We start from the raw sequence: 131,216 nt of genomic DNA on the forward strand, positions 1-131,216 counted from the left end.
CAGAAATGCACTTGATACCGAAACCGAACGCAATATGAGTGGTGTATACCGTGATCTTGACGAAGCAGCTGACTGTGATATCCGCCTATTTTGGAAGTTGGTAAAAAGACAGAAACGCCGATCTTCCCGTACCTATCCTGAAATTTGCGGAGAAAACGGAGCTACCTATGGCAATCCTTCTGGAGTCGCTGAAGCCTTTGCAATACACTTTCAAAACATTTATTTTCCTTCTGATGACTCATCATTTGACCAAGACTTCCATCGCCAAATTGAAGAGAAATATGCAGACATTGAAAAGCTGTGTGATCATTATAGCGGTGACATCCCCGGTGGACCAATCACTGTAACGGAATTAACGCCCATCGTTCGCAAGCTGAAGTACAGAAAAGCACCTGGTGCTGATCGAGTTACATATGAACACATTATTTTCGGTGGCAAATGTGCCCTTGCTTGTACTGTGAAAATGTTTAAGGCTATTGTGCTGCATGGGATGATACCTTGTGCATGGAAACGGGGATTCGTTGTACCGTTATACAAGGGTGGGGATAAATCTAAAACTTCGTGTAATAGCTACATACCAGTCGCTTTATTGTCATGCTTTTTAAAGATTTTTGAAAGTATAATTTATACCCGTATTTCTGAACATGTATTAGTTGATAAATTATTTCCAAATCCCCAACAGCAAGGTTTTCAACAGAAGCTAGGTTGTTTGACGGCATCGTTCAACTTACATGAAACTATTTTTCATAATTTAGAACAGGGTAGCAATGTTTATGTCAGTTTTTTAGATAGTACAAAGGCATTTGACACTGTATGGAGACATGCTCTTTTATTGAAATTGTATGAACTGGGTGTAACAGGAAAACTTTGGTCTATACTAAAGGACTGTCACATTGATACATCAAGTGCTATTATAGTTAATAAAACTCAGTCAAGGTCGTTTCCTGTTCAGCAGGGCGTTAGGCAAGACGGTGTCCTTTCTACATTCTTGTATCTTGTGTACATTAACGATTTGATTAATATTCTAGAAAAATCATCCAATCACTCGGGCATTCTTAATATATCATATAGTTGTACCTCATTGGCAGATGATCTAGCATGCATAGGACTTTCACCTACATCCCTTCAAACAATGCTGAACATTGCATTCGAATATTCCAGGAGATGGCGATTTACGTTCAATTTACGTTCAATGCTAAAAAATCCTGCATTCTGAGATTCCGCGCGAAAAATGTCTTCGACTATTTATGGTTCTTGGGAAACGAAACCATTCCTTGTCTAGACAGATGTAATCATCTCGGTATTCTTATAAGTGATAAGTGCAATCTTTCAGATAGGATAATTTCTGCATGTCGAAAGGGGAAAAACTCGTATTTCGCCCTGAATGATATTGGATCTCGATACCTGATCATGAACCCTTTAACACTTTCTCATCTCTATAAATCAGTTGTCTTACCATCGGTACTCTATGGATGTGAATTATGGAATGACATGGCCTCAAATGATTTACATCACTTGAATGTCTTCCAACGCCCAGAATCTACCTACAAAAACAAGGTCTGACATTTGTGAAAGCCTTTTTGAAGTTCTTCCAATACAAGCCGAGATTGATGTAAGGAAGCTTCTATTTTTTGGTCGTCTGTGTCGCCTGCAATACAAAATTCTGTCGAAGAAAATCTTCTTAACTAGATTGTTTTCTTACTTGGCAGGGATCGCTCATAAACAGCTAGGTTTTATTCCTGATATTCTGATTCTATAGTGTACTTACGACCTTTGCCAGTATGTGAGTGAGTGGCTTACAGGTGGCTCATTCCCTTCAAAGCCTGCCTGGAAACAAATTGTGAGATCTGCTACTTTTCGATATAATAAGCTCCGGAGAGACACACGTGTTTCAGATGATCCTGGATTCGTCCGTTTCCGGAAAATATTTCAGGATGGAAATCCTGCTCTATTCTGGCGACTACCCCAAAATTGTTATGAGATTTCGTTGTGCAAATTCATTTGCAAATTAGTCTCCGAATCTCCTCGAGAAACTACAGAAATTTGTCCCCTTTGTGGATCTCTGTACGTTGATCTATTTTACCATGCGTCGTGTACGTGTCGTATCACATATAATATACGCAATCAGTGGTGGGAGGATGTAATTAACTACTTTGACATTAACCTGTGTGTTGAACTGTGTGCCCTTACTGATGATGAGTTGTACTTGATTCTTCTAGGCCGTAAACCGAACACCATTCTATCCGCCTTCAACCTCCGAAACTTCCAATTACGAAACTTTCGCTTCGTTGTCGATGCTTGTGCCTTTTATAAGCGCAATCTTTCCACACTGCAAATCTGCAAGTGAGGGATGCTTCCAGCTCTTTTATATCTTATTCCCAAAGTTCATTTATAGATTTTTTTCACGCGAGGACATATATACACTGTATATATACATGTATGTGTGTATGAAGTAATGATTCCAAATGATTTTGTGATCTAAAACATTGTAAATATTTTTTTTTCTCTGTATATATTTATGTGTGTGTGTTTGCATGCAATTCATTTGTTTATCTCATATGTGATATCCTTTTTTGTGTGTTTGTTCAATTTTCATTAATCACTGTAATAGTGGAAATAAAGAATGAATGAATGAATAAAGCATGGCGACCATCAAAACCCAAATCTTCTGTCTCGGGAGTGACGTTTTCATATCTAATATGTTTAAAATCAAAAGTAAACGATATCGTAGACCTGTATTTAATAATATTGTTGTTAAGATATTCAAGTATTATTCAAACTGTAATTTTGAGGTCTTTGATATCAAACTGCTTACTTAAAAAGAGCATCCCTTTAAAACTTGCTTTCACTGGGCAATATTACAAATATCATTTTTAACCATCTGCCTTCCTTCTTTAAAACGACCAATCCAATCATTAGTTGAATTTAAAGGAAGTCTTTTGTCTTAATAAACTGTGTACAAATTATTATACGCTACTGCAAAGGAATGTTCAAGATATTGCATAAATTTCACAGTCGTTCTTTAAACGAGTACGGCTGAGACAAACATTTTTTGTCACAAGTGATTTACATAGTGAGATCATTTTCATACGGTGACGTCACAAACAAGGAGCAAAACTTTATTCAGCATATGCTAGTTTTGAATTTGTGTATGGCTATGTGTGTACCATATTTTTTTGCAATCTGAATTGTGGTTTTGTAGATAAAGAGATAGTTCGCGAACTTTTTCATCACCCCTCGTATATGTATACTATCTTTAAATAACACAAATGAAAATCCAGCACCTGTTTAAATACATGTATGTTGTGCGATATAATGAGGGTTATTGTGAGTTTACTGGTACATGTATAATTGCAGCATTTAAAATAAAATGGAAACAATATCTGGTCTGACTCTCATTCACTATTTAGCAATTGAGAAAGCCTGTATATATTTCAGACTGATCAGGGTAAGGTTTTATCATTTTAAAAATACTTACCAGTAGAGAAAATTATTGCTGTAAACAAGAAAACAGGTTAACATAAAAATAAAAAAATAATACATGTGATAATAAGAAATCAATTTCATGTTCATAGCATATTCATTTTGAAGTTTTCTTTCTAAATTTTAAAATAACATTTTGTAATTAACAGAGTACTGAACCGATTTATTTGTCTTTAATTGTTCCCCTTTTTATTTAAAAAAAATCATCCTTCTCTTCATTTCTTTTAATTAAAAATTATGTTGAAGAAATATACCATATTTTTAAAGGATAAATGAAATGAGGTTGATTTTAAGAAATAGACGTGAAAGAAAAAAATGAATTTGGTAGCATAAGTTAAGTATATATTTATATTTCTTATTTAAAATCAATGTTTTCTTTTGGAATATTAATATTGAATTTTCAGAATATGAAACAGCTGTGTTTTTTACTTTTACTGCCCTTGTTCCATTTATCAAGTAAGAGAAAAAATATCTCTTTTCTTTCTTTCTTTCTTTTCTTGTTTCTTTCTTTTCTTCTTCTTGCCTTATTTGATTTTTTCCATTAAAATAGTGGTGAGAGTTTTTAAAAGAATATATTAAACTCTGTGGTGGTTGTGTTTTATTTTTAATTTATTTTTCCTATTCCCTGACTATATATGAAGATACGAATCATCAATTTTATAAGGGAGGGGGGGGGGGGGTCTGATGAATGAGTTGACAAGCTCATTTCAAAGAAATTTCAAAGTTGTCCAAATTCAGAATTTAAATTAAATGTTTTTACTAATACGTCCGCAATAAAATCAATGCAGACTTCGGAGAAGTCAGATATCCTATTTTGTAAAAGGGGGACAAATGGGGCTATTTATGTATGCCGTCTGTTAATTGTCACGTGATCTTCCTTTTTAGTGGGCGTTACTCAGTTTTACGATTGTGACGTTTACGGTCCTGATGACCCTGACCCCTATAACCTTCGTTTCACCAAACCTGGCTACGACGGTAAGATCTGTGCCTCATCTTATAGAAATAGAGTGCGATATGTATACTGTAAATGGTGGAAATGTCAAACACCACCCTGCCCACGTGATCAGCAGTTGAGATCCTCCTCCGACAATTGTCTTCATTGTAAAGGTAAGTACTGCAGTTCTCACAACGCCAGGAATTCTCAGTCCACATATGGTCATGGTACCCCTGACAAACTTTATTTAATATTTTATGGGACTATTGCAGCGACAACTTTCAAATTGTGATCATAAACAGTTGTTCTTCCAAGAATAGACTTCAAGTATTTGAATACTAATACTTTTATTTTATGTTTCCTCATGCTGCACAATCTCTGACCGCAGCTCTGTTTTTGCTGAGATATAATCAAATAAAATCAACACCATTGTTGAGATGAAATATGTCATTTATTAAAATGAGGATATAAGAAAAAATATATACATCACATGATAGGGTATCAGATCAAATGGTAATCGCACAAATACATATTAATATACTGATCCCCTAAATTTACAGATATTTGCAGAAAGTATAAAAACAGTGGGTATACAGCAAAAAGATGGCACTACAAAAATAAATATGCCAATGTTTCAAATATAATCTATATATCAATTTAAAACATATAAATGCAAGGTAGGAAAAGCTGGGGTGGTGGTGGGTGTGCCAAATTTTTTGCTGTTATTGATAGCGTCGATAAAGCGAGAATGACCCAGCGCTGACTGGTCAGTTACAGACAGCATCAAAACACGTGATTATGATGAACATCTCTGATTGGCTGATTGTCTACGAAGGGGAAAGGTTTGACCATGGAAAATTTTGGAGTTGCGTAACAAGCAACGCATGTGATATGGCATCGTCGCAAATCCTGTACACATGCGTACTCCGAAACGTGCCTTGAGAAGTTATTTAAGAAAAAACAATGATATTCAGTGAACATGGCGTTATGAATAACAATTGCTCTGCTGGCATAAAATATGCCAGTGGAGCTATTACTATTCATAATGCCATGTACACTGAATAAGTGTTGTTTATTACTTATATTTGCATTCTTTAAAGTGAAGGATATCAAAGGAAATCCTGGCTTGCACGGCACCTTGTCTCCAGTAAAGAAAAAAAAACCCAAACATTTATACAATCAGTAGACCTGATTCATGGACCTTTTCTTTCATAAATCACAAACAATTTATAAAGTATTTGCCTCTCAACCAGTTATTTGGATACAAGCTAAGCTGTCATTACATCCTCTTAATTTTTGTTTTGATGCAGTTGTGACGTCATCGTTCAATGTTATTGAAACCCTCTGAGAAAAATCAATAATTTAACACTATGCTTAAATAGAAAATGCTTTTAATAATGATAACTTAAGAATGTTTTTTCTATAATTTTTAAAGTTTCTTAATCAATTTTTAAAAGTTGATTTCATTCTTGAAAAAGATATATGATTAAAAATATTTTGCTTTTCTGCATGTAAAACACCCAAGTGTGAAGAGTTATCAATCTTTGCGAAAATATGCAAAAATGTGAGAAGAAAAATTAAAATAGGGCCCTATGGCAGTTCTCACAAAGGAATTACACTCACAGCAAAAGGAATTGCGTCTATAGTCCTTTGAATGCAATTGAGGACTGGAGGTTAATAGTGGGAGAAAACAGAGAGAAATACAATGCAAATATATTGTTTTAAAAGGCAAAGAAAATCAAATCTGTTGTACAAGGCATACAAGTTCGATTATTTATTTGTCTTTAAATGATAGAATAGTAGGTGCTGAACAATATATATACTGTACAGGGGATTAATTTCACGGGTTGTAATTTTCACGGTTTTCTATCATCGGACACGATCGCGGTTTCTTGAATTCGCGGAATTCTTATGTTATAAAAGTTACCTCCCTTGTCTATATCCGTTTAATCCATACCATATCTACATGTAAACGACATTTATCAGCGTTATGTGTTTATTTCACGAACGACAGGGTAGGTTAATACAAAATAACTAGACTTTTTAAAATAAATAATTGACGATTAATTAAATCACGTGTAGTTATCAAAAGTCCTCGACTATAAACGTTAAATTACTTTTTACTGTATACTATAACAATGAGTGCATTTTCACCCCAAGATCTTCAAAACAACGCGGCGAAAAAACACTGGACGTTAATAAGTGTGTTTATGTAGGTCGAAGAAATAATATTCTTCCAAATCTTCAGTAAGTTCGATAGTTATTTGAATGATTTTATAAAATCAAAATGTCGATAAAAACTATAATATGCATGATACTTCAGGTACATGTAACAAATACACCGTGCGTGGTGACATTAGTTACGCACGGGTAATCAAAACTCATGGCCCACGTGTTTGATTGATGAAACATGTAGCGTTGGCTATTAAAAAGCCTTTTAACAAATACAGGTTATTATCTGTTGATTTGAATTAATGTAAAGCGTGCTAATTAAAATAATTGAATGACAAGTACTACTCGTAATTACTGAAATTACCGTGTACTGTGGTATACTAGTATGTATTTAAACCTATCGTAGTCTATTCTCAAATTTCAAAATAAAACATGGATATTATTGAAAAAATTATTCACTGTTTCTTGAATTCACGGATTTCTTATCACCATGAATATAGCGAAAATCAACACCGCGAGTTATTTTCCCCCTATACAGTATACATGTAATGAAAAGACAACGTAATCTATCAATTATTATTTGTTGTAAAAATTTGTTTTTTACAGTAATGTGTACGTTTTTATGAAATGTCCAATAGTCTCTATTTCCCTGCAGGAACCTGTAGCGATGGCGGAGTGATTCACGAAGTAGGGACCTCATTTTTATGTGCGGATGGATCGAACGAATGTGTCTGCGGTGAAAATGGCAAAATGGGATCATCTTTTGTCGGTGTGCACTGGTTTTCCCTCTGCGGTGCCCCATATCCACGTGAAGGATGAGAAGAGGAATGAAAAATCTTGCATTGCTTTAAACAATTTTGAAATAAAATTTCGAAAAAAGTTTTACTCTTTTCACAATTTACAGAAAACACAGCGGGTACGCTGTTAAACTGGCGATATCATAATTGAAATATGCAAAAATGTTATTCATCTTAAATATAAATGTATAAAGTAAAAGTTACCCCTCTTTGGGATTGTTATTATCATTTTTGAATACAAAACTGTTGGTAGCTTAGTACCTCAGTACCTCAACCACATTGAAATTCTTAAATTCACATAGTACATGTAAAATTCAAAGTATATACGTACCGTTGATGTTTTCACTAATTTATATTTTTTTCATTGTTTTAAGGAGGACACGACATTATGAGACTATTTCAGGAATCAGTTTCTACTTCGAAGATCGAGTATGCAAGGCATCCATGATAGTTTGTACCTTTGATAATTTGCCCACGTTTTTGAACCATAGTTGATGTCCCTGGCATATCTGTTAATTAGACAGTGATTCCTTAATATATTTCTACTTCATTGTAAAATCAAATTGTATATTTAGATAATAATAATGTAGTCTAATAGATTTAAATTATACGAGGCCTTTCGTGTCGATTTCAATAGGCCCGCCTTCTGACGTCATGCAAACACAAAGGCAGCCGCTTGCGATTTACTTTCATATTAGGTCTCTTACCTATCGCTTCGTGATATTTACATTCCGGTAGAATTATCAAATAATTAACTTTCAGAGTTATCAGAGATAAAAAGAAATATAGTTAAATAAATAATTAATAAATAACTAAATAAGACATATAAGGTCTTACATGTACTTATTTGTAATTTTATCAACAAAAAATAATTTTATCAATAATATTATATGCATGAAATTACATACATCTGCATGACGTTTATTATTTTGATTATATAAAAAAAATAACCCCATACCTATAAAGAAACTTTGTGCATTGTAAGATATGAATTTAACTTTTTTATATAAGAAAATTTGGTAACATCGGGTGCTTGCGCATCAATTATAAATTCTGCTTTTTTTTTTCGATGATTTGATATGCATTATAATATGTGATGTAATTATAAATATCGTATCTCATGTGGTAATCTAATGATTAACCAACACTTTTGTTAAACCTTTAAATTTCAATTTACTGTAAATGTATTATATTTAGCGTGTACAATATTTGGCGGAAATTGATTTTTGAACGAGTTAGCGTAGATTTGATTTAGTGCATTTCTCAAGGTTCTTATTTTTGTATAAACATGTATGTGCAAGGCATTTAGCGTTGTACTTGAAATAGCGGAACTTCCTTTCCGTCAAAAGCGCTAAATAGAATACACAGCCAAATGTTATACGTTTACAGTAATTAGCTCCCCGTTCGATAATTTTTCAAGCATCATATACTGCTGACGGGCTTCAAATGTTGACCTTTACTCGACAATCATAAATATGACCGTTGAGCTGTGAGAGAATCTTTATCGATCAGACGTCTGCCGTGACACGAGAACTCAGAATTTTTAAGATCTTGTCCGAAGTAGACCTTTCACTTCAAAATGTCAAGCAAATGGCGAAGAAACAGTCGACGTAGTTACCATTTTTTTTCGAGATTTAAACTCACGACCTTCCGATCACGGAGCGAGCACCAAACCAAATATCTATGTACATGTACATACGTGTTCTTTTTTATTACTTTTCTATATACAACATGCAAGAAAAGTCTACATTCTGTGCTCTACAAAACTTACTTTTCTTCGCCATAATTAGGTGCAATGAGTACAAATTTTTCTTGCAGGTTGAAGGATAATAATTTAAGTTTAATGTGTATAAAGAATGTATTTTGTATCTACTGTGGAATCGTCAATGTTTGTGAGGAACCGATGTTTTGGATTTCGTGGGTCACCCTTATCCCCTCCCGAATTCTACGGAAATGATAGAGGATCAGAGAATTATATATGTACATGTATGTATGGGTAGAGGGAATGGAATCTGCTGACATGGAACTGTAAAGTCATTATTTTAAGAGTTATGGCCCATGCATGGGCCTCTAATATTTCACTCTTGTAGAGACTACCACAGAATTCTTTTCGTTTCTTTGCATTTTATAATGCTGTCACTTCTTCTTGACTTCTTAAGAAAATATAAAAATCACGTGAAATCTTAAGTTATTTACTCATACAACTATTGTTTTTAAAGAAAATTATATGAGTTTATCTGACTTTTACAGATAATACTTACAGTGTTATAAAAGTGAAAGAAGGAAGTTTACTCCTATATTTTACTTAATACAGGAGTACAATACACATCCTGTGTGTTATCACATGAATCAGAAATTCTATCAAGGGCCACCAAAGGGTATCGGTTATATTTTGTCTTATCTAATACAGAGAAACAAAGAGAACCAGTTTAAATTAGAAGTAGTTTAAAAATGTTGATATTATTGATATATATTAAAAGTGTAGGTGTAGTACGGAAATTTATATGTACGTCACATATATTATATACATGCGCCCTTTTGATAGGCCCCAGGATTTCACTTGAAGTAAGATCCACTTCACTTGCTGGCCGGCAAAAGTGGGTAGTTTACTGCTCGAGATAGAGGCTTCTCTATGAAGAGGTTTGTTATAAAATTATTTCATCTTTTAAAACAGTTTATAAAATCATAATTAAAAATTCAATTTTTACCAATAATGCGGAATCATCATTGTTCTTGGGGGACCAATGTTTGTAGATTTCGTGGGCCACCCTTACCCACGAATTTACATCAAAACAAACATTTATTTTTTTGAAAATATTGATTCATTTAATCAATTGTTTGAATGAGAAACCCACGAAATTACGTCCCCAAAAACAAGTAAAATTCTTTTTGCCCACGAATTGAAATGATTCCACAGTTGTTTAGTTAGTTTCAGTTTTTTTTGGTACAATGTTATATTCATATTTTTTTTCCTAATTTCTGCGAAGTAAGACATAGTTTAACATAAAATTCATTTGACATATCTAAACTAAACCTTGGTCAGAAAGGTAAAATCTTGACAGACCTTCAGATAATTGAACAGTTTACAAGCTCTGCTTGCTAACATTAGGTGATACGGGAGAAAGATTTAAAATGTCTAGAGTTTTATTTTCTGTAAGGTAAAGGGTTCTGATATTCGTGACATGTCTTGGACATTGACAAAGCGAGTGAACCCGCGTAGATTGTCTTATATGTTATTTTTAAAAGTGTACGTAAAACAATTTAAAATATTCAAAATCAAAATATGGACAAGGCTTCGTTCCTTTGGTGTAAATGGTCTTGAGACCTTTAATGGTACATGGCTTTGTTTCTATTGAAATATCACAGCAATAAAGTGGACTTAAATTGTTCGTACTTTCTTTTAAAGATAAGATGGCATCCTCAGTATTATGTCAAGGACAACACTATCTGGAATGCGATACTTGCAAAAGTCCTGTCTATTTCACGTGCAAACGATGTGCCGTTAAATTATGCAATGAATGTGTAGAATCTCACGTTCTAATGAAATCCAAATATGGCCATGATGTCACAAAATACAACGAACAAAACAAAATCAACCTGATCAAGGGCGGAGAATGTCCAACCCACCCACAGCAACAGTTCTAGCGCCTTCTGCAAAATATGCGATATTTCTATCTGTGTCGTATGTGTTTTAAACAAACATAAGACACATGATATTGTCGAATTATCCGAGAAAGTCGATAAATTATCCGAATTCATTACAACAGAAAACGAAAAGTTGCAGTCAATGCGATCAGAATTGGAGAAAATTCTGGAACATTTAGTAAAAAGATCAGCATCACTTCGACGTTTTTACAAACAAACAAAAGATAAGATTTCATCACATGCAAAAAGCTGGCATAAGGAAATTGATAAAGCAGAGAAGGCATTGCACAAGGACTTAGATGAACTGCAAGAAAAGCATGCAGGATCGTTATTAAAGCAGAAAAAAGAATTTGAAGAAATTATTATGGAATTAAAAAATATTAAACAAACAGCCTCAAGCTTGGCAAAATCTAAAGACGTCTCTGGTTTAATGGATTTTAAACATGAACTTGAGAATCTACAGGTGCCCATCTCTATAGAAGAACCACGTCCGGCATTATTCCAGCCTAACAAGTTTAATGAAAATTATAAATTCGGTTACCTAGAGACACTACAGACACACAAACTTTCAATTGATCTTGACGATCTGACACAAGAAGATCAAACACCTTCATCACGACAAACTCTAGATGTACCTACAGTTCTGTCCTCCTTTGATACAGACTTTCCAGCTAGCAAAGAAAAAAAGAATCGGCTGTATGACATGGTTCCCCTCGGTGACGACAGAGTGTGGGCAGTAGGATACAGTGAAGAGCTGAAGCTTTTCGATCTCCAGGGACGTCTCCACATTACTGCCTCTGTCACGAATACTGGTACATGTACATACCTAACAGTTCATGATAGACACGTGGTGTACACCGATAGAAATGACAAGACCGTGAAGAAAGTTATAAACGTTAAAGAAGAAACGTTGTTCAGTACCGGGGAGTGGGTACCTCACGGCATTACCTGTACCGCGGCACGTGACTTCCTGGTCTGTCTCCGGACAACAGATCAAACAGAGTCCAAGGTCGTAAGATACAGCAGTTCCGGTGACGTGCTGCAGGAAATCCAGTACGACTCCCAGTACCAACCGCTGTTTAAGTTTGCCATTTACGTGGCGGAGAATGGTAACGGCGACATTTGTGTAGCTGACTGGGATAAATACGCCGTCACAGTCGTTGACAAGTTTGGAATATTCAGGTTCTCCCACACAGGGAACAAAGCATCAAAAGAAGTATTATTACCTACCTCCCTTACAACAGACAGCATGAATCACATCATCATCACCGACGGTAAAAACGATAAAATTCACATGCTGGAGAGGGATGGTCGATTCCTGAGGTACATCATTCCTGATCAGGGGATACGGAGACCCCGAGCCGTGTGTGTCATTAGCGAGGGGGAGTTAATGGTGGGGGAGTGTAAAGCGGGAATGATCAAAAGAATAAAGTACTTACACTGAGGAGGGAGTTTGATGAATTTTTTTTTACCTCCAATGTGATACGAGTTCTATATTTCAATACTAGTACCTCAATTAATTGAAAATAATTTCTTTTACAAACAAATATGAACATAAGGCATACATCACTTATCTAGAAAATCTAATTTCTTCTCTTTTGATATTTCAAACCTATCTACGTCTCTTTTAATTTTTTTGTGTTTGAACCCACTGAAAGTCAGACAGGATAAACAGTCAATTAATTGCATTCCAACGAATGTTTTTTTTTTAATTTATGTAGAACACACTAAAAAAGAAATCAACTTATTTCCAAACAACATTTTAGATTTTAAGTGTGATTGTCGTGTACATCCAGTGACATGCAGAGAATTTATTTACCTTTGTGAATAAAACTTTTGTAATTATTTTTAAATACCAGTATTTTCTTGTGTTTTAATTTACGTGTTTGTGAATAAAACAGTATCTTGATATAATTTCGTTTTGTGTTTGAAACGGAACGGAAAAAAAAATCTTCTCTGTCATTCTTTTGTGCTTAGTTGGATGCATACTGTCAGCCCCTTTCTTCATCTAGAGAAGTTTCTGCTTCGCTCCCATACACACCTCGATCAACGCATGTAATATAATATTCTTGGAATTTTGGTAATAGTGAAAAATATTGTAATTTTCCTTAGTCGCGAAAATTTATCATATTGCGGATTGATTTCAAATTTGCAAATCGCGAATAAAAGATGACGCAAATAATTGTTGGTTTACAGTATATCTTTGAAATATGAAAGACCAAACACTACCTATTTAAAAGTTATGGCAAATATTAGAGTTTTATAACTTTTTAAATACCAAATAGTTTAGAATTATCTTACTTCCAATAATAAATACTAGTGCTAATTGTAACGGGGACCGTTACAGATGTTCCCCAAACTCTCCCCATCTCCCTTTTGGTGCCATATTCCCTGTAAGCTTCATTGAATAAGACAAACTTTATGCATTTAAGACTTTTACGTTTACCCAGAAGGGAACCAAGTTCATTCATATTTTAGCATTGCACGCGTGCGCATGTGAATGCGTGTGCGTAATGACCATATCATCTTTTCTACACAATCTATATACTTTGATATACTAAATATTAAAATATCTAATCCAAAAGTATTAAAAAATACGCTCATTCAGGTGTATTTTTGATTTTACTCATTCCACGTGCACGCACGTGCATACATGAGCATGGTGACAAACCTACTTGTGGAAGTCCATTACATCTATCTATGTTCTAAATCCCACTCAGTTTGGTTGAAAACCAAGGGAGTTATAGCTGATTAAAGTTTCAGCCAATCAGATTGCAGTGTACGTTCACGCACGTGTATGGATGTGCATGGTGATCATACCTTCTTGTAGAAGTCCATTATATCTATCTATGTTCCAAATCTCATCCTGTTTGGTTGAAAACCAAGGGAGTTATAGCTATTTAAAGTTTCAGCCAATCAGATTGCAGCGCACGTACACGCACGCGTATGAATGTGCATGGTGACGATACCTTCTTGTAGAAGTCCATTATATCTATCTATGTTCCAAATCCCATTCTGTTTGGTTGAAAAACAAGGGAGTTATAGCCATTTAAAGTTTTAGCCAATCAGATTGCAGCGCACGTGCATGCGCGTGTTTACATGACAATTGTTATATGTCATATTGTAGTACATCCTGAAGTATGCATATGTTTTAAATTTCATAGCATTTTGTCAAAAAACAGAAAAGATATTTTAGATTTTTGTTTCAGCCAATCAGAGTGAAGCGCACGTGCATGCGCGTGAGTTCATGCTAATTTGACAGTGTCACATTATCTACAGTATTAATATATCTTTATATAATGAGTTTCAAATCATTTCATCAAAAAATGTAAAAGTTATAGCTATATAAAGTATATAAGTCAATTCACTCATTTCACGCGCACGCACGTGCAGGCGTATGCGCGCAAAATGACCTTCGTTCCGCACACCTACACCACACACCTATTAACCCTAAAAAGGTTTTAGCTCAGTTGGGTGAACAGTTTCTGAGAACACTCGCGGACAAAAAAAGTACCGGAGAAGAAATAAGAAAAAAAAAATAATAATAATAATAAGAAACAGAGTAAAAACAATATGTTCCCAAACTCCGTTTGGGGAACATAACTAGTATTTGTTTTTAATATATTATCCCTCCTTTTTTTTTCTTCTAAATTTCGCATCCCCTGGAAATGGAGGGGCAATAATTTTGCCATTATAAACATGTTTCTACTAAAAAGATGTACTTCCTTTATTTAAAAAAAGTGACCCATCATTATTATCAAATTATAGACCTGTATCATTATTAAGCTGCGTTGGTAAAATTATGGAGCGAATTATTTTTAAATATGTTAATAATTATATCAGTCATTCCCATATAATTCATACATTTACCAAGTCCATAGTATTGAAAAACGAATTTAAGAGCAATGATATAATTTTGTGTTTGATTGATAAAGTAAACATCCTTCAATAATAAAGTGAAATTTTACACGTAAATCTTTCTTCGTTTAGTTTTTATGGCTATTCCAACTCACCACATGCAAGAACTCCGTAACGGAGGTTATAACTCAGAAAAAGCAGTTGTAAAGTTTTTAAAGTCTTTGTTCATGTTTTAATTTTTATTGAACTTCGAAGCTTTATCAATATACTACTAAATTATAACAGAAGAAATTCTGAACTGCAAACATAATAAATATTGACTAAATATGTGTAAATCCAGATAACAGAATTTTTGGACAATAAAATAAACACTATTTTCCAGTAGGAATATTGCCAAGCAAACAGATTATTACATTACTTGACCACTTGATTTGAAAAATAAAAGGATATATCTTGAAAATTAAAGACCTTATCTGATTATAAATGGACCACTTTTAAAAGAAAAGTTGATGTACAAATTGCTCTAAATTTGTAACGGAGGCTACACAACTCGTTTTGAAGATTAAGAGATAAAAATACTTTGTAAAACGTGTCGAACACACTTTAAAAAGAATGTATTTATACAATTAAGAGAAGAACTATATAGTTTTCTCCTCTTTTTTAGAGCAATTTACCAAAAAGTGTGTTTCGTTACGGAGGTTATTCTGAATATTTACAAAAAGAGTAAACCGAATTTTAGACTTCCTATTGGCTTTACAAACTTATGTCGCTCAGCATTACTAAGGGTCAATCAACTTAATCAAATATCTATTAATATATTATTGTCTTTTTAACTGCAAATGTGAAAGTGAAGATTTAAACTTCTATAACCTCCGTTACAAAATATACAACCTTCGTTTCGAACAACGGGTGTGCGTTTACCTAATTGTGAATCTAAATAAAAAACAGATAGAAAACAATATTTATTTGTAAAAAAAGGATAAAAAATATTTGTATTAACGTTTTTTAGGCAAATACATTTAAATTAAAAAAAAAACAAAACAAATAATTTTAACCTCCGTTACGAAATACCTTACTGAACCCCGTAAAAATGAAGTGATTTATTGAATCATTGTGAAGTGATTGTCACACATCATCATAATTTTTCATGAAAACTTATTCAATATATCAAAATATATGAAAAATTCACTAAAAAACACAAAAATGCATTTTTTGCAGAAAAACCCAACCTCCGTAACATCGCTGGTTTTACGTATAAACGAGTATAATTTTCCTGTACACCGCTGATAGTTCACATAAGGGTGACCTTTTTGTGCCCATACACATTACGGAATATTAGACATTTACAAAACGAAAAAAAAAAAAAACACTATCATTTTTATTTGTAATATGCAAAAAACATCTAAGTTAAGGCCATTTTTACCATAATATTTTCAAAAATACCTTTATTTTATGCTTTAATCGCATTATGATTTTTATATTCCAATTTGTTGTCAACTTAAAGAGTAAACTTCCAGCATTATCTGGTAGATTTAAACACCTGAAATGATGCACACGTCAGATTTTGTTGAATTTCTGTTACGTAGGTTAGAGGTTACGGAGGTTAGAACCATTAATAATTTCTTTATTTCTGAATTGTTGTTTACCTTTCCTTACATTTGTTTTTTGTTTACTAGACATACCCATTAGTGTCAATCAACTGCATTGAAATAATACTTCACATAGCCTCTGTTTCTTCACAATCACCGTCACGTAGGTTAGGTTCTTATATGCGACATTATAAAAAATCCATATTTTTAAAAAAAAAAATTTTGAACACGGTTTTATTGATTTGCATAAAAAAAGATTCTGTGCTAAAGTTTTAATATATATTAGACACAAAAACACAGTTTTAGCTGTACTAACGATATATTGTATTATCTTAAAAAATATTCAAAAAACGTTACGGTAGGTTAGGTGCAATTTGGCGACAGCGATGATCAAAGGTTTGTTTAAAAATCGTTATTCATTTATCAATGAAAGTTTCATTTATTTGATTTTGACATGTTTCTTCATTAATTAAAACAATTTTTGGTTGTTTAGAACAAAATGCGACCAGGTAATGCACATTCAAACTGCAAGGTATACTATGGCGACATCGCCTTTTACACAATTCCGGGCTTCCTTTTGTGTAAATACTCGGAGAAAAAATATCAAAAAATATACCAGCTAATGTTTTTTTGTGTGACAAAATATGTTAACATAAAGGGTCAAGGAATAATTTGAATATCAGTAACCATAGCTTTGAAATGTATTGGCGACATAGCGTTTTTTCATTTGTATGAATTATACGGGAATGACTGATTTACATTCAAACAATCTTTTTTACAAATATCAGGCTGGCTTTTTACCAGGTCATTCAACAGTTTATCAACTTATTGAGACATTCGATTACATAGCTAAAGCTATAGATGAAGGAAAGCACTATTGTTTGATTTTTTGTGATTTGTCTAAGGCATTTGATCGGGTTTGACATAAGGGTCTTCTCTTTAAGTTACAAACACACATGTATGGTGTTAGTGATAAGTTATTACTATGGTTTCAAAGTTATTTAGATTTCAGGACACAAAGAGTATTGCATAGGAATACTATGTCTAGTTTTAAATCTTTACATGCTGGAACCCCCCCCCCCCCCCGGGGTATGTATTGGTACCACTTTTATTCCTGATATATGTCAATGATGTTGCTGAAAATTTGTAGACCTTAAGCAGGTTGTATGCTGATGATAATTCTTTACAGAAATGTTCAGAAAATGTACATGATATTCAATCAGGATTGAATAATGATTTAAATCAACTTGAGCGGTGGTCTAAACAGTGGCTATTGAAATTTAATCCTACGAAAACCAAAGCTGTAATTTTTAGTACTAAGAAAAACGTGGATTTACCATTGCTAAAATTTCAAGATTGTGATTTAGATTTTGTATCATCACATAATCACTTAGGTATTCTATTTTTAAACGACCTCACTTTGCCAGCGTACATTGATTCTATCGTAGCCAATGCATATAAAAAATTTGGTCTACTTTAAAAAGGTCAGTGCTAAAACTTTATCTCTTTGATATACTACATGTACTTTTATAAGACCTCAGTTAAAATACGCAACTGAAGTTTTGTGTGGGTGCTCTAGATTCTGAAAAACTAGAAAAATTGCAACTTGCAGCAGCAAGAATAGTTACTGGATAAACTTTATTGGCATCGCGAGATTCTCTCTATTTTTAAACTGGTTGGGAACCACTTGCTGTTATACGAATGTCCAAAGTAAAAACAACTGTGTATAAAATATTTCATAACATGGTATCCGGGTATTTAAAAGAAATATTTCCAAATATTCGATCACAAGAAATAAATTAGGTAACAAGACAATCACAAAGTTACTGTATCCCTAAGTGTAGATTAAATATTTATAAATCATCATTTGTTCCAATGGCAATAAGGGAATGGAATTCTTTACCTCTTGAAACAACACAATCCACTACAATTTGTTCCTTCAAAAATTGTGTAAACTCTCAGAGAACACCTACCCCGTCCTTTTTTACTTTTGGTGATCGGTACTGGAGTGTAATTCATACTAGATTAAGACACAATTGAGTTCTAAATAAAGACTTATTTAGGTGTTATATTATTGACAGTCCACTACGCACTTGTGGAAAAAAAGAAGACGCATATCATTTCTTTTTAGCCGGGCTTATTGCTCAAAGAGCAATTGCCGGCTTATGTGATCCTGTTCAAGGCAGGATGTTAACCCCATAGTCGCCATTTTAAAGTTACGTGCAAAAATATAGTTCTTACTCTCAACCGCTTTTGAGATAATACAAACGCTAAATAAAGCAACAAAAATAAAACAAAGTTTTATCTATATAAAATAAACATCAGTAGTAACAGTGAGTAATGACTTTGAAAACTTCCTAAGTCAAAGAACATAGTTCATTGGCGTAAGGATTTTTGATAATCAGTGTTACTGTAGTTCTCTACACATACGAGGTAAAGCTGGAGAGGGAACCAGACTGGCCTGTTTGTTTATATTCAGCTTCGGTACCAGATTAATTCTGATCCTTACAAAATCGGACCGTGGTATTAGGATTGAAAAACTCACTGTCAGTGTCTTATCATTTATATTGATAGTTTTAAAATAATTTTTTCATCAGAATATAAACGTGATTCATGTAAGAAATCCATTCTACTCTGTAAATGAGCCCGGCTCTCTGTACTTCTGAGTACTTTGATTTTCTTGTGCGAACTACACTGCCCCAAGAAACGACTTGTTCAAAGCTATTTTTAGAATGATAAACTTACGTATTGTAGACACTCATGTTCTATTATGGGGAGATAATTCGATCAGTATTTCTGAAAATGAAAGTTTATTTTTAAATGTGCAATTGTTTATCAAGAGATCTGGTGGTTTTTGAGTAATGTATTTAGATTTGTTTGTCCATACTACAGTAATTCAATTCTGTACATGCATTACCTGTGTTAGATAATCTTATTGACTTTTGGTTCCTGTGTAAATTAATTTTGAACAATACTTTGTGTTATTAATTGTTATAAAGGAGAGGACGTTCTAAGTTTTTAAGAACTTGTGTCCAATCCTTTTGTTGTAACATCAAAACAGTAAAATAAGTTCAAACCAACTTAAAAATACTACCTTTAAAAAATATATTGAAAATAAAGCAAAAATAAAGCCACAAAAAATTATAAGGCAATAAATTAAATTTTGACTAAAAAAGAACTTATGTCAAATATTATGTCATAATATAATTATATACTAGTCTTTTTCCTCTAAGTGCCGTTTTCACTAAGTGCCGCTTTAACCAAGTGTCGTTTTGCATATTCCAGGTGCCGTTTTCACCAGGTGTCATTTTCACTAGGTACCGTTCTAACCATAATCCTAAGAACCTAGTACATATGCGGACTCCAAAACGTGGCTTGAGACGTTATATTGTTTCAAAAGGCAAAGAAGATAAAAATCTGTTTGACAAGGCATCCAAGTTCGATCATTTATTTGTTTTTAAATGATACAATAGTAGGTGCTTAACAAAATTTATATAATGAAAAAACGTAAATAAGCTATTTTTTATTTGTTCTAGAAATTATTTTATCGTAATGTGTACATTTTTATGCAATGTCCAATACTTTCTTCTTCCCTGCAGGAACTTGTAGCGATGGCGGGGTGATTCACGAAGCAGGGACCTCATTTTTAAGCGCTAAGCGCAGCACACAGCGCTTTCTGTCAGCGTAAATCTACTTCCGTTCTGGATCCAGCGCCACTATAAGCAAGTTAGATAACTCCACTTGTTATTCTAAAAATATGCAACTAGAAATCCCTGACTCTCTTTCTGCTATTTTAGTGTAATGCTGCGTTACGTGCATTTCTAATAATAGGTAATTAGTAAGGTTTAAGGATGTTCCACAGTTACAAGATAAGAGCAGTTCTTATCATGCTCTTCTGTATACATTGTAGTTCATTTAAATCATGTCGGCACACATTAATTTGGTATCTCGTAGCTTACAATTGCTGCCTCAATGGCGCAATTACTTGATTATAGAACCAGTATATTATATTTATTATGTACATGCAATATAGTAATTGAATATTCATACGTACCCGGTATATGATTTAAAACTCAGATGGGATTTTTGATAAAGTTTTAAATCTCAGACTGGAAGTGAGTTATTCAATAAAAGAAATCACATAAAATTGATTTACAATGTACTACTTACATAATATGGTACGTTCTATATATCCATATAAACTATAATTACTTTTTTCTTCTAGACAATTATTTCAGGCAATGTAACTAAAACAAGCCTTTCTATTAACATCTTGCACTATGCTGAGATTTATCAGTGAAGTCGATTTTCGAATCTAAGTATCAATTAGTAACAGACTGCAATGCATTCAAGGACGGTCTTTTTTAATGTCTTAATTTACTTGTGTTGTACATCATTCGAAAGGAAGGGCAGTTTGTGGCTGTACAGACATGTAGAGCATGTGGTGGATGTGTTGTGCTCTAAAATTGTGCATGTAGTGTGCAGGATATGGCGAAACATGCTAAAACTTTAATTAACGTTCTTAGCAATGGACAGAAATAGGGCTGATGAAATGTTAAGCAAACGGTGTAATACTTGAATTAGGGAACTAGGATTAAATAGTTTATGTAACGATGTGTCTCAGCTGTGTTGCCGATTCTTAATGAAGAATAAATAAAAACAGAATAAAATAATGTTGTACACCTTCATGAAGATTTATTAATACATGAGATTAATACTGTATTTTCTTTCTTGGACTCTTGAATTATTAATCATAAAATAGCAGAAATATTATGAGCAATTATTTTCAGTATTCTTTTTTAACTAGCACAACAATGCCGTAGATATGTTTTTCCTCTCAACATGTTTGCATGGTAGTGAAGATCATACATACACAAGTAAAGAATGGTGAAATGCACCAGGCGTCCGCAAAAAATACTGAAGCATTTTAAATTATTTCAACAATAGTCAAAAATACTTTTGGGGGTTTAACGTATGACGGGTTAATTTGACGTATTTTTAATCCAAAGAAGAAAAGTGTAAAAAAATTTATTGCAAAAATGTATCATTTACTAATGAGTGACACATATTGTATATCAACACAAATGTTACTGCAAATACATGTACACTGTAAATCAAATATTTGAATATCAGAGATTACAGGATAGCATCAAAAGATAAATATAATATCTTTATACTGAAATGTATATTAACATATTATCTCTGACATAAAGAGCGTTAATTCTACGGATGTTAATTTCATTTACATATGACGTTGTTACAAACATGATGCCAATCTTCAATTTGAAAAACTTGTAAACGCAGAATGAATTTGTTATTAAAAATGATCACCAGAAGATTTTATCTTTCAGTGTTGCACGTAAATGAGAGGAATTTTAGCGACATTTTCAAGTGTTAACATTTTTTTCAAATACAATGTATACATTTTCCAGCAAAAGTATTGTCTTGAGACAGTATAGCTACATGTACATTTAGAGTTTAAATTTGATCGGAAAACTAGATTACCATCTCGAAAGAAAAAAATTTTGCACGCAAAAATATTTTCTTGCAATTTCTTGTACAGTACTGTAAGTAAAATAGATTGATCTTTTGACATACGAAGATAATGTATGATGTTTGAAAAAAGGGCACGAGGCAATGCTGAATTTCATATCCCAACGGAGTTCACATATTCAGGACTCACATACTTTTTGACAACTGTGCTCGACCTAGCGCTATCGCACTGTCAAAATATCGCTTAGAATTCAATGCAACAGGACATTTTAAATTAAGGTAATTCTGACGAATTCCAAATCAATATGCTTAGCGCTTCCCAGTACTTTCAGTACTTTGATTATGTGCGGATGGATCGAACAAATGTGTCTGCGGTGAAAATGGCCATATGGCATCAAGCTTAACCGGTACTCACTGGTTTTCCCTCTGCGGTGCCCCATATCCCCGTGAAGTATGAAAAGAGGAATGAAATATCTTGCATTGATTTAAACAACTTTGAAAATAAAATTTTGAAAAAATTTACTCTGTTCACAACAAAATACACTGCAGGTACTCTGTTAAACTGGTGATTTTATATATTTAATTGAAAATATGCATAATATTATTCATCCTAAATTAAATTGTAAGGTAAAAGGTATCTCTCTTTGGGATTGCTATTATCATTTTTAAATACAAAACGTATGGTTGCTCAGTACCTGACCCACATTGAAATTCTTAAATTAACATAGTACATGTAAAATTCATTAAAATATATGCGCATATTCTCATCTTTCGCTCTTATAACACAGTGCCTTTAAAAACAGGAAAGTTGTGTGAGTAAATCACTTAGGATTTCACGTGATTCTTTTCAATTATCCCGTTCGGTAATTTTTCAAGCATATAGAGAAGTAATCATATACTGCTGACGGGTTTCAAATGTTGACCTTTTCTCGACAATCATGAGCATGACCTTTGAGCTGTGGGGGAATCGTTATCGGTCCGACGTCTGCCGTGACACGAGGACTTCAGATTTTTAGGGTAATGTCCGAAATAGACATTTCACTACAAATGTCAAGCAAATGGCAAAGAAAAAGTCGACTTAGTTACCAGTTTTTTCGACTTTGGTCAGTCGCTTCCGAGATTTGAACTCACGACCTTCCGATCACGGAGCGAGCGACAAAACAAATATTCATGTACATGTGTATACATGTTCTTTTAAATTACTTTTCTATATACAACATGTAAGAACAATCCATATTCTGTGCTCTACAAAACTTACCTGTCTTTGCTATGATTTGGTGCATTGAGTACAATTTTTTGTTGCAGGTCGAAGGATAATAAAGAGTTAAATGTGTATTAAGAATGTAATTTTTATTCACGCTAGTATGCATCAACTTTGGAATCATCAATGTTAGTGAGGAACCGATGTTCGTGGATTTCGTGGGTCACGCTATCCCCCTCCCCCCCATTTCTACAGAAATGATAGAGGATCAAAGAATTATAAACTAAGGTACATGTATGTATGGGTACAGGGAATGGAATCTACTAACATGGAACTTTGTTTAGAGTTATGATCCACGCATGGGCCTCTTATATTTGATTCTCGTAGGGACTACCGCAGAATTCTTTTCATTTCTTTGCATTTTATAATACTGTCACTTCTACTTTAGAAAATATAAAAAATATTAAGTGATTTACTCATACAACTTGCCTGATTTTAAAGGAAGTTATATAAATTTATAGGAATTTTACAGATACATGTAAGTGTTATAAAAGCCAATGAAGGAAGTCTGCACATGCATATGGCACGCCAAGTTTACTTAATTGAGCTTATCATAGTTTCACAGGTGATAAACTATGTTTATCGACTGTTAACTATTTCTTACGGTCCGTAAACTACAGTTAACTATGATAATCTATATTTCACATTTGTAAACTTTAGTTTACACGATAATCTGTGTTTTACAAGCGTAAACTATAATCAAAACTGAAAAAAATTATTTGCGACTGCAAAATATAGTTTATCTGATAAATATAGTTTCACGATTTGTAAACAATGATAGCTCTAAAACATACTTAACAAATGTAAATAACAGCGATTGTAAAACATGGTTTATCTGATAAATATATAGTTTCACGATTTGTGAAACTATGATTAAGAACTCTCAAGTATAGTTCACGAATGTAAATTACAGTTTACAGATGTGAATCTGTGTTTTTCAACAAAATCTATCGTTAACGTTTAGTTACATACAGATAAACTTAGATTAACATTCGTAAGATATAGTGTACAACCGTTAAATAGGTCTTCAGTTTAAGAGATAAATACTTTTATAGTTAAAAAATCGTTAACTATTAATAGTTAACAGTTCGTAAACTATTGTTTGCAGTTGATAAGCCCAGTTTATCAACTGTAAAAGTATAGTTAACGCATCTTTGTGAAATTGGCGTGCCATAAATATATATGGTTTGTTCCAGTTGTGCACACATTTGATTTTCATGCATTAAGATGTGTACAAAACGGGAATTTGACCAGGTGAGATAATTAGTTAATTAGAATAGTCTAAATCAAATTTGTTAAATAGGGGAGAAGTGAACCGATAGGAGAGCACTGGAAAATAAAATATAATATTTAAACAACAAAAATTATTATGTGCATTACAGATATTCATTTATTTCGTTACTTTTATAACAAAATAGATATTTAAACTAAATAATTTATCATGAATAGTAATCAGTGTCAATATCTGAATTATCAGCTTTAAAAATTATTTATTTTTCAAGAAATGGCAGTCATTTTTTAGGATAATAATTAATATCAAACATGTTAAATGAAATATTCAATACATTCAGTTTATGCAATAAATATTCATATACATTAAATAAATATTTATTCGTCCTGTTCATGATGCATAGATAAACCCAGACCCAGATAAGTCCTCACCAGAAATCAGACTATACTTGTTATCAAAACACATTTCACACCTATCGTTCTATGCCTAATTATCAAATCTGTGCAAAACGGGAACGGAACCTACTATTTATTTTACTTAGATAACAATACGTATCTTGTGTTATATCACATGAATCTGTTCAGTAATTTTATCAAGGGTCACAAAAGGGTAATGGTTATATTATGTCTTATCTTATACAGAAAAACACATAGAACCAGATTTAATTACAAATAGTTTAAAAATGTTGATATTATTGAACTATTTAATTTGTGGGATTTGTACGTAAACTTATACATGAATGAATGTTACCTAGATTATATACATATGCAACCTTTTGATGGGCCCCAGGATTTCATTTGACGTAAGATTCACTTAACATGTTGGCTGGAAAGTGGGAGGTTTATTGCATGACATAGAGGGTTGTCTGTGATGAGGTTTGTAATATAAATTATTTAATCCTTTAAAAAAATAATTAAATTTTAATTACAAATTCAAATTTTACCAATTCTGTGGAATCATCATTGTTCGTGGGGGACCAATGTTCGTAGATTACGTGGGTCACCCTTATCCACGAATTAACATCCCCACAAACATTAATTTTTTAAATATATTGATTCATTTAATCTATTGTTTTGAACGAGAAACCCACGAAATTACGTCCCCACGAACAGGTAAATTTTTTGGGGCCCAGAGTTGATACCCATGAATTAAAATGATTCCACAGGTCTTTAGTTAGTTTTATTTTTTTTCGGACAATGTTATATTCATATTTTTTTTTAAATTTTTTCGAAGTAAATCACATGAACACAAAATTCTAAACTAAACCTTGGTCAGAAAGATAGAATCTTGACAGACTTTCAGATAATTGAACAGTCTACAGGCTCTGCTTGCTAACATTAGGTGATACGGGAGAAAGAGTTTATAATGTCTTCACTTTTATTTCTTGTAAGGTTAAGGCTTTTGATATTCGTGACATGTCTTGGACATTGACAAAGCGAGTGAACCCGCATAGATTGTTTTTGTTATTTTTAAAAGTTTACGTAAAAAATAAGATATTCAAATCAAAATATGGACTAGACACCGTTTTTTTTGGTGTATATGGTCTTGAGACCTTGTTTTCGATGGTACATGACTTTGCTGTCCCCCGCTTTCGCGAAAGCGAGGGGACATTAAATCTCATTTGTTAGTCTGTCACAAAAATTTTAACCTTGCCAATAACTTTTGATTTAGTGGAGCTATGACTTTCATATTTCACATGTGTATTCCTTGTGATAAGACCTTTCTTTGGGTAGCACCAAATTTGACCTTGGAGTTTGATCCACTTTTAAACAAAAATTCCAAACTTTTACTTTGGCCATAACTTCAGAATGATAGATAGTAGGACTTTCATATTACACAAATATATTCTTTGTAACAAGACCTTTTATTAAATACCAACAACTCTGACCTTTTGACATTGACCTTAAAGATTTCCGTACTTATGAAAAAACCTTAACCTTGACCATAACTTTTGAACAGTAAGGGCTAGGGCTTTCATACTTCACATTTGTAATCCTTGTGAGAAGACTTTTCATTGAATACCAAGAACTCTAACCCTTTAACATTGACCTTGGAGTTCAGTGATAATTTCTAAATAAATGACATATGATAGGGTGTTTCTATTACACACAAAATGTCACAAAAAATGACATTTCACCCACAAAGACACCGAAAGCGGGGGACCACAATTCCTTGAATTTGCTTGTTGCTATTAAATTATCACGGCAATAATTAAAATGGACTTAAATTGTTTGTACACATGTACTTTCTTTTAAAGATAAAATGGCATCCTCAGTATTTAGTCAAGGACAACACTACTTCAAGAAGAAATTAAAAAAAACATGTAAGCTATTGCAAAAGCAATAATCTAAATGCGGTCAGAGGAATGATGAATCGAAACATGGGTAAAATTGTATTTTAATTTTATTTCACCCGAATTTAAATTCTTGTATTGATGAAAATCTCAAGAAATAACCCGAAAACGTGACAAGAAAATTGTAAGAATGATATACATTTATTTTTTAAAAGCCAATGTTCAGAACGAAAAAAAATCCACACTTCTCTGTCATTCTTTTGTGCTTAGTTGGATGCATAATGTCAGCCCCTTTCTCTATCCTATCTATCTATCTATCTATCTATCTATCTATCTATCTATCTATCCTGCTTCGCTTCCAAGCACACCTCTCTCAACGCATGTAATATAAAATTCTTGGAAATATTGTAAATAGTTAAAAAAATATTTAAAATACCCAGTACTTTAAAATATCTTACTTACCATTGAAAGTATTTTTTAAAATATATTATCCCTCCTTTATTTTTATGAAATTTCTTACCCCTTAGCAAAGGAGGGGCAATAATTTTGCCACTATATTCATTTTTTTTAACTAAAAATGATAGATAAGAAAGATTATTTCTTGTAGAGCTCCTCAATAATTTTGCCAATATATAAAATTCAAATGGGGAAAAAATGTGTTTGTGAAACACATGCCCTAGAATTTCAGCATTTGGCGAAGTTAAAGTATTTTAAATGCAAATTAAACTCCAAAGTAAAGAAAGGAAAAGAGAAATGTTATTCAGAGAAAAGAATTGTCTCAATGAATATTTTAAACCAATTTATATTGAGTGCAAGAAATGTTAGCGAGTTTTGTGACCTACTTTTATTAGCGAATATTACTCGCTGGGAACCATTCATTTTACTTTGCATTCGAGTAAATTATTGACAAACAAGCTGAGGAAACAAGAATATCAAGTCTCGTTTAAAGTTATTATTTCATAAGACAACGGTTGATACAATGACCTTGTCAGCAAATAAAAATCATCATTGAGTCAAATGCTGACTGACGTTTTTCATAATAATTGTTAGTCCATTATTTCAGGGCAGGTGTCAATGCAACGGTCGTAGGCTTTGGAGTTGGTGGTTGAGTGTTGCTAAAAAAATCAGAAATATTTATTAGATCTGCTAGTTCAATAATTATTGTAAAAACCTGATTATTATTTTGATACTTGGATAGGTCACAGGACAGCCAATGACTATTTGTGCTATGTTTCCTTGCCATGTCTGTGGGAGGAATTTCAACAGCATTTAGGAATTGTTTTTAATGAAATTTCATATTATTCTTATTATACGATTTCTTGATACTGTACATGTACAACACACTGTAACAAGATTACAGGAATGACCTATTTTAATTTTTGAGAAAAATGTCATTCCATAAGTCATGGACATGTTTATACTGTTGTAGTAAGAGTTTCTTTGCTTTTATATATATTTATAACGTTCGTGTGAGTAAGGACCTGGTTAGCATAAAATCAGGATTTATTTACAAATTCCTATTCCTTCTCTTCCTCTATATGTACTTCTAAACTGAATTTTGAGATGGTGCAGCGTACAGAGGAATGTGCCAATACTGATGGTTTTTAGCTCATCTGAGGCGCTTTTCACATTTTCATCTTCTTAATTCTCACATGGCCAATTATTGCCAAACTTTATTCCATTGGTGAAGGTGATTCAAGTTCGTTCAAATAAAGACCCACGCCGTCTTCAAATAAGAGATAATTTTGATAAACTCAAGTCAATGTATCCTTAAGTAGGTAGAGTAGACAAAAGTTTGTCCAAATCATGACCCCCTGGGATAGGATGGGGCCGCAATAATTAATCTACAGTCAAAGTTTTATATAAGAATGTATGGGGGAAATCTTCAAAAATCATTTTCTCAAGAACAGCAATTGCAACAATGATTGGTCATATTTATATGAAAGCAATCTCGTGTGCTGTAGATTCAAATTTGTTAAAGTCATGTCCCCCGGGGATAGGATGTGCCAGAATGGTCGAAGAAAAATTCATACTTGAATATAAAGGAAAAAAATCAAAAAGAACAGCAAAGCCATACTTATATGGAAGCATCCTAATGTGTATATTCAAATTTTGTACAAATGATGACCCCTGGGTTCAAACACGTAGAAAAAAGTCAGTGAGTCCAAAAAATATGTAAGCATGCTTAGTTAGAACAGATTCAATTTTGTTCATTTCATACCTTTTACGGGTAGGTGGGGACCACTTATGCATCTAAACTACATGTATACTGATTTTTGGTTTTTTTTTTCTTAGTCAGTGGCTTAGGTGAGAGCGACATGGCCCCTTTGCCTCTTATCAAATTTAATTGAATTTGTAATGACTTGTTAAATCGGAGTTTGAATTTTTTATACATATTGTGGGGACACGTACCTGACGTACAAGAAATGGGATATTTAGGACTTTCAAGGAAGAGTCAATAGTACTCAAAAACTTTTATATACGACCTTTACCGTTGTTGCAGATCTTGTATTAAGAGCAGAGTAATGGAAAGTTATAGGCATTCCTATAAACAGGCCCATTGTCAAGGAAGTGCATCAGCATCTCTCCTGATTTGTACGATGTGGTACGTCGTGGTTTCACCTTAGGAGGTCACACTCTTAATCTTGTCAGTGTTTTTAACATATAATTATTGACGGTTGAAATCATCAATTACAAGGACTGCACATTTTTTAGATATTAGTTTTAGAACAAAAATCTGTGAGGACAATAAAATGATTGGCATTATTTACTTTAGTAGAGCAAGAAGTAACCCCCCCCCACCTCACTCTCTGCCTACTTTCCTTCATAGATTGCATAATTGATAATTGTGCATTTTAATGACGTTTTCTATAAAAAAAAATTGTTCTTTTACCATATATAATAAATTAGAGAAACGAGTAAACACCTTACAATTAACAATGCCAAAAACAAGGTCATGTACATTAGTCAATACCTATTAAATATATCTCGAATCAAATTAACCTCGAAGAAATTTTAAAGGTTTAGGGAGTACAATACTTACCTGTATAATACGGATTAAGTGGATTTGATCTCAAAATCACTTCAACTTTTCATTGTGATAATGGTGTTTGATATACTAAAGTCCAACTGTGTATTTCAATACCAAATCTTTAGTCTTTGGGGCAAAAAAGAATCTGGAATTTCACATTTTCATTAAACCGTTTCCATTTTTTTGACATCATATATAATATGTTATGCGTAATATAAGTTTACTATAGTTCATGTAGAAATTGGCTTGGAGTAAAATGCTGAAGATGGAGTCTCCAAATGGAGGGTCAAAAAGTGCAAGGGATGGAGCCTCCTTTGTAAATTTTAATACAATTGCCTGTTTTATCTTTCCATCATCTTAGGAAATGAATTCAACTGGGTTGCTTGTAGTGCTCCCCATCAGTGATAAAAAGTGCCTGTCAGAATTAATTACTGAGTTTAGGATTACTGAGGTATGTCGTAAAAATGTTACTGCAGATAATAATATCAGGCATTATACATCGCAGATCACCTTATCTGCAAATTATCATAAGTTACAAGAAAGTATATTTCACATTGCTGTAAACTTGCAAAAGCTTGGGTATGTGTAAACCACAAATAGAAAAAAAAAATCAAAAAAAAATTTCAACTAAGATTAAAATGGTAAAATATTATTTTTTAGACTAATGTATCTTTTAAAAATAAGTTTTCTCTAGAGGTTTAGGTGATCTAGCCCTAAGCATTTAACTTTGGTCTCTTCAGATATTTGATACATATTTGAAAATTGTCAATTAAGACGTCATAAATTACTGCAAGATAGCAGTGTGAAACATTAATCAGACAGAATTTTCCGTTGCATTTAGCATCTCATACCATTCAACAAAATTTAAATCAAAAACACAAGCTGCATGTCCCTCAGTTGTTTTTCAAATTCAAAAGGTCATCTGGGGTATCGTTTCGTCTAATTTTGTTGCTATTTTGTTTCATTCAGTCTCTGTTGTCTTGAAAAATTTAATAATTAGCAAAACTGTTCTTTTCGTCGAAATGTGATGGCCATTTATTTTTACACTTCTGGTTTCTTTGTTTCTCTTTTTGCATTTTTTGCTTTATTCACAAATTTTATAAGATACTGTCAACTGGTCATCTCAAAATAAGGTTGGGGATATAACTGAATTTCATTAAGTCAAATTCAAAGGATTTAAAAAAAAACTGTTTTGATAATGTAACACTCTCACATGTTCTCACGGAATATCAGAAAATGAGATGTCAGATCTGATAAACAGGTGCTAAATTTACACCAAGCGCAATGCTCCACCTCCTGCATCATCTAACTCAAGATGTTCCATCATTGCATTCTCTGAGTGACCCTCCATTTTGGAGACTCCATCCTCCGCATTTTACACCATAAGAAAAAAATAAGAACATTCAAAGGGAGTTAAATATAAAATCTTTCGTCATATTTTTTATCAATCAAATTGTCGTGTGGAGAAAAGAATTTTAAATCAGTTCCCGTTTTTACATTTTCATATCATCTCTAAAATTTACGGTGTAGCCTTGAAAGTTTTATTTAAAACAATTAAAATTTCCTTGTTTATGAAAGAAAAGTAGACAATTCTATAAATAAGCGTCTCAGGGTTTAGCTGCGTTTTGTATCTTATCGCATTACTATGTATACGTATGTTGCACAATAAGTGTATTTAGGGCCATCAAAGGGTACATGTTATTTATAATCTACATGAATTAATTAAGCATGATGTCCGTGATATCAATAAACAATAAAAGTTACTTTAGATTATTGATTTTAATATTATGCATCTATTGATTTGTGGCTGCAGTTGCGGAAAATTACATGCACTAAAACATATATATGCATGCATATGCATGTCCCCAATTTTAAAGTGACACGTGATCAGCTACACTTGTTGGCCGGGTTAGCCGTGTGATATCTGTCAAAATGGAGGGCTTGTCGTAAACAGGTTTGTGGTAAATATTTGATTTATATTTTTTTTTAATTAAAAAGTTTTGTGTGATTTAATATCTGAGTTTTATAGCTTCGTAATCGCATAACTTTGGTATGAATATCCTTTTTCTCAGAGAGATATGAATATTAATGTCCTTTATTTACATCGATTTATTAAAACATTTATACAAAACTAAGTCACAAGATAATAATATTGGCAGAATTTAAAGGCAGAGATTTTTAGAGTTCATGGTAAATTCCATGTGAGGGAGGGGCGTTTTTGTACAAGTGTGACTGCATTGAGGACCAAATGCAGTCTACTTGTCCCCTAATCCTTACACACAGGAATTCCAAAAAGTCATAACTTTCCTGTGTTAGGATTTTAAAGTCTAAAAAGCTTTTAATTTGATTTATAAAGGCTCATCTCAATGATTAAATTTTAGTTGTTTTTGATCATAATTCGAAGTGTATACACACATTAAAACTGATCAATATTCATATTATTTGTTGAGGTTTGAAAAATTTATTATATAAAATTTTGATTTCTATTCAATTAATTTTCATTGAAAGGAGTGTATTGATACATATTACACATACCGGTATTATAAATTAGCAAGCTACAAATTTTATAGAAATCTTCTTTATACCATGTGCTGTAAATATCAAAGGATCAAAACTGAATTTGAAGGTGGCCTTGAGTGTCGTACAAGGTGCACAGGGTATGCTCAGGTATTATGAGTAAAAGTCGATCAAGTTCTAACATACAGTGATGTACCTTAATACACTAGATTGACAGGAGTACACATACCAGGTATTTTAAGGCGGTGCTAAAAAATAATCTCTGCTTTTAATATATACTAATCAAAATTTCTAAGTCCCCAGTCAATTAAGTTTTTGCTTTACACTGTATTTATATTGAATTATTTTGACAATGCAAATTAATACGCATAGAGGATAAAGAAGTAGTTAAACAATTTTTTTTCACTCTATTTCATTTTTTAAGCGCTTTATCACAAAATGCAGAAACATTAAAGTACCGTAGTGTTAAAAAATTGCAATGTTAAATACTGCAATTATCCTGCATTCAAACGAATTAACAGCAAGTCAGCAGCTCCTCAGAGGGTTTTCACAGGTAAAGAAAACTTCTTTGCTGAATGTTAATCCATTTGTTGACAAAGTGATCCCCTAGTTCCGCCAGATTCTGCGGCTGGAAAAACTGCCTCACTCTCCTGTCTATCTTTTTCCATTCATGCTCTTTAGGGTTAAAATGTGGATGACAATGGAGCTTACAGAAACTGTATGTGCTTAGCCAATAATATTAAGCCTACAAAACATAACGTCTCCTTACATACAATCCAAACTCCTCCCCAGTAGTCATGTTGATGTGTAGTTACATTACTTGTCTGCATTGTCCATGGGTACTTCCTGTTCTGGTTCCAGTGAATTTCCAGAGAAATTCTAGGATGGTTTTGTGGTGTTTGTTAACAAAATCAAGCGATTTCTAATGATTGTAATAAATTTAATTAAGTTTTGTTTGTATTTTGGTATTTAAAAGATTTTAAGTAAAATAAACACACATGATTAAAGGAAAAATAAACTCTCGTTAACTACGATCAGCTTGGGCCATGTCAACTTCACCTTGAACATTGTTGTACAGACATACATGTACACTAAATTTTAATCAAGATTTTTTTCCTGTTTTTTGTTAACAACTAAATATGGAGAACACATGGAAATTTATAAAATTAAAACATGTGTTTGAGAAACACTATGCGCCCGGCGGCAACAAAATTCGGAAAAGCTATTTTAGCATATAGGTACAGTCAAGGTCATTGACCTTGGTGTCATTTGAAAGAACTTGATTAGTGGCGTATGCGCATCAAATATGAATTCTCTATCTCTTATCGTTAAAAATATGGCGAAGGTACGAAAAAGCTATTTTAGCATAAATGTCACAGTCAAGGTCACCAGGTCATTGACCTTGGTGTCATTTGAAAGAACCTTATTAGTGGAGTATACATACCAAATATAAAGTCTCTATCTTTCATAATTCAAAAGTTATAGTGAAGGTTAAAGTTTGCAGACATAAAATTTTTTAGTATATACATGTAGGCCACGGTCAAGGTCAAAAGGTCATTAACGTTGAACCTAATTAGTGAAGTATGCTTACCAAATATGAAGTCTGTACCTCTCAGCTTTCAAAAGTTATGGCGAAGATTAAAGTTTGCAGACAAACAAACAAACAAACAGACAGACAGGACAAAAACAATATACACCTTGGATCTATCGATCCGGGTGCAAAAATACACTCGAAAAACCTATGGAACTTGCACTTAATTGATGCTTTTAAAAAAATGGTCACGGTAGAGTAATTTCATATTTGGTTACAATTTTTTTGGCCTAGACAGGTTACCATTGTAAAGGCAAAATCGTAAGCAACTAGTAAATTGATATTTGTTTTTTTAAATCTTTAAAATAATGATAGTGGGGACTTAGAAACGTTGAAAACTTTAGTTCTTAGAGATCAGACATAGGTTACATGTAACAGTTAATATGAGAAAATACTTATCTCAAGTCACAGGATACGTATTAATAACATTCAAAACCGAATTGGAAAATGTGCATAATTTTCTTCATTAACAGAATTTTAGTATTTTAGGCTGACAAAATTGTAAATCCTTCACCTCCATACAACATCGTTAGTAGTATTATCCTTGTGAATAAAAAAGAATTTAAAACATGTTAAATGTATTGCATTTTTCATGCATCATTTTAAACTCAATCTGATAACTTAACAATTATCAAGTTCCAAAATTATTTTCTTTTAAACATGCATTTATTCGGTTTTGTGAAAATTTCATCTTATTTATTAATAAGATTTTCTCCCTTACAAATTTAAAGAAATTGAAAACACATAATTGATAATGTTTTGGTTTTGGTTATAGATGTAAAGATGACATCCTCAATTTTAAGACAAGGACAACACTACCTGGAATGCGATATTTGTAAAAGTCCTGTAAACTTCAAATGCAAAAGATGTGCTGTTAAATTATGCAGTACATGTGTGGGACCTCACATGCTTACCAAACCTAAAAATGGTCACGATGTAACAGAATATCATGAAGAAAACAGACCAGATGTTGGAGAATGCCTGTCACATCCCCAGCAACAGTTTAGCGCTTTCTGCGAAACATGCGATATTCCTATTTGTGTCTTATGTGTATCAATCAAACACAAGACACATAATATATGCGAGTTATCCGAGAAAGTTGACACATTATCAGATATTATCGCGAAGGAAAATGAAAGACTGCACTCGATGCGCTCAGAATTTGAGAAAATTTTCGATCACATAAGTAAAAGAACAGCAGCCCTTCCACATATTTACAAACAGTCAAAAGATAACATTTCATCCCATGCTAGAGAGCGGCATCAGCAGATTGATAAAGCAGAGAAGGCATTGCATAGTGATCTAGATGAATTACAAGAAAAGCATGCAGAAGTTTTGTTGAAGCAGAAAAAAGATTTCGGAGAAATACTGAAGAAATTGAAAAACCTGAAACAAACAGTCTTCAGCCTGGCCAAATCCAAAGACGTCTCCGGTTTAATGGAATTAAAGCATGAACTTGAAAATCTACAGGTGCCAACCTTTATAGAAGAAACACGCCCCGCATTTTTTCAATCCTTGAAGTTTAATGAGAGCTATACAACATCTTACTTCGGTTACATAGAGACACTAGAATCACACAAACTGCCTATTGACGATCTAAAGCAACAAGATCAAACCTATTCATCACGCCAAGCTCTAGATGTACCTACAGTTCTGTCCTCCTTTGATACAGAGTTCCCAGCTAGCAAGATAAACAATCGGCTGTATGACATGGTTCCCCTCGGTGATAACAGAGTATGGACAGGAGGAGAAAGTCTTAAGCTCAAGCTGTTTGATCTCCAGGGACGTCTACACGATACTGTCACCATCACGTATGGCGGTATGTATCTAACCCTTCATGATGGACACGTGGTGTACTCTGATATAACGAACAAGACTTTGAAGAAGGTTATAAACGGTAAAGTAGATACATTGTTCAGTACCGGGGAGTGGAAACCTTTCGGTATCACCTGTACCGCGGCACGTGACTTCCTGGTCTGTCTCCGGACAACAGATCAAACAGCGTCCAAGGTCGTAAGATACAGCAGTTCCGGTGATGTGCTACAGGAAATCCAGTACGACTCCGAGTACCAGCCTCTGTTTGGAAAAACAAACTACGTGGTGGAGAATGGAAACGGCGACATTTGTGTAGCTGATTACGATAAAAAAGTCATGATAGTCGTTGACAAGTTCGGGATTTTTAGGTTCTCCTACACAGGGAATAAAGAATCAAAAGAGGAATTCCAAGCAACCTCCTTGACAACAGACAGCATGCATCACATCATCATCACGGACTTTCTCCACAACAAGATTCACATGCTGGACAGGGACGGCCGATTCCTGAGGTACATCATTCCTGATCAGGGGATACGGGATCCACGGGCCGTGTGTGTCGTTAGGGAGGGGGAGTTAATGGTGGGGGAGTGCAAAACGGGAATGATAAAAAGAATACAGTACCTAAAATAAGGAGGGGTCTTATGATAATATTTCTAATTCCAATGTCATACATATATTTCAATACTAGTACCTCAATTAATTGAAAAAAATTCTCTTACAAACAAATATCCACATAAGGCATACATCACTTATCTAGAAATTCGAATTTCTTCTCTTTTGATATTTCAAATCTACATCTCTTTTAATTTTTTTGTGTTCGACCCCACTGAAAGTGACAAGATAAACAATAAATTGATTGCATTCCAACGAATGTTTTTTTAAATTTATGTAGCGCACACACACACACAAATCAATTAACTTATTTCCAAACAATATATTAGATTTTTAAGTGTGAGTGTCATGTGCATCCAGTGACATGCAGAGTTTTCATTTACCTTTGTGAATAAAACTTTTGTAATTATTTTTTAAATACCAGTATTCTCTTTTGTTTAAATTTGCGTGTTTGTGAATAAAAAGTATCCTGATATTTCGTTTTGTAGTTGCTTCACGAATTTAAAATATCGCAATTTCATTCGTATTACAGGTACAAGTTATCTCTCTTGACGTTATAAAATTGCTAAAAATTACCCTTTACAATTGATATATATTTCGATTATATAATTAACATTGTTGTCTTTGTAAGACTAGGATTTAATGCTTCAAGTGGTAATACAACTCATAGTCATAGCTCCCTTTCTGATGAGGAAATTTTTCAAAACCGTACATCAGTTTTGAATATTTTTAATATTCCCGCCAATCAAAATGTATTTGAATCACCATGATACTTATACCGGATTCCAAAACTCCATAAGAATCCTTACAAAGATACATAGAGGGTACCATTACATGTATACTGTAGAGCACTTATTTTCGCGAGACAGTCATGGACTCTTTTTCGCGAGACAAAATCTTCACGATTTGTGGTCATTGCTCTATATAATCTTAAGGAATTCTATTATACGCGAGAATGAAATTTTCGCGAGCATGCATACCGTCTCGCGTAATTACGCTAAAATAAAGTTCTCGCGATTAAAAAGCGAGGTTCTATCAAGCATCTTTCTAAAATATTTATAGCAGTGTTAGAAAAACTTAATGCGTACTGTATTAACAACAGTATGTGGTGTATATCAGATATGGAAACTCTAAGGAACTTTAAGAGAATTTGAAATCAAAAAGTTTTACTAAGACCAGTAACATCAAAACATACAATTTTTCGACACAACATGCGACTATTCCCCAAGATAAATTGAAAATCAGGCTTTTTTGACATCGCAGACAGCTTCTCTTTCAATAAAAGAACATGTTAATAATTAATATTTAATTGACTTTCCTTGCCATTGGTCATTTGCAAAATTTTTTGTTAAAAACATTCTAATTGTATACATAGGAACTATTAAGTTGATATTAAAATGATGCTTGAATTTCAAAAATGAGCATGCTTTACGTATGAATAATTTCTAAAACGACGCAAGGTATTGCCAAATAAGTTGACTAAACAAAAATAAAAAAGTAATCATTTCGTAAGTATTTTGGTCGATACCATGATCTTGCCAGCAAAAATAACGTATCCTTAAGTTTGCTGGACTGAAGTTTTTCATACTCATTGTTAAGGTTGTTAAACTGTTATTCACACACTAAATTGTCTACGAAATGTTTATGTAACATAAGGTTAAACAGAGTGCATAATTTTACACGTTCTACTCTCCTGTAAATAACAAACAACCCAGTAGTAAATTCCGACAATCGATGATTTAAACTATGTGTGACCGACACTTTATGCTATACGTGTTACTGGAAGAAGAAAGATAATTGATAGTTTCTAATTAAGGAAGTCAATCAAATGGTGGTTAATGATTAATTTGATGAATTTGTCGGAGATGGGAATGTCATGAAATCCATTTGTATTATTGTCAATACGAATAAATGAATTTTAAATAGGTCATCTATACAGACACTGCTAAATATCTGATCAACTATATTAGGAAATCAAGCTGGTGGAGGTGATAAAATTATATATTAACTGGTGATTCATGGAAAAAGTCACTTTAACTTTATAATAATATAACTGACTAATAAACCTAAGTAGAAGTTTAGTTCTAGAATAAATTTGTCATTTGATAATCCAATACTTTGAAACAAATTGGAGAGCCATTAAAATTCGTTGAAGTCAACGTTTTTATATGTAAACAAGAATTTAATTGCTTTACTAGGTCGTAAAATCGTTGGTATTTTGTGTAGGAAAAATGCATTGAACCAATGATCGTTATTGTTCACGAAGATAGTTAATTCAGCAACAGTAACCTGAACAATTCACAAACATTGGTCTAATAGTTCCTTAGAGGTGTTATTTTTCAACAACTGAATAACACCATTTCTCGAAAATGTGGTACAGGTTACGTTTGCGTAATGGGAGGATGATTACATTATGATTAGGAGACCTGGGCTTGATTCTTGTAGGACACTCTGTGCCATATAGCAAAAAAAAAAATACTTTTCGTGGATATGATTTGGAGGACTAAATACAGTTTTTTCATGCAGGTTGCAGGATAAAAAAGAATTTAATGTGTACACATGTACAATGTGATTTTCATACACAAGTTTGTAACTAATATTCATTATTTCATGTTTGTGGAAAAGAATGGCATTCATGTCTGTTTGTTATATTTTAACTGAGACCAAATACTGAAAATGTAATCCTATCCACCTGTTTTCAAAAATCAGAATAGAGGATCATAATGGTACTGGTCGTCGGTGATTTGAAATTTCCACGATACATCGGAGACGAGAAGAGAAATTGTTTACACATACACACAAAAGAAAGAGAAATTAATGACAGATTCATGCTTTAAAAAAAAACATGATGACTAGACAAGAATTAAACAGAGTACAGAATCATTATGGAAGAGGAATTAAAAATCAAAGGAAGACGTTAAAGGACACCAGAGACACAAGAAATGGATAGCTTGAAAAGTCTTACAGAAAATCAATTAAGACATCAAAGAAATTAAATTACACTGGACGTCAAAGCAATAGTCTGACTGAACAACAAAGGAAATTCAAAAGTGAACCAAAAATTCGACCCGTTAAGCATCAGAAAAAAAAATAAAACCCTTATTCAACTTAAGTAATGTTGAAAAAAAAATTTTGAAGGCGAAGAAAGTAGTAATTATTTTTACGGAAACATTTTCATCTGCTAGAGAAGATACAATTCTAACCTGAGCAGCAATTTTAGAATAAAAAGATCGGGATATTTTAGTCTTTTTGAATTTAAACGGAAAGGGTTTTGCTCTCCTTACTCTGTCTGAAATACAAAAAGTATGTTTTTAAGTTTTTAAAATAATAGTTTATTACATATTGTAAAATGCCTGTTTGTAGGTATAGTTATAGAGTACCAATACCCTATAAAGTTGTTTTGCAGCTTAAATGTCTTTGATGTCATACGTGGAAAATAACTCCAAAGAGATTGCTTATATTTTCAGTTCAGTTTCCATCAGTCTAAATTATGTATTTGTTTTAAATTTTTGGCATTTATTTATAAATTTTTTATTTTAATTACATATATATCTGTCTAATATTCTTTTTGGATAGAATAAAGATTTCATCTGTAGCACCACAGAACTAAAAAATCGGTTTTTTTTATTCGTATTAAATTAAAAAAAAATGTATACGAATTGTTTTTATAGATAAGAGGAAGAAAAAGTATAACAAAATTAATCATTCACATAGTGTCTGGAATTCGAAGTTTTTAAAGAAGTTAAAATTTTATCTTGTTTGTGTGTACATTTACGTACATCAAGTACATGTAAACCGTATTTAATTTGACCACAACTACGTGTACTGACTAGGACTGTAAGGTTCACTTACAGAAGCTGGGTGGTCGTGGCCATTTTTAGACTACTTTAATCTCCTTTAGAAGAAGAGCTCCATATAAAGATATAATAAAATGATCGAATTTTAAAATTAAAATTTATGAAATTTTTCTATACCAAATGACAGTTGACAGCTTAAGATATCATATCCCAAAATTTAAGTTATATCTGGAGGTTAATAAAAAAATAATCTGTTGACCACCTAGCCTTCTTAAAAAAAATCTTTTTACTATAATTATTACAATTAATTCGAACCTTATCAGAGACTTCCTCTTTCTACTCTTGCTCTTGTCTTCTAATCATTCAGGTATTTATTTTTTTCTGCAGATTACTACTTTAGAAAAGTATCCAATCATTTCCATTGTCAAAGTCAATTCAAGATAGATGTTAACAAATCATCTCAAAAAAATTCTTTGAACACATTTCAATTATAGTGTGTATTTATCCAAGAAAAAGAATTTTTAGTTGCATTTTATACCATTTCTGATGCATCTTTAATAAAACAGTCACATGTATGTATACACTTTTCGAAAGGCTACATTAAAGGAAAGGATATTTCATTTTGACAATCTCAATTAACAAGAGAACAAGAATGAAGAAAGAAAAAATATTGAAAGGAAATAGAGCTATTCTCATCTTTTATTAAACGTCATCTGCACTTAAGTCTCTAGGGAAAATAAAAATTGCTTGTTTTGATCCTAAAGTGAATCGAAGTAAATTTCAGTTGTGTTAACTTGTTCCTTTAGAAAATATATACACTTGGCTGAAATCATCCATTTGTGATTTTCCTCTATTACTGTTTATATTGTATTATTATTCAGCTTGATTTATTATATTGCTACATGTTTCTAATTTAAAAAAAATTATATTTGCAAGACTGTGGTAATTATGTTTGCTTGTCAATGTTAACTGTCCTGTGTAAAGAAATTTTGACATGCAATAAAAGATTTAAAAACCTTTTCCTTTGAATATCTTTATTCACCTTTTTACGAGAGTTGTCGTGGTAAAATCGATGTTATGCCTGTTAGAAATATAATTATGTGTAACAAAAGTTTAAATTTAGAGAGTGATTTTCCCTGGTTAATAAAAAAAAAGTCGTTAATATTCATTAACATTAATAATTCAAATCTAAATGAAGTTTTTAAAAGTAGTTCCATCATAAGTATGCTACATATGAATAGATCTAGAATAATACAGCTTTAAATTTGTCAAACGGATAAATGTTTGTTTGTTGTTTAACGTCCATTTTGAGAATTTTTCACTGATTTGGAATTGCCACCATTGATCGGTGGAGAGTTGCAAATTTTGTCCTATATTCGGCACTCAGGGCCGTTGAGCAAAGAGCAGAACCGTTCTCCACGTGTCTCATAGTGGGGTTCGAACCCGCGAGTTAAGGATCAACTCCATACTTCGCGACTCTTGAGCAGTCGTTCTTACCACTACGTCAAACAGGCGACCAGTCTGTATTCAATTCATTGTGAAACCATTCATAATGAAAAATAGCATTTGATTTAACTATTTGTTTTCAAAAATAAGCTGTCAAAGCTTTGTTACCATAAGATACGTATGTTTTCTTTTGAAGCGTTGTTTTTTTAATTACCAGACTCAAATCTGTGACGGGATATTGAACAATACAAATTTGAATATTGTCCAAAATATCAAAGTAATCGATTATGAAAGCAATTTGCTGGATTCTGTTCAAGATGTGATATATGGAATGGAAAGGTCAGTGAAGTTAGCAGCTATTAAGAAAAGTTATTAAATGGATTCTTTTGTCTTTCAGCTTGATTGATTTGTCTGGGGAGTTTAATGTGATCGTCGACAAGTCAGTGCATATTCTTACACTCAGCAATAATTGAATTTGAAATATTTTCCTGCTTAGACAGATATCAATCATAACTATACTTTATGATGTCAATTCATCATCGAGTTTATGCGTTATAACACGTCATGTTATTTCTCTTAATGAAATCTCCGCAATGGCAAGGGGATTCCATTGCATAGAACTAAATGAGTTGAATCCCTATTTATGGGATCGAATCCTACCATAGAATCTTGACATCAGTCCATGGATTGAATGATTGAATAATTGTAATTTGTTTTACATCCCAGTCATAAAGCCTATGCACTCATATAGAGACGTGACAATATGCCAATGAAGAGCTTCATATGTAGGCCTCTACTCGACACCTAGAACCTTTGAGCAATGAGGACTCTTAGCGTGTCAACATCTATTGCGACACGGGACCTGGGTTTAAAGGTATCATCTGAAGTTTTTTTTTCACTTCTAGGTCTATATCCACGAGCTATACCTACATTTTATAAGTAGGTTTAGCACAGACGCAGCTAACGACATACGCACCCCCAGGCATCCTGATCACATAACAATCGTCTTACCATTTAGTTACTAAGCCCATTTAATAAGTATATTGAGACATCCCTAACTGCTAACTGGACAAACCTTCCCAGAATTTACAACCTACATTGTCAACAGACAGTTGACGGTGTCTATAGGCATGGTGAACGTTCTGAAAGGGAAGTTAACAAACAATAATTAACAGATCAAGCAATCTGCTTTCGACTTTTATGCAACTTCTAATACGAAGGTCTGTCATACATACTGTAAACCAACTATTATTTGCGTTGTATTTTATTTGCGATTTGTCAGTTTGAAATCAATCCTCGACGAATAATGTTCACGAATAAGGAAACATTTTCCAGAAAAACGATGCAAAATAAATGGTTCGCGGCGACTAATATTCGAGACTTGAAGAAAGTCGCGAAACACGCGAATATTTTTCACTGTTGGTTTACAGTAATTGATGTCCATCATTAGCAAGTTATTTTTACAAGCTTTTAGATAAACACGTTTTTAAATATGAAAACATTTTATTTCTTGATTCTGAAATCAGTAAGTGTGGTCATCACGAAGTACGCGTAACAGAATGTGACGTTAAAACAACATCAAGATTTTTATTTCAAAATATCCCGCCTCTCCATTGATTACACGATTAGTGGACTTTTACGAGAAACGCAGACTTTTACAGTTGACGGCTCACTTTTACACTAAGACAGTGTACAGAAACTCTTTTACGAAATAAATATTTAGCCTAACATTTAATTCAACATAAATAATGGGTTATTTCAAATTACAGATCAGTTGTCCTTGAAGACAACGACAACCATCCTACCCTTAACTCTCGGCCTTCACGTATAAGTGCCCCGAACATCATTACTATAACCACTAGAAAGGTTTTCTGATCCATTTTACATCCTGTACCTCCGTAGATGTCATAGGTTTAAATTTCCAAGTAAACAGTCAACCGTAAAAGTCAGTACTTCTAGTAAAAGTCCATTAGCGTAATACCCATTTAAAAAACGTATCCATGAATATTGATACCTCAAATCTGCTAACAAATGTTTGAGTTGCCTTAACTCAAAGCAAAGATTTTAATTAAGTATTGAAAACATTGTTATACATCAGCTGTTTCTTCACAGACCGTCCATTGTCCGACTAAAAGTCTATACCATTCAAAAACTACCTATGTATTGACACAAATCTCTGATATATTTTTCTCGTTCCTCCTGCACTTCAGAGTTTTTGTAAGAGGTTTTGAAATTATTTTTTTCTTTTTTTGTAAACAACTGTCCAGACCAATTTTTCCTCAACACTAGTCTGTGTAATATTTCAGAATTAAACATTTTAAAATAGAACATTAGCTAATGGAGTAGTGCACTTTCGAAAGAATTTTACCTCATGAAACTTCTGTTTTTAAAAAAATATGTTCTATACTCTTGATTAGTACATTAGCTCAGGCGCAAGATGGGTGTGACCGATCAACAGAGAATACTTACCGTATATACTTGCCTATAAGTCGGTCCGCCTATAAGTCGATTGTATTTAATAAGCTTGCATATCAGATGGACTGACCTCATATAAAACCTTACTTTTAATAGCTCGCCTATAGGTCAAAGAGTTTTAGACCAGAGATTAACTCCCAAAAAATCGACTTATAGGCGAGTATATACGGTACTTCTCATTGGCACCTGATTTGACCTGTTGAATTTTTAGAGGGTCCCAATTTTCGCCCTGTTCCTATAGTTTTATTGTTTGAAGTTTGAGATCAATTGCTGTTCATAATCTACATCCTTCATAAAAGATTTGTGAGTGTTTGCTTTCAACCTTTTGTTTAAATAAACTAATGCTCTAATTGTTCTGGTTATTTGTTGCTTTTTTTCATCCAAGACATGAATCTGTGGACTGTTGACCATCGAAAAACAAATTCATTCACCAAATCAATTTTATAAAACATTCGACTAAGCAAATTCAAACATAATTTATATTATCTCTCATATTCTTGATACCCAAAGACCTTGACAATGAATAAAAAAAAAAAAGAAAATATGAAGTTAATGTATTCTTTTATTTCTAAACAGATCAATGGAAATAGAATTTTAAGTACATCAACAACATGGAACGTTAACGTTATATTCGGACAAAATGTGCAGCGATTTTTTGACAACAAAAGCTAGTACAGCACAAAGCATAAAATGAAACACTTGTTCAAATCAGATACACTATAAATATCTTTAGTTTAAGACATGAAATATTTAATAAAATTCTGAACAGTTAAAAAATTCATCGCCTTATTTCACTTAAAGCGTCCTGTAGAACTATAGCAAGCAATTTACTAGTAGGGACCTGTTATAAATTGCTTGTAAAGTTCTATCTTGATATTTTTATTGCGAGAGAGAGAGAAAGAGAGAGAGAAGTATTGGCGAGCTTTAAATTTCTTTTTCTTGAAGTAAGTCTTCCAAACTTAAAATAAGACCCCAACCTAATGAATGATTTTTCTTGCTCAATTTTTGTAATAAATATTTGATCATAAACAACTTTATAACATTATTATTAGAAAGTTCTTAATTATAATCTGAAAGAATATTAAGTTTTTTTTTACACAGGGTTCAAATGTTGCTGGTCTTTAGAGTAGAGCCGTCATCAGCTTGAAAGGTCTCAATCAAAGAAGACAAACAAAAATTCATGTTTTCATCGATTATTTAAGATTCAATAAACGTAATGAGTGTCAGATAATTTCCTTTTTATAGTTGATAGGAAACAAATCATTTGCGTAGATTTCGCATTATTCTTGAAATAATACGTATATATGTCCATATACATTATTTTTCAACGCATAATAATTAGACAATAGCTCCTACCATCAAAAATGACAAAATACATATACATTTAGTTAAATAAAAAAAACTTAGTTTTTATGATAAAACAGATTAGCTGATATTTTTACGTGACATCGAATGGTTAAATTATATTTTTCAGGTTTAAAGAGCCAAAGACGAAGACATATAAAGACAATTAAAGCATTACACTAGAACTATGGTTATCCCATTATTGAAAATAAACTAATTAGAATTTTCTTTGTATGTGAAGTTGATTTGGCTAATGATAATGAAAACTCTTTGTGGCTAGTCCATCGGACTATTTTGAAATCCCCCTCTTAAAATCACATGACTATCATTCTTCTTAATTATAAACGTCGGTCTATGTTTGTTGTAATAGTAATACGCAGATCATGAAAACAATGCGTGGTAGCCAAACTACTCCCTGCTTCTCCTTGAATCCCTATGATTGCTATGTCTAAGGCTTTGACCAACGTTTAATTGTACAAGATACAAGTTTATCACAATGATCAATGCGTGGTAGCCAGACTGTTTCTTCCACTCGTTAAGTCTCAAAACAGATTTGATTATTATCTACTTATCTTTTGTCAATTGTTTTTTTTATCGTAACACAAACACGTGAATCACAATGAACAATGCGTAGTAACCATACTTTCTCCGCCTCCGCGCGTCGTCATCACAGCTTTATCTATCATTGTACTCGTTTCCGGATTGTTTTCCTTGTTTGATTTTGTACATTGGCAATATTTACTGGCATATGGAAACTTCTTCTGGAAGGCCTTTCGAACACCCTCGTTCATGAACGCATATACAAAGGGGTTCACACAGGAGTTAGCATATGACAGCGTATGAGCAAATATTTTGAATTTTAATAAAGCGGGGATTTGGGGGAAGTTTGGATCAAATTTATACCACAATGTGAAGAATTGTATTGGCAGCCAACACCAGGCGAACAGAAGAATAACAATGGCTACCATCCGGGTCACACGCTTTTTCCTCCTCAATTGCCCTGCACTTCGTAAGGGAACACTTCCATTGGCATTCTGGTGTGAAAACAGAAAATGACATGATTTTAAACATAGACTTTTTTTCCCTGAAAAAAACTTTGAAAAAAGCGATTTTGTAGTTAATTCTCTCTGTGTTAAACAGAAGAAGACGTTAAGAATAATTTATGATTGACGTGATTACTTGAATATTTAAAAATCGGAATTTCCCTTTATTTTGCTTCAATACATGTATACCTATATCACTTGTATATGTGGTTTTTGTATTTCAGTTGATTCGATCGATGTGCAAGAGCATGCTATACGTTTAAACAATTTATAAAACAAGATAAGTTATTGACAAACAAGCTGATGAAATTAAAATATCAACAGTCTTCGTTTAAAGTCATGATTTCGTAAATTCTATAGTCGATACATTGACTTCGTCAGCAAATACAATCCATCATTGGGTCAAATGCTGACTGACGTTTTTCATAATTATTGTTAAGATCATTTCTACACACTAAATTGTTAACATTCTTCAATTATATTTTCCGATCATGACTAGAAGTATATGGAGGGTGATACCGGTCGGCAGGGAATGCTCAATCCTTCATGGTACCTGGTCCTACTTATGTGGTTCATTTGCTTTCTCTGCTCCTGAGTTGTATTGTTTTAATGGAGTTTTGAGCTTGAATACTTTTCGTTATCTCTACATACATGTATTCAATGTTTTATAGGACACATTGGTATATATATGTGCATTACATATTACAAATAAAATTGATATCAGAGTATATAATACAATATGTACAATGTTTATTGAATGCAATGAATTATTTTTTCTAGAGGTAAAATTTAATTCGTTCTTTAAGCACAGATTTACTATTTATTTTATAACCACAGAAAAAATGTAATTTTTGTCAAACATACGAAATGTGTGTTTATTAATCCTTAAGCTAGGCTTGGCGACTTACTAGATATAAAGACACATTTTCAATATCGGGGGGTAGCAATGGTATTTTGTAAATATTGTTTTTCAAAGTATTTATTTGACGTATTAAACTTTATGTAATGATGGAACGTGAATATAGTTAAATAATAATTTTGACGATATATTTTAAATTGGCGAGAATTGAAGAAAAAAAAATGTCTAAGAAACATTTTACCATTAGTGAAATCAAAAACCAAAACAATTATCCTTCAGAGTCAAAGATGTCTCAAACTTGAAATCAGTTTCATTTGTGATTTACAAGGATCCACAAAAAGATCTTCATATAGAATCAACAACGGAAGGTGTCCATTTCCTAATCAATAATCTCCGAATTGTTCACACCAGACCGAGAGATATTTAGATTTTACTTCCAATACGTCATGTCGTGTATCTCCATTTATCAATTTTAACAAAGCAACGGAAGCCCGCCATTGCGTAGAGATCGACGACAGGAACTCAGGGTTATTGGCGGATAATGTCATTAACGATGTTCTTAACAGGGAAAAAAGGATTTCTACAGATTGAATTATTTGTTTTTTTTACGTTAATCAAGTAACAGACACCTGCTTCTTGTCTAAGAGAACATGACGTCATTCTTACGTCAAACGTTTCTACCAAAACTTTTCTTTAAAAATATTCAATGTTTTTTATTTTTTTCAAAACATGTTTGTTTGTCATGTTCCTTTCAAAATGATTTTCTATAACATGATCAGATGCTAAAAAATGTGTATTGTACTTTATTAATAGTCATTTTATAAAGTACAATGCCCTTTTTTAGCTGCTGATCATGTTATGACACTGATCATGTTATGGCATTCATTACTCATACATGTAGTACATCCACGATAGCGTTTGTGTTGCTATGATATTTTTTTTCTACATTGTTAAGTTCATACTGAAATTAGGTTTTCAGTTTCTCTGAACTCTTTTATCTTTGAAAATTTACATTTGTTTTTGGGATGTGATGCAATAATGTTTTAACCTCAAGAAGAATTTAAAGCGCAGTTGTGAAATTTTTTTTTCAATCAAAACTCCTACTTCGTTATGGCATTCATTACTCATACATGTAGTACATCCACGATAGCGTTTGTGTTGCTATGATATTTTTTTTCTTGTTAAAGATATAAAATATATCGTAGGATCAAAAATGAGCAACAAAAATATTGTTATTGATGTCTGGTGAATCTGATTCTACATTGTTAAGTTCATACTGAAATTAGGTTTTAATGTTAAGTTTCTCTGCACTCTTTTATCTTTGAAAATTTACATTTGTTTTTGGGATGTGATGCAATAATGTTTTAACCTCAAGAAGAATTTAAAGCGCAGTTGTGAAATTTTTTTTTCAATCAAAACTCCTACTCCGTGTTTTTTTTCTAATTCCGCCTTTTTAAAAAATATTTATTGAGACCAAACTGAAAGAGAAGTGAAATCCCCAGAGAAACATTCCATTTGAAAATGAAATTATGTATTTTTGCAATTCAATATATTCGTTTGGTTTTGGTTGTAGTTTCTTACTAGAAACAACAGTGATGTAAGTAAGAGATAATGCATTTTTCAAAAATTAAATTGAATTAAATTTGACTACTACTCACCGCCTGTCTATAACTCCCGTTAGATCCGCCTTTCCATAGATGAAGCAATATTCTTGAATAACATGCAATGATTGCCGCAAGTGGAATAACGTATGACGTCATAACGACTGCAAGCGTAGCTCCTTTGTCAATGGTCGTGTTTGGCCAATCTGCCCCACATATTGTGACATTTTCTCTATCTGGCATTTCCTTGTGAAAAATGGCAAACGGCAGGGACAGGATGATGGATACTTTAAAATAAAAAAAAAACATTATTATTATTGTTCGATATTTGGGCTTGCCAAAAATTATAATAAAAAATAAAATGACCTGAAAATATAAATTAAAGGTAAAGATAACGGATAATTTAAAGTATAAAAAAAATTAATTATTGTTTGCTATTTGAGCTTGTGACAAAAATTTATCATATAAAAATAAAATGATTTGAAAAGTAAAATTTTATTATAATGTTTGTAAATATTTAAATATGAACCTCTAAAATATCTTTCTGAAGTCAATAAAACTTTCTTCAATTAAATTTTGCAACGTCTAAGATTCGTAAAGACAACGTCTCTTCTCTTTCAAAACCTTGGTCGAGTTTTGACAGTGATTGGAGTTAATTATTAGCCAATTAATTAACTATCTTACCACTTCATAAATATTCATATATGTACCACCAAAATATCTTCCCCAATAAAATAAACCCTTTTTTAATTAAATCTTGCAAAGTCTAAAATTTGTAAATACGTCTCTTCTCTTTAAAACTTCGAGTTTTGACAGAGATTGGAGTTAATCATTAGTCAATTAATTATCTTACCACTCCACACTCCCAGACATACGAAAGTTGAAGCCCGAGTGTTTCTCCAGTTCATAGATTGTATAGGATACACGATAGCTTGGTATCTGTCTATCGTCATCGCCATTAACGTCAAACAGGTAGCATGGACTGTAACCTAGAAGTATACGTCGAATACCATTATTAGAACACGGATGGGGAACAGCCTCATAATAAATGCAGCTTGTATTTGTTTTATCTTCAGAATTCTCTAAAAGTACTGTAAAAATGGTACAGTAAGCGATCTTAAAAGATATACAAGGAGCACAAAGCGGGTGTGACCGGTCGGCAGGGGATGCTCACTCCACCATGGCTCCTGATCCCAACTTTGATGTTTTGGAGGTCCCTGTTTGCTCTTTTTCTATTTTGTTTTGTTTTATGGATTTTTGAGTTTGAATACGTTTCGTTATCTCTATATATTTCTTGTATAAACGATATAGATATGTGGGCATAATACGAAGACATAAAACAATGACCCTCTGACCTGGGATCAGGTGTATATAGGGAAAAAGCATGCCCTGTTCAATAAATTTCAGTGATATTGCAATAACCTTTGTTGAAAAAATGTATCTTTTATATTGTCGAGATACTCATCTAATTTAAAAGATAAAACATTCTTTAAAAGGTCCTTAATTTTCATTTTCTTATACCTCTTACGAACTTAAATACAATAATAGTAAACTATAGTATTTTAGTTTTTAAAAAGTAAATTAAAGTTTTTATAATATTGCAATGTATATGAAAGCTTTATATCTTGCAATTTCAAATTATGCTCTAAAATTCATGCAGCCTGCGTTTACATACTGTATCCTTTTAATTTTTAATTTAACGATTTTTTTAAATCACAAAAATGGCACATAAAATATGTCAAAATTAGATTAGTGCACAAAACTGCAATATTGACAGGTTGTGAAATTCATAAATTTTAAGCATATTAATATTTCTTTGCAGATTGGATTTTACATCAAATTTGCAATTTTAAGGTTTCATGACTATGGATGGGTATTAAAACCATATATTTTAATATCAACTTCGGAAATTGCAAATGCAATATTTGTATAAGAAGGTGTACACAGCGTCAAAATCAATCCCTGATCAAATTTTGGTCTTGTAACGACTCTCAATCAACAGGGACGCTGAAAGGAATTTCGCTCCTATAAATTGCTAAATGAGGCAGATTTTTTGTCTAATACCAGCACACAGATATTCAATACTGCAAGAGTGATATTAGATATACCAGGCGTACACGTTACAAGATTTAAGCTCTAAATCAATTCAAGACGTCTGCCATGCCATGTATTCCCTTTATGCATATTTTTTCTTATGGCTAAAAAACATATTTCTTAAGATGGCTAAAAATATGAAACATTCTCAAAATAAAGTTTCAAAATAAAATTTCACAAGAAAGCTTTGCGTCATTTGCAACTTTTTAAAAGGATGAGATGAAACGTGTCGAATGAATATTCACTGAAAGGCCTGGGAAAACGATTCTAGCTATCAAACAGTCAACTGGATGGAATGGTTTAATTCTGTAGTATTTTCAGATCTCTCCATTACTTCATACCATGATGAAATATGCTATATCACGTGACTCAATTGGCTTTAACCAATAAATAGAAATACGATAAATAAAAAAATAAATGAAATAAAAAAAATTTCCGAAAACTTGAAGTCTACAAAAGTTCGCTCACTTGTTGTACCTTAGTATTATTGGTAACATTTATCGCAAGAAACTTTTTCTATAACCAATAAATAATATTATCAATTAATAATAAAATTATAAAATGAAATATTTAATATCAGTAGGAAAAAACTGTACTTTTTCCATCAGGTCTATGTGTAAAATCCTCATATGCTGCTGCTATTTGAAGTTTGAAATGTTTTCCTTTTAAAGAAACAAACAATTTCTTTTAAGAGTACCTAATTATACAATCTTTTGAAAAACGGTATTATATCGATGGGACTGTCTGTATGTAAAACTGATAAACATCTCTTATCCAGAAATACATCGTGTCGCCGAAATTCCTTACAGATTTTTTTTACAAGGTGCCATTCAACACCTTTTAATTCATTTGTCGATAGGACACATATTTGGTCCTTCCTATAATAAACATTGATACTTCAATTTTTTTCTTTAGCATTTGGGTTACATGTGCACATTACTTTCCATTATTCTCTTTCCTATACACATTGGAACTGATAAAAGGACCATCTTCAACAATGGTCGTTTTATGTTTCTCCAAATGAAATCTTATTGGTGGAATCTCAAATTATGTTCCTCGCCAAAAAGACTTCAAAGCATTGAATATTGTCATCAGTTCCGATACTTTATTTTAGAAATGATTTGTAAAATAAAGAAACGTTAGGTATATCATGATTTCAGTGAAAGGAGAAAAAGTCTGTTTAATATCCAAAGCCTTATTAAGTCTTTTTTCTGATCGCGTGCCTGTTAGTCTGATTCATAAAGAAACGGAAAATATTAACAACTTTGAGTAATATGCAAAGAACTTGATATTCTTTCTAATGAAAATGGCTCCCAAGAGTACAATAACCATCTGAATAGGATCATTCAAATAATAAGAAAAAGAACATTTCGTGATGGATAATCTCGCCCTTTTTGAGTACCAAAAATCAATCGGTTTCATTTTTAAATGCTATAGAGAAAATGAAGCAAAGGACGGTCCCTCGTATTATTTGGTAAAAGAAAACAGTATATTAAAACATACAGTGAAAATTTTTATGCAACCCTTTTCAGTACGTATCATTAACGTGATTAAGTATTTGTTTCTTTTGATTTTATTTTCCAGATCAATATATCAGTGAAAGAAGAAAATTAATAGTATTGCCATTCCTTGCGATGAAGATAATTAAGAGAAAAAAATTCAGATAGTTTCTTTAAAACATCTAGTTCGTATTCTGATGTTTCTTTGATTTTAATAAGAAATATATGATTACAATTGAACTTTAGTATCTCGAGTCTCGATTTCTCGAAAAACATGGATATTTCGAATAGACTGTATATTGTTGTGTTCTTTGAGATATATTCTATATCTGTAGTGTCGTAATGAATACCTTTAACATTGCCCTTAATTCTTCTCATATAATATTGTTACGTCCACAAATGTTCATCAAATCTCATGAACGAAATATTCTCAAACTTATTTCATATAATTCTATCGATCATTTTTATTTATTAAAATAAAAAAAATTGGTGAACCAGAACATTATCAATGTAGTCTAGATTAAATTCTGAAGTAATATTTCGTAATATTTCATACTAGTCAAAATTTAAAACACACATTTTTTTAGCACAGTATTGAACAATTTCGGAGCAAAATGAAGATTATTAGATGGATCTTTGAACAAAAATTGTTTCAAACAGGAATGTGTAACTGTAATTATAAGAGAATAAGTATCATCCACTAAGTACAGGGGTTATCAACAAGATTGCTTTTTAGAGAAAAAAAAACACTCCTATACAACGATAGACGTCCGTTGGGATTTAAGAAATAGAAACCGTACTTTTAACTGCGGATCCGGTCACTTTAGAAATTAATGTTTAGAGTAACAATTAGCATGAATTGACTGATACAATCGTTCTTTGAGTGATATAAACCAGGTTCTATCGACCTCCCGACTTGATCTGTCAACCCTATACACTTCAATAATGAATAAAAGTAATTTGATGGACTAAATTACAAAGAATGGAGTCCCTATCCCTCGGTTTTGCCCTATTAATTTTCTGAAACCTACTTGATGATTTGGATGATAAAAATAGCTATGTGCCTCGCATTTTATCTTTGTGGAGGAATATCTTTGAAATCAAACAGCAATTTCATTATTAACTTTTGCTTAATTTGTGAGATTATTTTCAAAGTTAGTAAAACAGCAGTAGTGTTGGACATCGGTACTTATTTTTACTGTGTTTGGGAAACTAAAACATTCGAAAGAGCTTGATCTTGGCATGATATTAATCCCTCACTACTAAAGTACTTAACTATCCTGAATAAAACTCCAAATTAAAGTTACTTACACGTACCGGTATTAGTGTTTACGTGTCATATAAAAACAATTTTCAAACAACACAATAGAGACCTCAAGCAAAAAACAAAGAAAAGTCAGTCAAACAATCAAATGTAGAGTTGTAGTGTAATTTCCTTTCTTCTTGAGAGAGAATCGCGTTTGCCCTGTTCCTGATTTGTATCGTTTGATGAATGGTAGTTTTATGAAATGTACTGTGAAGTCACATATTTTCGTGGGGTCAAATTTTCGTGGTTCGAGGAAAAAATATTGGTTCGTGGGGATTTGATTTAGTGGATGAAGAAATTTTAGTAGTTGTACATATGAAATTTTACACTTCGTGGTGGGTATGAATTCGTGGGTCTCACCCTACCTCGAAAACAACGAAAATTAAACCCCAACGAAAATTAGAGATTTCATAGTACACACGATATGAAGGAGAAAAGCAGCTTCACTTTTTTGTAACTTTGCAAAATCTGTCGTCAAAATATAATTGATTCACAAAATTAAAATTAGTGATATTTATGAAAGTTAAAATGAGGTCTCGGGTGAGATTTTCTGTCAATATGAACTTGAACCTAAGGAGGAGTTACATTTGGAAAGGAATTAATTGAATTGTCTCTCTAAGAAATCAACGGCAACACTGTTGGTTAAAAAGAAAGAAAAGAAATTCATATTTATATGAAAAAGTCTTTCATTTTTCTATATTATTTTTCCTCTCATACTTTCATTGATAATAAGCAGAAAACATGACCACACAAGCTTGCTGATCTACCTCATGCGCTAAATTAAAAATCCACGCTTATTTGTTCAAATTTTCCAACGTTATGTATAATACAATACAGCATTCACACGTTTTGTATTTAAAAATCTCAGATGGTCAAGAGTGTTTTTTATTTATCAGAACAGAGATGAATATAAGAAAAATGTGATAAATGTCCAGTTTATTTAGATGGCTTGTTCAAACATTAGTTTAACTTCGTAACATTTACGTTCAGTTCAACAATTTTATGAAATGAAATATATGATGTTAAAACTTAAACAGCACAAATGAAGAGAGTCAAATATAAATGTCTGTATGCTTTTTAAAAAATGCTTTTTAAAAAATATTTTGCTCTGTTCCAATTTCTGTAGTTTAAACGGAATTTGTGCATTTTGACTATTCGTTATCTTTATATTAATTCTATCATGCAACTTCTAGATCAACAATGGATTTATGGTGCAGTTTTTGAGATTACCTGTGTACTGGTATTATTATTCAGTTCGGGCCTTTTAAGGACCTTTTTAAAGCGTTGCCAAGTTAGGGCATAACATGGCAGCATTTTGGTACACATGTACCCTTATATAGCCTCTCCCTAACAATCACTCTTACATTCAAAACGAAATCTGGTTTGTAAAAAAAAAAATTCTCAGTTCATTGCAAAGTATCAGAATTTTTATAGCGTGTTTTCAGTTTTTGGTTCAAATTAAGGGCTGTATTGTGGCCTACCTTGTTCTTTGCAGAAAATGCGGAATGATTTTGATGATTTTGCGGGAATGATTTTTTTTAATTAAGAAGGGCCAGACGCATGCAACAATTCCCGTTTACATCTGGCAGAAAAAATGTAGTTTATTCAACATAATGCTGATAAATAAGAGGATTAAATCATTGTGTGTCTCTCTTGATTTGGTTTTCTAGTATCTTATCAAGTAACGACTTTTGACATATTTGGAATCAAATTTGTAACTTGTCATAAAGAAAATCTCTTTGAATACAAGGTTAAGGATGTCCAGTCTAATCGTCCCATTTACACCTTTGCCTCGATTTGAATTAGCTAAAGTCTTATATGTAAGTATTATAATTTTTGAATTGTAATTTAACTTTGGAAAAGTTGGTCGAATAAGGCATGCGTCTGTACCATTAAAATTTAAACGTTTGGTCAATTCTCAATCAGTTTTGCAGCATTCCCCAGTTGTCGACTCCGTGGCGCAGTGGTTATAGCGTCTGCTCTTAAAGCAAAGTAAGGAACTGATCCTTACGTCGTGGGTTTGAATCTCTCTGTGGGACGTGGAGACCGGACCTTTAGATGAGACGGTATAAGCAGAGGTTCCGTGCCGCAGTATGTGTTTGCAAGAAAAACATGCCTTGCTGCTCAATGACACTAGGTGCCGAGTATAGGACAAGATTTGCAACTCTCCGACGGCAAGTGGTTGCGCAAGGGCCCTAATTTTCCAGATTTGTGAATTTCAAGGCCCCAGGGTCAGTGTTACCATAAAGGGGGGGGGGGCATGAGTGAAAAATACTCAATAGGGACGTCAAACAACAAACAAATCAACAGACATTTCTAAGTTTTTACAATTGAGGATCATAAATGTTTAAATATATTAATATAATATAAACGCAAATGTTCTCCAAGGTCTGTTTATTACAACATTGCTTCTCAGATATTAATCTTTTATGAAACGTTTGTTTATTCTACAAAAAAACTTTTGCCTCTTTTATTGAATCGTGATCATATCAGGTTTACATTTCCTGATTTTATTTAGATATATTAATCTTGATGACACGTATTGGTTTTCATACATAATACATGCATCATTGATTAATGTTGGTCCAAGATCATCAAAACGTTGTAAAAACGTCAATTTCCTTCTGCAAATGATCACGGACAGTAAACAAGAGGCCTAATATCCTGTGGAATCCCGGGATATCAATCCAGATTCGTGATTGTTTCAAGGTATATTAAATATATCAGAAATAGGACTGAAGATTTCGATTTGGAGAACAAAATAATTCTTGAAGGCTTTAGATTTGTTAAATTTAGTGTGTGTTGTGGAGAGGGTTATTTGTGTTTGTAACGTGTGTTTGCGTGAGTGTTTAATTATAAGACGACTGCTATTTGTTTTTCTTTTTAGATTTTTTTTTTCTTAAAATAAATATCATTAACCCTTATGTCATACATCAGGTTTTTGATATTCATATTTCATCTTTGTTTCTTATTTTTAATTATGTTTCAATCGTAAATTATCTTCAGTTATATTTATTTTTTTAGCATAAAAATAGGATTAGGAATTCTGTCATTGATTACTAACAGCAATTAAGCTCAGATCACCAGTGAGACAATACAGATTGCGAGAGAGCCAAGTAAATATGAGTTTCTAAAACATCAGATGCCAAGAGCGTGGGAGAATAAACATCCCTGTAACCGTAGGTTCGGTAGGCGGTCTTTCCAGTCACGTGATATTTTAATTTTTGCACACTGCACTTTAAATGTTAAACATCCTCTGCCTTTAACGTGTAACAGCCGCCATGTGTCCCTTAACATGCTTCAGAAAACCGAGGGAAATCGTAGACATTTCAATGTGTTTATGATGACCTCACGATAAGTGTGAAAAATGTTACCAGCAATCCCCTTAATAAAAGATTGTATTAGTGACAATATCATCAAATGGGCTGTAGAACTTGGAAATTGATGACTTCAAAAAGGACAGTTTAATCCTTGTTCATCCACTTGTTTGCAAATAGCTTGATTAGTTTTTAAAATAATCATACGTAAAGCAAGCATTAAGGTTTTGAATCATCTTTAGGATATTGTTACATAGGTAAGGGAAGTTGACAATAGATAGGTATGCATGTAAATCAACACGTTAATCACAAAATTTATTTTGTTGTTAGTTTAATATTAACGTCTTTTGCTCTAATATATCAAATATGAAACTATTATCATTTAAAGTACATATATCCTTGATATTGACTTTATATTTTACTCCAGTAACTAAAACATTGTACATATTGTTATATTACCAATAACTTTAAAATGCTCTTCGATTTTCAATGTTTTTTAGGCAAAGCACTTAACTGTTAGTAATTCGAATATATTGATATTTCCGCTTTAAAGCATTTGTTAATAGAACATTGAAAGTGTCCTATTATTTTAATGCTTTAATTAAACACGTTAAACATCTTTCTTTGCTCCAATCACATTAAAAATCTGAACCATGTTTACAGTAAACAATTTGTCACTGGTTTGTGGTAAGCTTTACAAACAACGACAGAATAAAACCAAAAATACCCATAGGACCACACACGTATTAACCATAAAAAAGCGTGTCTTGAGAAAAAAATGTTGATTTTGATAATCTGATGTGTTTGAATTCCCTCTGGTAGTTATAAATCATGACTTCCTAATTCAGTGTCTTCGAAATGATGTTCTATCGACCTTATGCCTTCACGTTTTGCGTGATCGAAACAAAGAACGAAGGGAAAGAAATAAAACATGACAGGGAAAAAATGTGGAGACTTATCGTTGGCTTAGTTTGTTTTGCTGACATTAACAATAGATTTAAACTGAGCATTATACATGCGTATTTCATAAAGGCTTAAAACTCAAAGTATAAGTTTACTTGTAGCAAGATTGTACTTTATGCCAACAACCTTTGGTTTCAATCTTTACAAGAATTAAAGCTGAGTTAATGAACTAGGTTCTAAGTCTAACAGGAAAATATTAAGTTCTGAGTCCTGTAAGATAAAAATGATCTGGTAGAAGAATCAGAAAACAGACTTTGATTTAGTAAAGATTTCACACATCAGTAAGATTTTAATAAAAGGTCAGATTTTACCTTTATTATTCCACCTCTGATGTTTTTGGATGCCCATGTTTGCTCTGCTCCGATTTTGTATTGTTTAATGGACTTTTGAGCTTGAATATTGTTCGTTATCTCAAAATATTTCATTCAGGTAACGTGAAGTACTTTATTGATGAAATGTTGAACATGTTCAATATGATGGGACAAGATACCTTGGAGGAGTAGGCATTCCCTGTCGACAAGTTAATGATTTGTTTGTTTGTCCGTTTGTTTGTTTGTCAGTTACCATGTTGAACGTCCTTCTTGAGAGAGTTTTTGATTCAGATGTACACGCTACCACTTGCCGGTGGAGAGATACACACTTTGCCTATACTCGGCACTTACGACCGTTGAGCAGGTAGGGACCTTTTTCGTGCTAGCACCTACTGCTACACGGGACATCGATTTATACGGTCTCAATGATTTGCAAAGAAGAATAAAAAATTGGCTTTTCATACTCATCCTCTTCGTTTCTACGTGTACCTCTTTCCTTTCGTTCATTATTTCTATTTTTAGCCCTAATTTCCACTACTTTATTTTTGGGGAAGCGAATTAGCTTTGTTATGTCGAATTTCCTTCGAAAACAACGCCATGTCTTCATGAATAATGAAGAAAAAATATTATCTCTAAGTATTGATTTTCTAGCGTAACTTGTCTAGCTTGGATGTCTTTTTTATGATTAATTATCTAACACCGGCTTTTATTAAAGGAAAAAACAGACTTAAGCAAACTAGAGTATCTCTCCCTTATTTAAAAAATCGTTGTTCACAAGAAAAATATCTATGTATAACGTTTAGTGTTATAAAATACTTCTTCCCTGAGAGATAAACTTTACTGAATATAAATACTTAAAAGAAAAATTTATTAATTTAAAAAGAAGGAGATCAAATCAATAAATATTTTTAAACAGTTGATCGATAAATTTTGTATAATGTATAATTGATGTTAAAATAAAAAGATATTGATGAAATCATTTGATCATAAAAAATGCATAACAACATCCATAAAGTGCATGTGATCTTTGACTGGTAATGTTTTCCTTTCATGAATGATAACCTTTCCTGTAGAACGAATAGCTAGAATTGATATCTCGTTTTATTAGCATGTGAACAAGTTCTACTAATATGACTGAATTTCTTTTCACTCAACAAAAGGTACATTAACATTTATTTTTACAAAGCTTGAATCATATACCTACGAAAGCCGGATAGGCTCATTTCTGAGAAGATAAAAAAAATTTTATCTCGTTATAACGAGTTAATTATCTCGTTATAATGAGTTAGTATCTCGTTATAACGAATTAGCTATCTCGTTATAACGAATTCGCTATCTCGTTATAACGAATTAGTTATCTCGTTATAACGAATTAGTTATCTCGTTATAACGAGTTAATTATCTCGTTATAACGAGTTAATTATCTCGTTATAACGATTTAGTTATCTCGTTATTACGAGTTAATTATTTCGTTATAACGAATTAATTATCTCGTTATAACGAGTTAGTTATCTCGTTATAACGAATTAATTTTCTCGTTATAACGAATTAGTTATCTCGTTATAACGAGAAAATTATCTCGTTATAACGAATTAGTTATCTCGTTATAACGAGAAAATTAACTCGTTATAACGAGATAATTTTCTCGTTAAAACGAGTTAATTTTTCTCGTTATAACGAGTTAAAAACTGTTCTTAAGTTGATATATCTAAGTAATAGGAAGTATGGCATACAAAACCGAGTCGATCAAGTTTGTTTAAAGTGTGTATGATAAATATTTCATTGAAAAACAGCAGACTAGTTTTGTTTTGTTTTTTTCAAGGGGTTGTGTCTGTGATTGTAGTTTGTTTATTTATAAATGATGCAGTTGATTTGTATTGTTTACTTACAAGACCGAAGATAATTACGTGAACATGTATACGGACACTTTTGGCTGCCTCGTGATGTTGTGTTATGAGTGGATAGTAGCCCCCGAATTTTACGCGGGCCCATGATCTAATTGCTGATCTCTCCATACCCCCTTCTTCAAAACATTTCTGATTCAATAAATATATATATATATATATCACACTGTAAGTGTATGTTGCATTAACGCCTGCATTAGCTTGCTATTATAATGTATTAATTTAGGAAATTAGACAAATAAACAAAACAAATAAAAAAAAATTAGTGTCTTTTATCGGAAAAGTTGTCATACATAAATTGCCAAACTTTGAAGCAAGTACATTTCGCAATTTGTTTTTTTTTTTGGTATTTTTTTTTTTTTTGATATTGTGTCCTTAGAGTGTGTAAATGTGTTCGATTAAAATATTGATATTTTTATAAAATTGTGATTATTGAGCGCAAGATAGAAGATTAATATTAATAATTTTTAATCATATTGCAAATTATATTTGCATCTCTTTATCAATTTGAAAGTAAGTTTTGACTGATAATTATCAAATAAACTTCAATGGCATTAAACCTACAGCCATTTTTTATTCCTATAGTGCTATTAATTTGGAAATAAAGGGGCAACTTATTATTTCGATATAACGAGAAAACTAACTCGTTATAACGAGAAAACTAACTCGTTATAACGAGATAACTAACTCGTTATAACGAGATAATTAACTCGTTATAACGAGAAAACTAACTCGTTATAACGAGATAATTAACTCGTTATAACGAGATAACTAACTCGTTATAACGAGATAATTAACTCGTTATAACGAGATAATTAACTCGTTATAACGACATAATTAACTCGTTATAACGAGATAACTAAGTTGTTATAACGAGAAAACCAACTCGTTATAACGAGATACTAACTCGTTATAACGAGATAAGCAATTCGTAATAACGAGATAAAACTAAGTCATTATAACGACATAATTAACTCGTTATAACGAGATCATTAACTCGTTATAACGAGATACTAATTCGTTATAACGACATAACTAAGTCGTTATAACGAGATAATTAACTCGTTATAACGAGTTAAATTATTTTTTTATCTTTTCAGAAATGAGCCCATCCGGCTTTCGTATATACCAACGGCAAAACATCATGATTAAAATGTATACTGTTATCAAACTCAGAAGTAGAGTCTGAGCGAAGAATAGTCAAAAGTCTATAAAACAGTACAGACTGAGAGCAGAGAAAAAGACCAGCCTCTGAAAACATCAGAGATGGGATTGGGTGTCATGAAGAAGTGAGTCTATTGACAGTCAGGCACGCCAATAGGAACTTGTTCAGATTCTTCAGTTTTCAGTTGCTTCGTCTCAAGAAACTGCTTTTCTTGGATACTGGGGTATATCATTAAGTTTCTTAAAGTATTTGGATAACCAATTACATGTACAAAAATGGTGATGTTTTTATCATAAACAAAACCAGAAAATCTGGTGTCTGGTTAACTGGAATTGTTCTAGTCCAGAACAATCTTATTTGCCTTAGTGTGTGAATTTAGAGTGGTCAAATTTAATTTCACCTTTACGACATAATCTGAGCATTATACGAGGGTTGTACCAAAATTCCGTAGACAAGCGTTGTTTTGTAGGAACCCTACGTCAGACATGAATGAAACTTCATATACAGATTAAACAAACACTATCTAATAAATTTATGGACAAATATGGAGTTACTTCACAAATTATTCCAATTTGAAAGACGCATTTCATTGTCTGGTGTAGGAAAGCGGCGCAATACCCAAAAGATGCAATTAAAATTTGGTATATTATATTTAAAATCCTACGGAAAAGTAATTACTACCCAATATTTTTTTTAATGGAAATGAAAATTCTTAATATTGTTTTATTAACTATATTTCCTCAAATTTTGGTGTGTATGCTTTGATAAATATGAATTTTATAACGTTTTATATACATAGGGTTAAAATCCGAATTTTTGAAAAATGGCTGCTGCGTTGGCCCAGGCGGCGTACTGGACTATGATCAAGTATTTTGATCCTGAATTCACTCTAGACTTACAGAAATGTCTCAGTCATAATTTTTTGGTAGACTAGGAAACTTTTTCTCCTCCTTAATATTTAAAATGACTAAAACGGTTTCTCTATGTATATGTCAATAACAGTAATTAAAATAAACGACAGGGCTAAGAAATGAGCAAGAGTTCCATTGTGCAAATCCATGAGGGAAAATAGACGAAAAGCCCGTAGAAATATAGCCTTTTCAAATTATTATTATTTCATACCTGTACATGCATATACTTTGTTTACATATTTTAATGTTTAATCATATCATAGTAAATAAGATATTTTACATTTATAACTCTAACCGTTTCGTTTGATTTAAGAATTTGATTCTGGTAGTTGAAATATCCAAAATTTTAAAAATTTTTTAACATTTTGTTTGACATCACTTTAAATGTTATTAGAAAAGTTTTCAAGTAATTTTGTTATTGAAAATTTTATAAAAGATACATTAATTTCTTTAAAAGATATGAGCTCAGTCTACGAAATTTTGGGACAACCCTCGTAAGCTGTTAGATTCACCATAATGATTACAAATAAGTGTGACTAAGATAGAAAAGACGCTTCTCTGACATGATATACAAAAAGCTGTGTATCTTGTAACATCACAATTTTTTTAAAAGAATAAAAAAAAAGTTACCTAAAAAGGTTTCGCTCAGATTTGTCTTACAGCAAAAAAAAAAATCTCTTCGAAATCCACAAAAATAACATTTTGTTTACTTAAAAGAAAAAAAGATATCAAATTTTTAGGGGAGATATATATAACCTGCATATCCTTTAAAATACTTTAAACTGAGATATATATAATACAAAATTTAAACTGAGATTAGATATGCTTTAACGTAGCTTGGATATTGTATTTCAATAACTACCTCAAGCAAATTGCATGAGGATGACAAACAAAGCAAATGTTGAAGTGACAGGTTTTACAGAGTAATTAACTTCTGTTGATTGGCAAGGGAGTGGCTGAAACATTATCCACAACTTTAAATCACAGAAAAAATTAATAACTTTTCATGCATCTTCTTTTCTTTATTTAAACTTTGTCAAATGCACAGATGGACCTCGCTTAAATGACATTTCTTCAATGTATGGATTAATATCTTAAATGTCAAACCTGCATTTTGTATGCCTTGTATCAAAAACTATTAAACACAGCATCTGGTAGGATCTATTGCTTACTAATACTTAATTAAGAGAGGATATTTTATATCAATACGTGTACAGATAAAGAAAGGAAACTGTAAAATAATAACTTTTTAATCCGTTTCCCGTTTTATCCGTTTTCTTCATTTTGAATAATTTTAATGGAAAGTCAGGTAGACCTTGCTTTAAAATTCGTATCCAGGATAACAATACATATATCAAGAAACATCAAAGAACATTAAAGAGCATAGCAAATAACCCCCTTTTTAATTAAACTTACATAATGGAATTTTAAAGATTGACTATATTTCAAAACCTTCAAAAGATATGTTTGATATTCCAGTTTCTCTGCAAAGAATCATGCCCTGAGAACAAATGTTCCTTTTATCTCTAGATATACAAAAGAACGAAATTGTTTCTAGGAAAATTAAACATGAGAATTTTGAAGTTAGTCTCTTGTTAGCATGTTGTTTGTCACCTGTACCATTTTCAAGTAGAAAATCGATACAAGGAGAGAAAAAACATTGCTTTCATTTCTTTTTTTAAATAAGAAAACCTCCTCGAAATGATCTTTGTAATAAATGTTTTATATGGCTCCGTTACTCTTGAATCATGGTTTTCTACATTAATATTTAATGCATCGGTGTGAACCGACCACGCAAACGCTTAACTTGATGAAGTTTGTATTATTGATAAGACCTACAACCATTCTCGCTTTGAATCTGCAAGTACATTGTACTTTCGCATGAAGGTATGAAACAGACTTTGCTGCTTTTTGTCCCAGCTACTTAATAAAAAAAAAAGATCATGGTCTTAATAGAAGCAAAAACCTGCAAGTGTTGAAAATTTAACCCTTTGAAAGAAATTGAAATCCATGCTTTCTGAATAGAGCAAACCCATGTAAGGTGATGAAATTAACCTATTTCTCATAATTATGACTTCCTAATGCTTTGAGGACATTTCTGTTAAAAAAAAAACAGTGTAACAAATTGAAGAAGTCATAGTACAAGAACGGTTCTCTACTACTTTTTTTTTCGTCATATTTTAAACTTATATTAAGCAAATTTGAAAACTCTTTTAAAACCATACTATTCTAATATAGTTTAATAATTTATATTGTAGGAGCCAAACCGGTGCGTTCTCCACACAAGCAGAGTTTGGTCTCGTTAAAATAGGACAAGAAGGCTGTAAAAGAAAATAAATGTATACTTACATATTGAGTAAAGATGAAAAGCTTGCACCCAAAATCAGCGAACACCCAATGATTAAAAATAAAAGCCAGACAGGTAAAGGGCACTACCACAACAAGGAAGGCTATGTCCGATATCGCCAAATTTAGAATATAAGAATTGGTGGCCGATTTCACAGCATGCAAACACGTTATGTAGATGACCACACTATTTCCTGCCAGTCCAATAAAAGTTAGCAATGACCAAATGAATATGATGGGCAAGGGGTCTATGGGGTCGTTTATAATCAAAGTAGTGTTATTCATGATGAATATAAGTTTAAATAAAGCACCAATCACGTATGAGGTACAGTTTGTCAGAAAATGTCACAGAGAGGAACTTGAAGATTATTAAATATCAAAGATTTAATTTGATCTTTTATGACGTCATTTCCTTGGAATTCCTTTTTTCCAAAATGAAAATCCCTTCCAGAAGCACTATGTGACAAATACTATCTGATTATGTCCTTTATACTATATGAAACCTCTAAAAGCACTATTGCAAATTACAGACGTCATGAATTAAATCATGCAATAACAACCCTGTTCACCACACCAATTTTTTCACTCCGAGTAGCTGAGCTGTAACAGTAGTCGTTTCAAATAGAAAACCAAAAGGAAAATAGAAGGATTAGATATGTCAAGCTCCTTAAAAGAAGCACTTGAAATCATATATTATGTTGTCAGAGCAATTCTTTCAATTCCTGTAATATTGTCTGCAAGATTGATTTTGTCGATGCAAACTACCGACACGCAAAGAAGTCAATAAGTTAAATTCTTCGTTTCTAAACCGTAAAACCACTTGCGAAATAGAAGTTTTCTTTTTAAAATATCCGTAAGATTCAAATAAAGCACCACATCAAAAAAATAAAGATACGATTTTCGGCCTTCTCAAAAAATCCTAAGAAAGATGCGACATTTATGAAATTTAATCCATTATCAATGGTGTTAAGATGGTTTTCACAGTCTATTTATAATTGTTGAAAGTATATTATTTAAATCTGTAGTCTTCCGTTAGTGCTCTCCTGTGAAATGTTGAAGGTGGAGCTCACAAGATGAGTGTTGAAAAAAAATTCCCTTGTATCAAATTTCAATACATTAACACGGTTCTGTGGAGTGGAGAACAACAGCCCGAGTGTTCAGTTCATTGAAGATGAGACTTTATATCACCCACAAAAACGCATTAATAACATTTAATTCTGCCTCTTTAACGGCGTATAATCACAATTGATTTTGGTCACCCTTGTTAAAGTAAACATTGCCATATCGATACATGATTTCCGCGGGCCTCCCCAACTTCCCATCTGTAGCAGCTTCGACTGATAAGAATTTAATTCAAAGGAACATATAATTATTTTCCCGCTAAATCCATTGGCAAATTACACCGCCCGTCACTTTGTCAGTAAAAGGGTGTCATGGCGTAGACGTCAATCAAATTACAAGTTATATCGAATCATCACGTGAAATATTAATGAGGGGTTTTAATATTAGTTCTGAGTCAACATATTCATTAAAGTGATACTTGGAGACAACTACATTCATTGTGCGGACTATTATTATTGAACGATCATTAATAATAATTAGTTGTCGTCTAATTAAATTATATCCCATAGAATTTATTATTGAAGTTAAATATATTAAAAATGGTATATTAATGGGAAGGTAAGGAATTCAAGAATTTGTAAAGTAAGACTTATTTACCAGAATTCAAAATGTCTCACAACATTTACTGTACGATTGCCTTTAAAGGAAACATAGAGATAATAGTTCACCATAGAATTTGAACAAATTTACAGTCAATACATTTGCTTCCCTCTATGTTTTACTGAGAAGATGATCAAGGATAATTTCTTAGAAAGGCAAACATCCTTTCCAAGTTATTTGTTCGTTTCGGTTGGAATTGGGTTTGAAAGGGGAAGGGGTATTACTACACTAAATACATGTAGATCAAAAATGCTTGAAAAGGTACATGTGTAAAGAATACTTGAACTTTTTTTTGTTATTCTGCGTAATTTTGTTCCGTAGAACGCTCCTGAATATATCCAATAAAAGATATGGATATTGTCTGAAGGATAGTTCCAATCGAAATATTAGAAAATTCCGACCTGTTGCAGTTAAAACCATAAATTGGGAATAATTTCATTCATGTACAAAATAAAATGATGAATGAGTAATTAATTTGGATTTTGCATTTTGTAGGTTTTTAAAAGACAAGCAAAGCAGAAAAAGTGTCATCTCCATAATATGGTAATTAGCAAAATCGGAAGTATCAAGAGACATTCAGATGTGAATGGATATAATATATGAATGTGAGTTATCTCTCTTTGTTTATTGTAAAGTTTATTGTAAAAGTAAAGTCTAGAATATGACGTCTGCTAAATATCATCCTTTGTAGTTTAAAGGTGCTTAGACACAGATCTGAAGTTAATATTTTGTCAAATGTTCTGTATAATTTCATGACTTATATGTTGTTTAGCATTTCATACTAAAATAAAATTTAAAAAAAATTGTTATTGAAAGTTCGAATTTCTGGGTGCGTTTGATTTATACATTCTTGCACTTTTTTACTAATATTATTCTTAATACTTAAGAAAAGTGACAGTTTAGTTTTGTATCAATGAAAAATATTAAAACTATAATCCAGAAATTTCAGAGTAGAAAAAGGAGAAAGCAAACACACTCACAGTATCGTCAGTCCGTAATCAGTAGTGTATGTAGAGTTAAACAATTTCAACACACCCGGTGAATCGTAAATATGAACAATAACAGAGTTGGTGCCCTGACTGTTTGCCAAAAAAAAAGAAACAAGCAAACAAACAAAAACAAAAACAAAACGTTTAACGTTTCTCGGGTGCATTCAAATTGTTAAACTCATATTGCATACAACACTGAGCATGGGCTGACGATAGTAGTGAGTTGGTTTTGCTATCAAACATTTCTTCTGTGAAATTGCTGGATTATAGATGTAATATTTTTCATTACTACACAAAATTGCATCTATTCTTAAATATTGAAAAAGAAATGAAATTTGTGAAAGCGCAAGGATGTGTTTATCAAACTCCTCCTTGAATTCGATGTTCAAATAATTTCTGAGTACTTTTTTTTATTTCATTATATATTTATTATGAAATGCCATTGCAATATATAAGTTGTGATATTATACCAAAAATGTTAAGAAATATTTAGTTCTAATCTGTGTCTTAACACCTTTAAAGGAGTCTACATATGACATTTTATTTAAGTGAAAGTATCAAAAATCTATTTTCTTGTACACTCAAGTATTACAATTCAAAAATGTTTTCTATTGCTATTTAAAGATAAAACACAGACAGGTAGATTCTAGTTTGTACATATTAAAAGATTTTTTCAGCTATATATATGTTAATGTTGCAGGTTTGTAGTGCACGTAATCTAAACATGATCTCATTATTTCTCTGTTAACTTCCATTGACTATTGAATATATTTAAATGTATATAACCAATTTGTAAATGGCTTTGATAGTTGTGACACCTACAAAAGTTTGCTTGCACATTGATGCGTGGGCAGAAATCAGTTACAAAATACATAACTGCTTTTAAAATGCATTTAAAAGGATGTTGTTTTCACGCCTCCTTTTAAAAGAGTTCCAATTTTGTTTTTCAGGAGAAACCTTTGAACACGTAATAAGTTTTAATGATCAGGGGTCTTCCATTATATTCTTTAATTAGGCTGTTATTTTACTTTTTCTTTTCCGTTTTCCACACGTCTAGAAATGAAAAAGATATTATTGTATTCTCTCTGATTTGACTCACCAATAATGGATGGCGGGAACAAAGAATTCATGACGGAAGCCGACAACATTATTTTCTTTAAAGAAGAGAAATCATCTGATAGTTTTCTGAATTGCCAATCCTTTATTATTTTGAAAATAGATATTTCATGCTGAAAACTTTTGAAATCACAGAATTATCTAGACACAAAATTTTTAATTTTCAATACCATTATTTATAAATATGTATTTTGAGAATGTAAGGCACAACTTCTGAAAGAAATATTTGTCTTCTCTGCATTCTCTCTCTGAGTCAAAATATATTTATTTAAAAGTTATTCTAAAAATAAACATTCTTTCCACCCAGTGTCATGAGACATGAAATATAATCGGTGCATAAAAGAATGGTATTCAATGATAAACGACCAAATAGTTGAGTAATCGGGAGAAAACGTATGAAAGAAGTTACATAAAGTATAAACAGCAAGAGAGAAGATTCTCTTTGATATTAGAAGACTAACTTTCTTTATTGCCTATCCTTTTTAAAACAAAAATCAACCAGCTCAGTGAAAACCAATATTATGCACATAAACGTCCACTTAATTTCTCCGCCATTATCAAACTTCAAAACTCTGAGATTCCAAAAAAAAAAAATTACTGTTCAACGCTATTTAAGCCTCCTAACAAGAAACGGATCGATTTAATGAAGTATGATGCAAAATAATTCAAATGAAATACGATTAGATCAGAGGTGTAATTAACAAGGCGTACGACAGAGTCATCGCATGATTCTTAAATAATGGAGTTTCAATATCGATTTCAAGTTAGCAGCCTCTAGTTTAATTTTAACAACTGCATGTAACAAAATATATATTAGAAAAAAAAAATGAACAATTTCAGTTTGTATGATCACGGTGTAGACGTTTAAAGTGTTACATGTACAATGTTATTTTATATTTCGAATGTTGCAGAAAGACAAATAAAAAAATGATTAGAGATGTGAAATAAGAAACCAGCAGTCATACAAAGTGTGCTCAATTGATGTATTATTTGATCAATAAATACATTTTGTAAATATAAATATAGATCCGACTGGATTGATAAATTTGGACAGGTCAAGAGAACTTTTGAGCAACGTATTGATTTGTCTCCAAAAACTTTTTTTTAGATCCAACATTCACATTCTCTATCTTATCACATTTTTTTTAAAAATTAACAAATTCATGTCGCCTGTGTAGAAATTAATGTCGCCGTTTTATTGGTCAATCTATAGAAATATCGACTTCAAAGAAAAGGATATTGACCTCGCACTTCTTGATCCTGCACTTCTGTTAAGTCGATAAATCTATGGATCGTTTTCATTATAAATCAATGATCTATAAATCTTTAAGGCAATATGAGCTGCGACTTTGATGTTGGCAATTTATGTTACAATATAATGATTAACTATCACAATATAATAAAAGAATATATTACTAAATTTTAGTGGTTCAAGCTTTGATCATTGTAAAATTACATTATTGTCGTCCTGTACAATCTTAATTTCGTATACTGATATCATTATGAGCTACTTTTTCAATAAATGTAAAACTCACAAAATTACTTATCTAGTCATTGGTCATTTGAAAAAATATTTTGTTAAAAAACATTCTGATTGTACAAGAACTCTGAAGCTGACACCAAAAAGGTGCTTGAGATTCTGATTGAGCATATCTATATGGTTTTTGGAGACCATGTCTTCCAACAATCTATTGGAACTCCCTTTGGTACCAATTGCGTCCCGTTATTAGCAGACTTTTTTTGTATTCATATGAAGCAGAATTTGTTCAAAATCTTATATGTGAAAATAAAAAAAACAGCCTTTAACGCGACATTTAGATATAACGACGACGTATAGTCAATAGACAATTGTACATGTAATTTCCATTCTAATGTCGATACGATATATCCTTGTGAGCTTGATATAAAAAAAAAAGTCTGACACATCTCTTTCATATTTGGATATGTTACTTTAAAAAGACGTTAAAGGTAATGTTACAACCAAGCTCTATAATGATAAACATGATGACTTTCATTCTTTAATCATCAACTTTCCTTATTTATGCAGCAATATACCTTCATCTCCTGCATACATGTACAAAGTTTATATCTCTGATAAGATAAGCATGACCATGCTTTATGTATCAATAACTTCTGAAGCAAGGTGTAAATAATTGACAAATAAGTTGATGATAGAAGAATATTAACAGTCTCGTTTAAAGTCACCATTTCGTAATTTCTAGGGTTGTTACAATAATCTTGTCAACAAATAGAATTTATCATTGAGTCAAATGCTGACTGACGTTTTTCATACTAATTGTTAGTGCTTTATTTATACACTGAATAGACGACGGATTCTTCTGTTATTTCCCGATCATGACAAGGAGCACAGGGTGAGTGTGCCAGATGGGCAGAGGATGCTCACTCCTCCGTGGCACCTGGTCCTGCCTCTGATGGTTTTAAAGTCCCTGTTTGCTGTGCTTCTATTTTGTATTATTTTAACTTTAGATCTTGATTACCGTTCGTTTTAATTCAATATGTTTCATAGTCTGTAGTATAATACACATGTACTATAATGTCACTGTACAGAATTCTTTCTTCAGAAACAATTTTACTAGTTTATTTTTTTCCCTAATTTATCTAAAAGGATTATTTTACATACAACATATTTTATCAGCAAAATCAGAACTCCAGAAATTCAGCTCATGTTGCTTTAATTTTTTTTCACTCAGGTAATGCCTTAATTTTTGCAATTGATTATCAGCAATGATTTAGAACAAGTAGGTTGTTTTAGGTCTATTTAAAAAAATTAAGATATATATACATGTAAACATGTGAGTACATCTACGACATGACTTCGTGGTCAAAGGCGAGGGTCGTATAATTGACCTAAATCTCAGATTTAAGCCAACAGATAAAGCCACCATGTTGAAACTTAAATTAAAAAAAAATAAACGATTAGATTCTTGTAAATAAATGCATTAAATTACTTTTAACTCTTTCAACATGTACATGTGTACTGTATTTGAAATTTTTGTGAGAAACCTTCATTATGATCAGGGTAATAGGTATATGAATAAAAAAAAAGATTTTTATCGTATATAGCGTCCGAAGGAGTTTGATTGTTGTTTAACGTCTGTCTCGAGATGTCAAATGGAGACGCCAACAATTGCAGATGTGGATAGCTGCTAATTTTGACCTATACTCGGCACTCAGGGCCATTGAGTAGAGAGGAATCTTTTTCGTGCCAAACGCTACAGAGCGAGAGGATCTCGAACAAGTCATCACAAAACTAAATTATCATCTTTGTTGCCTAATGTTTCTGCGTTTATAAGACTTGTATGGTTCTAATCGGAAGAAAAATGCCTGAAAAGGGAGACCGTTCAGATCTGATACAAAATGATGGGAAAAATGAAAATGTCAATCTAACAGTTGCGCTTATTTTCCTTTCTAATCTATGAATAAAGGCCAATTTATTCTAATTATATATGTAGTTGAATGTTCACTCATTAAATCTAAATAGCATTAACAACAAATTGGCTGTAATCTTCGGTTTCCTAATATGAATCTTAGAGATTATCGAATTTTAAAGATGTATATTTTATTAAGTTAGTTGCAATGAAAAGAAAGCATTTTCACTTTTAACAATGACACTGATTTAAAGCGATCATCAACTAAAAATTACAATTTCCCTACGAAATTCAATTTTATTAACCCTCAAGTTGTCCATTATTTTTCGAACTGAAATCAGAATCTTTTTGTATCTTTCTGGTACTGAATTTGCATTTTGATGTACCATTCAGTATTAATAGGTTTTACTTCTTTCTTAATCATCGAGAATTTCCATTGATGGCGCCTTTCGCTTCATCTATATTCATGTATTCCATGCAATATAAAACAACACTTGACTTGCTGAAAATGAAGAATATAATTTTCCCATCTTGTGAAAGCGATCAGACAAATATGTTTTCTTGAAGAGATATAATAGTTTGGGTATTAATCAAGAAACAGGGACGCACATGAAGTCCATGAATTGTTTAACCCCCAAATAAAATTAGCGAATCCTCATCAATTCTATATGCCAGTGGAAGTTTTATTTAACAGTCGCCTGCGTGGCGGAGTTGTTGGAGCGTGTACTCTAGAGTAGCGAAGAAGAAAGGAGTTGATCCCTTCGTTGCAGATTCGAATCCCACTGTGGGACATGGAGACCGGTCCTTCGAATGAGACCGTATGAACCAAGGTCCTGTACCGCAGTAGCTATTTACACAAAAAATCTCTCACTGCTCAATGGCCGTAAATGTCCAGTGAATAGAGTACAATTTGCAGCTTTCCAACGTCAAATGGTTGCGTCTCCATATTAGTGAAAATCCTCTAGTGCGACATTCAAACAAACAAATACAAAACATCGTAATCTATAAACAATCTATAAACAAAGATTTTTCTGTACAAAGTTTGTCGCCCACGATTGGCGCAGTGGTTAAAACGATTGCCCTAGAAATGTGAAGCAAGGAGTTTATCTTTACGTTGCGGGTTCGAATCCACTGTATGACGCGGAGACAAGTCCGTCGCATAAGACCGTAAAAACATAGAGCCCCTCTGGCAGTACAAGATTACATGAAACTGAACGCATCACTGCTAAAAGGTCATAAGTGCCGAGTAGGTCTAAATTTTCAGCCCTCCTAATGCAAGTGGTTAGGTCACAGTACAGTTAGGTGAATTTCTTTAAAGGGGCGATATAGCAAAGTAACTATATTATCTAAGGAAAAAGTTATGAATTAAAATACATGTAAAAAAAATTGGTATGTAAATTTAAACAAAAAGAGAATAATGGATATTATTGTTAATTTAATTGTATCTGTTTTTTGTGGATGCATTGTCACTATATATTTGGCAGGTGTTTTACAAAATATTTTAGAAAAGTTTATTATCAATAAACCTACTTAAAAGATAAATTACAAAGTCGACTACTGAAAAAAGAGTCGACGTTTGTTAGCTCAAAATAAACTTGCCAAGAATTTTAAATTGAATGACAATTTTCCAACATAACTCAATTCTGTATGGCTAAAACAAAACCAAAACGAATTAGTGCATCGTCTCCTATATGTCTTACATTTACTCACTATTCACGATGGTTTTGGCCTGGCTAGAAGTTATTTACAGGATGATCGTGAATTTCACACAATAAGGATTAATTATTCATTAGAGCAGCACGAGATCTTGAGCCAAATTTGCTGTATACTCCATTTTACACTACGTAGAATGATAGCGAATTGAAACTTTTCCCAGTACGTAGCTCAAAGCCTTCTGTTAGCATTACACGATAATTATTTTTGTATTTAATTTTCATAGTATCTGAACTGTTGCCACTGTGGTAGAATGATATAGATTACAGAATGCCCTTTGGAAAGTTGCAAAACCATTTACATTACGTTCCCTAACAAAAAAGAATTACCATATTGTTGACTATATTTTATTATTTGATGTAATTTATTGATAAAAAATGTAAATACATGAGAAATAATCGATTCTGATATTAAAGATTTACTTGTAGGAAGTGTAAAAAATAAGATATATTTATCTGAAATTGATAGTAAAAATACTTTTATTTAATAGTTTGAATACTATACTGCCTTTAGTTAGGGTTTGAAGACATGATAATTAACAAGCAGAATTGGAAAAAGTCATTAGATCCCTGATTTTTTTTTTTATATTAAAAGTCATTAATTGGCTTTATTATTAATAAATTATTCAAATTTTTATTTATCCTGGACTTCTTTTGTAGGTACATGTGTTCTATTGAAGAAATTCATCAATAATTACTAGTAAATCTTTTTATTGAAACTTTTCTTTGTGGATTCAAATATAATTGATGCAGTATGCAGCAAAATTAACAGTACATGTATGATGTATCAATTGGTGACAAATCTAGATTTGTCATTGAATATCGTGACCTAGGTACTTATTGCAGCGCTGAATACTATGACCTAATTTTAATTAATAATCTTCTCATGTAATTATCAGACGCTTGAAAAAATCAATTTGGTGCAAATCAAATTGAATTCTTAACAACAATTTTTATGGAAAAATAGCACAATAATTATTTGTTGTTATTCAAGCAAATGTACACGTACCTAGTTGTACTATTTTTGTCCCCCGCTTGAAAAGTGGGGGATATTCATTTGGATCGTCCGTCTTTCTGTCTGTCTGTAACGCTTTTTTTATCTCGAGAACCCTTTGAGCTTTTGCAATGAAATTTAGTATAGCAACTCCCTATGGACTAAAGAAGAACCCTATTAATTTTTAGGTCAAAAAGTCAAAGGTCAGGGTCATAAATAAGCAAATTCTGTCTGTTATAACACTTTCGTTTCCACACGATATCTCCAGAACCCTTTGAGCTATTGCAATGAAATTTTACATAATAATTTCCTGTGGCCTAAGGAAGACCCCTATTGATTATGAGGTCAAAAGGTCAAAGTTCAAGGTCGTAAATTTATACATTCTGTCTGTGTATAACAATATCATTTCCAGGCGATATTTCAAGAAGATGTTGAGCTTATGCAATGTAACTTTATACCAAAACTCCCTAGGACGTCTCTCACCCTTCTCAAAGTGTCCCGCCCCGTTTGTTTTATTAGTATTTATAGCATTACATGTCGCTATTTTTAGCACAGGGGCATGAGGAGAGTAAATGCGTATAAAACAGGCTCTCTGCGGAATTTATGTTCTTATTACATCTATTAGAACTGTTTAATAAAGGCTAAATAAATTAAATACCATGGATTGTATAAAATTTTGACAATTTCGAACATGAATATATATATATACATGTATGTGACTTCACGTCTGCATATACTTGCTTCCACGTAAAGCGACTCCGTGGTCTAGTAATATGTTTCTCGCTTCCAATGTGAGAGGTCCCGAGTTCAAGTCCTGGATGGACCACTTTTTTTTTTAGAAATACTTTTTTTTACTAAATGATGGTATTCATCACGCGAAATGAAAAAATTACGAGGTCTGACTTGTACAAACTCATAAAATCATCATTACAGTGTGATAAATATTCCATATAAAAAGATTTTTTATACACATAATAAAGAATAAGGAATTAAATCTTCATATCCATATTAGTTTTTTTTGCTTCAGTATACATGCATACATTTAATAATTCTACAAATTCAGTGAGGGGGATCCGACTCCCTCCTTCCGCATGGTTTACTTTTTCCCTAAGCGGGGGACACAAATTCTCTGAATTAGCTTGTTATTCTTTTTCAAGGTTTTATTTTTTATTGCTATTCGATTGACCAACATTAAAGCTGAGAAAATGACATTACCATAATTCGAAGCTTCATTTCTTTCATTTTCGTGTTCTATTTTTAAATTTCCGTACAATCAGACAATATTTATATTACGATACAAAAATTACTCTTCCAGTTCATGTCGGACTAGACAGGTTTTTCTGCACATGTGATAAATAACAAGATGTAGCTAATATTTACTTGTACATGTATGACTTTGATCTGTGTGTTGTGGAAAGGACTTATATGGGCAGTGCCTGCTGTCCAACCCTATATGTTAATTCATAATAAAATGTTGTTTAAATCAATAAGATTTTCCTTGTAGAAATTGAAAAACCCCTTAACTTCATCGGATGTAAAAGTTTTAATAGACATACAGGGATGTATACCACTAATTCTTTCATCAAAGCATTACTCAATAAACCTGATTTTGTAATAAAGTAGTAGGCAGCTTGGACTCAATGTAAGATTCAGCAAGGCTGATGCTTAGAAGCGATTTTAAGCAAGGGACTAATTCGGTTTTCTTTGTGTTTCACTGTAATGGAAAAAACTCCGTCGTATTAACAAGTTTCTTCTAAGATGGAATCAATGGAAAATATCATTAGGGGTAAACTTCATTTTAATGTTCGAAGAATCGTCAAAACATCCACGACCTGGCAACGCGTATGGTTCTTTAAGACATGGAAAATCAATTTAGACATCATACAAGGATTACGCCTACTCTCTGGTATCTTACGAACAGAAACCATGTTGAAGATCCAAGACTAGAACAATTCTCATCTGATTCTCGCCCAGAGCGCTTTTTAAACGAGATTACGCTCCGAGATATACCGACTGTTTATGTAACAGGGATAAAGATTTGGAAAAATTACGACGTTAAATATAAGGTTTCTGGGTTACTTCGTCTGAAATTCGGGAAAATCTTGACGTAAGTTTTAACTAACATAGAGTCCATGACGTTCAATGATATCCGTGCAATCACAATTCCAACAAATTGAAAATAGTCATAATTTGCTCATAAATGATAGGTTTCAATGGTGTTTTCACTATCTGAACATTTAGTAAATCCGGATCTCGGATTTCGTAAGTCTTGTATGCTCTTAAAGAATTATACATGATTGAATTTTATGAAACATCCTATGGTGATTAAATCTTCGTGTAAACTGCAAAATGAAAGATCAGAAATAGGATATCTAAACAATAATAATACCAAAGATAAATCTCATATTTGATTTCAACAATAATTATTGTCGTAATGTTCTTGGGGATTTTTTTCTTTGTTGTTTAAAGTATTTATATATGTTATTGGGCAAGGGGTTCTATTAGGGATATTGAACAGTTACTGGATATATATTAAATCAAGGGTAATAAAGGAAAGCAAAAATTTATTGTATTTTCAGAATTGTAAATATTTTGAATTATTTAGAGAGAAAGCAAACAGGTTTTCATTTAAACACAAAATGGTTTGTATTAAGGACGTTCGATCCTGAGATTTTGAGCGTATTTTGGTCAGGTCCTTTATTTATAAAATTCTGCATCATTTTTAAGTTCTAACATTAAATCTGAATTCTACAGTTCAAATTTAACTATATCCAATGAAAAAACCGCGATTAAATTGCATTTAAGTAGAATTAAGCTAGGGACTATATTTTGTGGCGGAAGGGTTTTTAGACGAAAATGATCAGTTTTTCCATTTTGAACTATAACAGTACTGTTAATTTTGGATTCCTATTTCTCCATCCTGGTTGCACACAAAGCTGTTTTTTGCAGTGAAATGTGTTATGCTGGTTCTGAAATATCTATTAAATCATTTCTTGTGTACTCTATCAACAAAGTGTGACAAATATAGTCAATATATTCTAAAAATCCGGGGAAAAATTGAGCCAATTTTAACGTAAAATTGACACTTTTTTAGTAATATCTGAAAATTTTCATCATATACCCCCACTTTTGATATTCTTTTCTAAATATTCAAGATAAATTTGACCTATTTGCTTAAAATCAGAAAAAGTTTAAGACTTTAAAATAATTTTCTTGCTTATTAAATTTTCAATGCCAGAAAAATCACTTTTTATTGGTGCAGAAAGGTCAAATAATTGATTATGCGAAGCAATTTGAAACTTTTTCTTAGTCACAATTTTTAAGTGTCTTTTTTTAAACAAACTTAGAGTTCATTTTGTTTCATGCTTTAATTGGATAAAAATATTGGAGGGAAAACGTCAAAATTTAATTTTTAATTAAGATACAAATTTCAGTGCAAGAAGGTCATATTATATGTACTGTAGCGCTAAAAGAAGCGTATTGACCCCCATTTTTTTATTTGAATTTTAATTAAGCTATGTATGTAGAAACTAAAAATATACTTGGCAAAAAAAGTTTAAGACTTTAAATATCAGGATCGAACGTCGTTAAGCAAAAGTTTTGCTGTCTATTGTATCAGAAAAAAAATTTAACAAAGCCTTTGTTTATAGTTATATTGAATAGTGATGAATTCAGCACATTATTTATGTTGTCTTTGGTATCGCAATAAAGTTATACAGTAAACTTTGATTTTGCTCGCCATTCTTGACTATGAGAATTTATCAACGGCGAAATAAAGGAAGCAATTAAACACATCAAAGGGTATAAATTAAAGGTCGGTGTTAAAAACCAACATTTAAAAATAAATATCATATTCTGAATCGAGCCCTGGTTGATTCACCAGGAAGGCAAAAACCATGAATGTCATCTCAACGTCTTTGTTACGGGATAGTTATGTAAATGTTTGCAGCTTTGACGATATTTAATAACTACAGCACTCAAGATGAAAAGAATAACCAATGTCCGGCATTGGTGCAACAATGGATTTTTTTTCTTGGCAAGTCAAGCTCTAATTACCTTTTTGTATTAATTGTTATCTAATATAATTTAAAATCAATGTTTGGTGTTTTATTGATTCGTTTAAATGAAAAAAAAAACATCATTTTGAAAAGATGTTCTATGAGGTAGAGTTCAAGAATAAGAAAAGACTGAATTTCTAATTCTGGAACTTAATTTTTGATAAATTATTGAAATCTTCTACTTTAAAGTTCCATTCCGTAGCTTCCATTTCCTAGAATTCTCAATGTAAAGTTATTAACCCTTGACATTTGAAGGAATGTTGTTTGTAAACTCCTGATTTTTAATGAAAATGGTTGTGATGAAAAGTCATCGATCTTTTTTTTCAAAAACTTGCGAACAAAACAAAACTATGAACGGGACATAAACACAGACACTCGGAAATTCAGCGTTTGGGTCAGATGATAAGGATGAGTATTCGACCCCTGTCAACTGGTATTATCAGCTTGAATATTCTTACTGTCGGAAAGAATAAGGAAGAAATATATAAAAAACACTTCCTCCCCAAATATGTCAGGATAAAAGAGCTTGCGTGATTTCAACTTCATATAACGAAAGCCGACAAGTTACAAATGAAAAAATATCTGGAGACTATTTTGAATGAAATGGAAACAATATTTTGCTTCCAAAATATCTTAATGATTACTCTCCTAGGAGAAATCAAAATAGTTACATCATTCCGATTTTAAATGATTTTGACATTATAACACTTTGTTGATATGCTTTTCTTTGTCATGTGATGTGTAAATCCAAGCGTGTTTAACCACAAAAGCTATAAGATTAGTCTTCAACTAGATAAATATCACTATAACGATGAAGAAGTTTTGTTATCAAATAAAATTTGCAAATCGTTCGTGAAATGCTATTGTTTTTTTCTAAAACAGAAAATTTGAAGTGAGTTATTTTTGCGTAATGTATGCGAAAGAGGAAAACCGGAAAAGCATTTTCTGAAAAGATTTGATTTGGTTTTTAAGGTCTTGTATCTACGAAAGCCCAGAAGGCTCATTCGAGATTCAAGTTTCGAAATACGAGATTCAAAATTCGAGATTCGAAATTCGAGTTTCGAAATTCAAGATCCATACAAACCAATCAAAAATGGGTTCAACATTGATTACTTCCCTTTATTATGTTTTTACTATCAAGAATTTGTTGATTATATTTATAACCATTTGACCATTTGCTAAAATGATAATGCAAGAAAAATGTTTTATGTATTAAAACGAACTAAAAATAAAATTTATATTACATCTTGAAAAATACAGAAATAATCTTATTTTTCTCATTAAACAACACAGTAAATACGTATATATAGAATATTATATTATCTTATCGTTGACTTGCGGTTTAAGTAGGTCGACTTTTCTATCAGATCATTGCTGAGGGAGAATATTGTTATTGATTATAATAAGTTATGAAATATTATGAATCGTCTCTACATTGTACAGCAATGCAAGAATTTTTATTTCATCACATTTATAAAGGTTACATTTGTGCAGTGAGACTTGACTGCTGAATCGAACTGTAGCTTTATAAGCCTTACGAGTATATTTTAATCTTTGACCATAACGCTATGGTCAGAGACTAAAATATAAAACCATAACGCTATAGTTCTGCAGCTAATTTAGACTAATCTACTGTTTGATATAAGATAAAATGAATGCTGCATTCATTTTAATTGCAGCATTCATATTGGCAATCTGTATTGTATATATAATTGTTAACTAATTCAAGAAATCAAAGCCTTAGATGAAGATAAGTAATTAAAAAAACTATATTTTTATGTATTCCATCTATTAGGAAAACCAACGCGGTTTATATTTATCAAGGCTGCATTGCCTTTCAAGTTTTTAATTTTCAGTGTCAGAAAAATGGGCAGGTGTTGCGGGTAGGGGTGGGGATTTTGTTATTCTTTAGACACCATTTCTAACTTAATTATTATGTCAACAACCCTTTAAATAAAATAGACAATGCAAAAATATATATATTCCTGATATATAGATACATGTATACTATTTAATATCTAAGAAGTCATAATATAAATTGAAGTATATCTTGCTGATCAAAAATCCAATGATTATTTAACTTTCCTTCTAATATATATAACACTCTTTCTTGCATTGTAATTTAATCAAATGACTCATTTGTTATAAATATATTAAACGATTTATTGATAGATAAAACATAATAAAGGGGAGTAATCAAATGTTGAACCCGAATTTGATTGGTTAATCTGGATTTTGAATCTCGAAACTCGAATTTCGAATCTCGTATTTCGAACCTCGAATCTCGAATGAGCCTTTTGATTGGTTAATCTGGATCTTGAATCTCGAAACTCGAATTTCGAATCTCGAATTTTGAATCTCGTATTTCGAAACTTGAATCTCGAATGAGCCTTCTGGGCTTTCGTATGTATCAAAGAGTAGTAGCACAATGATGTATTTAACTGTCAAGGCGATTTGTGAAATGCTGATAGATTAATGCTTATCAAAATCTTGTCACTGCAAGGCAAAGATGGGGATATATATTGAAAATTTGATAAATAAGAATTTATCATAGTTCTGACAAAGGGCCTATATAACTTACTACTACAGTAGAATAAAACTTATACGTGTTTTTGTTGTTGCTGTTGAGTTTTTTCATATGTACATTTTTTTCATCTTTAACATTTAGGGCTATTTGTAAAGCTTCATCTCCAACTTCCATGTTCAGACAATTTTGTATTACGGTCAATATTAATGACGCTTTCCATACATAACTATTAAACATTCTTCGATTGCAATTATTTTGTTATATATTTGTTTCCCTCTGTGAAACAAAAAAAAAAAAGGAAACGGTTTTTACTTTATATATGACAAATCGTTAATTGGAAAACAGATGGGGATAAATTTTGAAAGTTTGATGATTATAAAATAAGAATTTATTATATATATATATGACAAATGGCCTATTTAATTTACTACTATAGTAGAATAAATCTTATACATGTTTATTGTTGTTGCTGTTTCAATTCTTCATATGTACTTTTTTTCAGCTTTAATATTTAGGGTTCGTTTGTAAAGCTTCGTCTTCAACTTCCTGGTTCAGACGTAATTTTGTATTACGGTCAATATTTATAACGCTTTTCATACATAACTATTAAATATTCTGCAATTGCAATTTTTGTTGTTATATATTTGTTTCCCTCTGTGAAACAAAAAATTGAGAGAATAGTTTTTACTTTATATATGACAAAGTAGTTAATTGGAAAACATACTCTGTGGAGGTATAAATTCGTTTAAAAGGTATTGTGACAGAAAGGAATAATGCGGAAAGTATTAGACTGTCATGAAGCTCCATTAGATGCAGAAAGATTAATGACAATAAAAGTCCTGTCCTTCAAGGCAAAAGATGGAGATAAATTATTGAAAACCGAGAATGCTGGGAGAAACAGTTGATAAATAACTAATGATCACAAAGATCCTTAAGCAACGAAACTGACATGAATTAATCAAGTGTTACTGTTTTCAATACAACAGACTACATCTGCCCTAGATCTGAATTCAATCTAAAGAAGGCTCTCAACGTTTAACAAGGGAGACTTATAGGAAGTGACGCAATATCGAAAGATATGTACATGAATCATACATGATCAATTACATATTCCATTAACCTTATACTGATTGATTGTTTTACATCTGATTAAAACGTAATAGGGCGTTAATGAACCCGCAGTCATTTTAATTAATTGTTATTGTTTAACGTGTCATTCGAAAGAAGTAGGAGGAATGGAATAGGAATCGGTACAGATTTGGAGCAGAGCAAGCAAGGATTTCAATGGCAGCAGAGGTGGAATCAGGTGCCATTGAAAAGTAAACACTCCCGTCGACTGATCTTGCCATGTTCGTGCAAAAGGAACAATCCGTAGACAATTTGCATGAAAAATATCATCCAACAGCTATTCGATTTAAGGGGTAGTATCCCTCTGATAAGAGAGAAAACGTTCTGATGACATTTTACCATGAAATGCAATGGATTGTCTTTGTCAGAACTTACAGAGTTTATAAATGAGGACCATTTTATAAAGTAAAATTTGTAAAATAACCTTGATCTTTCTGTTTACCATATCAAATTTTCTCACATCATGATTAGACAAAATATTCATTCCTGAAAAATTAAGCAACGCTTCATACTTCAAACTATTTTCCATTTGAATTTAATGCTAGTGTTGAATATAAAAATCAATGATTGGAATTTAAAAAGTGAAATTTGCGATATCTAACCTTAATGATATTTAATTCTTATACTCATGGAGAGAAATTGCCATATGCCGGTGAAGGGCTTTACTCGGCACATTTGTTCATTGGCAGTGGTAGATCTTTATATATTATATACATAACATTTCATAATAAAAATATGTATGCATAACACCGTTATAGCCTTTGTAGTTTTTTAAAATCAATAATTTCTTCAATTTGACAAAAAGGCAGATGGACAAAGCAAAATTTTTACATTCATCGGTAAAAATTATAAGCTGCATAGACATAGTCTTTGCATGTTTCATGACCAAAATTAATATTAATCTGACAATTGTCAATAATTTTGTTTTAGAAATTTGATATTGAAATAAAAAAACAGACTGCACTTTAAATGACATTTGATTTTGTATTCTGTTTGTTAATTTCACTCTTTTGTCCTTTCTCATCAATATATGTATGTACCAGCAAGAAATGTGCAATAAATTGGCAATTTAAAGTGTTAGTTTTTACGCGGGAGTGTGACTTAAGGCAAAACATCAAAAGGTCTTTCAATAAATTTTTGAGTAGAAACGAAATCACTTATGTTTCTGTGAAATAAATACATTGTACAACATATTAAGAAAACTTTTAGCAAGACATTTTCATTTGACTCACAAATAAAACAAAAATAAAATTCAACGAAAACGCAAACAAATATTTTATTACCCCGACATTTAAACGTCTTTTCAATCAAAGAGAACTTGCGATGATAATACATATATAGAGTATATACATTTTTCGTTTTGCTGCACATTACACATTAAACTTTCCCTGAAAACATTCATACTGTTTAACCTCTTATCCAAGGGTTAATGCTTACGTCAATAATATAACTTACATATAATATATCAACAGTAGGCGAAGAAAGTGTTCAGTTTGCTCTTCCTGTTTTAAATCTAACTGACAATGATCCTAGAAATTAATAAAGCAAAATTTTGATTTTGAAAATGCGTTTCTACATGTACTCGATGTATAAAATATGACGTAAACATGATCAGCTATAATTGCATTTCTTAACTTTAGACATCTCGTGAAAAATGGTTTTTTTTTTTACTTGTAATTAACTAAATATCATTATTTTGAAAAAAAAAAATGAGTCAGTATCTAAAAATATCAGTCTACAACCTATTGTGACTGATGTTTATTCCCCATAAGTAATCATGATCATATAAATCTGTTAATAATTTTCGTTTTATATTTTTTTCTTCGTTCGTCATAATTTGTTATTGTCATTCCACCTTTTTATTGTAATAAATTTGAAAAATTTCGCAGCTAAATAAAAAATAAAAATCAGATACTCGATTCTATCTATTTAAATGCCGTCATTTTTCTTTTATTTTTTTCATATGCATAGGTGAAAAGGTAATCAACACAACCTTTTAAGGTTTACATTTAAAAAAGACTTAAGAACAATTAAAGTGAATCTGAAAAAAAGACTAATACTTTTAAAGTAAAAAAAAATGGAGAAAACCAACTCAATGATTCAAGTTTTCCAGCTCAAAAGTCCATTAAACAATAGAAAATAGAAGCAGAGCAAACACGGACCTCCTAAACATGAGATGGGATCAGGTGTCATAGAGGAGTGACCAAATTTATAAAATTAGCTGTAAACTTGATGAAGATATTGGGGCCGCAAATTAAGACGTTTATTTTTTGGCATCAATCGGAACGAGCCAGAGACCTGCACCAGCAATGTTTGTACAAGTCCATAATAAACTGATCATAAGAAAAACTTCTCTACATTTCTTTGGAAAAATAATGCTAAGCAAACGGAAAATTGAATGTTTAATTTTTCAATCGGTCATCCTTAAAATAGTGAATGAACACTGATATTTTCCCGGTTATTGAACTTCTTCTAAGCATTTTTCGTTTTGCCACAAGCTTCGTCGAACAAAGAAAAACAAAACATTTGTTTCCATACTCCTTTGTAATCTTTTAACTCTTCAGTGCTACTTAAAGTGTTATAGAAGATGTTCATAGTCATCAAAAAATTATCTACCAGCACTTATATTCACGTAGTAAGCAATATAATGGATTTCAAAGCGTATTATTTTAAAAAGCCAAGTCAATGAAAAAACCTGTAGGCTTCTAGAATTTTCTTGCTAATAAGTCAACTCCGGTAATAAGTATTCTTAAAGTATTGTATTTTCTCATTCAAAGGGGAACCACAGGATCAAGTGGTATTGTGCTTAATCAGAAATAGGAGAAAATCAACGACCAAAGGTTAGAAGTGCATCTACAGAGCAAGGTCAAAGGTAAATGATCTTAAAAATTCACAAATAAAAAAGATAATAAAATACAGTAAAACATGCTTTTTACGAAGTGCCAGGAACGGTGGAATTTGCTTCGTTATAAGCATAAATCGTTATATCTGTTTATTTATCAACATATTTTAAAGACACAGGGATGAAAATTTTTATAAGGTCAATTCATCAAAAACGTATTCGCTATTTATATTTGTGTTTATTTATAAATCAAAAATGATGAAATTTACTATTCATGACTTACGTAGATCGTATATGTGAAGAACTTGCACATTCCATCCCCAAATCCCCAGGTAGGCATCACAAAGCTGACAGCAGTTATAGGCACGACGATTAGAAGAAAAGCTAGATCCGCCAACGCTAAATTAATTATGTAAATATTTGTCACGGATCGCTCGCCATATCGGAACACAATATAGAGAACTAAACCGTTTCCCACTGCCCCAACAATGATCAGAATCGTCCAAATGACTGGAACAATGTGAATGGAATCAGAAGGTGGGATGTCCAGCGTTGAACTGCCGTTACTGGACATATTGGAGATGAGGTCCGTGACTGACGTTGCTGTGGACATCTCTGGCTGTCGTGTCTCACCTAAAATGAATACAATACCATGAAACATATGGAGATAACGAACGGTATTCAAAATCAAAAGTCCAAAAAACAATACAAATAGGAACAGAGCAAACACGGTCCTCCAAAATATCAGAGGTGGGATCAGGTGCCATGGAGAAGTGGGCATCCCTTTCCGACCGGTCACACCCACTGTGTGCTCTTTGTCATGATTGGGAAAAACAGAAAAAAATCTATTTAACCCGACTATGGAGTTTTTTGATGTCTTCCCAGTAAAGAATCAGGTCCCTTTTAATTGGTTCATTTTCCTTTTGAAATGCTGTAATCTGGAATATTTTTTAGAACAAGTAGGGTTCGAGTTAGACAGGTTTCACTGTATTATAAGTGTGAGTTTCTTCCTTTATTACTGATAAATGTCTAGTAGAAATTTAGTAAGCGAAATAAAGATGCTACATCTAAGATGTGCTCTGAAATAAGACAGACTAAACCCTTAAATATCCATGCAAAAATGAAACTATTTCATTTTTCCAACTTTATATTTCTAATATTTACATTTTTATTTGCCCATTCGATTATGTTCGGAAGAGGATAATTTCCCCTCCAGAGGAAATATAAAACACTTGCATTAAATGACAAATAAACATCAATATGATGATGGGATTTTAAAGAGCTATTGCAGATTTAGGAGAAGGTGATTTAGCTTTTCTAGGGGATAATATAGACACTAGATAAAACAGTTTTGGATGATATATAAACACGGAATTTTGAAAAAGAATATTATTATATTTTTTTTCAATTTTCTCCAAAGAACATGACGAAATATAAAATACGATTCAACAAGTAAAATAAAAAAAAATATTCAAATGCGAAATTTATTCGTACGTACTAACTTTAATAAAATGTAAAGGTAGGCAATATAGCAAAACGATATACATTATTTGATGAAAATATACGCTATAATAAACCTACACTAAACTTTAACAGGTATTGTGACATGACCCGGCGAGTTTTCCTTTGAAGTCAAGCATACTGTAACTGCGATACAGAACACTTTTTGTAGGCGTTTCTTATGCAAATGAGCAGAAACTGTACTGTATCTGCAAAATATCAACGATACAGTACAGTTTATTTTTAGCGATGACGGAAAGCTGTATTCGTATACAGACATACCAGTCGTTCAATTCGCCATAGAACTGTTAGTATTTACTCAAAAATTGAGGTGAATTAAAAATAAAATTTTACAACATAAGGGAATTATTGTCGGATTCAAAAATTTTAGAAAGGAGGGAGTGGGGCGGTTCACAAATTATTACTTTGACCCCCCCCCAAAAAAAAAACCCCGGAAAATCGTATTCCGTGGGGGGGGTTAGATTTATAATCAACCAACACCTATGTGGTCATTTCGTTACTTGTTGATGAATTAAAAACCGTATGTAGACAAGTTTAGAAAAAAAAAAATTAAGAAAGCGAAAAAGAAAAAAAACTCAAAGGTGGAATGGGGGCACCAGTGAGTGCTGTATCCCCCTTTGGTTACTCTACATTTTAATGAAAACGTGAATGTAAAATACCCCCCCCCCTTTTTCCTTTCATCTGCTTATTTCAATTTTGTATATGACGACCGGTATTGGACATTGTCGGACATTTCTCTCAGAATCTACGATCTCCCGAAGCATTTTTGTTTCAAAAATATTCCCACATGATTCTTATATATCAAAATGTTTTGCACTAAATCGTAGCTTAAACTGAAAAAAAAATGTCAGCAAGAGCTGCATAGAGAAAAAAAAACCTGCGCAATCAAATCTAAATAAAATTTTTGGAAAACAAATTAATTTATGCATCCCTTAAATAATTTTAAAATGATAGATACCTGCACATCCATCTCACTCGGCATTTCAGTTGAGAATGCTTAAAATTGGATACTAAATCAACTTTCTACAAAATCATCTGATTGGTTGGGAAGTATACACCCAAATACGCATGTAAATTAGTGAGGTCCTTAGAAAGGTCATGTCACAAGTCATTTAGAATACTCGTTTCTTACTGTATCAGAGATACAGGGCGGGGCCCGGCTCGAGCTATCGCTCTCGCCTCAAGCCCCGCCCTGTATCTCTGATACAGTAAGAAACTCGTACTCTAAATAATACTTAAAATGTAACTTCTTAATATCAATTCTCTGTAATTATCAAAATTGGTTGGCCACGCATAGAAAAACATTTTGATTTTTTTATAATAATTTTAAACAGCTATGTCATTAATTGTAAAATCTAAAGTGGGTTTATGAAATAGACCCTTGGTTGCCATAGAAACGGGGTGCAAAATTCTCAATTTCGTTAATTTTGAAAAACGTGTACTTATCAAGAAAAACTGTGTCCAGAAATGAAAAGGGATAACTTAATATGTTTTCATTATTGAAATTTAATACTACAGATTAAAGTAATTATATCTGTAGTTTTAATTCAATTTCTCAATAGTAAATGGCCATTTTACATATTATAACATATCAGATATGTGATTGGTTTAGTGGAGTTTTTGGAGGCTTAAAACAAAAAAGGCACACTGATTACAAATTTAGTAATAATTAATTATGAAAGGCTAATATTTGATTATATCAAAATATTTAAAATATTGGTGGGAGACTCAAAGATGTAAAAGGAATTCAAAGGTAAAGATTACTTTTTTCTACATTTTGAAGCATATTTTGCTTCCTAATTACTTCCCTTGAACTACTCTCTAACGTTTGGAGGTACAATGTGTATTTAGTAAACAGCAATGAACATTTTCTGGCGAAGGATCTCATCAAAGTTTTACAGTCTGGAAGAAGAAAAGAAGGCCAGACATCTTAAACAATGAAGACAGAAGGTAAATTTATGTATATACTGAGCATTACAAAAATATAAAGATTAACAAATGCATATTTTCTTAATTTTATTTGCCTTACAATACACAGTTGTTTTACCGGTAGTGGTCAGTGGTCCTTATCAAATCAAGCGAACTATACCTTTTGACAGTTTGACTTTCTGACCAATGAATTAATTATTTTTATTAATAAAAATGAATTTGAAGCATATAAACATCTGAACCCCCCCCCCCCCCCCCCCCGAAATATAAATGTCTATATAGAGATTGTGCATGTGTAAAATCTGTGCCATTAAGTAGGTTTACTTTTTATGATGTGCTGAGAGAGACTTTTAAGTAAACATTATTTATCTTTATAAAATAAATTTCCACTTCTGTCAGTTTTCATTCATTGTTTATCCTATTATTAGCTCACCTGAGCCGAAGGCTCAAGTGAGCTTTTCTGATCAAAATTTGTCCGTTGTCTGTCGTTGTCGTAGTCGTTGTCGTTGTTGTAAACTTTTCACATTTTCATCTTCTTCTCAAGAACCACAGGGCCAATTTCAACCAAACATGGCACAAAGTATCCTTGGGTAAAGGGGATTCAAGTTTGTTCAAATGAAGGGCCACGCCCTTTTCCAAGGGGAGATAATCATGAATTTGTTAAAAATTAATGGCATTTTTAAAAAATCTTCTCCAGAACCGCTGGGCCAGGAAAGATGAAACTCATGTGGAAGCATCCTCAGGTAGTGTAGATTCCAGTTTGTTCAAATCATGACCCCCGGGGCAAGGGTGGGGCCAAAATGGCCGACCCAAGTTTTACATAGGGATATATAGGGAAACCTTTTAAAATTTTCTTTTCAAGTACTTCAAAGCTATGATTATTGATACCCGGGGTATTTATTTGGAATCATCCTCAGGTAGTGTAGATTCTAGTTTGTTCAAATCATGGGGGGGGGGGGGGGGGGGGGGGGGGGGGGGGGGGGGGGGGGGGGGGGGGGGGGGGGGGGGGGGGATTCAAGCCCGATGTGCTCAGTAGAGCGCTGTGGCCCCTGGGCCTCTTGTTTCAATTCTTTATTGGCATTAGGCACATATTTTACAGAATTGTGTTGTTAAAATATTAACTAGAGCAAGTTTAATTTGTTATATAAAAAAAGTGCATCAAACGTTTATAATGTGTGAGCACAAGCATAAAGTAGATAAGTTTTTTAAATAGTATTCTATATATATCAGCAAAATATGGTCATGTGATGTTCATAAGCAGAAAATAGGAAAACAGCATGTTTGTTTTGATGTCATTGTTTTATTTAAAAGCTTCTATCTTTTAAACTTTAAGTTTATTATATATATCCAAAACTGTACTATATGTAATGACAAAATAGATCTAGGTTAAGAATGCACTGGAAATATTGAGTTATTTTTGTTTATATAGACTCTTTCATTCATCTGTGAAGTACCAGTACTGTATAATCTATAGTTCAGTTTTGTGTGAATAATAATTATCTTTTCAAATAGCAAACAGTAAAAATATATATATGTACACTTGTACATATGTATAAGTGTTAAAACAAAATTTAACTAAAGGTACTGTGAGCATTGAGCTCACTAAATGATACCCCTGCCTCCGATATGGTTATAACTGATGACAAATCCATGTTTTACTGTGGCCGGGAAACCCAAAATATGTGTCGAATCAAAAAGTAAAATAGGAGGTGCACAATGACAATATGTAATTAAGATTCTTTGAAAGGTTCATTAAATTTCACTCATTGCAGTGGTATAAGAGGAGTTGTGGATAATAAGAGATGGGTACCCTAAAGCGTAACAGACAGACGGATGTACAGACAGATGGACGTACAGTTAGACAGACATACCGATTACAGTATACCCTACCACTTTTCAAGCGGAGGGTATAATAAAACTATATACATGTACATGTAGAATATTCACCTCTGATTTATAATGATATTTGTTTTGTACACACTGACCATGTTTTATAATATTTTAAACAAATTAATTGATACTCAGGCAAATATTCACTACTGGTAAGATGATCACACACATGAACATGTCTGTGTATGAATGAAATGAATTTTCCTTTTGATCATGTTCCTAGGAAAATAATTATTTTCGCCATTTTTTCATCAAAGGATTTACCATATAAGATGAATAAAGAAAAAGCAAGACCAGTAAACCAAAACAGGACCAAATAGGCCATGACTGAAGTTCAAGTGCATTCTGCAAGAAAGCGGACAGCCTAGATTTTGTTCTTTTCAAGGTAACCATTCTTAAAATATGAAAGTAAATTAAGGACAGATGATACAAACAAAAATGGATGCCTGGATTGGTATATATTTTTTGGCATAATTTAATTGCAAATTAATGATGTATTAATAAATTTCTAGAATATTAAGAAATTGTAAACCTTCTGTGATGTTCAAAAGTCTGCCCTCTTGAAACTATCCTTATTAATCTATACAAATATTTTTCACTTCAAATTCCATTTTTATGCAAATATGAATTAAAAAGTACTTGTCGTGAGGAAAGTTATTAATTTTACTGATTTAAACATGACCCAAGTTGTTATTTTCAAATTCTTTGACAAAAGTTTTTTTGTATCATCTGTCCTTAAATTGTTAAAAAAAATATTTCAGTTTTATATCTAAATTTAAACCTTGCTTATTTCTTTTTTTTTTTAAACAAAATTTAATACCTGTCCAGTAACAGAAGAATTATTATACTAGAATAAAGAAAACAACTTTCTAAAGGATTATATACACATTTAATAAGCTTGAAATCAGTGTACTAGTATATTGGAAAGTGCAGGAATTATTTACCATTGCAGGTTGAGAAAGGATACCATATTTTAGGTTTGAAACCAGGCAAGTGAAAGCTGAGTTCCAACCTACTTCAACATACTTGTACCCACTGTCTTCAAGATATCAGTGTTTGAGATGTCAAAGTTCAAATATAATAGGAACATGTTTATCATATTATGTGATGGCATCCTCAAATCTTATGTTGTATAACAATATATTTTAGAACTTATCAAGCTTTATCCTGTACCTTGCCAAAAAAAAAACTCAACTCAGCATAATTCTCATTAACTATTTATCAGTGTTACTTGTGTATGTCAATATAGGTCATTACTAGTACATGCCTGACCAACTAAAACTCTAAAATTGAAAAATCAGAGTCAAGATTTTCAGAGCAGCAGAAACAGTAGAATTTGTCATGTAAATCTAATGATATGTACCATATTTGAGAATACATGTACTCTAAATGTTGCATATATAAAAAATAAAAAAGCAAAAAGTTCTCTTGTTTTCAGAATTTATATTTACATGTGAAAAAAAAGAAAAGGAGGTTGATATAGTTGGTGTGATGAGATGTTGGCAGGAACCTAGTAAAATGAAAGGAAGAACTTCCTTAAAATGATACTTGTGGGGGACAGTGTCTCATGAGGGGGGGGGGGGGCATTGTTTCAACTGACTTTACAGAATACAAAAGATCCATTGCAAACCTAATTATTATTAAATTATATGCCAAACACTATGTTTAAAGTTTTCCATTGTTGGATATTTATGTTTAAATCCAAGATAACTTACCCAAGAGGATGTGATTTTTTTTAAACCAATGTAATTTTTCTCAAGTTTAAAGCAGTGTTTCATAAGTTTTAATGAAAAAATCAGAAGGGGGGGGGGGGGGGGGGGTAAATTTTTGACTTCATTCAAAGTATCTGTTGTTTGCAGTTGCCCATGAATTTAATAAATAATTATACAAAGTAACAAGTTGAAATGAGTAAAATATGAATGTCCTGCTTGTTTTAGTTTCATTTCAGAATTTTTCAAGTTTGACCAAATCTTGAAAAAGTAAAAGCCACAAGATTTTGCAATTATTTGACATAGCATTACAAAATGCATTATATTTTGCAACATCATAAAGATGCAAATTTAAGATGCCAAAAAATTTAGTTCACATTTACATTTAACTCATTACACATGTTTTATAAAAGAGTAAATAAGTGTAGTTTTGGGAATATTGTTATGTTAAACGCAGCCATTTTGGTTAAAAATCAGGGGCCCGTTTTACAAAAGGACTTACAACTTAAGACCAAATTTAATTCTTCATATAACTTTTTAATTAAAATTATATCGAAAATTATTTTTAACTTTTTAAAAGGAACGTGGTAGGATATTTTTACACATACAATTTTAAAGAGAATTATTAATTTTGCAAAATTTTACAATAATCTGAAGTTTTTGGTCTTAGTTTTAAGTTCTTTTGTAAAACGCGCACCTGGTATTCCTGTCTCCATGGTAACAAATCTTGCATTCCTGTTTCCATAGTAATAGAGAATGGATAGGGAAAATTTTATTTCATATTAGTTTCAATCTAAGGAGATAGTTTCAGGAAACTTGAAACATGCCCTGGTTAGTCTACATGTACTTCAAAATTGTCAATTTTACGGAAAGGGGGGAGGGGGGCATTTTGTGCAGGTGTTCACAGTTCTCCTATCTAAGAACATATTTACATGTATTAATGCTCTTGGAAATGGGATGTGAATATTTTTACATGACACTTCTCCTAGATGTGGACTAATTTTACTGTAAATGACATCAAAACAGGTAGAAAGGAACATTTCTTTTCTATATGAACTTAATGAAATGTGCATATGTTCCTTGAAATACGGAAATTTTGCAGATTTTGGGTAATTTTTCATCAGCTTTTTAAAAAAAAAATTTTAAGTGTCCCATAAATATTTTAATGTGTTTAAACTAACTTATGTATCATCTATGCAATGCACTGTTTCCTGAATTTCAAATCAGTGTGCAAAGTATTAAAAAATCGCTTTGAAAAAGGGTCTAAAATGGCAATTTTCTCAATTTGGCAAAATGCCAAAATCCCCAAAGCTAAGCGTTGTTAAGCCATTATGTAGAATTACAGTTTTTAAAAAATTATGTTATTATACTAGAGAGGAATAATGGTAGTTTTGAAACAAAAGTAGATTTTCCCATTCTCTTGTTTCTCTTAAGCTCATTTTTATTCAGTAAAACCTACAAAATCACGTTTTTTGGTCAAATTTTAGGAAGAATTTACAGAGAAAACAATAGGTGCCGTTACCATGGCAACGAGACATTTTTTGAAATAAAAAACTATAAAACCATTAATGATATGACAATGTGAGTACTGAAATGAAATTGTCGATATTATCGAAATTTTAGATCCTAAAAAAGCCTCCGGGCCCGACAACTTCAGTCATATTTTAATAAAAGAAATAAGGAAAGAAATTGCTGTCCCATTAGAAGTAATATTTAATAAATCCTTGAGAACTGGGAAATTTCCATGTATTTGGAAACATGCAAGTGTAGTTCCTGTGTTCAAAAAAGGCGAAAAATCAAACCCATCCAATTACAGACCAATTTCCTTGTTAAGTTGTATTGGAAAGGTTTTTGAAAGAGTAATGTTTAAATACATTTATAATCATTTAGTATCACACAAACTATTATATAACCTACAAGCTGGATTTATGCGTAACCATTCAACGGTGACCCAATTAATAGAAATTTATCACAATATCTGTATTGCTCTAGACAATAAAGAAGTCACGTGTTTTGCTTTTTGTGATATAAGTAAAGCATTTGACACGGTTTGGTTGAAAGGTTTAAAATACAAATTAGAAAAATATGGGTTTGTTGGAGAAGTTCTTGCATGGTTAAAAGATTATCTTACAAGTCGATCACAACAGGTTAAAATAAAATCATCAAGTTCTTCTGTTGGAAGAACCAAAGCAGGAGTTCCCCAGGGTTCTGTTCTGGGGCCTTTACTTTTTCTAATTTATATTAATGATCTGCCATGTGGACTCCACGGTCTCTCTAGACTATTTGCTGATGATACATCTGTGTCAAATACTTCTAAAAATATACAGGACTTAGAAAGATTTACTAATTATGATTTAGAAAAAATTAATGAATGGTCAAAAAACTGGCTTGTAAAATTTAATCCTAGTAAGACCAAAATATTAATGTTTGGTTGTAAAGAAAATGAGGTATCTAATTTACATTTTAAGTTTGACAATCAAGAGATAATTCCATCTTCCACTCACTGTCATCTTGGACTTACGTTCTCAAATTCTGGTAAATGGACAAATCACATCGATAATATTATTAAAAAGACCTCAAAAGAAATTGCAGTTCTCCGTAAATTGAAATTATCATTGAATCGAGACTTTTTAACTAAGATGTATATTACATTTATTAGGCCACTTTTTGAATATGCATCAGAAGTATGGGATAATATTTCCGCAACTGACTGTGACAGACTGGAGAAATTACAATTAGAAGCTGCGCGAATTGTCACTGGCCTACCTATTTATGCTCCTCGCAATTCTCTTTATTATGAAACAGGGTGGGAAACACTAGCCTATAGACGGGAAAAGAGAAAGTTATGCTTAATGTATAAAATAAAACATGGTATCGCACCAGAATATCTATTAAATCTATTACCTCCTGATGTCTCACAAACTACCCATTATGATTTACGCAATTTCAACAATATTTCTATTCCTCAATGTAAAACAAACTTATTACAAAATTCATTCTTTCCATCTACAATATCACTATGGAATGCTTTGCCTATAGAGATTAGAAACATCGATACTGTGAATGCTTTCAAAAAAAGACTCTTCAAAAGTGAACCTCCCCCAAAATATTTTTCTTATGGTGATAAAAAAACAAACTCAATTTTAACAAGATTAAGACACAATGTAAGTATTCTTAAGTCTGATTTATTTAAAGTTAAACTTTCAGATAACACTCGGTGTTCATGTGGATATATATATGAAAATACTGAACACTTCTTCTTGTACTGTAAAAATTATGCCGAAATTAGAACGGAATTATTCCACACTATACAGAATAACAATGGAGCAATAGACCTTGACATTATCTTATTTGGTGACCCAGAATTGGGTCAACAAAATAATATCAATATTGTTAAAGCTGTGCATAAATATATTAAAAAATCAAAAAGATTTTATGAATAACCAGCGTAACCATTTTGTATCCTTTATAATCCCCCCTTTATTTCTTCTTCCATGCACTCCCATTCCCTTCCTTTCTTATCTCTCTGCACCACTTTTCTTCTTCTTCCTCTTTTTTATATTATTGTATTTTTTTTTTGTTTGCTTGTACATCACGTGTATATATTCTTGTTATTTTTGTTTGTGTTGGAGAGGACAATCTAAGTTGGAATAACTTGTGTCCAATCCCATTGATTGTGTTCAATAAAATATGTTTAAATCAAATGTGAGTACACACAAAAAGTTTCATAGAAATTGAAAATGTAGCGTGGCCAAGCATTTTTGATATTGTTTGATAATTACAGAGAATTGATATTAACAAGGTGTCAAATAGAAGTTATATTTCCATCAAAATGCACCAAGCTTTATGATCTAAGGTTATTCCATTATCACTGTTTTGAAACATACATGATTGTGTTCGAGGTCCCCAAAAGGGCAACTGAGGTCACCGGCAGAATGACCGCGTACAATTCTTCCTAAATCCATGTATTTCTAATTATCGGCTGCTACAATTGTCTACCGAAGACCACAAATGAACAGATTTTATTGTTCTTTGAACCATCGTCTGCTACTGGGCGCTGGGTTTCGCAGACGACTAATTTGGAAGATTAACTTTAATTGGAATGTTATTTAGGATTATTGGCATCTCTTCGCCATTGTGTAACTTTTGAGAGACATCAATTAGAAGAAGATGGACTTTTTTCCATCGATTTACTCATCTGTTTGGCTCTGAGAGAATCTTCTTTACCGCTCGCCAAGAACAAAAAAATACTTGTACAATTTCCCAGTGCCTTAATATGGAGTGATGAAACTTAAATTAAATGCCATGGTAGTTCAAACGTTCATAACTTTGCCATACGGATAGAACTTTTAAGCTATGTGCATTTTAAGAGCGTATGTTCCATAATCATTTGCTCTCATTCATACATGATTGACTCTCCTTTCAAAAGGAAATGTTTAGAAAAAACGACCAGTATTCAAGTTCAAAATTTTTTTGTATTTTACAATACAAAATAGGAGCAGGGCAAACACGGACCCCCAAAATATCAGAGGTGTGATCGGGTGCTATGTAGGAGTAAGCATCCCCTGCCGACCGGTCACACTCGCCGCGTGCTACTTGTCATTATCGGGAAATAATGAAAAAGTCCATCGTCAATTAATTGTGTTTATAATGGCCTAACAACCAGAATGAAAAATGTTAGTCGGTATTTGACTTAATGATAAATTGTATCTGCTGCATAGGTCGTTGTATCGACCATAGAACTTACGAAATGATGCCTTTTAACAAGACTGCTGATATTCTTGTTTAAGAAACTTGTAAATAATTTACCTTGTTTAAAACATTGTTCATACGTAGATCATGCTTTTGCGTATCGAATGAACTGATAGAAGTAAACCCCGCGATGAAGGTATATTGCTGCATAAATAAGGAAAGTTGACGATTGAAAAGTCAGAGTCATCTTGTTTGTCTTAAAAGGTAGTTGTAATATTACCCTTATTGTCTCTTTCAAGAAAAATATCTAAATATAAAACAAATGCGTCAGATTCTTTGAAATATTTTATTTTAAGCTCACGGGATATTTCGTATTAATTAATAATTGACAGTACCCAATTATCCTTATGTCGATTTTTTTTAAATTTAAACATATTTTTAAAAATATCACTTTTAAATATGATTTATTTATCCTATAAGATTACCACCATACATTTAGTAAAAACGAATTGTTCGTAAACATTTCAAAAACTAAAACTCCATTAAACCCAAGAGGTGAACCAATAATCTCGTAGTAAAAGATCTTTAAAAAGCAACGTAAAAGAAGAATACTCTGGAATGTAAGAAAGTTACCTAAATATCCAATTAATTCTTCCCCCATCCTCACAATGTCAAGGGTTGCTGATTTCTCGAACTCCACAACTTTGTGTGGAGTTCGAGAAATCACAAACCCTTGATGTTGTGAGGATGTTCTTCCCTTGTAACATGTGTAATGATATAAGAAATCGCACTTGGTTCCACCTCTGATGTTTTAGACATCAGTGCTTGCTCTGCTCTAAACTTTGTTTCCTTTAATTGGCTTGAATACTGTTCGTTATCTCGAAATATATCATTGGATTAGGTTATAATGATAGTAAGATTTATTCACCTTCAGTAATGCCACATCTACGATTTTACGAACAATTAGAATGTGTTAGTAGAGAAGTTATCGATATTTGCTTTCCTTATGACTTGAATATCAGCCTTAAGTATTGGAATGGAAGTGTTAGCATTCTTTATTTTTCTCTCAATGGGAAGTTTATTTTTGTTCATGGTGAAATAAATTAGAGATCAAGTATGTAATGACCAGAAGCAAATATTAACAAATGCTAGGTCCTTCTAGCCTAATGAAGGTTTGCTTTCACTTAATCCTTTCAAGGACATGATTTACATATTTCTGTGGAGGCTTCTTTTCAAGTTTTTAGGTTTATTCAACCAAGGATCGTGAACAACTCTTTAAGATTATTTTCTTAAAGTTCTGATTTGTTTTATATGGTGTGGTTATAAATTTGAGTATATCTGCTGACTAATGCAATTTTTTTTATCTTCCACTAAAGATTGTACTAAGAAATTTAAAATTCTTCCACGGATTATTGTAAATACTTTCTTAATTGCTTAAATTTCCATATTTGTTTCTTTCCGTAACAATTTCCTCTATTCTTATTACAATCCAAGATCAGTCTTTATAATTAGTACACGTTCGATATTGCATAAGACACAACACAAGGTCGTTTTCAATGGTTTTGCTAATGTTCTTTTTCTCTGCATTAAAAGGCAAATCAGTATAAATGTTTAAGAGCACTTAAGGAACATTTCATCGCCACAAATAAATGAGGTCTGTTGAGATCAGCCTAAATAAATGCATACCTTGAGTATTTCATTCAGCTGTAAATCGCTTGCAAGAAAACCCTAAGAAACTGCATTAACTACAGCAGCCCAAAGTTCATTGCCCTGCTCCAGAATTTTATTGTTTCAGTGGAAGTTGCGGAGCACTCGCTATGTGGGCTGGAGATCCAAGGTTCGAAAACCTTTGTGACTACTTATAGTATAAGTATAGATAATTTATATATATAATTATAGATAGTAACTGTTTATTTGCCAACCGCTCTTGGAGGAGAGACATTAAAAACTGAGGTCCTGTGTCAGGAAAGGCGTTGGCACAATTAAGATATCTCACTTCTCAATGGCCCTGATTGCCAAGTGAAGGTCGAAAATTAATGCGCTCTGCTGGTTTATGATAAAATCGCAATAAGAGTGAAACTTTCTAAAATAGGACTTTAAACAATATAAAACCATAAAAATATCAGTCAACATTTGAGCGTGTTATATTATTATTCTTATTTAGCTTGCAAGACAATTATAAATTCAAGAATCAAGAAATGTACTTAAGAATCTATGTAGCATATGAAGTATTCCATTTACTGTTTACCATAGTCGAATATTTGTAAGACAATTAAAATTGGTTCTACGGATTATCGCTAATACGTTCGTAATAAGACTGTTTCCCGATTGGTTTCTTTCCACAGTATTTTCTTCGGTTCCGAGAACAATTCTAGCTCGTATTATATAAATATTGCATGTATATAGCTGAGTGTAACATTGAAAATTTTCACCCCAAGAAAACCATTGTCAACCGAGGCGCAGCAAGATTTATTATATTATACTGAGGCGCAGCAATATTTATTATATTATACTGAATTTATACAAATACATATAACAGTGAACCGTGCGCATAAATTCTGCGCAGTTGCTATTTTTTGGAATATCACCCGTCGTCAAGCACTGTTGCTACGCTGGAGGGCGTGGCTTCATTATTCAGCGGGTAATAATGTTTTTTAACAAATGTTTCTCGAACAATCAGATTCAACTAATTTACATGAAAGTATAATATTTATTATAATAAGTACATGTTCGATATGATAACATAATAAACAGGTCACCTTCAACGGTTCTGCTACTCTATCTTTTTGTGAATAAAAAAGCACATGACTAATACAGTTGAAAAAATGAATTTCATGTATTTTTTATCATTACAAAGAATTGAGGGCTGTTATCATCATTATAAAATGATATGATTTTTATTCAGGTATAAAGTGGAAGTGAGCTATCAATACGTCGCATCCTACAGTATTCCAAGGTAATTTTTGTTGTCTATATAACGCTTTTAATCTTCAGTGTTATTACAGGTTTAGGAAAGGTGTTTTTTCTCTAGAGTTGCAGAATACGAAATTGATTCTAACGTCACCAGTTCAAATCCTACAACGGAAAGTAGAAATCCGTCCTTCGGATGAGACCTATAAAGTGTGGTCCTGGGTTGTACAGTGTAGGAAGTGCTGACACGCATAAGATCCCTCAGGGCTCAAAGACTTTCATTACCAAGTTCTAAATTTTCATTCCGTCGGTCCACTTAATATGGGTGAAATATTATCAAAGGGACGTTAAACTAACAAAACCTTTATCATTATCGATGAACAACGTCCGGTATGCAGAGAAGACGCACAGAAATTGCTTAAATTATTCCCATGGTGAATTCTCGTGTTGACTTTAATTGAACTGATTATGAGTATTAATCAATTCATCTATAAATCAAGAGACACTTGAAAAAGGACGGAGGAGTTATTTAAAACGGATGTTTGGGTATATATATATATATATTTTTTTTTTTCGTTTCTTAATTCATATCATTTTTTTTTAAATTAAAGTTAAAATTATTTACAAAAATAAAAGTAGTTGCATATTTGATATTTTGAACTATGAGTCGCACTGAATTCATTTCCAAAAAAAAAGTCCAAATACGAAATGTGATTGAATTTTCATGTCGCATTCCTGCATGGTAGCTACTTCACCGAGTTTCTCAACTGGTAATACATCCTCCTAAATAATGATTTAATAGAAAATACACAGGAACTATTGAATAAACGTGTCGTTAGGATAACCGTTATATATCGACTTATCTGTAACGATTGGACTGCTCTCTATAACCTAGAACGGATTAATCCAAAGATGTTGACATTATGATAAGACTCCCAGAATCGTGGTATTTTGAACCCGATCCAAATTAAATCAATTTTGATAAGCTCTTCAATCGTAAATTGGATTCCAGGAGCTAACCATATGTTCATCAATTGTTTTTCTGGTCATATCGATTAAGTTACAAAGCGTTTTACATGGAGCAGTACAAGACATGATTAACCTTTCAAGTTGAAAGATTGCGTCAACTATACATGACGTCAAATTCATTAACTAGTACAGATATGAAACAAAAAACTTAATGAAATATTAATTTGAATTTTCTGAAAAAAAAATAGATTTTGCAAATAAGTATTATGACCCTTGGACTATAACACTAATATATTCAAAAGAGATTACCGAACGAAGATGAAATGTTTGACTATTCAACGTTCTTAATTATTTATCGTTAGTATCAAAGTATGAAACTGCATACTTCATAAATCAGGTACCCTCTTTTAGATAGATTGAACAAACGATGTTTCATACTCTTGCCTTTTTATTGACCAAAAACATTTAATTCACTATTTTTTTCTCTGCCTTCGACGATATTTTTTCTTTTCAAAATTAATAATTAGTTTTTCCGAACATTTAATGTGTTTTCTTGCTCAGTTCACATTAAGACAGGAAAAAAGAGAATCAAACATAAAAAGAAAACTAAGTAAAAGATGAAAAAGAAAACAATAACCCTGATAGAATTTACATCTCAAAGGAATCTTCTGTCGAAAGCATTGACGCTAAGAAATCTTCTATAAGCTTAAATTTTCAGAAAGTAAATCTCTTCTCTAGATCCCTGAGTGGCTCTGAATGACCGATAGTAATATAATTGCAAATAAGGTATTATTATGATAGTTCCACTACGTTCAGTCAAGGGTCAAATTCTTCTCTGAACGTTGACAATATATCATATTTAGATGATAAAAATTGCCAAGAAGTCACATTCCATTGTATTTTGACATACTGTCAAAAGAAATTCCCGGGGGGAATGAAAAGACGAAGCGGATTTCTCACCAAACATATAATCAAAAGACAGATTTAATTCCTATCGTTTTGGTAAGGTTTCCCTTTTAGAGACCTGTCACGTCAATTTAGTGAAAATATGTCCGTTTGTCGCTAACGAGAAAACCAAAACACATTGTCACCATGAGACCGGAATAGGTTCCATTTTTACAATGCATATCGGGATTTCCTTTTTACATTTAGTTCATTTCAGCATCTGTTTTTTTTTTTATTTAACATATGATTTGACAATCCTTGATAATTTCTTTGTTTAAAGTTCTTTCTACGTTGTTTTTGCTGTTGCATTGATAATATGCATTTTTATGCATATATATGTATTAAGTGTGTTTTGAGCAATGAATGCTTATTCGTTTTCGCCTATATTACTGTATCCAAGATGAACTAAGCTGAAATATATGGAGATAATGAACAGTATTCAAGCTCAAAAGTTAATTTAACAATACGCATTTTGGAGCAGAGCAAATACGGACCTCTAAAACATCAGAGATGGGATCAGGTCGCAGGTGGCATGAGATACATATACGTAATTTAGATTTTATCTTTTCCTAAACATGTCTTTCACACAACATCTATAGCCATTAATGTATATGAAAATTAGTTGGCTTATTCATTTTTCTTTATAATCACAACATTACAATATATTCCTTGTATCATTCAAATGCTATTACATGTATTGTATAGCTGGTAGATAAAATATTTAAATTTAAAACTTTATAGGTAGATAGAGCTGATAGAGTAATGATTATTCACTTACAAAGTCATCGAAAATATATAATTTTTATACCTGTTGTTTGTTTGTTTGTTTACGTTTGTTACGAGAATTTCAGTTTTATGTAAGAAGGAATCCTGTGTCAGGGCACATCTACTGTCACACTAAACATTTCTCAACTATGCCATCTTTGCTCAAAATAAATTAGAAAGTAGACATTCTGATAAAATAGCAATTGCTTTTAAATTCAACATGATGGAAACTCGAATATTTTCATATCTATTAAATGACCATAACATTTTCTTTGCTGAAAATTTCTCTGATTCACACTGTATACATGCCGACGTTCTTCCTTTACAACAATTGCCAGCGTGGCGCAGTGGTTAAGAGCGTCTGTTCTAGAGTCGCGAAGTAAGGAGTTGATTCTTACGGGTTTGAATCCTGCTGTGGGACGTGAAGATCGGTCCTACAGATGAGGCCGTATAAACTGAGGTCACATATCGCAGTAGGTGCTGACACGAAAAAGATCCCTCATTGCTCAATGGCCCCGAGTCCGAGTAAAGGACAAAATTTGTAGCTCTCCACCGACAGGTGGTGGCGTATGCATTTGAGTGAAAATTTCCCGAGAGAGATGTTTAACAATATACAGTCAATAAACCCTTTACCACATGCATGTAGGCTTTGGGGACCAAAATTGTCAAACAATTGTTGAAGTTTGATGGTCACTTACGGAGCTCCTTTTAAGCTGAAGTTTTTTTTTTTATCCCTATCAATAGTAATTTTACAAAAATCTCCACATTAGAAGAACGAAACTTTTGTTGTGATTTTCAGCTCGACATTGAGATATTTGACAATGTTTTACACGTACATGCACCAAAAAACAATACTTATTTCTATCCACATTCTAAAAGATACCACAGTTGTTCAGATGTCCTTCAAATTCAGATGATTTTCTGATTAAGACGATAAGATATTAGCTTAATTGTATGAAAAGAGAAATGACTTTAGCTTTTCCATAGGCAAATCTCCCCAATATATAGTAATATTCCCCTATAACATTCTTTGCACTTGGATCATCTCCTAACTTTGACTCCAGATCAGAACGCCCTAACATTTGCGCCAAATGGCCAAAATCTAGATCTTCATGTAAGATTCAAAAGTGATTTTGAATCTTAAAAGTCCATTCATTACGTTATAGTTTCTACCAGCTACCAAACCTATATCTTTTCATGTACTGAAAGCAATGTTTGACCATTTCTTCAATTTGAAGTTTTCCAACTCCTTTACCAAATGGCTGTATGAGGAATGAAGAGAAGAGGGAGATAAATTAAAAAATACCACCAAGCTTTCAATCAATTATAACTGATACTCTACTCAACAGTGAACTATGAATGTAAAATTTTTGTTCATAACAGAAAAGCGCCATTAAATGTCCCTTATATTTTTACGGAGAATGCTATTTGATGTATGAAAATTAAGTAAGACAAGAAGATATAATTATGAAGTTAGTTTATTTCATTTTTGGTTATTAGTTAATTGCATTGATTCCTTTTATACCTCAGTTTTATGAGTTTTACTATATTTAAAAGATAGTGGTGTAATAACTTTTATTGTTTCCCTTTGTTCCTTCACAATTTTCATTACTATAGTAACTATTAAGTAATTACAACGAATCTTGGTACAAAAAATAGAAAAAAAAATCCTCATACAAACTTATATTACACTAAGTGAGATCAACCTAAGGGAAACATTCTATTAAATGCTTAATTCCCTCGGTAGAAATATTGTTCTCCGGAATGTGATTTTATCTGTTAGTTTAATTTATTATGTTGGGATTTTCTTCCAGATATTTGCGGATGCTGTTAATACAAAGACGTCAATTCTATGCATTGTACTCTTAGCTTATCTGGATGGAGATTTTGATTTTGTGTTTTACTCAATTATCAAAGTACAATTTCAGATGTACTTTATAATGTAAATAATTGGATTATTTGGAAATATGTCCATGATGATTTATATGAGTAGTTAATTGCTTTGTTTTCTAACCCTTATTTATAGGAATTAATGTCATGATTAAAATCTAGGGAACAAACACTTCGGTGCAATATTTAGGTTCAGGTTTTAACGTTATGGACAAAACAATATTTCTACGAACTATTAATCTCTTTGTTTTTAAGGGAAAATATGCTTAGAAAAATACTTAGCAATAACAAACATTGCTTTTTGTTATAAAGAATATCTGAAGGGATGACTGCACTTAAGGATATTTCTAAGGCGGGGTCATCACAATTTCTTCAAGGATAATGAGAATGTCCACTTTTTACTGACTTTATACAAAGTCAACGCATGTTTGTCTATTGTTCTCCTTTTAACAGTAGTTGTATATTTACATTTGCAATGTTGTGTAAAAAGAAGAAAACAGCCCTCATTGTTCAAAAGAGGAAAAAATTACTTCTTCTTACACTTGTTCTTTCTGTTTTAAGCAAGGACTGTGACACGTTGAATATTATAATTATATTATAATTCACCACGTGATATCTTTCCTCAGGTTATTTCGTGCATACTCAATACCTTCACGTGACTTTATGGTAGCCAGTTTTGTGCTACATGTTAACTAGGGCACTCTGCTCGAACACGTTAAATAATCAGCAATTGATTGAAAGTACATGTATTCTTTACTTATATTGGTTGGCTCATACGTTTAAAGTAATGGATATATGCCGAATACTGTTCTATATGTAAAATTATCAGACTGTTTGAGGTCCATTAGGGCCGAAAACTGTCTTATAATTTTTTTACGTACAGAATAGTATGAGGCATATATCTTACTTAAAACATTGCCATTTAAATGTCCAAAAGTTGCCTGGAGGTGTCCGATAATTACACAATGGGGGTCTAGCATCCATTGTTTTCTACCCGTTTAATTAGTAGACAAAAGAAATGAGACAGTCAAAACAGTGAATGAACTCTTGATTCATTTCATTCATGCAATGGCAGTCGTTTAGCTAAGCAGGACAGGGGTCCAATGGTGAAGAATTTTCTGTTTATTTTGGAACATTTTTATTTATTATGTGCAAAAATTGACATTGATATAATTTTTGGGTGATATTATTACCATTACCATGGGAAAAAATGCGGATTTTTATCCTGGAGTTTTAATTTATATAATGGAAATTCTCAGGATTTAAATGTGCAGCCTTCTGGAAACAATCCTAATAAAATTTAACAGATTTTCAGATTCTTTCTCAGAGATGGATTTAAATTCGCTTATTAACGTGCTGTATCAAAACACTTAAAAATGGTGGGAAGTATTAATTTTGAGGAAGGATTAAACTCAATATTTTCAAAGATTTGCTTTTTGTAGCAACTTAATTTCCTTGCATATGCTTTCCCGGAATTTTTCCTAACTTTTTTTTTTGGGGGGGGGGGATCTGGACATATTTAACCTTTATTTCACTCTTCTTTTTGTTTTTTTAAATACCATCCAATCTTGTTATCATTGCCGTCCGATAAAATATTATCAGACTCGTAATTATTATTATCGAACGGCTATAAGCCACAGGTAAATTTAGTTTAGACTGCGAAAACAAAGGCATGACGTCACAGGAATGTTTAAAACCTTTTTAAAAATGTACTTGTGCCATACAGAATAAATAGGAAGATGGAAAATGTGATCTTGTAAATTCTGAATAGGTAATTCTTTTTCATAATGTCAATTTTAGAGACATTCTTACGATGTTAGCTTTATCCTCATACATACATAATGTTCAATCAAACGCAAGTGTAAATTCTCCAAAGTGAAATTACGGTAAGATTTAGATGCCACAGAAAGGAAAGAAAAACCCCAAAACAAAGCGATATGTACAGTTATCCTTAAGCAATATATTCAAATATAAGATAATACAATTCTTGTAATTATTCTTGAAATGCTATGTTAAAAGGACATACCGATAAATATCTAATGGATTCAGTTTTTTTTAATTTAAAAACCTCAGAATCACATTTGAAAACATGCAAAATTTCGACTCGCATGTTTGTTTAGCCAGAGTTTCTTTCTTTGTTTGCTTATTAACTACGTTTTCAAGAATTCTTATTTATATTAAGACGCCATCGTCTGACCAAAGAGCTTTGCAAATTTGGAATAATTGTCACCCAGGGCCATTGAGGAATGAGAGCATTTCTTTCTCACATTAGCAACTATTGTGACATGGGAGCACAGTTTATACGGTCTCATGCGAAGCAAAGGGTTCCACTTCGCTGCGGTCGGGATCAAGCGAGCGATGTTACCAAGAGAGTCGTGCTCTGCAACTCTCGAGAAAATCCTCTTACCACCGTACTATGCGGAGGACGTTGATCCAAAGTCAATATAAGATAGATTTCAAGTGAAAAACTTTTTTTCTTACAAAAAGAAAACAATCAATTAAAGCTCTACTTACAGTGATACTGATAGAGTGTAAAAAAAAAAAAAAAAAAAAAAAAAAAAAAAAAACCTGGAAAGCAAAAAAAGGAGAATTATGACAAATAAAAGAATAGTTGTATTGATGGAAAATATTCACATCTTATACTCATATTTTACGTTTCTTATTCCATTAACATTAAATAGCATTTATTCAGTTAAATATACTATCATTTTAAAAATAATAATTCTATTGAATATAAGAAGACTAAGTGACCCAATTGAAATTTTAAAATAAGATCGTTCATTTCAAGGATCATGGACATTACAGCAATTATTTCAAGAAAAGAACTTCAAATCCAGTAAAACATCATCTCAAACTCATAGAAAAAAGATCTTTGAAGAAATCGATTCAAGAAGAAAGATAATATCTTGCAAAAACTTACTCTGCAAATTTTAATGGTTTGAATCTTATTGTAATGGAATTTGTTTTGGAATTTAACACCTCTGAACACGAATAAACTTTCTGCCTGTGGTAGCAATCTAACAGACTAGGGCCATGTATTGAAATTTAATGACACAAAATACATTTTATTTCAAAGCCATATACTCTTGTTCTTTTCAACCAAGTAAGAGAAAAAAAAATCAATACAAGGTCTGGGCTTGAAAAGTCCTTTTAAACATTTACGAGAATTGGCCTTCTTTTAATCTTCTACGCAAAGGATAATCTTGTCAATTTTTACAGTTCTGAGACCCCCTGAACACAATATATGTATGTGTATCTTTTATATTGACCTTCTGTATATGACCTTTGTACAGTTAAATTCAAGAGATGCATTTGCTTCTTAAAAAAAATTCATTATTTATATCTTGAAAGAGTATTCCACATAAATAAAAAAAAATTGTAACTCTTCACAGCTTTTTGTGCTTGGACGAAATGACCATTAAGCAAGGTTATTTTCACACCATAAGAGACAAAGGATTAGAGAGACAAATATTGTGTTTCAGATACATCTATCTACATGTAACTACGAGCTTTGGTTATCAATGAGTATAATGTTTGTTTTAGAAATATAATTGGAACAATGACTCCCAAATTTCGACTAAACAAATACGTATAGATGATTAGGAGAGAAAATTAATAAGTATTTTCTAAATCTGTATCAAAAATTACCTATATTTACCCTTCATTCTTCATAAATGTGTATTTTCAATGTTTTAGTTATTTGTTCGATGTTTTACGGAAAAAATTCTTTTTATCCCCTTGCATCTTTAACAGAGTTGGAAGAGATATGCATCTTGTAATGCGCTTGTGTCCATGTGTTTGAGTTAGTTCGTCAATTGTGTGAAACGGAAATGACGCACTGTAAGCCAACTTTTATTCGCGTGTGAGAAATGTTCATGAGGTTACAGAGAACCTCGTTATCGCGAATATTTATCGCCGCGAACTGGTCCTTAAAGTATATGTGTCATTTAACAACAGACCCAAAAAGGTTTAAACGCGAAAATTAATCGTCGCGAACTAGTTTACCAGCAGTCGCAAAATAAAGTCGTTGAAAATAAAAATTGGTTTACAAAAATTCCCACTGGAATCTTTGGTTTGATTTATAGAAATGTTCCTTGTGTGGAGAAGCTCCACTTTGATGTACTCTTGTTTCATAGCCAAAGTGTCTATAAAGCAAATGACTCCTCCTCCCCCCTCCCCCTCTACACACCCTCCCACACACCAACGCCCACTCTCTTTATCTCAGTACAAAAAATCAAATTGATCAAACACAAAAAGAAATTTTGACTACAGCAAAGTCCTTATCGCCACGCTTGCCCCAGATTAAAATTATATACTTTCCATTTATTTATTCGCTGATAGACTTTTAATTAACTTGACTCACTCTTTGTTTGAACCTCCACATCAAGGGCAGAAACTAATTTCCGAAATCAGAATCTGGGACAAAATTTTATATGTCAGTTGTGTTCAACGTCAAAATCAGACGTGACGGTGACGAAGCACAGAAAAGATATAATTTATTCGTCACTAATATTTGGATCGAGAAAATTTTTTGCATTTGATTCTTTTTCTAAATATTCAGTTTATTGCTATTGATGAGAAGGATATCATGGGGTTTCTATTGTCAGAAAAGTAAGGTACCCTAATATAACTTTCATTTTACAAAATATATTACGGTCCATTTTGTTTCTCATGTTATTGATGTATGTTATTGCTTTTTGTTGTTAATGATAAAAAAAAATGATTTAAATTGAAATGAAAACAATGTAAGCATACTCTGTGGTGTAAGTTTAAAAGAAATTGCCTGAAATTTGCTATTTCTTTGAACCAAGAGGTCCATGGGCCACATCTCTCACTTGAGCACATTGGCTAGAAAAATGCATAAATCAGTTAAGTATTTAGAAGTTTACAAGGGATTTTTCACTATCTGGTGATGTTTTCATATCAATATAACAAACAGTTCTTATATTTTTAAGCTCAAACTTTCAAAAACTTATTCAGTTTTTTGGTTCAAATTCATTACATTTAAACACTTTAACCCCATGCCCTGTTTGTGCCCAGTCCTACCCTCGGGTTCCTGTTTTGAACAAACGGTAACTACATTAGTCTTCTAAAGGATGCTTTCATATTAATAAGACTAATTAATCCTGATTTTGCTTTTTTTACAAGATTTTTTTCCGATATAATTCGATTAAAACCTTGATCCCCCATCGTGGCCCCACCTTTTCCGGGAGAATCGATTTGAACAAACTTAATGCTACCCTACCGATGCTTTCATATAAATAAACCTAAGACAAAATATAATATTGCTGTACTTGAGAAATGATTTTTTAAGATTTCTCTTTAATTAAAATCATTTTTTCTCCGGAAAAGTCTAAACGGAGTTCCGTAGTTTTTCTTAATGCTTGACTTTATTTCTTTAAGAATCGTTAAAATCACAGTTACACTGATTCTTATAATGTTGCACACATGGATATAAAATGTAAAGTTGACTTTAAAAATCGATAGAGCTCATTAAGATATAACACACTAGACGAGGAAAAAGACATTGGAATTAATTTTTTTGAATAGCTTTTTAGTCGAACTCTTTTAATCCAGGTCCAAATATACATAAAAGCAAAATATTGATTACTGATTCGAAGGAAGAGTTCAGTTATTACAGCATAAATTTCTAATACACTGCCTTTTGATCTTTATTACCGAAAGACAATGCTAAACATATAAAACAGTTATTATATTGTTTAAGTTTTCTGTTCATGATTGATGCTTTAATTGTCCCCCTTTATTCTCATCGAGAATTATGTTTTGAATGAAGATCTTGTTTGAAATAACCATATATTCTTGTGTTCATTTCGGCATATAAAATGTTTCATACTGTGATTTGACGGAAGTACAGTTCGTGTTTTTCACCAAGCATCCATCATTTTATAATTATGAAAAACAGTTCTTAATCTCAAAATGTGAGGACTCATTTTTCAGTTTCATCCGGAAATCAAAGCTCAAAAACAAGATGGTTAACATTTTATTTTATAACGAAATGTTTATAATTAAGAACGAAAATAGCTGGGCCACCAGATTGTAGAAAAATAATGATGTTGATATTTTTCATCTCTGCTTTATAACACACAATTTAAACAACAATAAAACTAGAAAAAAAGCGCATTAATGTAAACACCAAGAAAACTTCTATTAACAGAGTATGAGGCAGAGGTTATGAATTTTTTTCATCATACTGTAATGATTTCATTTTTCTAGAAATGTGACTTCGGCACTTCAGTGTTTTCTACGTAAGAGTCTATACTGCATTTAATACTCCATCTATGACCATACTGAACATTGAAAACAAAATTGATATTTATCACAAGTAAATCATTAATAATTTAAATGAACTGAACTTTATTAAAAAAAATTGATTACGAAAGATACATTATAAAAATCTCACTTATTTGAGAAGATTCATTTTCACATCCCTAAATAAGAAAAGCTCAATTTTTTTAACGTTCATGCATTAAGAGTTTGAAAGCTATTTCTTCCCCAAATACAAGATTCCAGACTAATAAAATAGGATAAAAAGTTTTCAAACTGCAGTCTTATTAAAAATCCTTTGAAAAATTAGAAGATTTTATGTTTCTGAAACAAACTCTTATATCAAAGAGCACGTCTACGCCATCTTAAAATGCAATATCAAGAATAGCGTTTCATTTGGCTTGAAGGCTTTTTGGTCTAAAATAAGGAAATAATGTATTAAAGCGTGGTAGAGTGTATTCTCATTAGCAAACAAAAGACATATTGATCAGGTATATTTGTGTATCGGTATTTTTCGCATCAAGTTAATCGAGTTTGTCATTGTCATTAAATGTGCAATACTAGATGAAACAGCGATAAATATTACATCCAGGTTAGTCTTATGATTCTACGTTTAAAGTTTCACGTAGTTTGTTAATTTACTTTCTTGGAAGGAGAAATTAAAATGCTGGATATCAAAATTGAAACACAAAAGGGCTTATAAATGCATTACACAGTTTTCATGACTTCCCGTAATTTCGGATATAAGTTAACGCCCTTCAATTAAAAATTCACTCTAATAATTAAATCAAAGGGCATTGAATGATATAAGAGGAGTACTGTCACATGCCCATTAACCTTGAATCTTCAGGGTCGTTCGTAATGAACCTTAATTGAACATAGAAGTTTTACACACTTCTTATTTTAAGCAACTGCACTGATTGCTTTTTGTTGCCGTTACATTTATCATGAGATGTTTACCTTAGAATAAAAAAAGATGACTGAATATATTTCTTGAAGTGTGACTGAATATCTGATCTCTTTCTTCTAAGTACTTTTTGAGAATTCTTAATGACCATTCAATGAAATATGTGGTGCAGTTTCATCATGGATTTCCAAAATCAGTCGCTAAAGGCCTAATGGTTCATTCATGAATCTAAACCTGCAGATACATTATCTTTAAGAAGCCATAAAATGAGAGAATGAAGGGAGATACAAGTACGTCATTTTCTGTATCAAATATTGCTATTTCTCTTGTAACAGTTATGAGATGATTTAATAGAGTAAATTCATATGTCTGTCTGGATGCTAATGATCGTTGTTTAGTGGAAAGTTGTGAATAGGACTGTCGCAGGGTGTCTGATAATATTATTAAATGTAACTTGAATTTTGTAATTATGCAATCGTAAGCCATTTTCGATACTTATTTATCAAACGCTAAATTGCAAAAAAAAAAAAAAAAAAAAAAAAAAAACTTTTGAAAATTCAATTAGGTAGATTTGAGGAAACTAAAATTACTTCCAAAAATAAAGTTTTTCTTTACTTTTTTGCAATGTCTAGATTGCACTCGATTGCAGAAAAAAAAGCAGTCGCTATATACTGAGTATGTTCATCTTTAATCAAGTGTAAGTTTGAGTTTATTATCGCCTCTTTTATTGGTCGTAATGCAAATGTCAGCTAACAGATAATTGAAACCCTACAGACCCAGACGATTACTGGTGATATTTTCAATAAACAAACAGCAATATGAATATTTTTAGCCTCGAGAAAGAAACAAAGTTAAAACAATTTTTTAATTCCTCAAAGAATCAAGATTTTCTCTAATACGACTGTTTTCCATGGAAAGTATTTTAAATCATTAAACTTATAATTAATATATCCCAAACACAAATTCCTATAAAAAGATTGCATATTAGTTCTAAAAAGTTTGTTCAAGGAATGAATTAAGAAGCAACCCAGGCTATACAGTATACCCTGGGTTGGGGCAGTTTATACTTTAAAAACCGCGGCGCGGTTTATAAAAAAGCGTAAACTGTTCCAACCAGGTTATACCAGTAAAACTTGGGTTGCTACTTAGTATTTAATTCATTCCTTATAACTTAATTTTCAATCAGTAAGAATAGAAACAAAATAATTTCTTCCTTAAAACTTTCTTCAAATTGAAATGTATTGTCAAGCGAATTGACACGTTTTTAACGCTAATCATTGTGGAACACAGGTCATAGATTGATTTTTGATCAAATCAAATGAGGCGTTACTTCCAAAATTAGATTATTTATTTTAAACGTCACTTGGCATTTTGATTTACTCAAAGTGAGATGACACGATTTGTAGGTGAAGTGCTGCAAATTAAGACTTGTAAATGGCACAAAGGCTTTCGAGCATTGAAGGATCACGGGGTCTCGGTTTATACGGTCATATCTGTTAGATTAGTCTCCATGACCTGCAATTGGATTCGAAACCGAGATGTTATTTTCAATTCTTTACTCCGTTACTCTATGGCAAACGCTCTAACTAATGCTCCATACGCGTGACAGTACTATTTTGCTGATAAGATGCAGTAGATAAGCCAACCTTTGTAATAAATAGTTCTTCTTTTAAAACTTTTAAATTAGCAATTTTTATTAAGTAACATGACTTTTTACTTTTCATTCTGGTCAAATGACAATCTTGGAACTCCCTCAAAAATAACATGTTTGAAAATGCCATAGGCCTATGTTTGATCAAAGAAAAGCTGCATGTTAAATTATTAACGTGGATCATATAAAAACCAAATATAGAATACGAACAGCAAGTGGAAACTACTTGTAAGACTGAATTAAAATTGATTTTGAAATGAATTTCTTGGATTGTTATTGTAATGGTAAAAATATATTTAACAAAAGATCAAAATGTAAAAAGCAATGTTTGCTATATGCATACAATTTGCATTTACGCAAGTCCTTACTACATGTATTTTAACATTGCTCTAGAGTTCAATACCTAACTTCATTTTTAAGAGTTGTCCTCTCATTGAAAAAGAAAGGAAGACATTTGTTTTTGGTTTCCAATTACTTTTCTCCCTTAATTTCAAAATCTCAAACAGTGTTGCTATATATGATTTCCTTTTTGAGAAACATTTAGAGTCTCCTTCACAGAAATCTCTGACCTCATTAAGAAAGAAGACAAGTCAAATATATAACAAATGTTACTTATTTCAAATGAATATCAGCAATGCTACTTAATGTAATGGATTCCTTGCGAACAGAAAGCAACATAATTTCAATTTAACGTAAGTAGTGGGGTATAATATTATTGCTAACATAAATTTGTTCAAACACTTTTGTTTATGATGTATTACTAAGTATATCTGACACTTAAAAGATGAAGTAACTAAAAACTTTCTTTTGTTAAAATAATTTTATTGCAAAAAACTTTTATTTTCAGGAATATCTATTAATAAAAAAGGTATTCATATGCTGAAGTATTTGCAATTCCTTTCTTAGATTTTCAGAATTAATAGAATTACTAGAAAGAATTCTCTAAGAAGATGACGATTACGACAAACATCCTTGAAAATTTTACATTTACAGGATTTCGTATTATTTTATATTTTTCAATTATTATGTTGCAATAAACTTTTGACAAAAAGTTGTACTTACCTCATAAGTTCATCAAAAAACTTCTAGCAGCATCAAGTGGAGTTATACACACAATTATCATTTAATTACAACAGGAGAACATCCACCGCGTGGCTCTATACCTCCCTATCTAAAATCGCCAATAAATCTATACCACCTCCTCCTGTCTATGCTGAACTGGTCTTGAATGACGAGGCACTGGGTGAAAGATAACATAGGGACGTGGCATGGCTTCAGAGTGTTCGCAATCAATACCCGTAGAACAAGAGCGCGTGGAATCTGCATAGTGACTGATAATCAAAAATTCGAGAGAGAGATAATGGAGGCATGTTAGGGTAGTTATGTAATTTTTGTATGTTAAGAGTGAGAAACTTCCTCTTTAATCAGAGATTGCAATCAAAGTAGGTAAATAAGAAGTGAAAATACTCATGAAACATTTCTCGGAATGTTCCTTTTCATTTTTCTCTTGATTAATAGAGTGAAATATAAAGATTACAAGCAATAATTAATCTAAAAAGTCAATGCAAAAAATGCAAACTGGAAGCAGAGCAAACTCGGAACTTTACAAATATGGGGTTGGAAACAGTTGCCATTCTTTAGCGAGTGGTCACATCTGATCTGTGCTCATTTTCATGGTCGGGCAAACGAAAATCTCCGTAGATTTAGTGTTAAAAGGATGACCTACCAATCTGTATGCAAAAAAATCAGTTAACATGCGACTTTAAACTAGATTGTATTTTCTGGGCAGTAAAAACAACATTGTCTACATAACAGACTTTGCAGATTGCTGATTTTAAACAAGACAGTTGATATCCTTTGTCATCAATATGTTTTTCAGTAGCTTCTCTCCTTGTAAAAATTGTCTAGATCTGTTCAGATGCATTGCTTAATGCTGAAAATGTGGATTAAGTACCTTTATTAAATTAAGAAATGTATGGCCATGAGCAAGGCCTATTTTTCAGCGCTGCATATCACTCTAGCTATTTTGTGACTTCATTAGGCACGCGTCTGTAATTCTCTTTTTCTCACTTGTGAATTATTGAACACAGATAGATAGCTGGTTTTCACATTACAATGATCGCTTAATACGAGATTTTTTACATATATTTCATATGTTTAATCCATTCAAACAAAGTGTCAACGTCCTCTTCTTCGTGCCTGGTCAATCACCTGGCGTAATTTTCTATAAAATCCATAATATTTATGAAATTATGACACCAGTTAAGAGATAAGAATTCATGAAGATTTTATAAATACATTCTTTAAAGATACGCCTTTGAAGTTTTAAAAAAATCGATAAATTAATCCAAGAATATCTCTTTGCAATTTACCTTTTCCTTTTTCATTAGATTTACGGCTTTTAAGGAATTTTCTTGTTCATTAGAAAGGAAAGACTCTTTTTTTCAAAATCAGACGTTACCCAAATGAAATTTCTTTGAATGCGCGATATATGATATATAATATTTCTCTTTTTTGGGGTTTAAAAATAAGAGTTGTGTTCGTTATCTCCATGTATTTCATTCTTTTATATCAGGATTGAAGTATTCAGATTAAAATCAAAAGAAAAATTTACACCTTGATACAAAGGCTTCAAATTTATTATAATTTTTCACTTTAGAAATTATAATTTGCTTTTACTTTTATTTACCTTTATTTAAAATCAACATAAATATCCTTTTTCCAGACAGGATGAACTATTTCTTTAAAAGAAGAAAATTATTTTTATTAGAACCATATAAATGACATGAAAATAATATTTGTATAACAATCGACCATTGCAATTTACATAGTATATTTTGTACATAACTTTGTGAAATAATTGATATTGATAAATTGATTGCGGAAAAATAAATCCTTAGGTCTACCTTTAATTTGCTTTGATTAACAGAAACATTGCTTTTTTGGTAATACATGTATCAGCAATCATACATAAAGTTAAACCTTGTCTTACTATAGTTACATAAAGTTCTAAATGTTCTATTCTCTTTTCACATGTTATTGAGTGATAATTCTCAACAATGAAATGTACAGTGGTCAGAGCGTCTGCTATAGAGTCGCAGAGTAAGGAGCCAATCCAAGTTCGAATCCTACTGTCGGACGTGGAGACAGGTCGCTCGGATTAAACTGTATAAATATAGGATCCTTCTCAAAGAAAGCACTGTCACGAAATTATCCTTCGCTGCTCAATGGCCGTAAGTGCCGAGTACAGGACAATTTTTCTAGCTCTCCAACGGCAAGTGGTGGAGTCTCCATATGAGTGAAAGATTTTCGAGAGGGACGTTAAACAACATACAAACAAACAGCAATAAAAAAAAACATGGACACCATATTTAAGAATCGTACATGGATAGTAAGAGAAGTCATCACCTCTAGACTAGTCACCCAGCTGTGAGTCTTTTGTATCGATTGGATAATCGGAGTAATCCGTCGCAAAAATAGGTATAAAAGCTTTAGCCTTCACATCAACAACAGGAAAAATACAGATTACGAAACACAGCGATAAGTATAGAAGAATGAAAAGCTTTAGCGTTCACATTAACAACGGGAAAAGTACATGTTAAAAACACGGCGATAGATTGTGCTTCCGAACAAGATAATCGTTACAACCATTTTCAATATATTACAAAATTGACTATTTTAACGAAATTATTGGATGTCATAACATTTAAGTTACTATTGTTATGTTTTTGTATGAAAAAGTATAGTACACAGATCATAAATAAATGTATAAAATCACTTGATAAAAATGAAATGCAGAAAACATCATCCCATAATCATCTTTTGATTGATTGTATATTGTTTAACGCCCTCTCGAACAATTTTCACTCATATGGAGACGCCACCACTTGCCGTTGGAGATCTAGAGCTGCAAATTTTGTCCAAAACTCTGCACTCAGGGCCATTGACCAGGGAGGAATCTTTTTCGTGCCAGTTCCTACTGCGACAAGGGACATCGGTTTATTGGGTCTCATTCGAAGGACCAGTCTCTACGTCCAACAATGGGATTCGAAACCGCGACATAAGGATCAACCCCTTACTTCGCAACTTTAGAGCGGACGTTCTAACTACTGTACCACGCGAACGACATATAATGATTGAATATTGTAACCTAAAAATATCGGAAATTGTTGGTGAAACAGTTTTCTAGAACATAAATAGTCGTTTGACACATACCAGTTTGGTAACATATTGATCACAGTGCATTTAATAGACACAATGCACAAATAGATATGATTTATCCAGGAAAAATATGCCACATCGCCTTAACGTGTGAACATTTTTTAATCATGCAAACGCAACTCAACGTGTGAATGCTGTTGATAAATAGGTAAGGTTAAATAAGGCATTGTTGCTTTGTGTACATGTTTATATAAAAATTTGGTCCTTCAAAAAAATGTATTTTTCTTCTTTTCTCCATTCTAATACGTTTTTAGTTTTAATGATTTTATCATTTGTTCTGTCAAAAAAATAAACATATAATGAATATTTAAAAAGTACATATTGCAATAAAGATAAAGTAATATGTTTTGAGGGAAATATTACATATTTTATTCTTTTCAGAGTACAAGAGATTGCCAAAAACTTTATCCAACTATTATCATCGATACATCCATGAAACCAAAACGAAAAATATGGGGATGGGGATAGGTATGAATCTTTATATGCTGCTTAAAGAGGTATCTAAAGAAACTGATATTCAGATATCCGGACGCTTCACATATCCGGACAAATTGTTAGGAAACATAGCGTCCGGATAAATGAGGCTCCACTGTATATAGTGGGAAAGTGAGACTAAGATAAAATGTGAGCTCTTCTAAGTTTTAGGGTCCTGATGTTTAAACTTGTTCCTTTGTCTTTATGATAATGTAACAAGCAGTCTTTATTATATTTTATGTATAGGTTTATCACTCCATCATTGCTTATAATAAAATTATCTGTTTATAGTTATTTTCACTCACTACCCCTGGCTACAGAAAAGAGATATAAAAGGTTTTTTTTTTTCATTGCGCATTGTTGTAACGAAGACTTCATCGAAACACGTGTAAAAGGCTATGAATTTCAATGATACTTTCAAGCCCTTAAAAGTCGGGGGACGACATTTTCCCTTGGTATACTTTTTTGCTGCTATACATGTAATGTATATTCTTTTTAACCAGATGTCGCTTCACAACTAACTATTTATAACTATAAAAACGAGGTCTAGTAAAATTTCTAAGCTTGAACATTTTACCATATAATAAAACGACTGCAACGATCCAGAATTTTACTGACGAGAAATCTTTCAGGTGTCTACGGCCAGTTATGTTAAATCATCTTATTTTTATCCTTTTCGTTAAGAAATCCATGTGAAAAATTCGAAGCTGTGAATTTGTAATGAATTCTTTCCTGTAAATATATCCAGTTTTATCATTAAAAGTCCATAGGGACAGGCAGAAAATATTTATCAAACTAAATCAACACTAAAAAGGGCAGATATATTGATTTTGTTTTTCTTGACATTATGTAACTGTTAGAAAAAAATGTGTTTTTATTAGCATGAAACAATAAAACTATCACTCTAAGTAAACATAGAATATATCTTTTAATATGAAAGCTGTTAGAACATGTAAAAAATTAAGAGTAAAAGTCAATCAATAAGCCTATCTGGTGAAAAATTCTTTTTTTTTCTTCGCCGTTAAGTGAAAACGTAACAACATTTTTGTAGTGCATGATGCCAAGTTTAACACATACTGATATTTTTTCTTTTTTTTTTTTTGTTCCCCAAACTTCCCGCGTGAGTTAGATGTTTTACAGTGAAAATTGGCAACATTTACATGTAGGTCTTTTGCAGTCTCAAATTGCAAAAAAAATATTTTATTAGCAGAAAATATACTTGAACTTTGTATTCATGTATATAAAAAGAGAACGCCGATCTCAGTCTAAAATAATAATTACATACACGTTCTTCATTCAGATGAAACATATATGATATGTAATGTAATATATATATATAAGTATATAATGTGAAAGAAAAAAAAATTCTGAATTTAATTTCAACTAGAGACTGGCGCCAACATCATTAAAAGATAGAAATACATGTTATTTTAGAAAAAGAAATTTATGTTAACTTACAAATTAAAAGTTTTTTATCGTTCGTCATGGTGGGTAACAGTCGACAGGAGATGCTCACTCGTCCATTTCACCTGATCTATGATCCGATATCCGACATTTATCAAAATTAAGGAGGCTTGGGGTAAAAAAAAAATTGAGCCATCATATTTAACTTACTTTTTAGGTAATGATTTCCTAAGATGTCAACTATCATTCGGCAAAGAAAAGTATCATCCATTTGTGTTTTAAAATTTGATCATTTTAATCATATCTTTATATGAAGCTCTTTTTCTGAAGGAAATCAATAAAGTCTAAAAAAAAAAAAAAAAAAAAAATGTCCACAACCGCCCATCCCTCTTAAGCCCTACATGAAATTATTTATATATCAATTTTTCCAGAAATTCTTAAAGCTTTTCCTAAAAGAGGGTAAAGTGCATGATTTGACTACAATTATTTATTTCAACCCTGATTTTTTCTCTGACCAGTTACCAGGCCCTTGATTTTATAATGAATTAAGCTACAGAATAATCTTTTCTCTACCTGATTAATAAGTATTAACGGAGGATGTGTCTGATCAATACTGGATGTTTTTTACTCGAAGGCACCTTATCACATTTGTATATAGAATTTCCGGAGCTTTCTATTATTTTGACTAAGTGGTTCTGAAGATGATTTTCAATTATATTGGGATCTTTCTCATCATACCATGTCAAAATATTTTGACATGTTTTTTTTTTTCTAGACAGATAGAAAGACATTTTGAGGTAACACGACACAAACTAACTTTTAACTTTTTAAAACTCATGAAAATGAAAACATACGTCATAATTAAATGAGCAAATTGAATAATTTTGATCGCACAGATTTTAATTTTTCATTCAAAGCATCACAATAATGGAATTTTAAGTGACAAAAATTGTATAAATCAATAGAATTCTTGCAAAAAGATTTTTATCAAAATGCATATTAATAATATTTTTGACGAAATGTTCTTTCATAGATTATCAAAGGTCATTCATGGTTTTTGCTTAAATTACAGATGCTTTCATGGTACCTTCAGAGATTGCAAACAAAAGTGTATCGACACGTGATAGCGTTTCAAAATGAGTGAAAAATGTAAAAAAAAGAAAATAATATATAAATCTAAAAATAAGAGGCCCATGAGGCCTTATAGGTCACCTGAGCATCATGGTACAACTTTCAAAGCACTGAATTTGGTCGGTGTTTTTAACCAGAGGCCATGGGATTCACAATTTTGAAGAGGCATCATTGCTCATCATAAGTATATACACTAAGCGTGCTTAGTTTGGTTTCTCAAATCTCATAAGCAGAGTAGGGGGACAGAAATACATTTCAGTAGATATAAGCAATAAACAATTACAGTGCCCTCATCCCACAGGAGCCGCTGACCCTTGGGCCACATATATCTCAATTTTGAAAAAGGCACCCTTACTCACCACATATGTTTGATTTAAAACAAAAAGCAGATTTCAAAGCATAAATTCATTTTCAGTATTTTATCATAAGAGCCTCCCCTCTACGGTATCCTAAACCCATGGGCTTTAAAATTTACAATTGAAAGAGATAATCTTCTTCGTCCTAACTAAGTAGGTACTCAGTAGTTCATCTGCTTAGTACCCAGAATCAGAGGAGATTTTTCATAGAATTAATACATTTCCGTTATTGTATAATCAATAGAGTCCAGCACTAACACCAAGACCCCTGACCCTGGGGACATGAAATTTAAAATTTTTAAAGAGGCACTCTTGCTGATCATAACTATGTTTGTAATTAGTTTGTTTTTTACCCAGGAGCAGATCTGTTCTAGAGTAGAACACCAGAACCCCTGACACTGGGGCCATTAATTACAAAAATTGGAAGAAGGGATCTTTCTCATCATACCTTGTAACTTTGTAGTTAGTTTGTTTAATAGCAAGGATCAAAGAAGAAGAGCTAATTAATGCACTTTTGCTATTGAATCAATAGAGCCCTGTCCTAACACCAAAACCCTTGATTCTTGTGCCATGAACTTCACAATTTTGGAAGAGACACTCTTCCTCATCATAACTATACATTAAAGTAGTTTGTTTAATACCCAGGTGGAGAGGAGAAGTTTTTCAAAGAATTAATGCATGTATTTTCACTATATAATCATTGAGCCCCACACTAACACAAGGACCCCTAACCCTAGGGCCATAAACTTCACAATTTAGGAAGAGACCTCATCATAAGTTACATGAAGCTAATTTGTTTAATACCTAGAAACAGAGGAGGAAATTGTCAAAAATATAACATATTTTCACTGTGAAATCTATACAACCCCGCCCTAGCACTAGAACCCCTGACCTTGGGGCCATAAGTTTCAAAATTTTGATAGAAAACCCAATGCTTATTACGAGTATGCCTACAGTTTGACAGCATGGTGTCCAGGAATAAAGAAGATTTTTAAATATTGTGTAGATTTTTGTTGTTTTGGCCACATCCCTTAGGCCTCAGGGGGCACCATGAAATTCACCATTTTTGTTTCCCTTCACCTATAAATGCTATATGCCAAATTTAGTTGAAATTGTTTGAGTAGTTTTAGAGAAGAAGCTAAAAATTTTCAAATTTTAACGCATGGTGCACAACGGACGACGCACGACAACGGACAAAAGCGTATAGCAATAGGTCATCTGAGTGACAAACAAGCAAGAAGTATTGTGGAACGACTCTTCATGTCCTACGTTGGGGTTTGAATAAACAACAAAAGAATATACTTAGAAGGTGATACCTTCACTCAAACAACTGTGCTATGCTGGTGGCATCAAAATAACTGGTTGAGAAAATAATGTTATCAAATATATGTGTTAAGAGGAGTATTTTCAGCAAAAAAGACAAAGAAACCATCAAAAAGTGTAGAAACAAATTAACGTTATAAAACAAAGTTGAATCAAGCAAGCATTGAACGTTATTATGTACAACATTTATCTTTAACACCCTACTGTTCTGCAATAGTCTCCTAACAGTGGCTGGTAGAGCATTCTTGACACCAATGTTATCAAAATAATAAACATTTCTATTTAGGGAATGATTTCCTTGTAATGTCGTGATTTTGTGCAAATTGTTCTCTGCAGTAATGTTTGTTACTTCTTTTTTTAACTAAATATTGATTTCCTGACATGCATGGGTAATTGAAATTTTTAATAACGTTTATTTGTTCTGAATTAAGATCCCTGTCATGCTTGAGACAAACGTTTTTATTAATTTTTTTTTTTTCGAAACTTGAATGCAATGATTATTACTATAGTTTTGCTACATGTGCATTGAAAGGAAGCTTAAAAAAGAGAATTGAAATGCTCTAGAATTTAGATTCAACTGTATCTTTTTCAAATGACAATTTTCAATTAAAAATTTCTAAAATATGTAAGACTTTTTTTTTTAATTTTGAATGCAATGATTATTCTCTGCAGTAATGTTTGTTACTTCTTTTTTTTTTTTTTTTACTAAATATTGATTTCCTGACATGGGTAATTGAAATTTTTAATAACGTTTATTTGTTCTGAATTAAGATCCCTGTCATGCTTGAGACAAATGTTTTCATTAATTTTTTTTTTTTTCGAAACTTGAATGCAATGATTATTACTATAGTTTTGCTACATGTACATTGAAAGGAAGCTTAAAAAAGAGAATTGAAATGCTCTAGAATTTAGATTCAACTGTATGTTTTTTCAAATGACAATTTTCAATGAAAAATTTCTGAAATATGTAAGATTTTTTTTAAAATTTTGAATGCAATGATTATTTTTCTGGTGTGTATACATTGAAAGGAAGCTTATAAAAATAGATTGAAATGTTTGAAAAATTCAGATACAACTGTACTTTATTTTTCAAATGACAATTTTCTAAAAATTAATACACTTACTCTAAATCTATAAAAGTTGTGCATTTATTTGTTTTTGATATCAAGTAAATGTTTTAAGTTCACCTACACCGACGGCTCAAGTGAACTTTTCTGAACGACATTTGAACGTTTTCTTTCTTTTTCGTTGTTGGCGTTGTTGTCATTTTCGTTTTAAACTTTTCACAGTTTTATCTTTTCCACAATCACAGGAGCATTTTCAAACAAACTTGGTGCAGATTTTTTTGGGGTAAATGGAGTTCAAATTTATTCTAGAAAAGGGTCACGCCCTCCTCCAAAGGGAGATATAATAACATGATAATGAAAAATTAACGGTATCTTTAATCTTATTCTCAGGAACCCATGACCCAGGAAAGATGTAACTCATGTAGTATCATTGTCAGATTGTGCAATTCGATTTTTGTTTCAAATCAGGACCCTCGGGGGTAAGATCGGCCTACAAATGAGGCTGAAAGTTTAACATTATGATATAAAGAAAAAGTTTTTAAAAATCTTCTCGAGAACAGTAATGTTATGATTGGACTTATATCATGAAAACGCATCCTCAAGTGGTGTTTATTCAAGTTTCGTCAAATCATTCCCCTGGGTTAGGGTTGGGCCACAGTGGACAAATAGAGTTTTACATAGGAGTTTATAGAAAAAAAATTCCTTAGAAAACTTCTCAAAAACAGCAAAGCCATGATTGGAAATATTGATATGAAAGATTCCTCAGGTGGTGTAGATTCCAGTTTTAACAAATTATGACCCCCGAGGGGAATGTGTGGCCACATTGGATAATCAAAGTTTAACATAGGTGTGTTTAGGAAGCATCCTTAAAAAGCCTCTTCTTAAAAACAGAGAAGTCATTATTGGTCATACATGTATTTATAAAAAAGCATTCTAGGATAGCATGAATAGTGTAAATTCAAGTTTATCCAAATCATGGCCCCCATGAGTAGGGCAGGGCCACAATGAAAATTTCAATTTTTAAGAAAAAAGCCATAGTTAGTCAAAGAAATATATAAGTATCCTAGATTCTGTTTTGTTCGAATCATACTCCCCTTCACTTCTGCGTGAAGATCGCGATCCGGACCACTTACAGGTATGCATTTAAACTGTTCAACACTAAACTGAGGTTTAGCTCTTTTTCCTAGCCACAGTACTCAGGTAAGCATCATAATTTTTTCTACTAAGTCGGTTTTTCTTTTAATTTCAAAGAACCTAATAAAGTGACAACTATCCCTCAAATAAGATCATTTATTTTCATATATATGTAAAGCACATTATTTTTTTCAAAGACATTCAGACAAATATGCATATAATGTGAACAAACAGCTTGAAGCACTTGCATTTAGAAAGATAAAAGACATACAATTGAAGACGCTTGTGTAATCAGAATATTAATAACTGTTTCAAAAGCGTAAACTAACATCACCAAATGGAAACCAATAATAACGTTACAGAAATTACATTGTTTCCTTCTATTGTATAAACTCTTTTATTATGTAATTTTCGAAAATAATTTCCTTAATTCATAATTTCCCTTCAGAGCAAAGCCATAATAACAAGATACATGTGAACCAATAACAACACTTGCTTGATTTGAATTAAGTATTTGATTCCCTTCAATAATGACAAATACTTGTAAATCAATAATGGCAAAGCCATGTCTTTTATAACATTCGGTTTTCAAAACAACAATTTAGTCACCCACGTGGCGGAGTGGTACGAAGTCTTCTGTAGAGTTGCTGGATAAAGAGTTGATCCTTGCGTCGAGGCTTTGAATCCCACTGTGGGACGTGGAGACAAGTCCTTCAGGTGAGACAAAAGTAACCGAGCTCCCTTTCGCAGTAAGTACTGACACAAAGAAGATCCCTCAATGCTCAATGGTCCTGAGTGCAGAGTATACGTAAAAATAATTGCAGCTCTCCATCGACAAGTGGGTGGCGTCTCTATGTGAGTGAAAAATTCTCAGGAGTGACTTTAATTATGAACAAGAAACAAATTCTAAACAAGAGGCCCATGGGCCAAATCGCTAACCTGAGCACACTGGCTAGGAAATAAAAGAAGAAATCACTTCAGTATTGAGAAGTTTACATGCGGGGGTCTGAAATTTTAAACTACCAACTACCTAATGATGCTTCCATACAATAAATGCCTTTGCTGCTTTTGAGCAGATTATTTTTTCCTATCTATTCATTTTATCCCCCCCATTGTGGCCCAGCCCTACCCCTGGGAGCCCTCATTTCAGCCAGTATGACTTTTTACTGCCTTAGGATGCCCCCCATATCAATATGATTGAAAATGGCTTTTCTGTTCCGTGGAAAAAAATTTCCTTGATATTTTTAGGTAAAACTTTGATTCCCAATTGTGGCCCACCCTACCATCCGTACTTCCCATTCATGACTTAAACAAACTTGAATCAACACTACGTGAGGGTGTTTACATAAAGATATGACCAATTATGGCTTTGTGGTTCTTCAAAAAGAATTTTAAAAAAAATTAATTTTCCAATGTATGCATTCCTATGTAAAACTTTAATTGTCCATTGTGGCCCCGCCTTACCCCTGGGGGTCATGATTTGAACAAACTTGAATCTACACAACCTGAGGATGTTTTCACATAAGGTTCATCTTTCCTGGCCAAGTGGTTCTTCATAACAAGATTTCAAAAATTTTATCCTATGTATTCCTAAGTAAATCTTTGATCGTCAGTAGTGGCCTTGCACTACCCAGTGGTGCTTGAGAAGGAGATTTTTAAAGATTTTTCCTATATATTCCTATGTAAAACTTTGATCGTCAATTGTGGCCCCGCCCTACCCCCGGGGTCATAATTTTAACAAACTTGAAGGATGCTTCCATATAAGTTTTATCTTTACTGGCCCAGTAGTTCTGGAGAAGATCTTTTTTTAAATTTCCTATGTATTTCTATGTTAAAAGTTGATCAGCCATTGTGGCCCCGCCCTACCCCCGGGGGTCATGATTTGAACAAACTTTAATCTACACTACCAGAGGATGCTTCCACGTGAATTTCATCTTTTCTGAACCAAGGGTTCTGGAGAAAATTTTCAAAGATTTTTCCTATATATTCCATGTATGAATCTACTGGACACTGTCTAGTTTTATCAAACACTTCGAGCTCAACACAATTCCAAAAATCAACCCAAGATTGACACTACTGGTATACTGTGTTAATGATCAAATATAAATACAAAGGTTTACTGTAGTAAAAACAAAACAAATCATGCAGGGTAAGCGACAATAAACTAACTAAAACCCGAAAAGGAGCCCAAAATGTACAAAGGTAAGGAGCAATGACGAACAAATTTTCATCGGAAAAAAAATTGATTAAACATCTGAGCAATAGTTTTTCTTATTTTTTTTCCTTAAAAAGTAGGAAAATTACAAGCTTATCTCCTGAATTGATTTTTATAAAATATGCTGACATTGCATATTTTTTTTATTTTACTTTCATTGTATTATTTATTCAAGAATGTTAAACGCAGGCTAAGATTGATTGATTTCTTTGACTCCTTTTTACACGTTCAAGTATTTATAATCTCATATTTGAAAAATATACATTAATAAAAAAGATATTCCTTAAGTTAAAGGTGAATTTAAAAATATACATTTTATGCAACTAAAACTGTAGAGACATTCATAAAAACGCAATTCTCTCCTTTCTGAAAGGATATATTTACAGATAAATGTAAAAAACAAAACAACATATTTTACCATGAGCTTCAAATGTATCAGTGGAAATTGTAGTTATTAGATTTCTTTTACTTCTTTCAATCGAATTCTGCTTTATACGTCAGCTAGAATGCTTTCAACAATTCGAAGAACGATCACATCTTTGAACCCTATTATCATTTATTTGACTTTGTATTCCTCGCACGAACCTATGTTCATTATTCTGACAATTTACCTACAAATGATAACGGAAAAGCATAAATACGTTCGATCTCTTACAAGTTTTCTTTAAGCAGACTTCTTATGTCACGATCTGTAGGTCAATCAGAGTGGAAATATATTTCAATTTATGTCGAAAAAATAATTATAAAATACCTACATGGTGGCCAATGTCTTCTTTTAAAAAACATTAAAGTTCATTTACAGTATTCTAATCTTAAAATGTCAAAAAAACTTCTGCTAGACTTTAAAGAAGTCTTATTTAAAAACCAGAGATAACTTTTAGATATACCGTAATAAGACTAGATTAAGTACACGGAATCGGAGTAATACTAAATATTATATTTCTAATTCATTGTCAAATGTTAGACAATTTATGTTGCCACATTTGACTAACAATAACACATTTTCCAAGTAAACAGACAAATGTTTTTCCAATAATGGGTACATTACAAGAAAGCAAGACAATGTTCTCTAGGATATCTTTGTCAAATTGGACATGACTTGTAACAGGTATAATCCGCTATCGTATCTTCAATCATTTTAGCAAGAATGGAGACAATAACGCTTATTTTGCAGAAAAGCTAATGGAATGCATCCTACTATTGAAAAATAATTAAAACAGTTATGATGATTAAAAGAAAACCAGTTACATATACTTTAGGCGGTTGAGAATAAGAATACCATAGGCGGTTAAACTTAATCTTCATAAGCCTCTATTTTCTTTAAGAAGCCTTTATTTAAAGAAACACAAAATATGCGGGTCTTCCGACTTCATTTTCATATCAACAATAAACTTAGGGTCGCCGGTGTGGCATAGGCAGCAAGAGTGGAATGCTTGCTTGTTCCAACTTTGGTTAAAATTTGCCCAGCGATTCATTCAATCATAACTTATTTTATTTCAATTTTTTTTTGCCCTAGGTACCTTACCATTTTTTCCTCAGACGGGAGGGGACAAGAAAACATATTTGTTTTAAAGGTGACCCTAGGTCTTTTTCCTGTCAGCATTGGTCCTACGTGTAATATGCTGCCGCATTTCTTGCCATTATTATTAAATGGACCCGCCGATTGAAATTATTGGTCAAATAAATTCTTCAAACCTAAAATAATTTTGATCTTAAGTCTGCGATTTTATTTTAATTATGTGTATTAGCATATAATCGTTATAAACTGATGGAGTGAATGAAAACCATTTGATGTGGTTTATAAATTTGAACTCATTAAATTGTAATCAAGAACAAGGTAAAGTCCTAATACAAATTAAGCCCTGTATTTTTCTGAAATATGAAAGTGATATAAGAAATTAAATTCATTCTTTTTGAATGATAAGGATCCCATGCAGTAAGAATACATAAATTGTTTTCCTCATATAAATTCCTAAATGCTAATTGTGACGTCATTAACTCGTGCATTTCCCCTATTTTCTTAAAATGTTGCAGAAGACATCAATTTTTAGTGGAATTTTCTTTCTGAAAACATACTCTGCCACCGTCGCCCACAAAGATTTTGAGATATGTGATTTTTCAAAGCCGTTTACATAAAATATCAAAAAATTGTAGTGGGCGACGGTGGCAGAGACTATCTTGTAAAGGAAAATAAGCACAAAAATGAGTCTTTCTGAGGCTTTTCTGCATTAAAGTTTGAAATGTACCAAATTAATTACGTCATATTTCCAGAGCGGTCTTCCTTCATGCTATATTTTTTAACTATTTATCATATTCACCTACTCAACACTTGTTAAAGCCAATATCATGGCTTCTTAAGAACATTCGATTTTTAGGGCGCAATAAAGCATAAACTGTACCTTCTTCTTTTTGTTTTCGTGGGTGTATTCAATAATTTTCCTTTGCAAGCTTACCGGTACAATTTATAGAAAATATGAAAAAAATACCCTAATTCATTAATATTTGGAAAAATGAGAAGTATTAGAAGACTCAAAATGTCTGTTTATCTCGTAAGATTTCAGTTTTTCTGAGAATTGGATAAAAAAATCGAAATAAATGACATCGTTTACACAGATATATCCGATTTATTTCCTCCAAAAAAGACAAGCTGGCGACACGGAAGCTAGCAAGCAAAATCTTGAGATATGGTCATTGCAGTATTTATCGTTATACAAATCCATTTCAGTATTCGCATTCCTTTGTACATGTAATAATATCTTTAATGAATTTGAAATATTAATGTTTCAGGTTTTTATTCTAACAATGAACAAAAACTATTCTGTGAAATATTTTAAAGTGTTAATTCCATAAGCTCTGTAATAACATATCACAAAGTTTATATTATATCAAACAGAATTTAGCTTCCTCTTCACAACAGCGATATCAGTATTATTAATTAGATTATTGTAAATACACAAAGTAGTTTAACGCCCCTCTCGAGAATTTTTCATTCATATGGATACGCCAATACTTGCTAGTGGACATCTACAATTGTTTGTCCTATACTCGGCACTCAGGGTCATTGAGCACTGAGGAGCCTTTTTCATTCTAGCACTTACGTATACTGTGGCACATGTCTTCGGTTTATACGATCTCATCCAAAGGACTGGTCTCCACTTCCACAGTTGACTTTTTAAGTGTACACCATAAGTTTAACCTATGAATTGAGTTTAATTTTTAAAACTAATTATACATTCCATAATACTCTTACAGCTTTAAAGTTAGGATAATTTATGATTTACACGTGCGTGAAATTGTATGTAAATAAATGTAAAAACTTTTAAGGTACGTCTTTAAATATTTTGTAAAATTAGAGTAAAGTTTACACTGATTTTACACGCAGAATTAGAATCTTTAAATATTACGCATAACATGAATAATTGGAGAAAAACATTTCTTTTAGCAGATTAAAAAATCCGTAATAAAATTCATACAACGTCTAAGTTTATAAAATCATGTAAATTCAAAAATATGAATACCACACAAGTTCCTACGAAATATCTGTAATTTTAATGTTGAAACTTGAAATATTATGAAGGATATTTCATATCATATTTATATTTGTACGTTCAACGTTATTTATGGATACCTGATATGGCAGTGCTCTGTTTGGAACAAATGAAAATGCAAGGTTGGAATTGAATGGGCATTTAATTAATAAATCAACACAAAGTGTTATCAACAATACAAACACAGTTCAAAACATTTGGTAATAGAAAGAAACACATATAGTATGTATCATCATAAAATTTTACTTTTAACGTCACTTTTGAAGTAGTTAAAAATGCTATCTTTTTAATAGATTATCTTTGAGAACCAAATACGAAGTCTTGTATGTTTTATGTTTTTAGCAATCAAATTAAAAATCATTTAAGTGTACATGTAAATCAGTATATTTTTACATTAAAACTTTGTAAAAACTTTCATTTTTTTAGTTTATTATAAAATGATTTCAAATTAGTATGATTGATTCAAAACAAAAGAGATAACATTTTAATAATTATGCAAACAAAGCAAACATAACTTACAAATATTTATAAACTTCATGCTTATAATCTAATAGAATTCTTATTCTTTTTTTTAAATTTTTGTTATTCGTTTTACTTCTAGTTATAAATGCACCATTAAAAGAAAGATAACCAAAACTGTTATTTTAAATTATTTATGTTAAATGTCCTTAACTTGGTAAAAAAGAAAAATAAAATGATATTATTTTAATACGTTGATATATATTTATAAGAAATTAGTAACAAGTTTGTAACTAAGTTTGTCTATACTAATAGGAAGTATGAACGCATTTTTTTTCTATAGGAATCAACTGTATAAACCTTCTATGTTCCGAATGGGATTATTCAGGCGAAAAAAGCATATGTACTTTTGTTTACTTTCCATATCAATGTGATTTAAATGTATCCGCCTATTTGCAGGTGACTTTAATTCGATGGTAGTCCCGTTCAAATTTCCGGAATTTAAGGCTTTTACATGTTCTTTTCAATGACATTGTCTGTAATTATAGAAATATGTATGACCAAAAATCAGTGCATAAATATCAAAAGCATAATGATGCACAATAATTATAGATTAATTTAACGATAAATATTGTAATGTA

The 131,216-nt window shown here is 32.0% G+C and overlaps 2 protein-coding genes across 3 annotated transcripts; one reads left to right on the forward strand and one right to left on the reverse strand.

Annotated features, from left to right (window-relative positions):
* Nucleotides 1-31,710: 31,710 nt before the first annotated feature.
* LOC134250953 (uncharacterized) lies at nt 31,711-36,614 on the forward strand. The gene is made up of 2 exons (XM_062733314.1): nt 31,711-31,748; nt 34,671-36,614. Exon 2 carries the CDS (start codon nt 34,679-34,681, stop codon nt 36,338-36,340), a length of 1,662 nt encoding a protein of 553 aa, XP_062589298.1. The 5' UTR covers nt 31,711-31,748; nt 34,671-34,678; the 3' UTR covers nt 36,341-36,614.
* Nucleotides 36,615-45,136: 8,522 nt separating this feature from the next.
* On the reverse strand, nt 45,137-114,460 carry LOC134250960 (kiSS-1 receptor-like). 2 transcript variants are annotated; one of them, XM_062733322.1, is made up of 5 exons: nt 114,306-114,460; nt 85,464-85,813; nt 49,741-49,876; nt 48,945-49,174; nt 45,137-46,418 (listed from the first exon to the last, which is right to left on the reverse strand). In XM_062733322.1, the coding sequence occupies exons 2-5, from the start codon at nt 85,791-85,793 to the stop codon at nt 45,999-46,001; spliced, it is 1,116 nt and encodes a 371-aa protein (XP_062589306.1). In that variant the 5' UTR covers nt 85,794-85,813; nt 114,306-114,460; the 3' UTR covers nt 45,137-45,998. The 2 variants fall into 2 exon arrangements, with proteins under 2 accessions (XP_062589306.1, XP_062589307.1); XM_062733323.1 differs by lacking the exons at nt 85,464-85,813; nt 114,306-114,460 and adding an exon at nt 64,707-65,917.
* Nucleotides 114,461-131,216: the final 16,756 nt, after the last annotated feature.

Source organism: Saccostrea cucullata, unplaced genomic scaffold (assembly GCF_032062105.1).
Source record: "Saccostrea cucullata isolate Sc308-1 unplaced genomic scaffold, CSIRO_AGI_Scuc_v1 ctg391, whole genome shotgun sequence".
In the NCBI taxonomy this organism is placed as follows: domain Eukaryota; kingdom Metazoa; phylum Mollusca; class Bivalvia; order Ostreida; family Ostreidae; genus Saccostrea; species Saccostrea cuccullata.

Bases quoted from the DNA above. Each gene is read 5' to 3' on its own strand.
- LOC134250953 (XM_062733314.1), top strand. From the start codon at position 34,679: ATGACATCCTCAATTTTAAGACAAGGACAACACTACCTGGAATGCGAT.
- LOC134250960 (XM_062733322.1), bottom strand. From the start codon at position 85,793: ATGTCCACAGCAACGTCAGTCACGGACCTCATCTCCAATATGTCCAGT. The intron at 49,175-49,740 runs GTAAGATAATTA...TTTATTTTAAAG, and splicing joins ATGTCTGGGAGTGTGGAGTG to TATCCATCATCCTGTCCCTG. The intron at 46,419-48,944 runs GTGAGTAGTAGT...TTTTCACACCAG, and splicing joins ACGGGAGTTATAGACAGGCG to AATGCCAATGGAAGTGTTCC.